The 144,179-nt window shown below is 40.0% G+C and overlaps 2 protein-coding genes and 1 long non-coding RNA gene across 8 annotated transcripts in view; 1 reads left to right on the forward strand and 2 right to left on the reverse strand.

The window, feature by feature from the left end:
- Positions 1 to 740: 740 nt before the first annotated feature.
- On the reverse strand, positions 741 to 91,792 carry ccne1 (cyclin E1). 2 transcript variants are annotated; one of them, XM_077520265.1, is made up of 13 exons: positions 91,175 to 91,792; positions 90,654 to 90,705; positions 90,376 to 90,469; positions 90,180 to 90,251; positions 88,665 to 88,864; positions 87,235 to 87,370; positions 86,776 to 86,922; positions 84,518 to 84,613; positions 84,303 to 84,437; positions 83,359 to 83,470; positions 83,108 to 83,268; positions 944 to 1,077; positions 741 to 858 (listed from the first exon to the last, which is right to left on the reverse strand). In XM_077520265.1, the coding sequence occupies exons 2-13, from the start codon at positions 90,665 to 90,667 to the stop codon at positions 804 to 806; spliced, it is 1,356 nt and encodes a 451-aa protein (XP_077376391.1). In that variant the 5' UTR covers positions 90,668 to 90,705; positions 91,175 to 91,792; the 3' UTR covers positions 741 to 803. The 2 variants fall into 2 exon arrangements, with proteins under 2 accessions (XP_077376391.1, XP_077376392.1); XM_077520266.1 differs by lacking the exons at positions 741 to 858; positions 944 to 1,077 and adding an exon at positions 81,225 to 81,484 and having other exon boundaries at positions 91,175 to 91,778.
- LOC144018115 (uncharacterized protein F13E9.13, mitochondrial) lies at positions 91,585 to 95,907 on the forward strand. The gene is made up of 6 exons (XM_077520267.1): positions 91,585 to 92,479; positions 92,587 to 92,669; positions 93,396 to 93,576; positions 93,775 to 93,925; positions 94,810 to 94,937; positions 95,021 to 95,907. The coding sequence occupies exons 1-6, from the start codon at positions 92,407 to 92,409 to the stop codon at positions 95,221 to 95,223; spliced, it is 819 nt and encodes a 272-aa protein (XP_077376393.1). The 5' UTR covers positions 91,585 to 92,406; the 3' UTR covers positions 95,224 to 95,907.
- Positions 95,908 to 116,058: 20,151 nt separating this feature from the next.
- The window catches only part of LOC144018117 (uncharacterized), a 64,724-nt gene continuing 36,603 nt past the window's right edge, over positions 116,059 to 144,179 (reverse strand). The window contains exons 3-4 of one of the 5 annotated variants that reach the window (XR_013283340.1): positions 134,340 to 134,388; positions 127,215 to 127,302 (exon numbers count right to left, since the gene is read on the reverse strand). This is a non-coding gene — a long non-coding RNA (uncharacterized LOC144018117). Of the gene's footprint in view, positions 116,140 to 127,214; positions 127,303 to 134,339; positions 134,389 to 141,774; positions 141,890 to 143,324; positions 144,035 to 144,179 lie in introns of those variants that run through there. The other 4 variants (XR_013283344.1, XR_013283339.1, XR_013283343.1 and 1 more) reach the window with 4 other exon arrangements.

Raw genomic sequence — 144,179 nt, forward strand, 5'->3', positions numbered from 1 at the left:
CAAGTCCTGTTCTGTCACATCAAGTCTAGTTTTGCCAAGTCAAGTCCTGTTCTGTCAATTCGAGTCGAGTACAGTTCTGTCAAGTCGAGTCCAGTTCTGTCAAGTTGAGTCCTGTTCTGTCATGTCAAGTCCTGTTCTGTCACATCAAGTCTAGTTTTGCCACGTCAAGTCCTGGTCTGTCAATTCGAGTCGAGTACAGTTCTGTCAAGTCGAGTCCAGTTCTGTCATGTCAGGTCCAGTTCTGTCACGTCTAGTCAAAGTCTTGGTTTTCCCGCCCAGTTGTTTCTAAATCACCCAAAGTTCCTCATTTCCTTCCTTTGACTGAAATCAAAACATTCACAGACCGCCATGCATGAGAACTGTGACAGTTGAACATGAAAGAAAGCCACGAGAGTCTACTAAAGGCGACCACTTGACGTTTCTCTGATTAACTCCAAATAGAGTTCCGAAGTTCTAGTAGGCTTTTCCCGACATTTCTCTCGTCCCATTTCCCAGCACAGGCCGCAGAGAGCTTCCACGTCGTCAGTGGGGAAACTGCATCACTGCTCAAAGGTTTCAGTCGGGGGACAGGAATGAAAGAATGAAGCAGCGCCCCCATTACGACACACATTTGACGCCATGCTGATGTTGTAAATGATGCCGAAAGAAGGTCAATTGTCACAAAACGCTAACTGAAAGGGGGAGGGGGCACAAGGGGGCTATTTTTCCTGGTCGCTGCTTTTTTTTTTTTTTTTTTTTTCTGATTCACAAGAATAAACGAATCCGCTCCAGGTTATTTCTCCCTCCAAAATAACACCCCGGGCTCATTTTTCTTGGAGGAGGCCATTGTTTGGACTTCCCTCCCGTACCTTTTGACCGCTGGGGGGGGTAATCAGGCGTGAGCGTGTGTGTGCGTGGGTGTGTTAGCTTACGAGTGGATGAGCAGCCGCAATGCTCAACTGACCTCTGGCTGCTGCCGCTCTCGTTTGGTGAGTGTGCGGGGAGCTCAGTGACCGTGATGCCTTCAAGTGCGATGCCTTCAGGAGCACATGTTAAATGGACTGATTGACGCGACGCCCTAATCTGCTCGGCGGGACGCTGCAAAAATCAAAGCTCGACGAGGTGATTTTTTTTTTTTTATGACGACGTTGATGGAAAATTCCGGTGAATTACTTGAGGCAGTGGTGTTCCGATATTGCAATATCGATTTTCCCCCACCCCTAATATATGTATACATATATCATCTGACCATTAGCATGGATTTTAAACATAGAAGGGTCAAAACATCCCGAATGAAAATTAAATTGCACTAAAAAAAAAATAGCCACCAGAGGGTGCTAGAACTGCACAAATGGAAATCAACCCGGCTTTTTGAACAGATGTGCTGCTTTTCGTATCGTGACGTGACGACGACGACATATTGTGGCACTTTCAATATCGCGATATCACGATATTGCCGGTATCGTTACATCCCTAATTGTAATGATTATATACGTGTGGAATATGAAGTAAGCCAAGGAACCCATCTGTCTCGTGGGGCAGCCATTTTGTGCTCTACAGCTCTCTGACGTCGACTGAAATTGACGTCAAAGTGCCCTCGGGCTCGCATTGCCAACGAGGCCAATTTCAGCATCCAGTAAATCACTGAGTCATCGATCACCAAATCCAAATCCAATTGCAGTCAAAAAAAAAAAAAGTTTCAATCACTCTTTTGCAAAAATGACAACATGGAAGTAAGTCGCCCACTCATTTGAACGCTGTTGCTAACCAAAACTGCAGCACCTAGCTAGGTAATCTTCAATTTTCCGGGGACGGCGTCTTTTGGTGATGTTTGGTGTTTTTCGTGTGCCCGTGTTTTATCTTCAGCTCCACTTTCAGTTGACATTGAATCGTTTTCTCCCGCCGCGTTACACCCGTGCACCTGTGCCGCTTAATGGTGGATGTGTGTGTGTGGGAAAGGCAGGTGTGGGACATTCGTTATGGAGGGTGGCGGGGGATCCTCGGACAACACGAGCACGTCACTCTCGCCGTTGTTATAACACACTTTGACACATGCGGGGCAAAAGGGTGTTCAAGGCATGAGAAATGTTCTGTTATCCAAATTTTAGGCGAATAACAAGAAGCCGTGACTGAAACTGAACAGGAAGTCACCCATTTTGGTTTTGAAGGAGCCATTTTAGGCAAGTTCCTGGTATGGCTTTTGAAAAGTTTTAAAACGGTAACCTCCAATTCCGATTAAAAACGATAAATATTGAATTTGGGTGGACATAGCTAGCATGATATTATAATATAACTATCAAAATTGAACAGGAAGTTGGCCATTTTGGTTTGAAGCAGCCATTTTGGGAGAGTTCTATGGAGTTAGAATCATGCCAAAACCCCGTAAACACGAAAAACGTGATCTACGTACACAAAAGAAGCATATCTTCAATTACAACAACAACAAAATGTTTTCCGTACATAAAAAAACAAACAAAACAAAAAAGTAACGACAAGGCGTCCATATGTCATGTGACCAGCAGTTGACCAATCACGTCGTAGTAGTTCTTCAACGAGTTGGCCAAACGCTCTCTCAATACGGCGCTGATTCAACAGCGCCCCCTGCTGTAAAGTTTCCTGGCTTTGCGCGTGTGGATCATTGGGTTTTCGGCACGTAAAAAAACTGCTCGGCAGAATATCGCTGCCAAAAGTCACGTGAGTTGTATCCGTAATTGTAGAATTGCTTTTTACGTACGCAAAACATTTTGTTGTTGTTGTAATTGAAGATATGCTTCTTTGTGTACATAGATCAGCTTTTGTGTATGCAGAGCACACGTTTTGTGTACGTAGAACAGTTTTTTTTGTGTGTTTACGGGGTTTTGGCATGATTCTAACTCCATAAAGTTCCCAGACTTACATTTTTATTGTCGACAATTGCACTTGTAGTGCCGCCTGGAAAGTTTGAAAAAAAATGTCAGAGCCGAAACTTGTGACAAGGATTGACATAAAACTGGGAGGACATTGTCTTTCACAACACGTATGAAAGTCTCAAGGATTCACATACGAAATTGAACAGGAAGTCGGCCATTTTGGTTTGAAGCAGCCACTTTGGGCGAGTTCCCAGCCTTGCGTTTTCATTGTCGACAATTCCGGTTTTAGCAATCAACATGGAAATTGTGTGTACGTGTGTCATAACAGGAAATATGCAAAAGTCTCAAGGATACATGAGCAAAATTGGAAATAAGCCATTATGGTTTGTGGCAGCCAGTTTTGGTGAATTCCAGAGTTCCGAGTAGGGAATTCGCCCAAATCAGTGTCGGGTATCTGGCATCAAGGATTCACCATGAAAACGGGGAACCGACGAATGCGACTAAATTGCTGAATTAATCATCTGATTGGTCACAGAGAGAAGACACCTGCGCCTCCCCACACCTGCGCCGTCGCCCCCTCCACCCGCTTACATCACGTCTACCGTCCTCCGCGACTTCCCGCTTGGCGGGCAGTCGTGACAACCAGCCGATTACCAGGAAAAACAATCGCGCGTTTGCGCACGTTGGTGTCCATGAAGCAGCGAGGTTACGAATGATGCGTGTTCAATAGGAAGTAGCCCACCGCACCCCAACTTAAGAAGCCCCCCCCCCGTTGTCCGGCACTCGTTATTGTGCTGACACGGCGAGAAGAATGAGCGCATTGTTGCCCTCATCATTGTTCGGGAAATAACAAGTGACGCTTCAAAGGCGAGCTGGGAACATTAAAGCAGGAAGTTACAGTACAAGCGTGGAGTTAAGATACTGCAGATGTTGAACAATGTGGAAAAACGGCGCCTCAACAATCTGACAAAACTTCACTTTAAGTGCTGCTAGCCTACCATGCTAAAAAAAAACAATCTCATAGCCATGTCACCAGTAATATCCCTGTTTTTTTTTTAGACTGACAGTATGTTGTGAATTGCTAGCCTAGCATGCTAACAAGATTCTAAACATTGCGTGTTAGCCAGAAATGCTAGCCGAAAATGAATGCTGCTAGCCATGTGACCAGAAATCCCTCACAACAAAAGATTTTTAAATGAAAAATGCAAATTCAGGGGATGATTGCAAGTTAGCTAAAAGTGCTAGCAAATGTGAGTTAGCCGAAAGTCCTAGCCTTGTATGTTCGCTCTGAGTCACATCACAAGACAAAAACAAAAACCCACAACACCCACCAATCCACCATCCACTTTTCCTCTTTGCTTAAAGAAAAAGAAAATAACAAAGAAATTATTCAAAACAACTTTTGCTTGTATTTATTTATTTCTTGTTGGAAAACACATTTATTTCTATTATTTATTAATGCTTGGGTGAAATAACACTTTCAAAGCTTGTTTGGTATCAGGAGGAATAACGCAATTCCCAAATGGGGGGAAAAAAACAAAACAGCAAAACTTACTTTGACTATAGTCATTATTGTTTGCTTTTCCAGAAGTGAAGAGTGGGGGGGGGGAAAAAAATCATATTTTTGCGCAAATCATTGTATTTCAAGACCAGCCAATCTGGTTTTAGGCGCCAGTTAGCATGCTAGGCTAGGACTCTTGCATTGTCACTTGAGATTTTTTTTTTTTTTTAATGCATTTCTAATATTTATTGCACATTTCTAGTGAGATGGGTCGAGGTTTTTTTTTTGTTTTTTTTTCTCAAATGTATTTATGAAGTACACAGTGATATGTCTCAAAGCTTGTTAGCATGTTTGGCTAGCAACTCACAATGTCAGCTACATTTGAGTTTTGCTTGTTTGTTTCTTTAAATATATATACACATTCATGGTGTCATGCTAAACGGTTGTTAGCATTCTAGGCTAGCACTTTTGGATATGTATCCTCATAGACATCACTTGTCATTTTTGTCCAACTTTTGTGTTTGGATGCATGGAGAATGTGCTCCGTTAGCCGCTGTTGCTGCTCGCGCACGTGAACCTTTCATGTGGCACCAAACACGACAAAGTTGAAGCGCGGCTGCATTTCAAATGCTAATGCGGCGCTAAAGTGATTAATAATTAAACAATTATGGTCATGAGTCAATAAGTTGTGCGCACGGTCGTCATTAGTCAATGGCGGCGCGTAAACAAAGATTTGACATTACCAATTCAAATGTGCAGGAAGGAAGAAAAGTGGAGCATGTTGTTGCTTTGCGTCCGCTTTGTTGCCTCCGTATTTCAGTCAACGTTCCCGATGCTTTTTAAACGGAGGAGAGAAAGTCACCATTTGAAAGCGGGTGAACTTCACAGAGCTTATGGCTACTTAGCATGCTAGGCTAGCTTTTGGCTCGCAATGCCCCTCTAAATTATTTTTATGAAAAAAAATAAAAAGTTTCTTGTTAAGTCATGGCTTATATAATTTTATGTTTTCCTTTGTTTTTTTTTTGTTTTTTTTGTTTTTATTGCAAGTAGGTACAGGCTAGCAGATAATTAGCATGGCAAGTTAGCACATTTGTCGACGTCACAATGCAACACATTTGGCTAGCATGCTAGGCTACAAGTTTTGGTCAACACATTGTCCTTCCGAATTAATTAATTAATTAATAATGGGAAACATTGTTTCGGTTTTCGAACAATTCGCTTTTGGAACGGCCTTCTGGAACGGATTATGTTCAAAAACCGATGTTTGACTGTAGTTGAATGTCATTTCTCAAACGATGTTCTTTGAGTTGACGCTCATGGATCACATGGTAGTTGCCTCACTAATCTTGCATTTCACTCATCATGGTGGTGTTGTGATGTAAACTCGTTTCCCGTCATGGTAGATTCTCATTACGGTCCTTCAATTAACTCTCATGGGTGACTTTTCCTGTTGCTCCGTTAGTTGACTAGCAATATTCTATTCATGGTTCTTAGAATGTTATTTTGGTTGCGTCTACGTACACTTGCGGTTGACCCGCCTGGTGTTCGTGTATTCTTTTGAATCCAAGTGCAGGGAGCAGAAAAAGGCACCACCTCGCCCTCCTTTTGTCCCCCCTCCTCAGCGGGCATTTTGTGTGACAATTGACCTTCCTCGGCATCATTTGCATCATCACCACATCGCGTGTGTGCGTGTGCGCGCCCTTCATGAGCAAGTGCACGGTGCCCCACATTGGGTGGGAGTGCGTGCACGTGAAGATGGGGGGGGGGGGGGGGGTCGGTTGGAGGAAAATGAGGCCCAGCCGATATTGTTTGATTGGATTTTTCCTTTTCAAGGTTTCGGGATCATTACGGGAATTCATTTGAAGTGTTGCCGCAAATGAAACGGCGACTTTAATTATTCCACTTTTCCGTCTCGCGCTTCCCGCCACCCTGCGTGTGTGTGTGTGAGTGTGTGAGAGAGAAAGAGAGAGAGTGGGAGTGTGTGTGCGGGAATTAAAATCATCTTTGAAAATGACACCAAGTTAGATGGAGCCATTTGCCCTTATTTGGTCATGTCCTCGTCCAACTTCCTGTCTCAAACCACCCACATTTTTGTTTTCCCTCTCTACACATTTAAAGCAAAAAAAAAAAAAAAAAATGCTTTTAACTCATTCACTCGCCGCCATTTTCACATTTCGCAATCCCGTTCGCTCCCGGCTGTTTTACTGGATTTTGACTGATTTTGCAAGGCCCACGGAATATTGTGTTCTATTGCTATAAAAGCATGGAACCTACCAAAAGAAAGATTAAAGTCTCTTCTTTCATCAGGGAAAAAAAGTATGTTTCTATCTGTTTCCGTTTTGCAGCAATTAGCATTAGAAGAGAGCTAAATTTCATCAGTTTTCACCAATCTATTTAAAATTCTAAGTCATTGAGCTTCTTTTCAACATGGCCCTGGTTGATCTCCTTTGCTCTGCTGCCACCTGCTGGCCGTTTGTGTAATAACTACCATTTCTGCAACCGTTCTTTGCAGTTGAGAGGCTGCATTAAAGCTCTAGCATTTAAAAAAAAACGTATAAATACGTCTTTGGGACACTTAGAACATTAAAAAAAACGTATTTATACGTTATTGGGAGTAAATGAGTTAAAATCTAAAATGTCATCTTAAAAAACGATACTGAAGAATGTTCTCCAAAACTGTCTCCTTCAAAAAAAAAAAAAAAACATGGTATCATTCTTCCATTATGATCATTAAAACCATGTGGCGATACAATCCAAATATCATTGGGACCAAATCATGATTCTAGTTTATTCTCACTACTAGAAGATATTGTGAAGTATTGACGGTGATTTTCTTTCAATATATTAAGTGCGACAAAATGGTAAAATCGATAAATCGTGACAAAGAATGGACCTCGCATCGTACTGGAAATGACACCGGGTGGGTTGGAGCCGTTTGCCCTTATATGGTCGTGTCCTTTTTCCAACTTCCAGTCTCCAACCCCCCATTTTCCCGTTCTTTTTTTTTTTTTTTTTTTTTTTTTCTCCTCTCTTACACACGCTTCCAAAGCAAAAAAGTGTTCATTCCAACATTTCAATCAATTGAGCAGGGGAGGCATTAACGTTAATCTGGGCGAGCACATTGTGTTTGGCGCGCGCGTGCCCGGGATTATGGATTACTATTAGCTGGATGGAAAGCGTTCATTCATTTCAATGCCTCGCCGCAGCCGTGCTAAAATTAAAAAGAGAACTAATACTTCTTGGACAATCATACTTCTTCTTCTTCTTGGACACCGCTTTGCTTAACTCGCTCACCCCCCCCCCCCCCTCCTCCCCCCTCGTCCTCTTCCTCCTCATCTTCATCCTCGCTCTTCTCTAGCGAGGAGTCGACAGATGCTCGCTATCAACCCCGCAATCGCACCAAGATTAAAACGTCACCGACGGCCCCCCACTTGTCTACGCGGGAACACGAGCGGTTTCCTAAAACAGTCCTATCGGTTTTCAGCTTTCATTTCGAATGCGAACAGCAAAAGGGAGAAGAAGATCGCAAGGGTCATATTTCTTTTGAATGGAGTCGGACTGAAAAACGGTGACGGAAGTCCGCCGGCCTCTCACGCTGCTCCTTTAATTGACTCTCAATCGACTATTGAGGTGTTTGGTGAGGTGACATGATTGGGGTCTTTGCGGAAAGACAAATCTTACCTTTATGCCACTTCTCCGTAACCTTTCTCGGAATATGTCTCGGAGTATGTTTCAAATGAATTTATTTGACTACTGTTCCTTCCTGAGATTGCGCAACGGCGAACACTGATAACGGAAGGATCTAAAGACGATCCTGGTGTTCCTTTAGTTGTCTCTCATCTAATGTTGGCGCCTCTGTTGAATCTCTCAAGGAGTTTCTACAGTTGACTCTCGTTTGACTTTTATGATGTTGGGCTAAGCCCGAAGCCCACTGAGTGGGGCCAACATTTGCGAGTGTTTGTAAGGTAGCAAATTCGGATTTCTAATCAGGATCGAGGTCGCAAAGGTTTGCCAGACAGTTTTAAAACTGTCGTGGAACATTTGGTGAACGTCTTTGCAACCTTGAACGAATCCTGAGGAAAAAATCATTCGGAAATGTTCAGTTGGATTCGGGTTTTGATGACTGACTTGAACCATGTTGTTTTGGTTCCTTGGATCTCAGAGAAATCCTTTAGTTGACTCTCAGTACACTTCGACTAGACTTTCACGTGTTTCTTTCGTAAGGTCTCATCTAATGGTGCAGAATCTCATGCAGGTCTTTGCGATTTGTGTTTGTTTTGGTTGACACCCATGTCTCTTAAAGCCTAGATAGACCAACCCGACGTCGGCCAAATGTGACCGACGCCTACCCCCTGCGGCGTCGGCCCAGACGTCGGCACGTCACGTAGAAAAATGACGTAAATACACACCGCACCGACCCCGACTATTACGTATACCTTCAGCGCATGCGCAAGAAGTAATTCCCCCCCATACCATCGGCGGCGGTAGTCTTTATTCCTAAAGGCAACCGGAAATCTTTTTTCAGGGGCAGGATATAAAAATGTAAACTGCATACCGGGTAATTTTTCTCCCACATGAATGATACCCTCCGTTTTTTTTGCACAGGATCGTACATAAAAGTAAATCCTACCTGCTATATCCAGTCGCTTCCCCATATCCTGCCATAGTTTGGCTTTCATACCTTTTTCGGCAAACCCTTTAACGGTAATCTCATGCGGCGGCGTACGGACGCCGCAAAGATAAAACGCATTCAAGTCTACGTGTCAATTCACACCAGCTTCGGTGCGGTGCGGCGATGCGGAAGGTTTCCGCAAGCGTTCTATTTCTTCCGGCTGCCGCATGGGGATTTTCATGAAGCTGAAGAAATGACACGAGCCGGACAGGAAATCGAGCCTCTCGCATTAAGGTAAATCCGGTATATTTCAAAATAAAACCGTTTGCGAACTCGTTTTTTTGCGGAGGGAAGCTAGCTAGCTGCATAGCATGACACCAGTCGGAGATTTAAGACAAAAAATGAGCTCAGAATGAATTAAACACGACAAAATGACACTATTTAAACACAAAATCTACTTACCCATGGTAGAAGTCCCATAAATAATATCCAAAAACCATATTGATGTGACAACAGGCAAGCGTGGCTATTGTTTACAAAATAGGACTCTATATACACGGTTGTCATCGGGTGAACTCAACTCGCCAGCGTGATCTCGCGGTCTGTCGGGAGTAGATTTCCGGACACGCAACGCACGCGGTGTGAATTGCAGTCCTTGCGGCGTCCGTACGGAAAACGCACCGCAACCGTTCCGCCGTCGGTGCGAATTGGGCTTTAGTTGACTCGGACAGTTTGACTCTCATGGTTGTTGTTTTCATTGACTCTAATAGCGCTTATATTTTGGCTCTCATATTGACTATGTTTTGACTCATGGCTCTGATTTGAGTCCACCTTCACGTATGAAGTGATGGGAATTTCATATCGGAGCACAAAAAAAATCTATTGCGTTTCTAATGAAAACAGACTGCTTTGGCTCCACTCCGACGTGATCAATTTTTTTTTTTGTGAACGGAATCGGACCTAAGATGGCAGCTCCCCATCAACGAGTGTGAATGTTTCGTGGGAAGGCACGCGGGGATCCTCCACGACGAAGAGCGTAAGAACGCTATTGATGTTAAACGACACGAGAGCAAGACCGCCGCTGATGTTGAATGACACCCGGCGAGAGTTGGTGGCGGCGGGCGGCAGGTGTTTTGTCGACAACAATGAGGCCGTGTCATCCGAGGTGTCGATGAATACGAGCTGTCTGAGCATGTCGGGCTTGGCGGTGAGCGCGCGTCGGCCTTGAGTGACTGCTCGCTGGCTCCTCTTCATCACCAGCAGCTGCCTGCTCGCTCAACAATAAAACTGTCTCCATTACACACGCGCGCACGTGTGTGTGTGTGCCAGATAGCATCGTGATGTTGGACAGGTGTACCAAACGCTAATCATGGATTTGCCACTCTGCGTGTTTGTACGGAGGGAAAATTAGAGCAAAAACAAAAGCAAAAGGCAAAGGAAACCAACCAACGGGCATTCGTTTGAAACCAGGACGACGTGCTCATTGAGCTAATGATGCTAACTGTGATAATGTTGCTAATGATGCTAACTCTGCTAATTGTGCTAACTGAGCATGGACTGTCTCGACACCACACGCAGCAGCCGTGCATGTTATATGAACAATCAATGCTAAGTGTCATAATTAGCAACAGGTACGATATTCTCATGCTACGATCATTCTGTAACAACCACTGTTCATAACACATCATTGTGAAACACTCGCAATTGTAAAAAAAAAAAAAAAAAAAAAATGCTGCGAGAATGACGCTAACACTGCTAATTGTGCTAATGATCCAGATTGACATGGGCACTAAGCTAACACTGAATGCTAGGTAGCTAAAATTACTTATTTGTTTTCTAACTTCCGGAACTGACATCCAACTATAAAAGTTAGTTACATGCCATTAATATCAAAACATAAAAACAATAAACCACTCAAGAATAATAATAAACAAATGAATAAAAATGAACTTTTTGTCCCCGGAAAATTCTAACTATGCTAACACTAAATACTAAAGTAACTAAAGTTACTTAGCATTTTAACATTCCTAGCTGGTATTCAACTGTAAAACTAAGCCACACCCCATTTAATACATAATAAATACAAAAAAGTTAAACTGATTGCTTAAAAAAAAAAGAAAGACAAAAAGAGCTAACTGCTAATTACTCATCAGCTGCTCCAACATGAAAATGGTGCCAACTGATAGTTGCTCATGAACCGCACCTCTCTGTGCTATGCTAACACTGTCTGCTAATGTTAATTAGCCACGTGTTGCTAATTCGCAATATTTTAGTATTCCTGACCATCATTCAAGTAAACAAATTTGCTAGATTTTAGTTTTGTTTCCTCAATTTAACCCACCGTGAGTGTTTCGCTTCCCTCACTCACACCTACGACATTTTTTTATTTATTTTTTTTCTCCCCGTGCCAAATGTTAGCTATCAGCGCGTCCGTCCAGTTAACGTTGTCAGTTCCACGTTAGCATGCTAGCCGCACGTGGAGAACCAATCGATGATGAGAGAACCAAGAAAGTTGTTTTTATTTTTTATTTTTTTCTTCCTCCCCTCTTGCCACCGCCGCCACATTAGCACCTAACGGCGTCAAGCTAAATGATACTCTTCACCGTGCCGCCATTTGCACCTCCTCTTCGTCCTCCTCCTCCTCTTCCTCTCGCCTTCCTGCCTTCAATTATTCATTTGATTTAGCATGCCGCTCGCTCCCCTTTTTTTTTTTTTTTTTTTTTTTATACATTTCATTATGTTGTATGACTTTACAGCCACTGGCTGGAAAATGACAATTATTGTGCTCCAGCAGCCCGCTATTAAGACGCACACGCGCAGCCACAAACACACACACGCACACTTGACTGGCGGTGTGTGCGCGCGCGCGCGCTTCAACAAAGGCCTTTTTAAAAAGCTTAAATGTCATCTTAAAAACAGCAAACATTTCAAATCCACTAATGAGACAAACTCGCAATACAATTCTGCCATCTCTGAGAGTGATCCGCAATCACTGGTCTGTGGCCCGGTACCGGTCCGCACAGATATGTTCAATAATAATAATAATAATAATAATCATCATCATAATTTGGGTAGCGGAACTCATATGGGTCGACGTGACGTGACGTGACGTGACGGTCGATACGTTCAAGGATCACGTGAACACCAAAATTTATTAACTGTCCTTAGCTGGTCACTTCATAAAATTAAAATTTTACCGCACAAAAATTATTGAAAAAAAAAAAAAAAAAAAAAAAACGAGGGAGAAACCGCTCATAAATATTTTCCATAAAAAACTCGGGTTGCCCCCCCCCCCCCCTTCAAAAAAGGTTAATTTAAAAAAAAAAAAAAAGAAAAATAAATTGAAACCAAAATATGTGAATAGGTGAATTTGCAAGTTTTTTTTCAACATAAATGTAACATTTTTAAAATTACCCAAAATAAATAAATAAATAACTGAATAAACATTACCAAAAAAAAAAAAAAAAAAAAAAAAAAAGACCTGAGCCCTTAGGCAATGTGTTGTCACGGCAAGTGGCAAAATGGCCGCCCCCCTGAGATGGATAAGAACGGCTCCTTCCCTCCTTCCTCTCTTTAGTTTTTCCTCTGGTCTTTTGAGATCTCCATAATCTGTTGGGATCAAGACTCTGGTTTTGTAACCGACGCGTTTAGTTGGTGCTGGATTTCACTTTGATTCATCTTTCTTTCCTTTGACCTTTCCTCTGGTCTCCTGACCCTCTTGACCGTCACGACTCTGGCCAGACTCTGAAGTATCCGGTTAAGGTGAAGGGTCATGGGAATTTTTTTTTAGGTTTTAGGTGAACTAATGAGTAGAAATTCACACACACGCATATGCACACAAATGTGCGCATAAAAAAAAAAAAAAAAGAAGAAGAGAGAGCAATGATGATGTGTTGAATCGGTAAGACTGCCGAATGAACAATTCTGAGGTCTCTCGAAAAGAAAGAAAGAAAAAACAGGTGGATTTTGCTACTTAATTCATATTGCAATATTTGTCAGAATGAGGGGGAGCGCATTCATATCGGCCATATCGGCGACATATATGTTGTGCGACGGCGCCGATGGGACGAGGACGAGGAGGAGCTCGTTTGTCGGGCGGAGGGGGTAAAAAAAAAAACAAAAAAAAAACAAAAAACGCATCGTTGTCATCGCGGCGGCCCTTCGCTATCTGCAATATTGATAATCATACTTTTCACATTTGCTGGGCTTTTGTTTGGCGTTGCGCGTCGGTCGGGCCGCCTGTTTCAACACGAGCGACATGCTAATGAGGACAAACACGGCTGAACATATAACTTTATCGCGCTAACTTTGGCGCCGCCGTCGCCTTTGCCATTCGAGCTTGGCTATCTGACAGCCGCTCGGCCGGCCAATCGCGAGGCGCCGTCCTCCCATCCTTTATGTGTGTGCGCGCGCGTGTGTTTGCTTGTCGCCGTCTCTCGTCAAATTTGGCCGACAAATTCATATTCGCTCACATGCTCACCACTTGACAGCGTTTTTGTTTTTTTGCTCACTATATTAGTTATTACGAATTTTACATTTCTATTGCCCCGAGAGCCGTCAACATTAATTGATTAATCGGCAAGTAATCGATTATCAAATTAATCGACAACTATTTTAATTAGGGCTGGGAACTTTTGACTGTCTCACGCTTCGATTCAATTGCGATTTTTGGGTCTACGATTCGATTCAGAATCGATTTTCGATTCAAACAATTCAAAATTATTTGATTAACAAATGATTTCTGCTTCAATTTACAGAATTTTTTTTTTAATAAAAATTGTCATGATCTACTCCTGTCTGCTTTGCAAGACAAAATGACAAATGGAGACATTAAAGTGTCTTTTTTTTGTTTTTTTTGTTTAAACATTTGTTAATTTTGTATTGTAAGTGCCTTTTTCCACAAAAACAGCATGTGGGCTACAACTGCCTTTTCCCTTCTTAATTTTTAATTTAAATAAAATCGATTTTTGCTTTGTCATGTTTTCAGATTTATTTTCTTTTTGTGTGTCATTGTATCAGGAGATCATATGTATGATTTTTTTTTTATTGTTATTTTTGTTTCTTTTTTCTTGCTAATTTGACCTCAAATGACCACGTGCATGCTTTCCTCCCAATGCACAGAAATATAAAAAAAATATATATATTTTTTTAAATATTGTTGTATGTTCTGTGTATATGCTCCATGTGTGTTAAATTATCATCTGTTTTTGACCGTTTATTATGACTCTGAGATCTGTGCTAATTTCCAATAGCACGTCTATGGCATTTCTCATTCAATGTTAGCATTAAGCTAGCAGTCTTTTGTGGGACAAAATAATACGGTTTGGTTGCATTTTTCCACGTTAATATACAATATTTATTCATTACTTTTTCAAAAGTGTTACGTATGATTTCGGAAGTTTGAACATTTGGAGTATGTGGGAGTGGTCAAACTCTTTCATTTGGAAACGATGTCATCTCTCACGGTGGCGTATTTTCGCCATCTTGGCATCGGATTATGTTGGAGGCCAAATCGCGAGACTCGAAATCTCGCCGATTGCGCATCCGGCGAACGTTGACGCCATCCGTCGCCGTCGTCGTCGTCGGTCGCACTTCGATAAGGCAGAAGAAGCAACCAAGTCGCGCTTTTTTGATCCCGGGAATCCCGTCCGGGCGGGCCCGGGGGCTACTCGAAGCAAATCCTGGCATACGCGGGGACGGGGGGGGGAGGTGGGAGGGGGGTTGGGGGGGGGCGAACGACAGGCGGCGGCGGGTTTACGGTGAGCCCGAGCGACTTGGAGGAGCGAGCGGGCGAATCCGAGGAGCTCAGCGCGGCGGCCATCTTAGTCGCCTCCGAGAGGGGGAGAAGGAGAAGGGGGAGGGGTCTTTACACTCAAGATTAAAAAAAAAAAATACTCATTTTATTTTACATTTTTTCTCGGAATATTACAACTGTACTCTTGCAAAAATTCGTTTTTTCAGTTCACAACTTTTTTTTTCTTGGTAACAAAACATTTCTCATAAAATGACATATATACTAGGGCTGCACAATATATCGAAGCAAATATCGATTTTTGCCATATTGGCCCATGCAATTTGCATATCGCAAAGACATGCAATACGTTTCAAATGGAATTTTATGCTTTTATTTGAATTGGACCAGTCAGTCGCTAACTAAAATGTGCACTGCAGTAGTTGACCGTTATCGAGAGGTAATTACAATTAATTAACTTAGAATATGTTGAGTTTGCTTATTTTGATGCATTAGATAATAAAAATGTCATTTAGGTACATGTTAAATATCGTAACTATATCAGTATCGTTTATATTCAGCAACTATATCGCATGATTTTCCAATATATTACAGCCCTAATATATATATGTATATATATATATATATATTTTTTTTATGTCGCATTTGCAGACACCCCAACAAAACCAGCGCCAGCTGGGCCCTCGCACCCGTTTCCACCACGCCATACCATAATACGCACACATGCGCACACATGTATATTCCAAACGGATTTAAAGCACTAAATGGTGGCAAAAACAATAAAAAAAAACGCAGGCTCCAAAATAAATAAAAGCCATTATGCAAATGAGATTAGGCACAAAAGTGAATTAGGCGCTAATCAGCGCTTCGATGACATAATCGTCGGGATGCGACTTGATCCAGACAAAAAACCCAAAGCGCGACCGCGCTGTGCTTCCACGACACTTCCTTAAATCCGAGGGGGGGTTGGTGGGGGGGGGGTTGTTGGGGGGGGTTTAATGGGCAGCTGGCGATGTTTTTTTTGTTTTTTTTTATTCCCGAAGGATTCCCACTGGCATCAAGCATCAAAAAACGTGTTTACTGCATTTGCGTAAAGTCATTTAAAACATGAAAACATATTTAATGTTTTTTTTTTATTTTTATTTTTATTTTTTTCTTATTTTTTTTAATATATTTTTTTTTAAATATTTTTTTTGTATCTTATATAACAAGTTTGATTTTCAACCAGCTTCAATGACATCAAGCTGGATTGACTTTCTTCCGGCTTGTGATTGGCTGTTTGCCGGATGACATCATCGTTCGCTTGCAGCATGTTGTCAGGATCGTTGCAAAAAACAACAACAACATTTGCGGCTCGGAGTTGCAGGTGAGACGCGGCAAACGTTTGGGACTTGTCGTCGGGACTCGTCAGGCGGACGTGTCGAGCGTGACGTGACGCTCGGCCAGATGGCGACCGCAACCGCCGCCGTCGTCATGTGACAGCCGCCATGACGGGAGGCGCTCGCTGATGACAGCCGCCATGCAAGGTCACCAAACGTCTCGCTTAAAAACAACTTTTTCATTTGACACATTTTGTTTTTTTCCCCCTGGTAACATTAAAACAGTTTTTTGCTAATGTTACAAACTTACACTCAAAAAATTAAGTGATAATTAATTATCTTTTATTTTGGCGTGATATTACAATTTTTGTTCAAACACGAGTTCCCCGTTTGACGACTTTTGAATCCTGATGACATCATTTATTTTCTCATAAAATTACACTTTTTTGTCGGATAATTTTTCAAATATAAACTGATGAAATGAAATTTTAAAAACGACTTAATTTTTCATTTTTTTCCTCATATTACAATTATACTCTCGTTAAAATATGAGTTTCTCGTTTGATGACTATTTTGAGCAATATTAAAAATAAAAACTCAACTACTGGATATATAATATTTAAACTTTAAAAGTTCTCATTTGTAAAATTGTTCAATGGTAACAACATATTTTGCTTAGAACTAGAAATATTGTAAATAAAAAAAAAAAATCTGTCGATGCTACAAATTTAGTACACATGAAATAAATAAATATTTTACAAATGTTTCCAAAATAATAAAAAAATAAATTCCAAATATAATTTTACAAATATAAACTGATGAAATGACATATAAAAACTACTCAATTCTGCATTTTTTCCCCTCCTAATATTACAATTATATTCTTGTTAAAATATGAGTTTATCATTTGATGACTATTTCTGGCAATGTTAAAAATGTTATGTTCATAAGATAAAATGAAAAAAAAAATTGTTCACTGGCAACATTTTTTGCATAGAACTAAAAATCTTGTAATTAAAAAAATAATCTGGTATTGCTACAAATTTAGTGCTCATAAAATAAGACAAAAATTCTCATAATGTAATAAATATGAACTTTTTTTCACTCTTAACATTACAACTTGTCTCGTATTTGCATTTTCTTCCTGGTAAAATTATAACTACTTTTTTTTCCCTTCTTTTTTCTTTTTTTGTAATGTTACAGATTTGCATTCAATATTTTTTTTTTGTAATATTATGTCTTTTTTTTTTGGTGCAATCTTCCGACTTTAGATGGAAATCTGAGGTTGTTGTTTGATAACGTACATATTTACGTGACCATATTTTCTTGTCAAGTGAAACTTTCTTTTTTTTTTTTTTTTTCCGATACGTGACAAATGTTGGCTCATAAAACGAAAATTGCCGCTTGTTGTAAATGAAGCTCATTCGCAAACCAAATTTCGGCTCGCGACATAAAGCAGCCAAAATGGGCAAACGTATTCAATCAAATTTGATACGTAACAATCGTCACATTTCTACATGGGGACATTTTTTTTTTCTATTTTTCCCCTCCCATTGCTGTCAAATAGAGAAGAGGGTTGTGAGTGGTGGTAGGGGGGTGCGGGGGGCGGGGTTTGAGAGGCGGGGGGGTTGGCAATGGAGCCGAGGAATCATATCAAAACAGAGGAAATATCTTTTGCATATTATTTTAAGTAACTGTTGAGATTTCATTTCACATTGCTAATCCACAAAACAAATATGTCGTGGCATATTTAAAATGTGGAGGGGGGTGGGGCTTCAATTTCCTATTGTGGCGTTTGTGGTGTTTGCTCTTTGTGTGCGTTTGAATTGATTTGCACACCAGAGCTGAGAAGCCATCTTTTCATATCAGCTGCCATAGATTGATTTTTTTTTTTTTTTTTTTTCCCTCCTCCTGCCGTTAAACACGCGCACCAACACAAGATGGACGCGACTTGTCGACTTGTTGTCTGGGTGTCTTTCCAGTCGACAGTAAAAATGCATATTATTATGAATCAAAAAGAATATTAATATAGGGTTTGGACAATTATAAGCACACCAGAAAGGGTCAAACAATATTATAGGGAAAAAAAATCCATCCATCCATCCAATTTCTTGACCGTTTATTCCTCACAAGGGGGGGTGCTGGAGCCTATCCCAGCTGGCTTTGGGCAGTAGGTGGGGGACACCCTGGACTGGTTGCCAACCAATCGCAGAGGGTAATAATAAAAATAAAAAACGGGGAAAATAAATTATCACGTTACAAGAAAAAAAACGGAAAAAAAAAACTACTCTTATAGTTTTTTTTCTGTCTTGTAGTACTGCACATTTTTTTTCTGGAAAAATGATATGTATTCAGAAATGTTCACTGTTTGGAATATTAAAGTTTTAGGAGTAAAAATTGGATGGTTAATTAAGGATCGGTTTTTATAATATGATGAACTTTTGGAACAGTTTTTTTTCCTTGTAATATTAAAACTTTTTTTTCTCATAATACAATATATGAATGTATTGCAACTTCTTTAATCTATGTATCCCCCTCCCCCCCCCAAAAAAATTTTTTTTAATAATAATTTAAAATACGATACCTTTTCGCGACTCATTTTTTAACATGTTTATTTTTCTCCCATAACAATAATTTTTTGTTTTTTTTGTTTTTTTGTATCCACCAAAGTGAATTATTTTTAGGGGAATAATAATTTTTAAATTGCAAAATTCTGACTTTTTATTAGTACATTTCAGAATTTTTAGATTTAACTTCTTTTTTTTTTTTTTTTTTAATGAATGACTTTACTCGCAACTTTTTAAAACTATAGGTAAATGAAATCATATGAATAAGTTTGAATCTTATTAGCCTTTTTTGGTATATCAATAACATTTTTCTCCCTGTACAAGACGTTTGAAAGCGATGAAATGGAAACCGCACACGTTCATGATGCGAGCTGCCGTCTTCACTATTAATAACGTACACGAATACATTTGTAAATTGCTGTACGTTTGACTGGATTATTATTACATAACAGCTTTGTTATTATTCAGGAGGCAAACGCGGGTGCGAGTGACGACGACGACGACTTGCGCGTCGCTCCCATGATGCTTTGCTGCGTCAGGAAAAAGGCGCAGAATGACAATGATCTCAAACGCAATTAAAATCTTCTTCATCTGATTATTTTGTAATGCGATAAAGCGCAGGAGTCACATTGACATCACGCGCCGCCGCCGCCGCCGCCGCCGCCACCTTTGGGTGTGCGCGCGTGCTTCACTCGGAATCAAAATTGCTCGACGCGAAGGTCACGTTTACAACTGGCGCAAAACGTACGTTTGTTTTTCGCGCCCAGTTGAAGTTTAGTCGAAAACGTAACACAAGTAACACGAATCCTAACGCGACACTCGATCAATAAAATGCCAAAACAAACCATCGACGGAATGAAGCGAACATAAAAGTCGGTGAAATGCTACAGATGGGCTAGCAGAAATTAGCATTGATGCTACATCATTCAAAACTTTGAAACTTTGTGCCGTGGTGGTCACTATTTTCTAACAAGTAATAAATAAATAAATAAATAAATAAATAACAAGTGGACAGTATGCACCTTTTTTTTTTTTTTGCTCCCAAAAACGTATAAATATGTTCTATTTTAAATATTACCATGGTCCCAAAAAACGTATTTATACGTTTTTTTGTTGTTGTTGTTTTTGTAGAGCATACAGAAGGCTTTGATGCAGCCTCTGAACTGAAGAGAATGCTTGAAGCAATGGTAGTTATGCCAAAAACGACCAGCAGAGTATAACATATCCAGGGCCATGTTGCAACAAGCTCTTTTTGACAGTGTTTTCACCAGGAATGTAAATAATGATGAACCTTAGCTATATTCTAATACTAATTGCTGCAAAACGGAAACAGATAGAAATATGTTTTTTTTTCCTAATGGAAGAAAAGACTCTAATCTTTCTTTTGCTAGGGTCCATGTTTTTATAGCAATAGAACAAAATATTCTGTGGGCCTTGCAAAATCAGTCAAAATCCAGTAAAACAGCACACGATTTTTTTTTTGCCCACTCACTCACTCACTCACTCACTCACTCACTCACTCACTCACAGAAGCTTACATGTGTGAATGAGTGAGTGGGAAAAAAAAAATTAGGACAAAATCACCACCAGAAATGAAGAGAAGCCCAGATCCGTAAATCGAGAAGTAGTTTGTTTGTTTAAAAATCCTGTATTTAAAAAGTGAGTGAAACCGTCAGACTGCGCCTTTTAAATGCGATTCTGAAGGTCAAACAAAATACTGTCAAAGCTGCTGGCAACAGGATGCTCAGTGCTGCTTGGCGAGGTTGTGGCACCTGGTGGTACTACACTCCCCCCCCCCAACTAACTTGACCACATCGGCGCTTTCGACGCCGATTATTTGCGCGCGAGCCAGCAGTTTCATTTGTTTGCTATTCTTCGACGACACCAGGCAATCTATTATTCATGAAACGTACGCAATATAACATTTAAAGCACTTGATTTTATTTTATTTTTTTTGTGTGAGGTCAGCACGACGGGGTGCCTATTTGCTGATATTTGTATGATCGGGGCCGCTGACTCGGCAGTTTTCCACGACGCGTTTGCAATATTCCCCCCCCCTCTTTTTTTGTGCTGACATCAATGGCGGCGCTATTAAAGACACTATTTCATTATTGGCTGCTCGTCTTCCTCGCCGCTTATTATTTACCACGCGGGCGTATATAAAGTGTACGTATACTAAGCAGCGAGGCCGCTTTTAATGAGGCGCTATCTTCCGCGCCAACATGTCTTCCTCCCAATGAGATTGGGAGCTGCTGCTTCTTTTTTTTTTTTTTTTCCTTTCCCGCAGATTTTTATCCGCACGTCGCCGCCGCGTCCATGAAATATGCATTTCATATCTCTTTCATTTCATTAACATAATTTAATTTGTGTTTTGCATTCCGCGCATAATACATATTTGATTTACAAAACAAATATTTCCATTAGAAAATGAATTTGGCGGGCGAGCGAAAAGATGTATTGTAAAGAAATAAGAAAAGAAGGAATTGTATTATCTTTGACTGGGGCCAAAACGCACAAATACGTTTCATATTTGTGTGCGTGCGTGCGCGTGGACATTATGTAAATGCGGCGGCAATGAAAGCCGGCAGTTTATTGCGCAAAGTTTACAGCAATATCGCAAAGATTGATTTACGACGGCTCACGTTCACGACGACGACTGTTGTCATTATTACTATTATGGTATATTATCACGACTATTATATAGAGTGGATATAAAAAGTCTACACACCCTTTTTGAATGGCAGCTTTTGTGATGTTAAAGGCCCAGTGTGTCGTTTTCATTCAGGAAAATACATTTTTTAAATACAGGATGTACACACTTTAACGCTTTCTCAGTTTACACATCTGGGCTTATGTTAATGTTTGGTGGTGATTTTCTTCCTAAACAACCCCCCCCCCCCCCCCAGCCTGTATTTTGCCATTTTGTGTTTGCTTTGTAAACAGTGGGACGTTTCTCTGCTAATATTACACATATTTAATTTTTTTAATTAATATATTAAAAGCCTTACACAAGGCCATACAATTTGCTTATTTTCTCTGCTAATATTACACATATTTAATTTTTTTATTAATATATTAAAACTTTACACAAGGCCATACAATTTTTGTATATTTATTTTTCAGATTTTTTTTTTTTTTCCAAGAATGTAAAACATTTCACCAATGTTGTAACATAGTTTTCATTCTAATATTATGACGTTATATTATTTTTGTGTAAATTATGACAAAAATGTTTTTTTTGTCGTATAGTCACTTTTTTTTAAGGAACAATATGTTTTATTTTTTCTTTGTATTGTTTTTCTGGTAATTTCTATCTATGTGTGAAATTATTATTTTTTTTCTTTTTTGACATTTTTTTTTTCTTCACTTGGTAGTCACACCATTTTTCTTGTGATATAATTTATTTTATTTTTTTTACTTTTTATGTAACGCATGACTTTTTTGGTACAATTTTTGGTACAATACATATATGTATATATATATATATATATATATATATATATATATATATATATATATATATATATATATATATATATATATATATACATATATATATATATATATATATATATATTATGTTCTAACGTGATGTCTTGTGAAATTATGATTTTTTTGTTGCGAATTTCACCAGACTGCTCTTTTTTTTTTTTTTATTCCTTGGCTTTTCAGCATGATAGCTTGTTTTAGTGCTTTATTGTCATTCTTGTTTATCATTTTTCTGCCTCGTGCTCAATTTTGTTCATTTACAAAATTTTGTTTCAGCTGTTTTTTTTTTGTTCTCTACAAAAATATGCTAATATCACTTTTTTTTTTGTTTTTGTTTTTTAAACAATATCACTTTTTTTCTTTTTGAGATTTTTTTTTTTTTTGCAGGCATTCATTCCTCGGCTGCGCTTTTAATTAAAAGACTTCACCTGGCCGGGCTAAAGGCTATCGTGAACGTCAACGATAGCGTCGCCCGAGGAGGCGCAGAAAGGAGAGAGACGGAGCGGCGGCGGCGGCGGCGGGCGGATAAGAGCCGGCGCTCCAAAAGCCTCTCTGGCGACTCGCTCATATTAATTTGGCTTATCTTCCCGTTTAAAGAAATCCAGGTAGAAGTGCGACAGATCCCGGGATTTAATGAGCTCAAAATGTAAAAAGAACGTCAAAACACGTCTCGCTACTTTTTACGACTGACGTTGGGGAAAAGCGGGAGGGGCCAGAGGGTGACGGCGGGAAAAAGTTGTCGCAGCGAAAAAAGCCAAACGGGGGCGAGAGCGGCGTTCCCGGCTAACTGGCATTAGCGCGGATTTCTCGCGCGTTTGACATGCGGCAGGTGAGCGGGAGACGAAGCGGCGCGGGGACGAGCGCCAGGAGGAGGAGGAGGAGGAGGAGGAGGAGGAGGAGGAGGAGGCCTTCACTCACGCTCAGGATATTCCAACTTTTTGGCGCTCGCTAAGTCGCTAACGGCTCAGGCGATAACATCGAGCGACATCGCCGCCGACGCCACTTCAGCGGAACACGCGGGCACATCGGGACATGAGAGGGAGGAGGAAGGAGGACACGAAGACACGAGGAGCACTTGTGGAGGACACACGGAAGAAGATTTTTGTGAAAGTTGGCATTCCCGAGTTTTGAGAACTGTCTTCAAGATCGACGTTCGCCATTTTTTTGGCGCAAAACAAAGGACACGAGGAGGAGGAGGACGGGAGGGGGACACGTGAGGAGGTGCTGAGGGTCCAATGAGGAGAAATTGTCACGGCAGACGATTCCTGACAGGAGGTCAGCAGACGCAATCACCTCATTACACAAATACACACACCTCATTAACCTGCGCACCTCCTCCTCCCTCGCCTCCTTCTCAACCCGCACACCAACTCTTCGTATGATCGGCACCTCCTTCACCTCCCCTTGACTTTCCCTCTCCTTCTCAATTGCCATTTCCTCTGTTCCCTCCTTTTTTTCCTTCTTTCTTCATTTCCACCTCCTCCCTCCACCTCCTATTTTTCACATGACTCCTCCTCTTCCTTCTCCTCACATATACCCCCTTTTTCCTGATGCTCCTTCTCCTCCTTTACTTCTTCCTCTTTCTCCACTTCATCTTCACCTTCCTCCCTCCTTTCTAATCCTTGTTCTCCTCCTCCACATCATTTTCCAGCTGCTTCTTCTCCTCTTCCTCCTCCCATTTCCTTCTCTTCAACTACTCCTCCTTTTCGTTCTTTCTCTTCCCTATACTGCTTCACCTCCGCTCCTCCTCCTCTTCATATTTCTCTTCCATCTCCCCCTCCTGCTTTCTCCTACTTTTTCTCCTCCCTCTCTTCTTCTTTTTCCCCACCTCCTCTTCACCCAACACTGCTCCTCGTCTTTCTCCTCCGCCCTGATCTTTCCCTTTTCCATCTACTGATTCCTCCTCCTAGCTGCTAAACCTCCTCTTCCTTATACTCCTCCTCATCTTCCTCTTCACCTGTGCCCTCCTCCCATTTCCTCCTTTTCTTCTCCCTACTCTTCATTTGCCTGCTCCTCCCTCATACCGCTTCACCTCCTCTTCTTCTTTGTCTTCCATTACCCCCTCCTCCTTTCTGCTTTGTCACCTCCTCCTCCTTTCCCACCTCCTCCTCACCCATGCCTTGCTTCTCCTTCTTCCTCCCCATGTTCCAACTTCTCCTTCTCCCTCATTCATCGACTCCCGATTGGTCATCCTCGTCCTCCTTTTTCCCTCCTCCTCACCCAACCCGGCTTCTCCTGCCTCCTCCTCTTGTTTCTACTGCTCCTCATCCTTCGACACCACCTGATCCCTCATCTTTCCCTTTTCCTTCCTCGTCCATCTCCTGCTGATTCCTCCTCTTAGCTGCTAAACCTCCTCTTCCTTATACTCCTCATCTTCCTCTTCACCTGTGTCCTCCTCCCATTTCCTCCTTTTCTTCTCCCTACTCTTCATTTGCCTGCTCCTCCCTCATACCGCTCCACCTCCTCTTCTTCTTTGTCTTCCATTACCCCCTCCTCCTTTCTGCTTTGTCACCTCCTCCTCCTTTCCCACCTCCTCCTCACCCATGCCTTGCTTCTCCTTCTTCCTCCCCATGTTCCAACTTCTCCTTCTCCCTCTTTCATCGACTCCCGATTGGTCATCCTCGTCCTCCTTTTTCCCTCCTCCTCACCCAACCCGGCTTCTCCTGCCTCCTCCTCTTGTTTCTACTGCTCCTCATCCTTCGACATCACCTGATCCCTCATCTTTCCCTTTTCCTTCCTCATCCATCTCCTGCTGATTCCTCCTCTTAGCTGCTAAACCTCCTCTTCCTTATACTCCTCCTCATCTTCCTCTTCACGTGTCCTCCCATTTCCTCGCTCCTCTTCGTTTGGCTACTCCTCCCCCATGCTGCTTCACCTCCTCTTCATCGATCTATTCCATCACTTTCTCCTGCTTTGGCACCTCCTCCTCCTCGCCCGTGCCTTGCTTCTTCTTCCTCCAACTTCCTCCCCCTCTTCCATCTACTCTCGCTTCGTCCTCCTCCTGATTCTTCTTTCTCCTTGTTCTCCTCCTTTGATTTGATTCGCCGCCTGGGCAAAGCAGCACGCCGCCATTGTTGCGCGTGGCGGCCGCGCGAGGGAGGTGACCTTGTTGGCTAATTAACATCTTATTGTGACTTTAATTAGACAGACTCGAGCAGTCGAGCCGAGGATGAGGAGAAAAAAGGAGAATGAGGATGAGGAGGCATTAAAAGGCGCACCTGCTCGGAGGCAAATTGCTCGGCGGTGGGCGTGTCTCAGCGGGGAGGCCGCCGGCCGCGTTCCAAGCGCCGTCGAGTCGTCAAGGAAATCTATTAGCGGGCTTTGGCTCCGGCGCTGCTCGCCCGTTTTCCGCCTTTCTCAATTCCGTTCGCAAAACAAAGTTGCTTGTCGGTTTGGCTGGCGTCGGCCCAGACGAACGGCGTCTTCGGCCCCTCCGGTGCCTCCGCAAAACACCCCCCACTTCTCCTCCATCGCTTTTCTTGATGTTTTCATCGCGCTCGCTGCTCCCTCGCCGACGCTCGCGTTTGCTTTATTTGCATGCGGGCCAAAAATAAAGAACATGTTTGTTGTTGGCGCACGCGTCAATCAAAAAGGTTGACTGCAGGGGATACGCGCCTTTTAAAGGAAGATGGATGGATTGACATCGGGGGATGAAAGGACGACAGGAGGACACGAGGTGGACGAGAAGGAGGAAGACTCCGGGTGGGAACCTCACAAGGGAAATATCGTGATATTAAAACTGCCACGATATCATCGTCGTCATGTTCACAATATTCAAAAGGAAAACACCTGTTAAAAAAAAAAAGTCAGGTTGATTTCCATTTGTGCAGTTCTAGCACCCTCTAGTGGCTAGTTTATTAGTGCAATTTAATTTTCATGAGGGATGTTTTGGCCTTCTATGTTTCAAATCTATGCTAAATGTCAGATGAAGGGGAACCAAATTTGCTCGTGAAGCGATAAACGTGTGTTTGCATTAACAATTAAGTGCCTCAATATTGTTATTAGAGATTGGAGGTGGTTTATATGCATTGCTGTTTTTTTGTTGTTGTTTTTTTAGTATGAGCTCTCTTTTTTTACAATATTGTGATCTTTTTTAAATATCGCCCACAATATCGTGATAAATATCGTATCGTGACCTTCATGTCGTGATAATATCTTATCGTGATGTTTGGATATCGTTACATCCCTACTCACGATAGGATACGATACGCGATACAAGGCTCACGATATATTGGTCAGGTGATAAAGCCACGAGAATCTACGATAAAACTACTCGAGACATAAACTGATGTTATCACTTAAAACTGGTGTCTTCTTCACAGTGAGTACTTTTTTTTAAAAAACAAATACAAATTTGTTCTTAAGAGAGACAACTTTCTATGAACAAATTTGTGTCTTTCTTAAAATATTTAAAATAGAACGTATTTATACGTTTTTGGGAGCAAATGAGTTAAGAACGAATTTTTGCACTCGCTGTCGACTGAAGATGACATCATCATGTGCTGAGGAAGTAGGAAACGACCAATCATGGCTCCCCTGTTTTCTGGGTTTGATCAGCAAACTGAGCCATGATTGGTCGTGACCTCTTTCCTCAACACATGGTGATGTCATCATCAGTCGACAGCAAGTGGGGGAAAAAAAAAATCGTTTTTGAAGGTAGTAATTGTACATGGAAAAATAAATAAAATTAATTCTGGGCAAAATATTCACTTTTTACTGCTGAAAATGTCTCAATGAGTCAAGTATCCCTTTAACGTTTACAACACTCGCAATTCCGGCGCCTAATTAGACTTAGCGCCGAGTCCGTTTGAAGCGCACGGAAAGCACAAAAGACGGCGTCAAAAAAAAAAAAAAAAACGACTTGCGGCCTTAATCCGCCACGTGTGCCCTTCACGATAACACGCGGCAATATGTCGTCCTCTTCCTCCTTTTTCACGTCCTCATTTTTCATTCTTCTTCTTTTTTTAAACTTTTGACGCCATCTGGCCGCTCGCGCGCGCGCGCTCGTCTTCCGTGCGCTCGCGCGGCTGATGGATGACGCGCGCGCTCGGCCAATCGGGTCGCTTCTAATTACTTGTCAGACATAGCACGGACACTTGATTCGGTATACCTGCACTTTTTTTTTTTTTTTTATTGACGCGTCAACATACAAATGACAACTTATGAAAGATTTTGTTTATTTCTGTTAGCTAGCAATAATACATAGCGTGTTGGTGTCACGGCTTTAGAGTGCCTCGTCGTCAGCTGCGAACGCGCGCACGTCAGGCAGAGAAAGACAGAAGAGCAAAGAGAAATTGTCCAACATTACAGCTAACGTGAGGCTTCAAGTGTGGCGTGGGAGCTCTAGAGTGCCTCGTCGTCCGATGTGAATGAGCGCACGTCGCACTCAGAATGAACGGAAGCGGGAATTCGAAGAGTCAGATTTAATAGCGAGGATTTGGACATGGGCTTCGTGCTGGCGTGGCTCCTTTAGAGCGCCTCGTTGTCAGCCGTGAGCTTGCACACAACAGGCAAAGAAAGACCGAAGAGTCAGGAAGGTGGAATTTTTTTTTTGTTTCAAAAGTCCGACTTGACAGCCAACGTGAGTTCCAGGAGCTTCACGCAAGTATGGAGGTTTTAGAGTGCCTTGTTGTCATCCACGAGTGCATGCACGTCACACAGAGAAAAGATAAAAAAAACGATGAAAAAGAAAAGGATTTCCGCCCCCAGCCCAAGAGTCCAACTTGACAGCCAGCGTGTGGGAACGCGGCTGATTTAGAGTGCCTCGTTGTTCTGAAGAAAATCAGCTTTTGAAGGGCAATTTTTGAGGCACCATGTAATATTTGAGTGTCTTATTTTTGAGAAATTACGATAAATGTGTTTGAAGTTTGTCGGAAGGGTACAAACGTGGTAAAAACGGGGTCTTGCTCGACTTTTTGTAAACAGCAGCACTTCCTTCTTGGAACGACATCCAGCAGATCCGCGTTTCCTCGGATGGTCGACTCGTCTTTTGTTCTCCCTCAAGTGGATTTTTTTTCTTTTTTTTCTTTCTTCTTCTTTCCTCGGAGTCAAAGTCAAGCGCGTGTGCAGTTAAGCGGGCGCAAAAGTGTGTCGGCGGGGGCCTTATCGAACGTTTCCACGTTGAAAAACGGCCAAAGAATGAAACGAGAATGAAACATTGTGAGCGTCGGTGATGAGCTGAAACAAAAGCGAGCGCCGCTGACTTTTTTTTCTTGTCTTCGTCTTCTTCGGCGCCGGCGTCGCCTTTTAAACATCCTCAAATTGTCCATTCAAAATGGAAGTCGGCGGCGTAAAAAAAAAAAAAAAAAAAAAGTGCGTCAGATTGAATCAAATAATGCGGGCGGGGCGGTGGGGGGGGGCGGGATTAGTCATGGAGTTGAGCCGGCCGGCGTCGCACAATGGCGCCCTCACAAGTGCACAAAAGGACACGTTCAATATACGGCCCATGATACACGGCCGGACGTGTAATCTCTCTTTGATTCTCGCCCGGCGTTCAGACCGCAAACCTTTTCACGCCCCTGATGAGCTGCGACACATTCCGCACTCACGCTAAGTCCTATTATACATTGTGATAGTACTCGCGTTGATTTTTCATATATATCTCTGCCTTGTTACTTTTTGCGAACTCTCCAGATGACGACATGACATAAAACAGGAACACAGATCTGTATAAAAAGTCTGCACACCCCCTGGTTCATATGTTTTTGTGATACGTACACCAATAAAAATTATTGCAAAAGTTTTCGACCTTTAATTGGATCTGTAAAAATTGCGTGCTAATAATAAACAAGTGAGAAAATGTACACTGAATAAATGCCTCTCAGTTACCCTAAATAAAGTTCAAATGTTCTAGTAGGCTTTTTTTCCCTTCTTTTTAAAGGGATACTTGACTCTCGTTGAGCCACTACTCAGCAGTAAAAAAGTTCATATTTTGTTGATAAACTTCATTATTTTTCATGTACAATTCATACCTTTCAAAAGTAATTTTTCTAATTGCCATCAATGAATGATGACATCACCTGTGCTAAGGAAGTAGGTAACAGCCAATCATGGCTCAGTTTGCTGACCAACCTCAGAAAACAGGTGAGCCATGATTGGCCGTTACCTACTTCCTCAGCACAGGTGATGTCATCATCAGTCGACAGCAAGCAGAAAAATTACTTTTGAAAGGTATTAATTGTACATGAAAAATAATGAAGTTATCAAATTCATTCTGGACAAAAATATTCACTTTTCACTGCTGAAAATTGTTCAATGAGTCCCTTAAACAAAAGCAATTTGGAACTGTTCATAATTCCCTCTACCTTCAAATGAACTTGGAATTCCTGCTAAAGAAAAATAGCTCAGTTGAGCTGTACAGGTTAAAGGTCATAATGCCGCTAAAAGGTTGCATTTAAACAAGGGTGTGTAGACTTTTCATAACCACTCTAAAGTCAACCGCAGTTGATTTCCCTGGCGACAAATTTTGCTGCCTTTGGAAATTTGAAATTTGCATCACATCTTTCTGAGCACTGAGCAAGGACTTCGCTTCCCCGTCACCAAGGAGTATCAATACTACATACTTTATACGCGTTTTATATATTTCAAATTTTGTATGAATATGTGGCAAAAAAAAAAAAAAAAGCGAAGCGCGGCGAGTCTGTGTGGCATCAATGAATGGGGCTATCTCGCCACTTTTTCTTTGACGATTGTGCCACGTTGTTCATGATTCCACAAAATCATTTCTATACGCCACAATTTTATTGGATTTTTCGTATTTTTTTTCTTAAAAGTTGCACAGCAGGCTATTATTGTGTGCTAGCAAGAAGACGCGATCGTATGTAAAAAAAAAAAAAACATGCTCGCCTCACCTCCGCCACACACGCGCGCACGGACACGCACACACTTTACCTTCAAAGAGTGGAGCGATACTCGGTTAGCGCTCATATTTTCTATCCCGGCTAACGAGAGTCGATGATCTGCTCGGGCATTCGCGAGTCAGTCAGTCGCTTTGCATTCGACACGCACACACTGAGCGAGCCTTCCGCTGTGTTTTCCCTCAAATAAAAGACAATAAAAGGTCACGTCAGACGCCGTCATTTGGATATTTGACGACCAAACCGTCCTGTTAAATAGATTGCGTTTTCGGTATGCGCCCGCGCGTCACGTGGGCCAAGTGGTGATGAGCCTGTCATAACTTGTTATGTCACGGCGTGTGTGCGTGGCGACGGGCTGATAAATGAACTTTCATAACGCGTGATGGATGGACACGCTGATGGAAAAGCACATCTGGCCAATCAAACGTGTCTTGAGAGCAAGTTAGCATCTAGCTGCTATCAAGCGCTCTTGAGAGCAGTTAGCAGTTAGCAGCTAGCTGCTAGCAGTTAGCAGCTAGCTGCTAGTAGCTAGCAGTTAGCAGCTAGCTGCTAGCGCTAGCGGCTATCGTTAGCATATACGCAAACCAGACCCTTCAGCAAACTGGAAAAAAATGTGACGGCGATCAACTCAATGATCGTTCATTGACGGTGTTTTGTTTTTGTTTTTTTTTACAAGCTAGGCGCTAACATTAGCAACACATGTTAGCATGAGGTGGACTGTATCATTTATTGTTTCATTAGGAGTGACTTCCCGTTGTCGGGGCTCAAAATGTTTGTAGATTAGCGGCACCAAAAATCCCAACAAAACTCGTTCAGTAGCAGAAAAAAAAAGAAAAAGTTGTCGATGACAAGTTTGATCAATGGACACAAAATTTTGTGTGGACAAGTCTATCAAGACAGCACCTACGGAAAGAAAAAAAAAAAAGTCTTCAGGACCTATACAGGATGAACATGAGGTCAGCCATTTTGGTTTTAAGCAGCCATTTTGGGTGAATTGATTCAACAGCGTGTTGTAGAAAATTTGAAAAAATAGCCCCTGACCAAAGTTTCAAAACTGGACATAACAGGACACACAAAAAAGTGTGAAGGAACCTTGCCTGAAATTGAACAGGAAGTCGGCCATTTTGATTTGAAGCAAACATTTTGGGTAAGGTCCAGTGCTTAGAGATTTACAGTACAATTTCCCACGAAGGAATTTGCTCAAATTAGCCCCAAAATGGATGCACATATCCTCATCATATGGTGATAAAGTGATGATAAGATTTTTTTTAAACCGAATTATGATTATCGTAAGAGGATCCACGAAAAACTCTAGAACAAACCGTACATGCCCGATACTGAACAGGAAGTCGGACATTTTGTTTTGAAACAGCAATTTTGGGGGAAAACCGCTGGTCTTTTTGGGGAATTTTCCCAAATGTGACTCAAATCGGAAACTTTTACGTTGTCACAGTTTGACAATCATCATTATGGACTTATGGAAAGTGAAAAACAAACCTATTCCAAGTAAATTGATGACTTGTTTTGCGTTCCCCCAAAAAATGCTCAAATCACTGCAGTCATGCGTGCTAAAGCACAATAAATGCCGCAAACGCTGTCGGGAGACAATAATGAAGACAAATGTCCCGCCGTCGCTTTGAGCCATGGCAAGTGACGCTCGTTAGGCTGTTTAGCATTAGCATTAGCTAGCGTCCGCGTCACCACATGTGATCAAATGTTAGCCCGTTGCCGTAAATAACAACAATAACAAAAGATCTAACAGGCTGGCTATTCAAGTCCCGACTTTTTTTCTTTTTTTGGTTTATTTATTTAGTGTACAGTTGCGAGCACCTTGAGCAGTACGGCGGCGGCGGCGGCGCGGGGACGCCATTATGCAGCGTTATTGTGCAATTCATCACCAATAATAGATTTGTTTACGCCGGCCGGGCTCCCAGCGCCGCCTTTTCTCGCGACTCGCCATAATAGGCGGCGGATAATGACGCTAATGCTAGCCGGCTGCGCTAATAGATGCGCTGGGAGGGATAAAGGCGCCTTGATCAGTCGGCGCGCACCTCCATTGTCTTCAAAGCGCTCTTTAATGGCGGAGAGGCGCCCCGGGAAGGCAAAAGGTGCGCGCGAGCGAGCGCGCGCGCGCGAGCGCGTGGGTAAGAGAACGCGAGCGCACACACGCAAGCGAGCACCCGCGGGTGTGTTCCTCGTCTGAGGCTCTCTGGTGTAAACGTGTTGAGTAAATCTGTGTTTTAGTCGTAATGTTCGCTCTTTAAACGCCTCGCAGGCGCCACTGGAGACGACTGGAGCGTGCGTGTGCGTGCGTGTGCCTCGGGAAAAGTACACACACACATTCTAAAAACGTACATATTCATATTAGAGTGAAAAATCCGCTTAATCCCCTGCTCGCTTTGGTGTTTTAATGACCTTGTACAGTAGAGTATGTACGCAGTGTGACAGAAATATTATTTAGCATATTGTGACATACAAGGGAATGTCGCAATCCAATCAAAACGAAATCATAATAATTAAAGCTGCCAGCAGCAATGAATGGGCCCATCATATTCGGCGTTTTTTTTTTATTTATTTTTTTTATGGAATATCCTCAAATGATCATCCAACTTTGATGCAGTGCCCTGGAATTTGTTCAGAATTTGGTTCAATTCGACTCTCAATTGGGCCCTTGAGACTTTTTGGGAGGTGCCATCTTGATAGACGCGTCCACAACATTTTGTGTCCATCCGTGAAACTGCTGACGGGGGTCCATTTTTCCCCCCCTAAATTTTAACTGAAAGAATTCTCTCAAAATGGCCGACCTCTTGTTCAAATTCGAGCGAGGGTCCTTGAGACTTCTTCATGTATCTTGTCATGACAGACACATCCACAAAAAAAACAAAAAAAACAAAACAAGAACAAATATTAAGCAAAGGTGTGTATCTTTAAAAGGTGTAAATTTGTGGAATAATTTGGGAATCGATCTGAAAAAATGTGAGTCACTTCTGGAGTTTACAAAAATGTTTAAAAGTAAAGTTAAAAAAATTTACTTATGTCAGACCAGAGTATGAAAATTGTATATGTGAGAATGTGTATGATTTAGATAGGTATTATGGTATATGTTTAGGAAATTCATGTAAGTGCACTTGTATATATAACCAGGTTTATACATTTTATTTTAAGAAATAGTAAATTAACTCTTTTACTGCCACACGTTATCAAAAAAAAACTTTGCTATGAACAAGGCTTTGATCATTCACGAAAAGAGTTACAATGCTTCCATCTGCTGGCCATAGTTAGTGTTTTTGATTCCACAACGCATTGACCAGGCAGTACTGCACTTAGACGCTGCACTGCGGAAAAAGTGAAAAATAAAAAAACTTAGTTGACGTCATTTCACGTTTATGGCAGCATACGTCCTGATTTTACTAATCAATATTAAACGTTTTTGCCGGTCAAAGAGTTAGTATTTTATTAAATAATGAAATAAGTTTACTTTCGCCTCGAACGCTTTCAGGTCGGAACTGGGAAAAACCAACTCGGATATATCCAACTTCCTGAAGGAATTTGCCCAAAATGGCTGCTTCAAAATGGCCGACTTCCCGTTGAATTTCCTGCACGGGTCCATTGAGACTTTCTTGCGTGTCCTGTTCTGACAGGCACTTCCAACCAATTTCATGTTGATCAACAAATCTTGTATTTTCCAGTTTGCTGTTGGATTTGTGATGGAAGAATTCACCCCCACCCCAAAATCAAAAATGGTTTCTTCCATGAAACAGGAAGTGGCCTGACAACATACAAGACACTGACAGCAAAAAGGCCCAAACAAAAATATGTCATTCAGTGTCCACCACCACATTTTTGATGGAAGAATCTCAGCCAATCAAAAATGGTATAGCCCAATAAACAGGAAGTGGGTTGAGTATTTTCAAGCGCAGAAGATTTTTGCCATGTGATTTAGTGTTCCCGCCATCACAAGAACAGAAATGGTACGTTCTTGTCATCTGCTTGCCACATGCGACATTTGAGTCGTGTTGAAGTCAACATTGTTGTGGTGTTTATTTTTATTTGCTTTTTTTTTTGTGCGTGTGTTGTGTGGTCTCACAATTGGCATTCAACGCATCAAAAATCGTCAACATATACATCGGCTGCCTGCCGCCCCCGCCGCGCCGCGTGGCTGTTTAGCTGGGCTAATTTGAATATATTTTTGGGTCAACGGTGCGGCCGCCAGAGACGGCACGAGCGGCGAGCCTTTGACGAACAATTTAATTTTTAATATTCCATTTCATTTAAATGGGCCACCGCTGGAGCGCTTGGATCAACACCAAACATGGGAGGGAGACGGGGGAGCGATGGGGGGGGCGGGGGGGGGGGGGGGGGGGTGATGCAAGTGGGGGGCCGCAAGATGGGGGGGGGATCTTATTATTGTTATTGTCCTGAATTTGACTGACTCATTCTGCTGAAAAGTCGCATTCCAGATCATATTCATGATCCATAAATCTTATTAAATGACACTGTGTATAAAAATAAGAATTTTGCTTTTTTTTTTTCTTTTTTTTTTAACGCATAAATGTCTATGACTAGCATGTTCGTGTGATGACAAGCTAATATTGTAAGCATGCATGAAGAGATAAATGTGTTGCTATAAAGTTTAAAAAGGTGGCTATCAATAGCACATTTGCTACATTTAATAAACATTAAGTCAACCTTAAATATTTTTTGACAATAATATGTTATATGTGACCTTACCGACATTCTGATTAATATTACATTTGTGGAATATGATCGTTATGGAAGGTCGTTTTAAACCCTCGACGGGGGCGGCCATTTTGCCACTTGCTGTCACCTGAAGATGACATCACAGTCGCTCAGGAAACGACCAATCACAGCTGACCGAACCGTAATTACAAATTTCATGCATGATAACATATCTCTCGCCTTTGGGATCGATCTCATGCTCCTATTTGGCACATTTTATTTTATTTTTTTTTATTTAAAGTACGTATATATTGAACATTTTTAATGAATTGTCTTTTGTTGACCTTAACTGAATTTCTTTGGGCCTTATATAATTTTCTTTATCTTCATTGTTTTTTTTGTTGTTTTTTTTATGTGGAATTATTGATAGATTTTTTTTCAATACTGTGGATGTTAAGATGGAAACTTTGATCTGATGTTAGGTTGCAATGCTGTAAATGTTAAATTCAGAGGTTCAATAATAAAAAATAAAAAAGTCACCAAAAAAAAACAAAAAAACAAAGAAAAAAAAACAATCACAGCTCACCTGTTTTCTGAAGCTTCGCTGTGATTCGCTAATATCTGAGCGCAACATTGATTATCATCTTCAGGTGACAGAAAAAAGTGGCAAAATGGCCGCCTTCTTATATTGATTAAAAACTGCTGGATTTTGCTGCTTAAGTCAAACTTTTCTTAAAACTAACGCAATATTAACCAGAATACCGTATTTAGACTAGTCAGGCCGCATAGAACATTTTGTTAAGAAAACATTTTCGGGTTGACTTCCTCTTTAAAGGCTGAAATAAAAACGTGTTAGCATATGTTATGGATTTAAATGTAGGTGCATTATGACATGCTAAGAGCTGAGCAAAAAAGTTAAAAATTGCTAAGTATAAAGATCAACTCGCGTGTCAACATGACGATCTTAAAAATGGCCGCACATGACAGCGCTAGCATGCTAAATTAATGGCTAAACATGTAGCATGAAGCGCTAAAGTTAGCCTGTTAGCATGTGGTAAACATACACACAGCTCTTTTCAAAGCAGTTTCTCATATTGCCAGCTGAGCATTTTGACTCATCTTTCAAAACAGAACAAAAATGTTGTCGTTTCGAGCCAAGACTCCGGTTGACAAACGTAAACGTCCGCACCGGCGACAGCGGTCAACTTTGTTTTCTGTTTTATGGCACAAGTTCAAACGTTGCCACCAATGCAACCGCTCAAGGTTTTATGACGGCCAAAAAAATGATCATTTCTAAACATTTTTCACGTGTTAAATTCATTTGTGAATCCTGGGGAAGGGAGCGAATGTCGGGTGACGAGTTCGACCTCGGCAAATCTCATCTCACACGCTCACGCAAAAACCACACCAACCCGTGTCCTTCCTGACAAGTCGCGCTACATGAGGAGCTTAGATCCACAAACATAAATATCTAATGAGTCGTCTGAAGTGTGCCAGGGGAGACATTAGCGTGCGCGCGCGCGTCTCTTACACATCTGCGTGCAGCTGTAAGTTGTCTGGCCTCCCTCTCCCCCCTCGCTACTTGCTAATATGCCCCCCCAAGCCTTGCCTTAACATCCGCATGTCAGCACACCAGGGAGCGCGCGCGCGTGATGCCGCACACGAGGAAATGACATCATAGCAGGGGTTAAACAGCCAAGGTTTACCTTCATTTATAATCCTTAAAGGTGCACGATGCAAGATTAGACTCAAATTTGAGTGTTAAAATAAGCGTATTTTTCACCCGTACGTGTTTTAAGAATTGTGTAATGGACGACTGTTGCAACTATTTTTCTGTAAAAGGAAAAAACGTTGGCGCGTTGGGGCCGGAAACGTTAGCGTGATGCGCGTACACGCTACCGGCCCTGTTAGCTCTCTCGCGATTGTTCACGCAACTTCACGGACAGGACAGATAATTCAAACTGGATTTAAAAAGACCTGCACCCGATACTCAACTCAACTCAACTCAAGTTTATTTCTATAGCGCTTTCAAACAGCCTGAACTGCCACAAAGCGCCATACAGAACACACACACACAAAAAAACCAAACATAACATAAAACATTAACACCAATATAATCACAACAAATCAACGTTCTTCCATCCCTACATACGCTTTGATGTTTGAAGCAGTTTTTATTATTTTTATTAAGCCTATGAAAAAGGCGTTGTGCTCCGTGTAAATATGGCACTTTACTGTACTTTAATTTATTTCATTCAATCTCCGGTGTAATAACCTTATTTATTGATTGATTGAATTTTGATTTTATTATTATTATTATTATTATTAATACAATCTCTGGTGTAATAACCTTATTTATTGATTGATTGAATTTTTATTTTATTTATTCTTCTTCTTCTTCTTATTATTATTATTATTATTATTATTATTATTATTATTATTATTAATTCAATCTCTGGTGTAATAAGCTTATTTATTGATTGATTTAATTTTTATTATTATTATTATTATTATTATTATTATTAATTCGATCTCTGGTGTAATAACCTTATTTATTGACTGATTGAATTTTAATTTTTTATTTTATTTATAATTATTATTATTATTATTATTATTATTAATACAATCTCTGGTGTAATAACCTTATTTATTGATTGATTGAATTTTTATTTTATTTATTCTTATTATTCTTATTATTACTATTATTATTATTATTAATTCAATCTCTGGTGTAATAACCTTATTTATTGATTGATTGATTATCTGTTCTCATTGCTGCTGGACATGTAAATTTCCCAAAGGGATCAATAAAGCCAAGTCCAAGTCTAAGTCTAAGTCTTTTCCTCCTCTCATGGGGGAAGGGGAAGAGGGCAGGCAGCCATTTTGTTTTTGTTTTTTTCTTGCTGACTGACCGACATTTGAAATAAATGCCACCTTTTGTAAAGTGAGCTCATTTGCATTTGAGTTACAAATAATGAAAAGAATTGTCTGCGTTTGCTTTAAACGTCCCGATACTTTTGTCACAAAAACGTTTCTCTTTTTGTCCGCCGCCCAGAACTGCTGGAAAGGAGCAGGACGGCGCCACTAACGACGTCTGGATCCGGCCCGCTCGTTACGACACGCGATGATGAATACAGCTGGAGTTGCTATTAAAAAGTTGAACGCAAACATGGCCGCCCGTCTGCTCTTCTTTCTTCATCCTGCCTTTGTACTTCCTGTCTTGTGCTTATCACCTCGCCACTTCTCACTTTTGTGTGCGGCTAATTACACGTCCTCTTCAACTTTTTGCTGGGCAGGAGCCTCGTCAATGCTTCCTTTGTCCGGCGTGTGCGTGTGACAGAGACAGAAAATAACAGGAGAAGAATTTGGGCCTGTTTTATGGCCATTGTGAGGAATTTTGACTTGAGCTTGAGCAGTCAGCCTTCAAGGCAACGAAATGGACACGCACGCACGCACGCACGTTTTCACATTCTCACCCGTGAATCAGTTTAAGGCAATAAACAGAGTTTAGATTGAAGCCATTTCTTTGGCTTTTTACAAAATGTTCTTTTTTTGTTGCATTCTCAAAACCTACTAAGATTTTTTTTTTTTTATATATATATTTATTTTATTAAAAGGTGACCAATGGTCATAAAAACATGTTTTGCTTATTCTTTGGCTTTTTGGTATTAGTTTATTATCTATTTATTATATTACGTTGGAACCTCGTTTTCTTTCTTTTTTTGTGTGTGTGATTTATCAACTCAAGAAAGTCTCATGAAATTCAAAGGAAATTTCCCCTTAAAAAACAACATGTTAATCCAATTAATCCATTTCAGACACACACAAAAAACAAGACATACACTTGATAAAGTTGAGAGAGTGAAGTCCGTTTTCTTTTCTTTTTTCTTTCTTCTTCTTTTTTTTTTTTTTGACTGCCCCACTATGTTTAGAAAAATAGTGGAGGCTTGACCTTGAATTTTCAAGAATTTTGTTTTTTTTTTGCCTTTTTTTTCTTGAATACATTTCTATATATTTTTATATTAAGCTTTAATTCTTAAAAATAATTTTGATGAATTACCTTATTTAATTTAGTTGTTTGACCTAATCATTTTTTTCTTTTTTCCTTTTTATTTGTTTTCCCTTTTTTTCCTTGAATACATTTATATATATATAAATATATATATATATATATATATATATATATATATATATATATATATATATATATATATATATATATATATATATATATATATATTTTTTTTTTTTTTTTTAATGTTTAATTCTTAAAAATGATTTCCATGAATGACCTTATTTAATTTAGTTATTAGACCTAATCATTTTTTTTTCTTTTTAAAGGTGATGATATCCAAAGAAGGGAAATGGCCTCACGTCACACATGCATGTGCACTTTAGCATTGCTAAAGCAACAACAACAATAAACTCGACTAAGTGCAATTTCTGGAGAAATTGCGTGGGAATGCTGAAAGTTGAATGCTGAGATTTTGAATGCATGTGGAATGCTTATGAAGTCAATTGAGAGAAAAATTATGAAATTATGACCTCCTGGTATACAATAAAAATCACAATAACATATGTGGGAATGCTGAAGCATTCCCATAAGAAATAATTTTTTTTTTTTTTTTTTTTTTAAAGTCAACTGTGTTTTGCCTCATCGCGGCTCAGCCCGGCTCCAAACGCCGACCACATCCAAAACTTCCTGACAAGACAAGCAACTTTTCCGCCAATTTGAAAAAAAAAAAAAAAAACAAGCAAACAAACAAAAAATAGACGTGATGAGATAAGATGGGATGATCTGTGAAGAAGAAGAAGAAGAACACATGGCGGGAGATAAGAGCGTCAAATATTGCGGGTAATAATGCGGCAATGTTGTGATAACAACACAGAGACGATATCAAGCCAGGTGCTGCTAAATTAGCTTGGAAATCAAACTGCTTTGTTGTTGTTAGCCAGGAGCACTTTTAATATCAGCCCAACCTTTCTTCTTCTTCTTCTTCTTCTTCCGTCGTCTTGCTTTCGCTCGACTTTGGAGCTCAATTCCCCAAGTGATGAAAATAAAACATCAGCTAGGAGAAATTTTGATCAAATGATCAAAGCGCACAAAGCTTAAATTGCTTGCGCAAATCACAAAACGGTTACCAGGGAAATCAACTGAGCTGCGGAAACATGCTTAGCGTGGCTAGGTTGGCTGATGCTAATGCTAACAGGCTGCTGGGATTAGCATGTTGGTGTGACGAGCTACGATTGGGAAAGATTCAGTCGTTTTTTGTTTTTGTTTTTTTTGTCTTGTTAGCGTCACCTGTTTTGACGTCAAATCTGTCGCGGCAGGCGTCAATTTTTGAAAATGGAACCTCTGAAACCGGTTTCTTCTGAGCAACATGATTTGACAGACATCCCTTTCATGAGCAGATCCACAAAAAAAAAAAAAAGTCTCACGATGCCATGCCTGAAAAGAAACAGGAAGCCGACCATTTTTTTGCTTTGTAGCGGCCATTTTAGGAAAAAATCTTGCGATACGGGCAATATTGTGATATTGAAACTGCCACAATATCGTCGTCGTCATGTTCACGACGATTCGATTCGTATCTCGATTCATAGGTCATGATTCGATTCAATACCAATTAATCCCAGTACGAATTTATAAGTCGATTGTTGCGATTTTTTTTTTACTCAAATTTAGAAAATACGATTAAGTAAACGTGTACATGTACACTGTAAGATATGTATGAAAAGGAAACTTCAATCTTGTATTGAACAGACAGGTTGTAATCTGTTTCATGTTTGTTTGAACAGCATTGAAATAAAATATTAAGGCTTAATGTTCTATTAATAGAACATTTTTCCATGCTTATGGTCTGAATCCTAACCCTAAGTAAGACGTTTTGTTGAATATTTTTTCATTAAAAATCGATTCGGCCGCCTATTGAATCGATTCGAGAATTGCGAGCTGTAATATCGCGATATATTGCCGAATCGTTTTTTTTTTTTTTTTTTTTAAACACCCCTATTAACAAGTAAGTGCCTCAATATTGTTATGAGAGATTGTAGGTGCTTTATATGCATTGCGGTTATGTACAAAAGCACAATAATGTGATTTTCTTGGTATTTTTTTTATATTGTATAATATAATAATAATATGTTATATTAAATATAATATAATATAATAATTAAATGTTTAATATTTAATATAATATTTAATATATTTTCTTGGTATTTTTTTATATTGTATAATATAATAATAATATGTTATATTAAATATAATATAATATAATAATTAAATGTTTAATATTTAATATAATATTTAATATGTTTTCTTAATATTTTAAATATTTTAAATAATATTGTGACCTTTTTTTAAAATATCGTCATCCTCCCCAAAATGATCGTACCGTGAGCTTCATACGGCGATATCGTATCGTGATATTTGGATATCGTTACATCCCGAGTCGCCGCCCTGTTCTTGTAAAAAAAACTCGATTCGTACAAGAGCGCCCGATCCAGCAGATTGATCGTGATGATGTTTTTGTTGCCGAACGTGATTTTTGGGAGGATCACATTTCACTGACCTATTTCTTCTCCATTTAAGGGCCGTTCAGCGCGCCGGCGAGCTAACAGGACGCCGGCTAACGACACATCCAAATAGCAATTGCAAAGTCAAATTAATCTTTTTTTTTTTTTTTGTGCGTTCAATTTGCTCTCGTTGTGTCGTCGCGTCTCACACACAACAACGGCGTCGGCGGCGACGGTTGATAGCGGCGAGGCAATAACAATAAAATGTCATCAATCTGCTTCTGTCACAGCAAGTTTGTACACAGTAATGACATTAGGCCCGCAGTGGCGAGAGCTCTTAAAGGCGCAGGCGCGCCGCCTGCCACGGTCAGCGTGTGCGCATTTGGAAAAGAAAAGAAAAACAAAAAACTTGGCTTTTAAACATGTTTTGAAATTTCCCACACTTTTATTTACAAATTGAAAAAACTGTTCTAACTCTTTACTGCCTCCTGTAGTCTGGGAGGCACAATTAAAACCTGTTCAGAAAGCTAAGTTGGCTTACGATGTCTGTTTTTTTCTTTTTTTGTTTTATATACATTTTAAATAGGTTTAAAATTGTACAAAAATGTTCAAAAATGTGCATATTAGTCTAAAAATATTTGTAAAAAAAAATAATTGTGATAAAATCATGATTTTATGTTTCAAGAATGGTGACGTGACATTTTTTTTACCATCATTGCCCACCCCTACTTTGACCCATTTCAAAATCTCGCTCGGCGTCCACGGCAATCGCGCATCCCGTCGTGCCATGACCGTCTCGTCTCTCAAAATGCAAACAGGTTGAAGGAGTCACGATTGGCGGAGAGAAAAAAAAACCCGCCCGTGGCGACATCCCATATTGTACTTTGACTGCGACGTGTTTGTTTACGGACGGATCCGAACAGACAACACGCGCGCGCGTGCGCACGCACACGCCACCTTCTGTGATCACAAACAATAAAAAGCAACCAAAAGCTCTCGCCGAGTGTGCGCGCGCATGTAGCTAAGGGCTAAGCTCATGAACAAGGACCCCCCCCCCCCCCCCCCCCCGCGCCTCGCTCTTTTACACCAAGTCAAATAATACACGCACACACATCCACAAAGCGGGTGGGGGGGGGTTGGTTGCCGTGGAAACACTTGAGTCCAGATCCTGATGAGTGTGTGTGAATATGTGTGTATCAAAATCAATGCATGATAAATTAAGAGCCCTGAGTGGCAGCTTCCTGTCGTGCTCACCGGCACCACCATCAGGCCGCAGGAGGAAACGCACCAAGGAGGCTTCATCGGAAAAATGACTTTTTTTTTTTTTCCCGATTCAAATTTTTGATGTGTTTGCTTTGCTTGTGCGCTATTTTCGGCAAATGATTTATTTATTTCCCCCCCCCCCCCCTGGCAAAGGCAGGACGCCTTTTTTTAATAATATTAATTATATATATTAATATATTAATATTATTTTAAACTTCCTTATGTTAAATGTTTTAAAGTTTGTTGAATAATGTTTTAAGATTGTTATTGTATGTGTTTTTTTGGTTTTTTTAGTAAATTTTGTAACCTATTTTTATTTTTTATTTTTTTATTTTTTTTTCCTCTGAATGTTAACTACTGTTTTTTGATGCTTATGTGTTGTCTTTCCTTGTGTAAAGCACATTGAGTTGCCTTGTGTATGAAATGTGCTATACAAATAAACTTGCCTTGCCTTGCCAGATGACAATAACAATCATTTAAAAACATTAATGGCGTCAGGATGGAAATGTGGGAAAACGTGTTTAAATATTTACAAAGGCCGATTCCCGCGACGGCGTCATCAAAAAACAATTAAATATTCTTCCCGGAGTTTTTTCTTTTTTTTTTTTTTTTGTCTTTGTTTGTTTTTAAAAGCAAATCATTGCCAGCCTTATAAACACACGCCTAATTGCAAAGTGAGCGGCACACTTTTTATTTATTTTTTGATTATTTATTTTGTCTCCGCCTTTGCGAGCCGGAAACACAAAACAGGGAGGAGGGAAAAAAAAAAAAAGAAAAAAAAAAAAAAAGAGTTGGGAATGAAGCGAGCGGGGGGTTGATAAATAAATAAATAAATAAAAACCAAACATAATTTTGAGTGTAATTATGAATATAAAGAAGCTGCTGGCTAAAGATTTGAAGCTAATTGCCTGGCGTTTATTTCTCATCAGCTTTGTTGAACAATCTCCTCACGCTCAAACGACTCGGATGCGCCGCAATCTCATCACACGCGGCATTATTTGGATTATCATTTACATTATGATTCACATTTTTATTCACGTCAACGATCTCAGATGTTGTCGTTTTCCGCTCACGTTTTCGAACGAATGCAGAGAAGTGACCTGGTTTCCAGAACGAGCCAGCCGAGTGGGTGTGGCTCGTATATGCTAATATGCTAACAATGACCATGCTAAGCTATCACTACGATACGAGTGGATCGTATGGTAAAATTTGGTAGGCGTGTCTGTCATTGGTCAACCCACAAAAAAAAAATAAAAAGTCACCAAAGTCATTCGGGAAAATGAACAGGAAGTCCGCCATTTTGTTTTCAAGTGGCCATTTTGGTGATACTTACTCAAATACAGTCAAACCGCGGTTTTCCAACACTTCTGTTTTCAACCAAATCGGTTTTCAACCAGAAAATTCGAGAATTTGATGTCTCAGAACTCGTCCAAAAATTCGGCTCTCAACCAGGGACTCAAGGACTACAGATGGAAATGAGCATTTTGCTAAATCTGGTGCAGCCATCTTTGTAATGTTACTGCAAACTGTCCTTCTAATAAACCAAACTCAAACTCAAGCAAACTGAAAAAAGCCGAGCGCAATATCGGCCGATACCGATACCATACCGATCTTCAGAGCGTTCAAGGGCCAATAGAATATCTTAGATTGGCATGCAGTGAGCATGTCACATATCGGTGAATGTCGTGCATGAGCCTGACACAAGATTCTGCATCCAAAATCCTAATATTAGCTTTCGAATGAATGGTATCGACATGTTACTTGTGAGTCGTCACCGATACCGATACCACTGTTTTAATGCAGTATCGGCGCCTCTGCCGATACCAGTATCGGTAACACTAGTTTATACTTGAGTAAATATTGTTTTACTATTCACAGTCTGTTTCCAAAGGTCGCCATTGTCGAGTGATGTCACTTTGTCGTCCGTCGGTGAAGTCGGGGTCCTTCTTTTTTCCCCCCCCCGACTACGCAAGTGGAATTTCCGAGTTCGCGGGGGCGTTCCCGTACCCACTTCCTGGTTTGAACTCGGAAAAGGCCGACTTCCGATCATCCTGGAATGCAGCATTAGAGGCCATTTGAGGCTAATTGAGTCATTTCCTGGTATTTGTTTTAAAAACAAACTTATCACGACATTTTGCGACCAAATTTGAGCCACACGAAGTTTGAGTTTTGCTCATTGTGTGCTTCCTAACTTTCCAAACAAAAACGCAACATCTTTCAACCCTATTCTGAAGAGATTTAGCACCCCCTACTGGCCTGAATCGAATTCTGAAACAACGTGTAAGAACTGGTGCACCTTCCAACTTTGATGATCGCTTTACTGTTGTTGTTGTTGTTGTTTTGAAACGCTGCTAATTGCAGCAGTCGGCAAGCATGCGCGAGGCCGGCAAGTAGAAGAAAAGTCGTGAAAAGTGCCGAAGATGAAGAAAAAGTTGTCCTTCTTCAGCTTCTGAGGCGCTTCAGTCAGCTCCTTCGCCTGCCACCAGCCAGGTCGCACCACGCCAAAGCGCCTCGCCGCGTTTTCAAACGCTTTCGCTTCAAATCGCCTTCTAATCATCATTTGCTGACAATCACACGGCCGCTTTTCCAAATAAAAAAGCCCGCACGGGGGAAAAACATCTCATGCGCGCCTCGCAACGACTTCCCGTTTTCAAAAGCTGCGAAAAAGTCGGCGCCGGCTCGCTCATTAGGAAGCAAGCGCGGACCACATGAAGAAGAAGAAGAGCAAGAGGAAGGTTCCGGAAAGACGCCATCTATTGTCGCCGCCTCGCCGCCATGCATATTTCACATCAGGAATGCGCCGGAATGATTCATCTGTGCCGCTCACGCGTGTGTGTGTGTGTGTGTGTGTGCGCGTCCTCTTTAAGCATTCACGCTAACAAAGGGCAGCCCAGTCACGCGCACGCACACGCAAACACGTGTTTGACCTTCCGCGCCGGCTCTCTAATGGGCCGCTCGTCAAACACCTGACGAAGATGATTGACGCGCGGCTCGATGCGCCCACCAACAAGACGAAGACGAAGACGACGAAGACGAAGACGAAGACGACCTATGGAGGAGACGCGCGAGACATTTGAACCGGCGTCAGCAGACAACCTTTCACTTCAACGTTTGCACGCTTGGCGAGCGCGAAGGAAGCCGCGTCAGACGCAAACTTCGACACGGGGAAAACAAGTCAAGGGGTACTTGACTCAATGAGCCGTTTTCAGCGGTAAAAAGTGAATATTTTGTCCAGAATGAATGCGGCAACTTCATCATGTACAATTAATACGAGGGCTGTCAAACGATCACATTTTTTAATCAGATTAATCGCATCTTAAAATTTCGACTAATCACGATTAATCGCTTCATTAAAAAGGCTTTTCATCGACATTTTTTGCCCGCCAAATTTAAAATGCAACTCTGATGTGTTAATTTTTTTCGGCATTTAATGTTAAGAGAACGTCTCATCCTCCTCCTTTTCCAATCAGTTAATTACTTGCATAATTTAAAGTGGGAAAAAAATGACCCCGATAGTTTGATATCAACAAATATTCTGAATGTTACACGCAAACATTTATTAAATGCTTCACTTTAATGCATGTTATGTTTATTGTTCAAACACAGCCTGTGCTACCTTTAACGTCGCCATCCGCTGTCAAGCTAAAGGATAATTAATAGTGCGATTAATCTGCGTTAATACACGATTAATGCAATAATTTTTTGTGATTAATTAATTAGTTAATGCTTTAACTTTGACAGCACTAATTAATACCTTCAAAAAGTAATTGTTCTACTTGCTGTCGACTGATGATGACATCATCTGTTAACGACCAATCATGGCTCAGTTTGCTGACCAAACCCAGAAAACAGGTGAGCCATGATTGGCCGTTACCTACTTCCTCAGCACAGGTGATGTCATCATCAGTCGACGGCAAGTAGAAAAATTATATTTTTAAAAGGTATTAATTGTACATGAAAAATAACGAAGTTAGCAAATTCTGGACATAATATTAACTTTTGAAAATTGTTTAATGAGTCAAGTATCCCTTATAAATAATAATAAAGAGTAAAGATGGTGGAAGAGCGACCGTTTCAGTCAGACAAAATTGTTGGAATAAACATGGGGGCTAAAGAATAAAGTCGGAAAAAATGAATGGGTGGAAGTCATCGTTTACAAAAAAAGAAAAAAGTCGGAACGAGCAAAAGGTTTGAAATGATTAAGAGATAAAATGATGCAATCTAGTGTTGAAAGTCCATTTTACGAAAAGCTATTTTTAAAAAAAAGGAATCATTTTATGAGAATAAAGACGGAAAAAAATGACTCTTGTACAGCTGGGCAGCGCCTCTGGTGGAGGAAGCCGGTAACGCGGCAATGGAATCAAGGACGGACGGACACAAAGTGGAGTTGATGATGGAGGGAGGACGGAGGAGAAGTTTGAAGGAGGTGAGGAGGACAGAAAACGGAGGATGAATGAGTGTGAAGGTGGAAAGTGACAAATGGAGAAGGCGGGAAGAAAAATGAGGACGACGACGTGAGGCGGAGGACAACGTGCAAACAGACAGACGGAACCTCGTCATCCGTCAGCAGCTCGCTCTCTCTGGACACTTTATTAGGTACACCCTAACCCAGTGATGCCGCTATGAAGATACGCAATAATGGCTGCCGTTTGGAGTAATTACTGGAGTAATCTAACATGTTACGATATCTAATATAGTCGTCTAAATTAAAGTTAATACACAAAGAAAACTGTGGCAAAAAAAGTTGTCAAAATGTACAAAATGTACGGCTGTCAATCGTCACTTTTAAAATCAAGGAATCAGGAAAGTAACTAAGACTTTTAAAATTGAGGAATCAGTAAAGTAACTAAGTCACTTTTAAAATCGATGAATCAGGAAAGTAACTAAGGTACTTTTAAAACAAGTAATCAGTCAAGTAAATTACTTTTAAAATCAAGTAATTAGTAAAGTAACTTCGGTACATTTAAAATCAAATAATCTGTAAAGTAACTAAGTTACCTTTAAAATCGAAAAATCAGTAAAGTAACTAAGTTACTTTTAAAATCGAGGAATCAGGAAAGTAACTAAGGTACTTTTAAAATCAAGTAATTAGTAAAGTCACGAAGGTTCATTTAAAATCAAATAATCTGTATAGTAACTAAGTTACTTTTAAAATCAAGTAATCAGTAAAGTAACTAAGGTACTTTTAAAACAAGTAATCAGTCAAGTAAATTACTTTTAAAATCAAGTAATTAGTAAAGTAACTTCGGTACATTTAAAATCAAATAATCTGTAAAGTAACTAAGTTACCTTTAAAATCGAAAAATCAGTAAAGTAACTAAGTTACTTTTAAAATCGAGGAATCAGGAAAGTAACTAAGGTACTTTTAAAATCAAGTAATTAGTAAAGTAACTTCGGTACATTTAAAATCAAATAATCTGTAAAGTAACTAAGTTACCTTTAAAATCGAAAAATCAGTAAAGTAACTAAGTTACTTTTAAAATCGAGGAATCAGGAAAGTAACTAAGGTACTTTTAAAATCAAGTAATTAGTAAAGTCACGAAGGTTCTTTTAAAATCAAATAATCTGTATAGTAACTAAGTTACTTTTAAAATCAAGTAATCAGTAAAGTAACTAAGGTACTTTTAAAACAAGTAATCAGTCAAGTAAATTACTTTTAAAATCAAGTAATTAGTAAAGTAACTTCGGTACATTTAAAATCAAATAATCTGTAAAGTAACTAAGTTACCTTTAAAATCGAAAAATCAGTAAAGTAACTAAGTTACTTTTAAAATCGAGGAATCAGGAAAGTAACTAAGGTACTTTTAAAATCAAGTAATTAGTAAAGTCACGAAGGTTCATTTAAAATCAAATAATCTGTATAGTAACTAAGTTACTTTTAAAATCAAGTAATCAGTAAAGTAACTGAGTTACTTTACACACAACTAGCCGCACCAAATCCACATTCATCTCAGTTCTCCAAGTCAGAACGATCATTTGGCACAGGACTGCACTGATAGACTGAGAGAGAAAAAATGATTGATTGATTGATTGATTTGACTTGAGTTGCTCAATTGAAAATTGATGAATCGTGTGGCATCTTTCTGGCATTCCAACAGGGAAGAAAAACACAAGAGCGCCCCCTTCAGATGACGACTTAAAGCCCCCCCCCCCTCCGCCGCGCCAACACTCGGGGCGGGTGCCAAGCGGCACAGATGCAAACTCCCGCCTGACCGCAGCCTTGCCAAGGCGGCGCTTGCGAAGCCTCCACACCAGCTGGAGACGCAAACGCCGGGCCAACGCCTTCATTTCCCTGGTAAGCGCGCGCGCACACGCGCACACACGCCGGGCTGCCAGCTCCATTATCACACAGCATTGACACCCGTTCACCATATGCCCGTTGTTGCGCTAGCAACAACATGTCACCTACAGTATAGCATCCGAGTCCACCTTTAGCAGAAACGTATTCAAGTAGCCAATGAAATATCGTTTTCAAGAGGTGTCGCGGCAATTTTGGAGTCACGTGATGCCATTTTTTATTCCATTATTATTTATCGTTCATTGCCGTTGACGGCGAAAGCCGTCAAAGGTCCGTTTTTCCTTGGCTGGCCGTGAATGAATGAAAGTTTGCCCCTGTTTACACAAAAGCAAAGCCGGCTTCGTTCCTCCAACATATCTTGTACCGTCTTGTCATGTGCTGAAGGTTGGATCCCAAAGTGCAGACACAAATAAGGTTTAAACTATTTATTCACATCGAGAGGCATAGAACAAACGTCACTAGATGAGAAACAAAACACACACACACACACACACTTCTCAGACTGCTACTACAGACAGTGAATCGATCTGATTGGTTGTGGCTAAGGACTAAAGATTGACATCACAAAACTCATGACATCACATAGAATAAAACCAGTTAAAACATCACATAGCATTTTTCCAATTGAAACCAGATGATGGTTACATCAGTTCAAAACAGACACTTAACAGGTCATGAACTCAAACTTAACCCTGGCGTGACCCCGGACATGACACGCCTCAAGACATGTGAGCGTCCCAAAAAAAACACACAAAAAACGGCTGTAATGTATATGCCAAGTCTGGAGTGGCGCTGTCGCGCAGCCACGGGGAGTTAACGGAAAGCGTAGAAGAAGAGAAGAAGAAAAAAAAAAAAAAAAAAAAAAAAAAAAAAAGAAGAAGAAGAGTCAACGAAGAAGACGAACCACTGATCTGAATCGCCGGTTTGGAAGCCAAGATGCCGCCATATTGCTCGTCCCAAGAAACGTTTCGCCGCACACGATCGTGTACATTTGCAGTCTTGAAATCAGAGGACATTTGAGACGGTACAAATGCTGCATTCGAGGGTGGTCGGAAGTCGGACTTTTCCGAGTTCAAACCAGGAAGTGTGTACGGGAACTGGGAAATTCCGCTTGCGAATCCAGGAGCTCGCCGACGGACTACGAGTGACGGCACGCTACGGTTTGGAAACACAGACCGTGAATGGTAAAAAACGAGATAACTTTCTTCATTCATAAATATTCGACGTAACTTGACGTAACGCAACATATGTGACAGTATGCCGCTATCTCCCTGCATGAAATTATACCGCAAACTATTGAACTGTATGGAAAGCTTATGAAACTAGACTAAGTGCAATTTCTGCAGAAATTGCGCGGGAATGCTGAAAGCTGAAATGCTTATGAAGTAAATTGAAAGATACATTTTGTGAAAATGACAAAGTTTTAATTGAAGTTGAATGAGAAGTGAATATAAAGAACTCTGGAGCCCGGCCGGTTCCAAAAAAGTGCTCGGTTTCAAGCTCCGAAAACCGCGCCGCCGCCTGTGTGGACAAACGGCCCAAACGGTAATAAACTTGTGCGGATACGCTTGAAACGGGTTTTCGTGTGAGTTCATTTGGCACGCGTGGAAGCCCGCGTTTGGTTTTGTGTGGTCGTGCGATGGAGGACGCGTTGAGGGAAGTCAAGAGTCTGGCGAGGGAACCATGCGGGAGGACGAATGGCAAGGGAACGATACGGCAAGCAGGAATGTTCTCTTGGAAGGTGATCAGTGGCTGAGCTTTCACCTCGGGGCTCTTTAAGTCCTCCTTTGTGGCGCACAAACACACTCGGGGGGGCCAAAGTGGGGGGGCAGGGGCACACTAACCCCTCCCCCCAGTTTTGCATGGATGGTGCGTCCCTGTTGGTGTTTGTTGGGCCTTTGAAGTAAGCGTGAAGCCTCGAGGACCTTTTGGAGCGTCGCTACCAAGTGCGTGCGCGCAGGCAGCCAATCAAAGATGGCTGCCGAAGAAAGGAAGGAATTCTTGACGAGAAGCGGATGGGCGGGGCTATCCAGTCTTTACTCCAGTGGGGGAAAGAAATAATTGCTCGGATTTATGTGTATATATTCAATTCCTTTTGATGCATTTCTTTGAATACATTTAAAACACAAACTTTTTTTTTTTTTTTTTTAAATAAAAATCACGACTATTGTTGGTATAACTTTTTATTTTTAAGAATGAAATAAAAATTTTGAATAGAATTTTTAATGAGGGGGGTAAAAAAACTAAGATGACTTCCTGGAATAACGTTTTTTTATTTCTATTTTTTAAAGAATGAAAAAAAACGAATTGAATTTTGAATTGAATTTTTATTGAAAGGGGAAAAAACTTATGGTGATGGTTGATATGAGGAAAGTAGTAATTTCATGATAGGGGAAACTTGATGACTTAAAATTAATAGTACATGCGTGTCATTTTTTTAAGAATTAAATAATTTTGAATTTGATTTTTAATGGGGGGGGGGGGTAAAAAACTTGTGATATAAAGAATGTAGTAATTTCATAATAGGAGAAACTTCATGACTTAAAGTTAATAGTACACGGGTGTATTTTTTTTAATAAAAAAAACATGACTATTCTTGGATTAACTTTTTATCTATTTTTTTTTAAAGAATTAAATAAAAATTTTGAATTGAATTTTTAATGAGGGGGAAATACTTGTGATATAAAGAAAGTAATAATTTCATAATAGGAGAAACTTCATGATTTAAAGTTAATGGTACACGGGGAAAATATTTTTGTATGAGGATGTTAAAATTTTCAAAAAGTTGAAAACAATGTACAATCATCAAATTGAGAAAAAAAAATTAATTTCACAACAATAATGTCATATTATATATAAAATATATATAAATAGTTAAATAAAAATAAAATAAATAAATACAATTAAAATAGATAAAAAAATATATATAAAAATAATAAAATAGTAATAATTAATACTGTCATAATAAATTTAAGAAATTATACTATGAAAATAATTCAATATTACAAGGATTTTTTTTCCTTCAGAATGAGGTCAAATAGAAGAAGCAATTTTGCATTAGGAAATAACCTGAATTTCACAAGAATTAATAAAAATAAAATAAAATAAATAACGTTCATTTATTGGGATTCAAACTGTAAAATGATCAGAACAAATAAGTCGTGATTGTCACATTTTTGTGTGCGCGTTTTGGTGTCGAACGCGATCCGAGTGGGAAGTTTGGTAATGCGATCGCTTTTCCAGCCTCAACGTTAATGTGCGCAAATCTCATTTTCACACACTCAAAGCCTCTTTTGCACTCCGCGCAGATAAAAGCTTTTTTTTTTCTTCTTCTTCTTTCCGTCACCATTTCAACTCAAATGACCACAACGATGCCATGATGATGTCATTTCCTCATCAGGACGGTTGCACGATTGAACAACAACAACAACAAAGAAACTTTGAGTGCTTCAACAGCTTTAAAAAAGAAAGAAAAAGTGATGACAAAGCCAGCGAAAAAGTTCAGATGTTGCCCACAAAGACTTTGCGAAGCGTCGAATTCCGTCACTTGTGAAGCGTCTTCACATGCAGATGTGTGTGCGCGTGCGCGCGCGCGTACGTGCCAGATCATTAGGCACTCGCTTGAAAGTGGCCGTGCGGCAGCTGAGCCCCGCGACTGAACCGCAGCCCGACCGCAACGGCAGAAACGAGCGACGTCGCCGCCCGGCCCGGCCAGACGCCTTTCAGATGACTCCGCCCACCGGCGTGATGATGTGACAACAGCACGACGGAAGGCGCAAACGCTTTCATCGCGTTTCGCGGCTTTGAACGGCCTCGTTCGCAACACGCGCGCACGCACAGATGGAGATCAACCAAAATCGCTCTTCATCTTCCTCATCTTCCTCCTCCATCGTGTCGTCTCCGTCACATCTTCATTGCGATCAACTTCCCCACCATCATCATCATCATCATCGCAATCTATAACACCAACGTCGTCTTCATCACCGTTTGCATCATAACCGTCTTCATCAAAATCGTCTTCATCATCATCATCACCACCATCATCGTCTATCATCATCTTCATCAGCTCATTAAGAGCCATCATCTTCATCGTTATCACCACGTTCATCGCCATCATCTTCATCGCCATCATCTTCATCGCTGTAACTAACTTCGATAATCATCTTCATCACCATCATCTTCATCGCTGTAACTAACTTCGATAATCATCTTCATCACATCACCTCCATCATCATCTCCATCACCAACTTCATCAGTTTAATAGCCATCATCTTCATCGTTATCACCACGTTCATCGCCATCATCATCATCATCAGTGCCACCACTATCATTTACATCATCTTCATCGCCATCTTCATCATCAGTTTCATCAGCTTAATAGCCATCATCTTCATCGTTATCACCACGTTCATCACCATCGTCTTCATCGCCGTTATCACCATCATCATCATCAGTGCCATCACTATCATTTACATTATTTTCATCACTATCATCTTCATCACACATTTCATCAAAATCATCCTCACATCTTCATCACCGTCATCACCATTTCCATCATCACCGTCATTGTCTTCATCATCATCATCACCATCATCTTCATCATCTTCACCATCACCACCATCTTCATCACTGTTTGCATTTTAACCATCTTCATCAAAATCGACTTTGTCACATCATCATCTTCATCGTTATTACCAGTCATCACCATCATCATCATCATCAGTACCATCACTATCATTTACATGCTCTTCATCTGCCATCATTTTCATCATCACTGTCAATGTCTTTGTCATCATCATCATCACCACCATCATCATCATCATCATTTCTGTCACCATCACCTCCGTCATCTTCATCACCGTCTTCGTCACCTTTAATAAGCGTCATCTTCATTCTTCCCATGTTCATCACCATCATCATCGTCAGTACCATCACCATCATTATGTACATGATCTTCATCAACATCACCTTCATCATCTCCGCCCATCGGGTGGTGAATTGTCTTGTCAACGTTATTGATTGATTATTACTGATTATTGATTGATTTGTCAACGTTATTGATTGGTTGATGTCGTCGCCTAACGAATGAGTTGACGTTTGTCAATAAAGTTTCCCGACTGGAACGTTTTCATTCATCCTCGCGCGTCGCTTTCACGGTTAAAACTAAAAGAAAAAAAAAAAAAATAAGAGTGGCATTGAAAATTCTTGAGAAAGCCGTTGAGATGCAACATCTTCGTTATTCCCAGACGAGCGCGTGCGCGTGTGTCAAGAGCGTTTTGGAGGAAGAGGATGTTTGGTCTGCGCTGCTGGCGTCTAAAAATAAAACGTACACTTCCACGAGGTGAAAGGACGGCCGCGTGCAAACACTGGCAGACGGGGGTCGATCGGGGGGGGGGAGGGGTTAAAGCGTCCAAATAAAAATCTATTGAGCGCAACAATGGTGTTCTAAAAACTTCCAGAGGTGCTTGAACAATATGCGAGGAAGAGCCGGCGTAAATACGTGTGGGAACGAGCAGCGCGTTGGCTCGACATCAAAGGCCTGGACGCCTCTCAGCATTGTCTTCATGTTCGCACTATTGTCTCGCACGCATGCGCGCACACGCACGCCAACTCCACTTCTGCACTGCTAGTGTTAATTCCGAAAAGTACAAAAAAAATCATTTTGTCAACACACATTTTTCACCAGACTAAAACTAGACGAGACTAAAATTGTCATTAACTCTTTGACCGCCAAAAACGTTTAATGACGTACGCTAAAATCCGAATGAATGCCGCCATACACGTTCATTGACGTTTACTAAGTTTCTTTTTTTTTTTTTTTTTTTTTTTCTCTCATTGGGCAGTGCAACGTCTTGGGCAGCACTGACTGCTCAACGGCTTGTGGAATCATATTACTACTACTACTACCACGATTACTACTACGGCTACTACAGCTACTTTGACTAGTACTACTACTACTGCTACTACTACGTTTACTACAGCTGCAGCTACTACTGCTACTACCACAACTACTACTACCACTACGACTACGGCTACTACGGCTAGTTTGACTACTACTACTACTACTACTACTACTACATTTACTACAGCTGCAGCTACTACTACTACTACTACTACGGATACTACTATTACTACGGCTACTACAGCTGCTACTACTACTACGGCAACTACTACTACTACTACTGCTACTACTACTACGTTTACTACAGCTGCAGCTACTACTGCTACTACCACAACTACTACTACCACTATGACTACGGCTACTACGGCTAGTTTGACTACTACTACTACTACTACTACATTTACTACAGCTGCAGCTACTACTACTACTACTACGGATACTACTATTACTACGGCTACTACAGCTGCTACTACTACTACGACGACGACTACTACTACTACTACTGCTACTACTACTACGTTTACTACAGCTGCAGCTACTACTGCTACTACCACAACTACTACTACCACTACGACTACTACAGCTACTTTGACTAGTACTACTACTACTACTACTACTACATTTACTACAGCTGCAGCTACTACTACTACTATGACTACTACTACTACTACTACGACGGATACTACTATTACTACAGCTACTACAGCTACAACTACTACTATGACGACTACTACTACTACTGCTACTACTACGCCGTTTACTACAGCTGCAGCTACTACTGCTACTACCACAACTACTACTACCACTATGACTACGGCTACTACGGCTAGTTTGACTACTACTACTACTACTACTACATTTACTACAGCTGCAGCTACTACTACTACTACTACTATGGATACTACTATTACTACGGCTACTACAGCTGCTACTACTACTACGACGACGACTACTACTACTACTACTGCTACTACTACTACGTTTACTACAGCTGCAGCTACTACTGCTACTACCACAACTACTACTACCACTACGACTACGGCTACTACAGCTACTTTGACTAGTACTACTACTACTACTACTACTACATTTACTACAGCTGCAGCTACTACTACTACTATGACTACTACTACTACTACTACGACGGATACTACTATTACTACAGCTACTACAGCTACTACTACTACTATGACGACTACTACTACTACTGCTACTACTACTACGTTTACTACAGCTGCAGCTACTACTACTACTACTACTACGGATACTACTATTACTACGGCTACTACAGCTGCTACTACTACTACGGCAACTACTACTACTACTACTGCTACTACTACTACGTTTACTACAGCTGCAGCTACTACTGCTACTACCACAACTACTACTACCACTATGACTACGGCTACTACGGCTAGTTTGACTACTACTACTACTACTACTACATTTACTACAGCTGCAGCTACTACTACTACTACTACGGATACTACTATTACTACGGCTACTACAGCTGCTACTACTACTACGACGACGACTACTACTACTACTACTGCTACTACTACTACGTTTACTACAGCTGCAGCTACTACTGCTACTACCACAACTACTACTACCACTACGACTACTACAGCTACTTTGACTAGTACTACTACTACTACTACTACTACATTTACTACAGCTGCAGCTACTACTACTACTATGACTACTACTACTACTACTACGACGGATACTACTATTACTACAGCTACTACAGCTACTACTACTACTATGACGACTACTACTACTACTGCTACTACTACTACGTTTACTACAGCTGCAGCTACTACTACTACTACTACTACGGATACTACTATTACTACGGCTACTACAGCTGCTACTACTACTACGGCAACTACTACTACTACTACTGCTACTACTACTACGTTTACTACAGCTGCAGCTACTACTGCTACTACCACAACTACTACTACCACTATGACTACGGCTACTACGGCTAGTTTGACTACTACTACTACTACTACTACATTTACTACAGCTGCAGCTACTACTACTACTACTACTACGGATACTACTATTACTACGGCTACTACAGCTGCTACTACTACTACGACGACGACTACTACTACTACTACTGCTACTACTACTACGTTTACTACAGCTGCAGCTACTACTGCTACTACCACAACTACTACTACCACTACGACTACTACAGCTACTTTGACTAGTACTACTACTACTACTACTACTACATTTACTACAGCTGCAGCTACTACTACTACTATGACTACTACTACTACTACTACGACGGATACTACTATTACTACAGCTACTACAGCTACTACTACTACTATGACGACTACTACTACTACTGCTACTACTACTACGTTTACTACAGCTGCAGCTACTACTGCTACTACCACAACTACTACTACCACTATGACTACGGCTACTACGGCTAGTTTGACTACTACTACTACTACTACTACATTTACTACAGCTGCAGCTACTACTACTACTACTACTACGGATACTACTATTACTACGGCTACTACAGCTGCTACTACTACTACGACGACGACTACTACTACTACTACTGCTACTACTACTACGTTTACTACAGCTGCAGCTACTACTACTACTACTACTACGGATACTACTATTACTACGGCTACTACAGCTGCTACTACTACTACGGCAACTACTACTACTACTACTGCTACTACTACTACGTTTACTACAGCTGCAGCTACTACTGCTACTACCACAACTACTACTACCACTATGACTACGGCTACTACGGCTAGTTTGACTACTACTACTACTACTACTACATTTACTACAGCTGCAGCTACTACTACTACTACTACGGATACTACTATTACTACGGCTACTACAGCTGCTACTACTACTACGACGACGACTACTACTACTACTACTGCTACTACTACTACGTTTACTACAGCTGCAGCTACTACTGCTACTACCACAACTACTACTACCACTACGACTACTACAGCTACTTTGACTAGTACTACTACTACTACTACTACTACATTTACTACAGCTGCAGCTACTACTACTACTATGACTACTACTACTACTACTACGACGGATACTACTATTACTACAGCTACTACAGCTACTACTACTACTATGACGACTACTACTACTACTGCTACTACTACTACGTTTACTACAGCTGCAGCTACTACTACTACTACTACTACGGATACTACTATTACTACGGCTACTACAGCTGCTACTACTACTACGGCAACTACTACTACTACTACTGCTACTACTACTACGTTTACTACAGCTGCAGCTACTACTGCTACTACCACAACTACTACTACCACTATGACTACGGCTACTACGGCTAGTTTGACTACTACTACTACTACTACTACATTTACTACAGCTGCAGCTACTACTACTACTATGACTACTACTACTACTACTACGACGGATACTACTATTACTACAGCTACTACAGCTACAACTACTACTATGACGACTACTACTACTACTGCTACTACTACGCCGTTTACTACAGCTGCAGCTACTACTGCTACTACCACAACTACTACTACCACTATGACTACGGCTACTACGGCTAGTTTGACTACTACTACTACTACTACTACATTTACTACAGCTGCAGCTACTACTACTACTACTACTATGGATACTACTATTACTACGGCTACTACAGCTGCTACTACTACTACGACGACGACTACTACTACTACTACTGCTACTACTACTACGTTTACTACAGCTGCAGCTACTACTGCTACTACCACAACTACTACTACCACTACGACTACGGCTACTACAGCTACTTTGACTAGTACTACTACTACTACTACTACTACATTTACTACAGCTGCAGCTACTACTACTACTATGACTACTACTACTACTACTACGACGGATACTACTATTACTACAGCTACTACAGCTACTACTACTACTATGACGACTACTACTACTACTGCTACTACTACTACGTTTACTACAGCTGCAGCTACTACTACTACTACTACTACGGATACTACTATTACTACGGCTACTACAGCTGCTACTACTACTACGGCAACTACTACTACTACTACTGCTACTACTACTACGTTTACTACAGCTGCAGCTACTACTGCTACTACCACAACTACTACTACCACTATGACTACGGCTACTACGGCTAGTTTGACTACTACTACTACTACTACTACATTTACTACAGCTGCAGCTACTACTACTACTACTACGGATACTACTATTACTACGGCTACTACAGCTGCTACTACTACTACGACGACGACTACTACTACTACTACTGCTACTACTACTACGTTTACTACAGCTGCAGCTACTACTGCTACTACCACAACTACTACTACCACTACGACTACTACAGCTACTTTGACTAGTACTACTACTACTACTACTACTACATTTACTACAGCTGCAGCTACTACTACTACTATGACTACTACTACTACTACTACGACGGATACTACTATTACTACAGCTACTACAGCTACTACTACTACTATGACGACTACTACTACTACTGCTACTACTACTACGTTTACTACAGCTGCAGCTACTACTACTACTACTACTACGGATACTACTATTACTACGGCTACTACAGCTGCTACTACTACTACGGCAACTACTACTACTACTACTGCTACTACTACTACGTTTACTACAGCTGCAGCTACTACTGCTACTACCACAACTACTACTACCACTATGACTACGGCTACTACGGCTAGTTTGACTACTACTACTACTACTACTACATTTACTACAGCTGCAGCTACTACTACTACTACTACTACGGATACTACTATTACTACGGCTACTACAGCTGCTACTACTACTACGACGACGACTACTACTACTACTACTGCTACTACTACTACGTTTACTACAGCTGCAGCTACTACTGCTACTACCACAACTACTACTACCACTACGACTACTACAGCTACTTTGACTAGTACTACTACTACTACTACTACTACATTTACTACAGCTGCAGCTACTACTACTACTATGACTACTACTACTACTACTACGACGGATACTACTATTACTACAGCTACTACAGCTACTACTACTACTATGACGACTACTACTACTACTGCTACTACTACTACGTTTACTACAGCTGCAGCTACTACTGCTACTACCACAACTACTACTACCACTATGACTACGGCTACTACGGCTAGTTTGACTACTACTACTACTACTACTACATTTACTACAGCTGCAGCTACTACTACTACTACTACTACGGATACTACTATTACTACGGCTACTACAGCTGCTACTACTACTACGACGACGACTACTACTACTACTACTGCTACTACTACTACGTTTACTACAGCTGCAGCTACTACTGCTACTACCACAACTACTACTACCACTACGACTACTACAGCTACTTTGACTAGTACTACTACTACTACTACTACTACATTTACTACAGCTGCAGCTACTACTACTACTATGACTACTACTACTACTACTACGACGGATACTACTATTACTACAGCTACTACAGCTACTACTACTACTATGACGACTACTACTACTACTGCTACTACTACTACGTTTACTACAGCTGCAGCTACTACTGCTACTACCACAACTACTACTACCACTATGACTACGGCTACTACGGCTAGTTTGACTACTACTACTACTACTACTACATTTACTACAGCTGCAGCTACTACTACTACTACTACTACGGATACTACTATTACTACGGCTACTACAGCTGCTACTACTACTACGACGACGACTACTACTACTACTACTGCTACTACTACTACGTTTACTACAGCTGCAGCTACTACTACTACTACTACTACGGATACTACTATTACTACGGCTACTACAGCTGCTACTACTACTACGGCAACTACTACTACTACTACTGCTACTACTACTACGTTTACTACAGCTGCAGCTACTACTGCTACTACCACAACTACTACTACCACTATGACTACGGCTACTACGGCTAGTTTGACTACTACTACTACTACTACTACATTTACTACAGCTGCAGCTACTACTACTACTACTACGGATACTACTATTACTACGGCTACTACAGCTGCTACTACTACTACGACGACGACTACTACTACTACTACTGCTACTACTACTACGTTTACTACAGCTGCAGCTACTACTGCTACTACCACAACTACTACTACCACTACGACTACTACAGCTACTTTGACTAGTACTACTACTACTACTACTACTACATTTACTACAGCTGCAGCTACTACTACTACTACTACTACGGATACTACTATTACTACGGCTACTACAGCTGCTACTACTACTACGACGACGACTACTACTACTACTACTGCTACTACTACTACGTTTACTACAGCTGCAGCTACTACTGCTACTACCACAACTACTACTACCACTACGACTACTACAGCTACTTTGACTAGTACTACTACTACTACTACTACTACATTTACTACAGCTGCAGCTACTACTACTACTATGACTACTACTACTACTACTACGACGGATACTACTATTACTACAGCTACTACAGCTACTACTACTACTATGACGACTACTACTACTACTGCTACTACTACTACGTTTACTACAGCTGCAGCTACTACTGCTACTACCACAACTACTACTACCACTATGACTACGGCTACTACGGCTAGTTTGACTACTACTACTACTACTACTACATTTACTACAGCTGCAGCTACTACTACTACTACTACTACGGATACTACTATTACTACGGCTACTACAGCTGCTACTACTACTACGACGACGACTACTACTACTACTACTGCTACTACTACTACGTTTACTACAGCTGCAGCTACTACTGCTACTACCACAACTACTACTACCACTACGACTACTACAGCTACTTTGACTAGTACTACTACTACTACTACTACTACATTTACTACAGCTGCAGCTACTACTACTACTATGACTACTACTACTACTACTACGACGGATACTACTATTACTACAGCTACTACAGCTACTACTACTACTATGACGACTACTACTACTACTGCTACTACTACTACGTTTACTACAGCTGCAGCTACTACTGCTACTACCACAACTACTACTACCACTATGACTACGGCTACTACGGCTAGTTTGACTACTACTACTACTACTACTACATTTACTACAGCTGCAGCTACTACTACTACTACTACTACGGATACTACTATTACTACGGCTACTACAGCTGCTACTACTACTACGACGACGACTACTACTACTACTACTGCTACTACTACTACGTTTACTACAGCTGCAGCTACTACTACTACTACTACTACGGATACTACTATTACTACGGCTACTACAGCTGCTACTACTACTACGGCAACTACTACTACTACTACTGCTACTACTACTACGTTTACTACAGCTGCAGCTACTACTGCTACTACCACAACTACTACTACCACTATGACTACGGCTACTACGGCTAGTTTGACTACTACTACTACTACTACTACATTTACTACAGCTGCAGCTACTACTACTACTACTACGGATACTACTATTACTACGGCTACTACAGCTGCTACTACTACTACGACGACGACTACTACTACTACTACTGCTACTACTACTACGTTTACTACAGCTGCAGCTACTACTGCTACTACCACAACTACTACTACCACTACGACTACTACAGCTACTTTGACTAGTACTACTACTACTACTACTACTACATTTACTACAGCTGCAGCTACTACTACTACTATGACTACTACTACTACTACTACGACGGATACTACTATTACTACAGCTACTACAGCTACTACTACTACTATGACGACTACTACTACTACTGCTACTACTACTACGTTTACTACAGCTGCAGCTACTACTACTACTACTACTACGGATACTACTATTACTACGGCTACTACAGCTGCTACTACTACTACGGCAACTACTACTACTACTACTGCTACTACTACTACGTTTACTACAGCTGCAGCTACTACTGCTACTACCACAACTACTACTACCACTATGACTACGGCTACTACGGCTAGTTTGACTACTACTACTACTACTACTACATTTACTACAGCTGCAGCTACTACTACTACTACTACTACGGATACTACTATTACTACGGCTACTACAGCTGCTACTACTACTACGACGACGACTACTACTACTACTACTGCTACTACTACTACGTTTACTACAGCTGCAGCTACTACTGCTACTACCACAACTACTACTACCACTACGACTACTACAGCTACTTTGACTAGTACTACTACTACTACTACTACTACATTTACTACAGCTGCAGCTACTACTACTACTATGACTACTACTACTACTACTACGACGGATACTACTATTACTACAGCTACTACAGCTACTACTACTACTATGACGACTACTACTACTACTGCTACTACTACTACGTTTACTACAGCTGCAGCTACTACTGCTACTACCACAACTACTACTACCACTATGACTACGGCTACTACGGCTAGTTTGACTACTACTACTACTACTACTACATTTACTACAGCTGCAGCTACTACTACTACTACTACTACGGATACTACTATTACTACGGCTACTACAGCTGCTACTACTACTACGACGACGACTACTACTACTACTACTGCTACTACTACTACGTTTACTACAGCTGCAGCTACTACTGCTACTACCACAACTACTACTACCACTACGACTACGGCTACTACAGCTACTTTGACTAGTACTACTACTACTACTACTACTACATTTACTACAGCTGCAGCTACTACTACTACTATGACTACTACTACTACTACTACGACGGATACTACTATTACTACAGCTACTACAGCTACTACTACTACTATGACGACTACTACTACTACTGCTACTACTACTACGTTTACTACAGCTGCAGCTACTACTGCTACTACCACAACTACTACTACCACTATGACTACGGCTACTACGGCTAGTTTGACTACTACTACTACTACTACTACATTTACTACAGCTGCAGCTACTACTACTACTACTACTACGGATACTACTATTACTACGGCTACTACAGCTGCTACTACTACTACGACGACGACTACTACTACTACTACTGCTACTACTACTACGTTTACTACAGCTGCAGCTACTACTGCTACTACCACAACTACTACTACCACTACGACTACGGCTACTACAGCTACTTTGACTAGTACTACTACTACTACTACTACTACATTTACTACAGCTGCAGCTACTACTACTACTATGACTACTACTACTACTACTACGACGGATACTACTATTACTACAGCTACTACTACTACTATGACGACTACTACTACTACTGCTACTACTACTACGTTTACTACAGCTGCAGCTACTACTGCTACTACCACAACTACTACTACCACTATGACTACGGCTACTACGGCTAGTTTGACTACTACTACTACTACTACTACATTTACTACAGCTGCAGCTACTACTACTACTACTACTACGGATACTACTATTACTACGGCTACTACAGCTGCTACTACTACTACGACGACGACTACTACTACTACTACTGCTACTACTACTACGTTTACTACAGCTGCAGCTACTACTGCTACTACCACAACTACTACTACCACTACGACTACGGCTACTACAGCTACTTTGACTAGTACTACTACTACTACTACTACTACATTTACTACAGCTGCAGCTACTACTACTACTACTACTACGGATACTACTATTACTACGGCTACTACAGCTGCTACTACTACTACGACGACGACTACTACTACTACTACTGCTACTACTACTACGTTTACTACAGCTGCAGCTACTACTGCTACTACCACAACTACTACTACCACTACGACTACGGCTACTACAGCTACTTTGACTAGTACTACTACTACTACTACTAGTACATTTACTACAGCTGCAGCTACTACTACTACTATGACTACTACTACTACTACTACGATGGATACTACTATTACTACAGCTACTACAGCTACTACTACTACTATGACGACTACTACTACTACTGCTACTACTACTACGTTTACTACAGCTGCAGCTACTACTACTACTACGACGACGACTTCCACTACTACTTCTACGTTTATGACAACTGCAACTACTACTATGACTACTACTAGGACTATGGCTACTACAGCTACTACTACTACTACTACTACAGCTACTAAAACTACTACGGCTACTACTACGTTTACTACAGCTGCTACTACGACTATGGCTACTACGGCTACTATGACTAGTACTACTACTACTATTAGTAATCATCATCATCATCTTCATCATCATCATCATCATCATCATCATCATCATCATCCATCCTGACAATCTGAAAGTGTTGAAGTTGTCCAAATGTGAAGCGCTCAAAAGTGTGACGCATGCATGGAACAGTCGCAGCAATAAAGCGCAACATAATCACAATTCATAATTATATAAGTATAATAATGAAGCAATAATCATGGCATTGGAGGTGTTGCGGCAATAAAAGTGCAGATTTATGACAAATGTTTCCCGCCGCTTCCAAATTAATTATTGATCCATCAAAAAAAAAAAAAAAAAAAAGAGAGAGAAAACTGCAGAGCAGCAATATCAGCAACCATCGCGCGCGTCCAATCACTTTTAGCACAACGATTCATTACGCGCGTATTGACAACTAAACATCGAAGAAGAACACAATGGGGGGGTAAGTCTGCTTTTTTTTTTTTTTTTTTTTGAATGTGTAGTGAGAATACAGAACGTCAGAAAAGCACTTGAGGCGGACGGGATCATAAAACGTCAACACAGCGCGCAAGCTAGCATGGACGCGATCATGAAGTCATGTGACAGAAAAACGAACGGCTTCACTCGTGAAATGATTGACAAACCAACAGCGATACGATTAGCGGATGTGTTAGCCGCAACATTAGCGTGGACTTGTGACATCACACGTGGGCAGCGTTTCATCCAACTCAACGAAAATGAGGAGGTCGTACTCGTACATGAGGAAGTTGCACAATTGTGAACGTGCACGCGGCCTACTGGGAAAAACTTGAAAACAAAAACGTTGTCCATGTTTTAAGATATTCACGGGCAGCTTTTGGGACGCGGTGAATTGGAGGCGGTAAATATTTGCTAGACGGACGGGGGGAATTCCGAGCGCGCCGGGAGGGACGCTTTTTTTTTGAATACGGAATTGCTAATTAGCACGTTTAGCTAAACGATTACAATGAGCGCTCATGGCCCAAATGACACAGGGGAGACCAAATGCGTGCGTGCGTGCGTTCTAATCGATTCCTCAGTTGATGATTGACAGCTGGACTAACCAGGACACTCCGACGAAACTCCATTCATTGATCGCAACTCAACTTCTTGAAAATATTGTACTTTTTATTTATTTTTTAAAGTTTTTTTTTTTTTTACAGAAATAAGACTTTTCTTCAGAAACATTTGATTAAAAATATTTTTTCAGCACAAAAATGTACAACTTTGGAACGCTTGCAGCAGTGAAAAGTGAATATTTTTGTCCAGAGTGAATTTGATAACTTCATTATTTTTCATGTACAATGAATACCTTTAAAAAGTAATTTTTCTACTTGCCGTCGACTGATGATGACATCACCTGTGCTGAGGAAGTTGGTCACGGCCAATTATGGCTCACCTGTTTTCTGGGTTTGGTCAGTAAACTGAGCCATGATTGGTCGTCACCTACTTCCTCAGCACAGGTGATGTCATCATCAGTTGACAGCAAGTAGAAAAAAAAAAATACTTTTGAAAGTTATGAACTGTATAAGAATAATAATGACGTTATCAAATTAATTCTGAATTTTGTTCAATGAGTCAAATGTTCCTTGAAATGACTGAAATAATTTTTGACCTTCAGAGAAAAGAATATCTAACTTTTTTTTTTTTTTTTAATTGTGAAAACATATTCTGCCGACGTTTTCTAAAAATTTATCTTTTCAGTGATGAAAAGACAATGACAAAAATGGCTTTTCAAAAATATGAGACTTTACAAAATATACAACTTTGGAAAAATGTATTTTCAAAGAGAGAACGTTCGGGGAACGACTTTTGTAGAAATGTGCGTCTTTTTGGAGAAAACGCACTTTTTTTTTTCTTGAAAATACAGATTTTTTTTTTTTTTCCCAGACATACGACTTTTTTTTTTTGGGGGCATAAATAAATCACTTTTTCGGAAATGTACAACTCTCAGAAATATACGACTGTGATATGTACTGTAAAACAACCCCCCTCTAAATAGACAACCTTGTTTGTGAATGGCGGACATTTTTCTTGAAAATGTCCAACACAAACAGAAGAAGAGAAGAAATTTGAGATTGTGAGCGAGTTCAGTCAAGTTTGCAAAGTTGCTTTCTTGGACTTTTCCGACAGTTGTTTCTCACACGCCCTCTGGCTGAGCGAGTCCCTCCGACCCCCCCCAAAAGAACTCCTAACCTGTTAACCTGCTGCTAACCTGTCGGCCCGCCTTCATTTAACCTCGCCGCTGCTAATTTGGCAGCAGCAACCTCGTGTTTGCGTGTTTGTGTGTCAGGAAAACGTGCGCCAACTAATGAAAAGTTCTGGCTCTCTCAACATAAACATATTAACTCATTTGCTCCCAATAAGGTGTAAATATGTTTTTTTTTTACGTTTTAAGTGTCCCAAAGACGTATTTATACGTTTTTTTTGTTTTTTTTTAATGCTAGAGCATACAGAAGGCTTTGATGCAGCCTCTCAACTGCAAAGAACGGTTGCAGAAATGGTAGTTATTACACAAACGGCCAGCAGGTGGCAGCAGAGCAAAGGAGATCAACCAGGGCCATCTAGAAAAAAAAGCTCAATTACTTACAATTTGAAATAGATTTGTGAAAAGTGATGAAACTTAGCTCTCTTCTAACGCTAATTACTGCAAAACGGAAATTTTTGAAGATTTTTTGTGTGCGTAATCATCCCCGCATATGTCCAAATGTTTGTGTGTGCGCGCACGCACATTGTGGGCTCACATTGAGCCGAAGTGCCGTCGGGGTCAAGGAAAAAAAAAGTCTAAATTTATTTGCATCGTCCGTCTTGACGCAACATCTGGACGTCTAATGACTTTGTCCCGACGACACGTACGCGTCCAATCAGGAAGCACTCCATCACGCCCGGGCGACGCCCTACTTTCTCCACACACGCGCGCACACGCACACACGCACTGAAGTGAGGCCTGACATGTCAGCTCGTCTTTTTGGCAGCGACTTCCCCAAAATGTTTTCCCCGCTTAAGAAGAGGATTTAGCATGTAAACAAGATTCATCATCATCATCATCATCATGATGACCTTTGGCCTTGGCGAAGGTCTGCTGCTGCAACTTCTTTCAAAATGGGAAAATGGCCCCGATTTGCGTGCGCGTTGTGACGGCAAAGTTATTATTGCCTGGGCAGCGTTTTGAATCGAGCCGAGTCAACAATTTAACCGACTGCTCAAACAATGAACTCATCGATACGGCAATAAAATAAGAAAATAAATGACAATGCAACTCTCGGGAGGAGGAACTAATTCACCGCAATCAATTATGCTAAACTTTGTATTTATTTATTTTAATTCACAACACTTTTTTTTTTTTTTTTGCAATCAATTATGCAAAAAGAATGTAAAGTCAATCGAGTCTCTTATGTGCTTTTTTTTTTCCCACACTCGATATGTTGTGTTCAAATAAATTTTGTTTTATGTTTCCTCAACAGCTCTCTCTTTTTTACAATATTGTGATCTTTTTTAAATATCGCCAATGCTCCCACAATATCGTGATAATATCGTATCGTGATGTTTGGATATGGTTACATCCCTAATGGTCGCAAGTGGGACTTTTCCCAGTTCAAACCAGGAAGTGCGTACGGGAACGCCCCCTTGAACTGGGAAATTACACTTGTGAAGTCGGGGAAAAAAAAAAATAAAAAAAAGGACCCCGACTTCGCCGACGGACTGCAAAGTGACGTCACTCGACAAACACGATTTCCTTGAGTATGAAACTCGATAGCTTTCTTCATTCCTAAGCATTCAACACAACTCCACGTCACGCAACGTACGTGACAGGATGTCGTTATCTCCCTGCATGAAATCATACGGTCAACTAGCGAACTATATGGAATGCTTATGAAATTAGATCAAAAACAATAAAAGAAGCAAAATTGCGAGAAGTTTGCTGGGGGTCAAAATGAGTTTTAAGCACCAAAATAAAAAACAATTTAGCACTATCCGCCATTTTGGCTGTTGACTTTGGCCTCAAACGCTTTCAGGTCGGAACTTGTGAAAAACCAACTCGGTTATATTCGACTTCCGACCATCTTACAATGCAGCATTAATCTTTACTCCAACAGACCAAAAACGATATATTTGGTCTCTATTTTCTTTTTTTTTTCTTTTTTGAAGTGACAGAAAACATATGAACAATTAACAAAGCTTGTCAATACAGCAATAAGGAACAAAAAAAAATCTATACAATCATCAGACAATCCAGTTCAATTGCATAAAAAGACTAAATTACACATTTTTACACTGAAATAAAAAAAAAAAAGAAAGAAAACAAATGGACAGACTTCAATTAGACAAACTAGATCATATTTTCAAAATATTTTGGCCTTTCTTATTATTTACAAGTTTAAATATCTTTGGTCTCTTGGAGAAAAGCAAACAGTAGGAGGGGCATAAGCAAACAGTAGGAGGGGCATAGCTCAGGTGGGAGTGTCTCCAAGCTGAAGGTCGAGTTCGAACCTTAACCCTTGACTTTTATTTTATTTATTGATTTTTTCAATTTTTTTAATTTTACTCCCTAGTGTAAAACTTCGTTTCCTATTAAACAAATAGATTAAAAAATAGAGTGCCTTTCCTTACAGGGTTCTTCTGTGCCCTGCCAAGTTGTGGTTTGGGTGTGCCTGTGGGTACGATTACGGGGATATGAGGGTCATGGGGTGGCTTTCTCTTTTTATGATATTATGGACATTTGAATTGTTCATCACTTTGAGTTGCATTTGAATGTATGAAAGCTAAATAAAGTTGGATTGAGTCAAAATGGACTCACGACAGAATTTACATTATCATTAATATAATCCCAAAGTCGAAAAACCTGAGGAAAAACACTTTTACTAAAAACCAATAACCACAGGAAGTCAGCAAAACCATATAAATCGCCACGGTGTAAATATTTATTGCAGCCATCAAACTTTCAATCAGACAAAAAGACGAGAAAAAAGTGAGTCAGCCTCCGTCGAGTTGCCAAATCCAAAAAGGTTTGTCGTGTTGCGGCTGAATGCAAACGAGCTCAAGTGCTTTTCGTCGCCTCGTCAAAAGACACGCACGCACGCACGTCGGCCATCGTTCACGTGCATCAAGTCCAAAACGTGAGCGCCTCCATCTCGCCATCTTTGCCTCCCTCCCTCAGTCACTCGCCCTCCCGCCCGCTATCTCGCCGCGCGTCCAATCACACGGCAGTCAGTCCCTCTCAATAAAACAAATTAACTGATTAGACGTTTTAATCTCACTTGTCTTTGACCTTGTAGAATATATTAGTGTCGGAGAGCGCCAGGCAGGCAGGCAGCTGCTTTGCTTCAATTGGACTTTTTTTTTTTTTTTTTTTAATACAGGCACAGACAGGGCCAGCTAACAGGTTGAGGAGATTTGAAATAATAACAATTTATTATAACAATAAAAATAATTTATTATAATATTACAGCATTATATTACAAATGTAATTATTATTATTATTTAATATAATTATTTTTTTGCTTCCATTTGTTTTTTTTTGTTTTTCTGTTTTATTTTTTATTTTTTATTTATTTATTTATTTTTAAATACAGGCACAGCCGGGGCCAGCTAACAGGATGAGAAGGGTTGAAATAATAAAATAATTTATTTTAATAAAACAAATATTTTATTATAACATTATTACATAATTATTATTATATTATTTTTATATAGTATTATTTGATATTATTTTTTTGCATTATTTGATTTTTTATTTTATTTTTTTAATACAGGGACAGCTGGGGCCAGCTAACAGGTTGAGGAGGAATGAAATAAAAAAAAAATATATTATAATACAAATAATTTATTAGAATACTGCATTATTATTATTATATTTATATTATTTAATATTCTAATTATTTTTTTGCTTCCATTTGATTTTATTTATTTTTTTATTTAAATACAGGCACAGCCAGGGCCAGCTAACAGGTCGAGGAGGCTTGAAAGACGGTTGGGAAAACTTTTGTCCTTGAGACGGAATTTGACGACGAGTGGACATGTGTGACAGTTCAGAGATTTAAAAATAGACTTAAAAAAATAAATAAATAATAATAATAGAAAGGTGTCTAGCAGTAATATATTTGTGCTTTATGTAAAATAGCTTCGTATAACAATTCTCATTCAGATTAAATAATTTGACTATAATTTTGCCAATTATTGGATCAAATATTTCTCATTGAGAAAAATCGTGAGTCGCGTCTTGTGGAGACATGCACGCACCTAATTCATGCTCATTCTTATATTTCTTTCCAATTAATGTAATAACGCTTAAAAAAAAAAAAAAAGCCCCCAGCATTACATTGTCTCACAATTAGCGCTGAAGCTGACGGAGACGGTTTCCATGACGACGACCAGCCCCCAAGTCATATACAATCATATCTCCTGTTGTATATTATTTTTGATTGCATAAAGGTCAAACCTCGACAGCCTCATAAGTCAGTCGGCTCTTTCACGCTGACATGATCACAAAAAGATTTTTGGATTTTTTTTCCTCACGATGAATGCCGTCAACCCAGATTCGAACCGCGACCTCACAGCTGTGGGCCGGATTTCTTCTTAACCACTCACCACCTGGCAATCTTATTCTACTGAAAAATAATCATAATAATAATTAGTGGAAAAATAATGACATATGAATGCTATGCTTTTGGGTGTTAAAGGCATCAAAAGATTGACAAAAAGAATTTCATGTCACAAGCTGAGACACAAAAAAGAAATTGAACATAACTTTCACTTTTGGTCTTTATCTTTCATTTCTGACAGTTTGTTTGTTTGTTTGTACTTTGTCCATTTTGCCATTTCTCTTTCTTGGCATTTGGGAGCGCAAGTCCCAAAAGGCCCGTTTGTGCTAAACAAGGAGCAACAGCACCCCCTGCTGGTATTAATATGGTACTGAACTAGGGCTTCTCACACACACACACACAATCATTATCCACAGATAGATTCCATACGGAAAAGCATTTGTTCAATATCCTGCCTAGGCATGGAAGTATATCGGAAATATGGATTCATAAACACGGTATTTTTATTGCCATCAAAACATTCATTCATTCACATCCATTTGTATAGCGCAATGTTGAAATGTTTGAAGCGGAAAAGTGCACAATGAATATTTTGATGGTAATATAGCAATTCAGATTCGAATAGTGCAGATATGTTTCCATGAAAATTAAAGCTTTTTTTTTTTTTTTTTTTTTTTTTGACAACAGTCCTGTTTAAGGATGAAGTCCTATTAAAGGGACACTTTACTTATTGATCCATTTTTAGCAGCAAAAAGTTGCTACTTTTTCAATAATTAATTTGGTGACGTGATTATTTTTTTATGTACATTTAATAACTTTTAAACCATTGTTAAAATGAATCGAACGCCGGCATGTTTGTTACACGTGACTAAATAACCCGGATGTTTACGTCACTAGTGTGTAAACGCTACACTATGGAAGCACTATGCAACGCAGCCGTGCATCTAGCGTCAAACCCGGAAGGATTAAACCTTATCGCTTCGAGCCAACACGACAAAATAACACTACCGAAGGAAAGTCTGCCTTGGATGTGAAAGTTGTGGCGCCAGATGGTCTTTTCGGGCACAAAATAAACTTTGACGAACGAGTGAATCAGGCGGGGGGTGAGTGGTGCTCGTGCGGGAGCTGCAGGAATGGACAATCCGCTAATGAATGTGTGCTGTCTGGAAATGAAAGAACTCGAGGATCGGTTCCTTGCGGACAATCTCAACTGCATCCTGGAACATCAGACATTCAACATGGCAATACTAAATAGACATTCTCAGGATAGCTTTGGTTGCGATGAAAGATGTGAAGAAGAAAAGTCTTGGAGGAGCAAATATCCAACAGGTAAAGTGACACACAGTACGAGCAATGCAAAACGTGTGGAACTGACGAAATATTTCAGGAAAAAGAAAAAATAGTCAAATTAAATGTATCGTCGTTACAGCACCCAACCTCCCCTAGCTGTTTTTTTTTTTCTTTTTTGCGTAGCGTCCCACTGCGGTCAGGCCAGCCGCCACTCGAAAAGACGAAGTCAAGCCAGCCGCCCCAACGATTGTTAATACTGTGCATTACGGTAACGTGCCGACGTGCCCCTGCGTTGGCCACCTTCAAATGAATTATGAAATAAAACAGTCCGTGCAGTATAATAACCAATGCCCCCCCACCCCCGAAACATGCCTACCTTTCGCTTTAAATTTGCTTCGCTTCTCCGAGATCTTTCAGTGGCCGTAGTAAGACCTCGATTTGTGCCGGCTGTTGTGAGAGTGAAGGCTCCGTGTTGCTAGCAGTTGCGGCTCCTCCATCGGCTTGATTATTTCCCACGTCTGGTTCTTTAAAGATACTCGGTACTGCGTTGGGCTTTAGTATTAGGCGTGTGGCGTACCCCATCTCAAATTGTAACATATATTCGAAGTCCTCATGCCTGAAATGTTCGCTGCGCGCACGCCTGCTTTGTCCTTCGGGAGGTTGACAGCAAATAGCAAACAAACCATTGTCTACTCAAGTAGCTTTTTTTTTTTTTTTTTTTTTTTTTTTGGGGGGGGGGGGGGTCTCGCGGGTTTTTCCTTGCCGACGCCTTGCAAAATTTTGCAATACAGTAAGGCATAACTGACGTTTGTGTCTTCCTCGTTGTTATGTCTGCGTGAACTACTGTTCCCCAAGCGAGTATACACACTAGTGACGTCACCACTTGGGGGCGTTGCAACACGGAAGTACTTCTATGTTGAAAAAAGTTAAATAAATCAATATAGGAGTGTATTCTTCAGCTCTTATGCATGTTTCGTAGCTATACTAACTATTTACTGCCAATCAAGCCATACATGTAAAATTAAAGGAGCCTTCCTTTAATATAAGGGGAAAAAAAAACATTTATATATTTTTTTATTTTATTTTAAGTAGTTTTTCAGGAATCACTTATATTTTACAAAGGGAAAAAATATTGTTTGAGAAAGCATTTTTCTTCCCAAAAAAAAAATCAAAAAATCAAAAAACAAAATCATCCAAAAAAAAAACAAGGAAAAAAAGTGTCTCTTTTCCAAGAAGCTCACAATCTTACATATATTACGATATTTGTAGCCACTATAACGACTCCATTGTTCATTACTTATTGAGCAATTACTTGGCAGGCCACTAGGGGGAGTGCCTCATCAGAGTGGCGGGGAAATGGACGCAAGTCTCATCAGCTCAGTTTTATTATTATTATTATATTTATTTTTTATTATATATATATATATTTCTATTATATTTTGTATTGTTTTTGTTATATTATAAATTATTTTATTTATGTATTATTACTTATTTTACATTATTATTATTATTATTATTATTATTATTATTATTTTAGGATTATTTTTAGCGTCAATTATCATGGATTTATTACCTGACCAATATATATCGATAATCGTGGTATCGTCATATCGTATCGTAAGGTTCCCACCCCTAGCTATTATTGATATCAATATCATGTTCCATAGGAAATCTATACTGTTAGTAGCATACCATTTGTGGCAAAAATCTAAAAATGGTTTGCACCCCTAATCGACAGTAACACTAAATGACGATGTCAATAATTTGTATCAGCCCTTATCAATACTGATACCGATATTCCGATTTTTCTCAACCCCCAATGGATACCGACATTTTCAGCAATAACGCAAACTCCACCATAACTTTATTCCTCCACTAACGTTCGTGTCGATTATCAATATTTTGTCCCGCCCCCCCAAATCGATTGTGAATTTTGAGGATGAGGAAGCTGGCCGGCGGGGGCGCGCGCACGGAATTGATGAGAGACTTTGTCAAAGTTGAACTTGATCCTTTTGTCTTTGCGAGAATATCAAATATTCATCGGGCATAATCGTGAGCGGGGAAATCAAGCCCATTGAATTATTAATAGCGTGTGCGTATTCAAGGCATCGCTTGTAAATATTTCCTGACACTTGCCACTCCGATCCCAGCGTGACTAACTCATCAACACTGACGCAACGCGGTACTCATAACCTACATTTCGCACAACAAACTACTACATTTTTTTTTTATTAGGAGTATTAGCTTGAGTATTATTGCTACATTTTAACATTTCGCATTTCCACCTCACTTTCAAATGTCAGCAATAAATTAAGAAATGTACTCATGAAATATACACTTGCAAGTTAACCGAAAATGAGCTAGTAGCATAGCATTCAACAACATGAATGGCCGACTACCTTATCGATAGTGTAGGAGTAGCATAGCACAACAATCGCAAAACACGCTAGCACTTTCAACCACATTACCGAGCTAATCGTGGTAGCATAGCTAAATGGTCGCAGAGCTTTAACCCGTAGAATAGTGTTAGCAGTGCGGAACGCACTATAAACTTCAATAATGCGCTAGCAGCAAGTCACTAGCAACTGCTGGTGACATAGCGATAGCATTTCCGCTAGCTGTCGTTAGAATAACGTTAGCTGGTAGCACAGAAGCAGTATTGCAAATCACATTAGCAAGTTCGCCGGAAATGAGCTAGTACCATAGCACAAGTATTTCACAGCAAACTCGACAACATAAATGGCCGAATAGCTTATCGCTAGTGTAGCAGTAGCATAGCGAAACAATCGTAAAACACGCTAGTACTTTCAACCACATTACGGAGCTAATAGGGGTAGCATAGATTCAGTTTCAACTGCTTACATAGCCTTAAATCGTAGGATAGTTTTAGCATTGTGGAACGCACTATTAACTTCAATAACAATGCACTAGTAGCAAGTCACTAGTACTGCTGGGGGAACTGCACTAGCATTTCCGCTAGCAATCGTTAGAATAACATTCGCTGGTAGCACAGATTGAAGCAGTACTGCAAATCACACTAGCAAGTTCACCGAAAATGAACTAGTAGCATAGCCCAAGTATTTCAGAACAAACTAGTTCAACAACATGAATGGCCGAATAGCTTATCGCTAGTGTAGCAGTGGCATAGCACACGGTGGCAGAACACACGAGCAATTTCAACCACATTGAAAAGCTAATAGAAGTATCACACTTGCAAATCACTAGCTAGTAGCATAGCTCTAGTATCGCATAACAAACTACTTAGTTCAATGAGCTAGTGGCATAGCTTTAGTATCAACTGATCGCAAAGCATTAAAACTCGTAGAACAGTGTTAGCATTGCAGAAGGCACTACTGACTTCAACAACCGCCATAGCGTTAGCATTTCTGCTAGCAGTCGTTAGAACAACGTTAGCTGGTAGCACAGAAGCAGGACTGAAAATCACATGAGCAAGTTCAACGACAACGAATTAACTAGCTAGTAGGCTAGAAGGTATACTGAAAAACACACGAGCAAGTACAAAGACGTCATCGCGCTTGTAGCATCGCACGGTATCGCTAGTAGCATAGCCAGCGGAATCGTCGTTAGCTAGTAGGCTAGGAAAGTATTGCAAAATACTAGCGAGTCCAATGTCAAAGGAGCTCGTGTTGAATTAGGGCAACACCATATTGGGAAAATAAAAATCATAAATTTATTTAAAAAATTCTTAACCGGTGAAAACAGCACAATTATTTCTCTTTTTCCTCACACACTTCTTTGTTTTGACAATTTAAAAATAGCTTCAGTGAAAAACTGCTCAGTACAGCACGGAGGTATAATGAGGTCTAGCAGTATTTAAAGGTACTAGTAGTATACTAGTAGTCCATAGACCCATTTGAATTGTTTTCCTGCCCGTTTTTAACCAACTGCCAGTCACAAAACAACATTTGGCCTCTCGCGTGTTCGTGCGCGCTTCCCAGGAAGGCCGATCAATAAACAAGTCATAACCACATCTGAATCCATATTTACATCCAAGGACAGGAGGAGGCGGGGCTTCATCTCCTTCAAGTCACGTCATTTCGACGCCACGCGGGGGGGGGGGGAATACTGCAGACGTTACGGAGAACCAAAATGGCGGATGAAGATGCTAACGATGTTAGCATTGTTAGCATGGGGCAGGATAGTAATACAGTAAATGTGGTCGGTCACCATGTTGAAACGTTGGCGCCGTTTCACGCAATGTCGAAAATTATGGATCCGGGATGTGCGCGTGTCGTCCGTCCTCGCTAATACATAAATGTGTGTGCGTGCGCGCGCGTTGGGGATGTGGCAGGCAGGCGCTGATCCCAGACATCATTAAGCACGCCGCTCAATTGCCATCTCCAGCGCCATGGCAACAGGCTGAGTGAGGAGAGCACACCAAAAACAATAAGAGGCTGCTCGGGGGTAATTGGGGGCTTCGACAAATCGCCAATGATCGATGTGCGTGCGTGCGTGCGTGCGTTTTATTTCTTTCATTGTTTATTTATTTTTGTTCCAATGGCACTTTGCTTGCGTCTTTGAAGAGTCGCAAGTAGGGGTGGGAAACCTCTGGCTACCTCACGATACCAAACCGGGCGATACAAGGCTCACGATAACGATTCGCTCACGATATGACGACACCAGGATTACCGATATGTTGCTCAGGTAGTAAATCCGCGATAATCTGCAATAAAACTAATCATAAAATAATATTAAGAATACATTTAAAAAAAATCAAATATCAATAAATAATAAAAAAATAAATAATAAATTTAAAAATTCATAAAATTATAACAAAAATAATCTAAATACATATTACATCATTTATATTTAAAAATATACATAAAATAATGCAAATAAAAATGAATATAATAATAATAATAATAATAATAAATAAGCTCATCAGTCTTCTTCGCCATAAGACTTGCGTCCATTTCCCCGTCACGCTTATGAGGCGCTCCCCCTAGAGGCCCGCCAAGTAATTGCTCAATAAGTCATCAACAATGGAGCTGTTGTCGTGGCTGCATATGAACTACGAATATCGCAATACTTGCATAGGCGCATCCATAATCTATCGGGAGACAAAGTATCGTGATTTATCGCGATTTCGTCACACTCCGAGTTGTAAGACATATAATGACATTAAACTTCTATGAGAATAAAGCCAAATTGTTACTGTAGTGTTTTTTCAGAAAATCTCATAAATTTGAATTTATCTTACGACTCATCAAACATGCCTATTGTCATTTACATGTTTTTTTTCTGGATAAAAGCAGCAATCTTATAAGACAGTTTATTCTTCATTTCGTTGAAAACGTCTTTAATCTCATTAAAATATTTAAAAATATTTTTTTAAGAAATAACGTGCATCCATCCAGATTGAATCATAATCTTAAGAATAAAGTTGTTCATGAAAAAAAAAAAAATTGTCAGAATTTACTCATGACTAACTTATTTCAAGACAAGTCATGATCATTTAAATAAAATGCCAATAAATCATAAAAAATATAATTTAAAAAAAATTACAAAAAAGTTTGAATCTTGAGAAAAGTCCAAAAAAAAAGTCATTAATGCCGAAAAAGACGTAATCTATCACAATCTCTGGTTTAAAAAAAAAAAAAATTAAAAATCATGTATTGAAAAAAGTCTCACTTACTCATGACCAACTTCTTATTTTCAAGACAAGTCATTAATTTAAATAAAATGCCAATAACGCATAAAAAAATGTAATTAAAAAAAAAAAAGTTTCAATCTTGACAATAAAGTCATTAATGGTGAAGAAGACCTAATCTATCACAATCTCTGGTTTTGGTCCAAGAAAAAAAAAAAAAAAAAAGTTGCAAACTTACAAGAATAAAGCTTAAAAACAACCTTGTGTTTTCTGCAGCATTGTCAACGAAATCCTTCCTTGATTTATTATCTAAAGTTCTATTCTTTTCACTTGTTGTGAAAAACGGAGTCAGCAGCATTGCTAAACGGTGCCGCGAACGCACTGCTTTTGACAAAGACGGTTCCCCAAGTTGCACAAAAGAGCGCCGAGGTGCTAATCGATGCCTTGAAAGCAATCTGGGTCCGCAAATCTTTTTTGCCCGCGACGAGCGCGTCAGGACGTTTGAGGCGAAGGCGACCCGAACGACTTCAACGCTCCCCCGCCTCCGCGTCAATAAGGATTACACCCGGCTGCCTTTTATCTCGACGAACACGCTCGCTTCTTTTCCCGCGCGGGGGACAATCCACGTCTGTCTGTCTGTCTGTCTACCGTCGGGCTGAATCAGAAAAAATAAAAAAATAAAAAATAGAAAATAAAAACAGGAATTCCATAAATGCATCCCAATCCCAAAAGATCCAATCTGCTGTTTTCTACCGGAGCTGAGCAAGGCAAATCTTTGGCTGTCAACAACACACGACGCACCTTTTGTTCACACCTTCAAGTACATCACAAACGCGCACGCACTGTATGCAAAGCAGCACACAAAAGAGAAAACAATTGCATACAAAAAAAAAAAAAAAAAGATGAGCGCCTAGGAATAAGGGAAAAAAAAAAAAAGAAAAAAAAAGTGAAACGGCAGTCAGCACATTCCCATCAAGTCACGTCATCGGAAAAGGGCTTTATAAAAAAAAATTAATAATCAAAAGTTTAAGATTTAAAAAAAAAGGGGAAAAAAAAACATTTGGCGATGAGAATAAAAATTTTCTCAAGAAAAAAATTTAGAAAAAAAAAAGATAAAATCTTATGAGATTAACTCATTCATATTTGGTCAAGAAGACACCCCACAAAAAAAAAAAAAAAAAAAATTACATGAAAAGTATAATGATTCTAGAGAATAAAAGACATACAGTTCCAAAAACTAATACCGCGATAATTGAGAAAAAAAATAAATAAAAAAATTCCCGTTAATTTGAGATATTTTTTCATTAATATTCATTTTTTCCATTAAAAGTATGATTTTTTTTAATTACATTTTCAGAGAAATTATTTTCTAAATGACTGACACATTTATAAATACTTCATGATCACTGCTGTATACTTTGTTAATGATTGTTGTACGCACATAGGAAAAGAAAAGTCTGTCTGCAATGCACTCAGTGGCCAATAGAGGGAGACAGAGTCGCTCTTCTGCAGACAACTACCAATTCGAAGATTTAGTTATTAATATTGTTGAGGCTAGACAGTGGGCACCCACATCGGGTTGTATATTTATGACTGGACACCCCCCTCCCCCCCTTCTTTATTTGGGTCATTTAAGACTTTTTTTTTTTTTTTTTCCCTTGAAAAATAAATAAATCACTAAAAGTGCAGGTTTGATCTTAAAGAAAAAAAAAAATTCCAAAAATAATTTAAAGACATTTTCGACATTGAATTCATATTACAATAAGTACATTTCAATTAGAAAATTGCATATTAGAGATGAAAAATTGTTTTCAATTGAATCGGTAATCTGACAATAAAAGGTCGCATGTTTTTGAGGAAAAAAAAAACAAAAACTTAAAGTCAAAATACAATAGTCCTGTTTTCAACGATAACATCAGATACAGTTTTATATCTTTTGTATACATTTTCCATTGAAATTGCAATCTTAAAGTAGTGTCGTATGTTTTGGGGGAGGGACAACGCAACACTGGTCAGATTGAATTTGTAATCTTACAAGAATAAAATCAGATGAGTTTAAGAAAAAGTTGGGTATTTTCCACTTCAGTCCTAATAGTTACATTTTCACAACAACAAAAAAACATTTGAGTCTTGTAATCATATATTTTGGAGTTTCAAATCCCATCCATCCATTCTCCAAACCGCTTATCATAAAGAAAAAAACAATTGCATACTTTTTGAGATTAGAGTCAGAAGATTAAAGTCACATTTTCTTAAAAAGTCTTAAAATATTTCTGCAAGCACCACACCAGCATCTTGAGAACATCTTTAATGAAAAATATGTAGCAGCATTTGATTTATAAAAAGTAGACATTTTTGGGTGTTGGTTAGGTTCAGGGTGGGGGAAGCTAAAAAGTTCTTGTTAAATACAGAATCCATATACACCACTCACTCGCATCAAAATTGTGGATATTGATCTTGAGGGTGACATTTCCCCGTTGCACCTTTCTGTCACTCTTCCAGTCTCCTCTGTTGGACGTCACACTGCGACACCCCAAAAACCAGCATCCAACTTTTGGCCACTTGAGCAGTTGAGCTTCTGAAGCTCGACCCGCTCGGCTCATTTGGTAGCCAAGTGAATGGTCCCGCCCATTTAAAAAAAAAAAACACACACTGCATACTCACACGCACACACACGATGCAAAGCCCGACTGAGTAGCAGCACGGAGTCTCCAGACTCCAGGATCAGTCCATGGGCCCGTTTTTGTTTTTTTGTTTTTTTCTTGTGTTAAATAAAAGATGTCCTGTGACTGGCACTTAAGGATGAAACATTCCCCCACCCCCAAAATAATCCACACAAAAAAAAAAAAAAAAAAAAAAAAAAAAAAACGCCATCCCATCCCAAACGATTCCTTAAAAAATGACAAATTCCATCCCGCCATCCAAAAAAGTGGATTGTTAGGGGGCCAGCGTCCACGGAGCCGCACGCATCCTGGGTCGCACTGGCAGCGCGTCGGTGGGCTTTGCGTCCGTCTTCTCGCTGCTGAGAGGCGGCGTGAGGACGCCGGACGGCAGCCGGCAGCTGCCGTCGCGCTCCAGGTCCGCGTCCTTGTAGGACGACGCCTTCTCCTGAGCCGCAAACAGCACACGGGACGCGTCAACGGAGGCGCCGGCCGCACGCGCGGACGGAAGATTGATTCGTATGTACTGTCCTGATGATCTGGGTTTTATTATTTTGTTTTTAAATAGCTTGTTTTATGTTTTATTTACAGCCAAAGGGCATAGGATTGGACAGGGAGACCAAATGGCACGTGGGCTCCCTCTACTGGTATGTCACAGAATTAATGAATTAAACTCCATACCAAAAGTTTTTTTTGTTTTGTTTTGTTTTTAAGTTATAGTTGAGTTGTATTTTACAGAAGCGTATTGCATTCACTTGAGAAAAATAAAAAATAAAACAAAAAAAAACTAATTTGACACATTTTTTGTGGAGCTTTGTTTTGAGTATTTTCTTTTTTTCTGTCATAAAAAAAGAAAAATCTGAAAAACAGGGAAAAAAAATATTCAGAAAAACGTGAAGAATATACTTTATGACAGAAAAAAATATTAAGTAAAACAGAAAAAAAAGATTTAAAAAAAAAATATATACACTCAAGAAACAAAGCTCCCCAAAAAAATATTCAGAAAAACAGGGGGAATATTTTTTTTTAATGACAGAAAAAAATATTCAGTAAATCAGAAAAAAAAAAGATAAAAAATAAATAAATACTCAAAAAACAAAGCTCCTCCCAAAAAAATTTTAAAAACAGGAGTGTTTTGTTTGTTTGTTTCCCCCCCCCCTCAAGTGAATGCAATACGCTTCCGTGATATTTCCCTTTTAAGAAGTTCAATACATTTGTATTTTTGGTCTGATTGATCAATTGATTGATCGTCCCTCCAAAATGTTCACTTCACACGAGAACCCAAAAACGGGGCGTTTGTTCAACTGCGAACATGACATCGGCAAAAAGTGCCAACCATTTTCAACACTTTAGATTGGTCAATAATTTATACAAATAACACCCATGCGTACTGACCAATAATATGAACCTTATCAAATCGTGATATCCGCGCTTTCGGTCCGACGCCGGCGATATATGAAAATATGTAGTATGCATTTGAACAGAATAATTATTGACAGTAAAAAGGTTTTTGTTTTCCTCAATGGAAGCATAGTGTTAATGTTCATAGTGCTTTTTGTACATTACAACAATGAAAAATATGTTTTAAATATTCTAAATATTATACATAATATATATATATATATATATATATATATATATATATATATATATATATATATATATATAAAATACATATATATTGAGGCACCTACTACACATATTGACTTGATTCATAAGCATATTACGTGCCCCTTCATCTGACAATTAGCGTGGATTTTAAACACAGAAGGGCCAAAACATGCCTTGTGAAAATTAACCTGCACTAAACAACTAGCCACCAGAGGGCGCTAGAACTGCACAAATGGAAATCAAGCCGACTTGAACAGATGTGCCACTTTCCTGACAGGCCCACGATGATATATTGTGGCAGTTTGAATATCGCGATATTGCAGTTATCGTTACATCCCTACTGTTATCTTTGTTTTCAAATGTGTACCAGGATTGATAGTTGCAAATATTGCATATTGCAAAATACCGCTTACTACTCTTGCTGCTGCCCACGCAGTCTCGGAAGTGGAGGTGTACTTACCAACCACATCAGATAGGGGGCGTGCGTCTGAATGTTGTGCATGTCTTCCGCCGCGATGCCGTCGAACGTCTTCATGGGCGAGCCGCCGCCCGATTCCCGCAGCGCCACGGCGAACGGCACCATCCACCGCACGCACTCCTCCAGCTCCGCCCCCTTTAACGCTGCATAAAAACAAAAACAAAAAAACGGCGGCGGCTGTTAGCAAGCTAGCCGGACACGGACGAGGTACGATGGTTCTTAATTAAGCGTACCCGACACGTTCTCCACCAGCTCCAGAGACGAGAAGTGGAAGAGGGCGGCGGCGGCCAGGACGCCGTTGGAGAACTCCAGGCAGCGCATGTCGAGCATGCACACGTCCAGGAGCTGCGCACGCAAAATACATACAACCCAAAAGATTACAATATGTAATATATAATGTGAATTAAAAACACATAAAATTAACAAAAAAAAAAAAAAATGAATGAAAAAGCATTCATAAACTTAACAAAAACCATACAAAAATGAAAAAAAAAATGAAAAAAAATTTACACTGATGTATACTGTAATAAAAAAAATATATATTTTCAACTCATTCAAACGCAAAAATGTGTAAAAGGCTTTGATGCAGCTTCTGATATGAAGAGGTCGCTTAAAGCAATGGTACTTATTGCAAAAAACATCCAGCAGGTGGCAGCAGAGTATAAGAGATCAGCCAGGGCCATGTTGTAATAAGCCGTTTTCCCCATATTTTTAAACAGATTTGTGCATCATGATGAAGTTTAGCTATTTTCTAATGCTAATTGCTGCAAAACCAAAACAGATAAAAATATACTTTTTTCCCCTAATGAAAGAAGAGACTCTAATCTTTGGTTTGCTAGAACAATATTATGGGGGCCTTGCAAAATCCAAAATCTCGTAAAAAGTGAATGGGGTTACTTCCCTGAAATGGCTGGGCGTGAATGAGTTAATGGAAAAATGAATGTAAATGAAAAAAAGAACATATACGATGACTGAAAAAGCATGTATCATAAAGTAAAAATTATACTAAAACGAAAAAACAAACAAAAATACAGCTAATTAGCGGATATTTTTTTATTTATTTTTTTAAATTAACGTGGATTTCCATTATCGCGGGTAGATTTTGGAACGTAGCACCCGCAAATGAACGAGGGAACACTGTATCCAATTAATATGTTGCAAAAGTGACGTTCCGAACCTCCGCGATGTGGGCAAAGGTGGCCTGAGGGTATTTGGGGATGAGCAGCTGGTCCGACTCGTTGAGGTAGGCCACCTGCATGTACACGTTGAGCCAGGAGACGGGCGTCTGCGGGCTCAGACTCCACTTCAGGTCCTGAATCACGAGCGCGACAAAAAAACGTCAACGTCGGACGGACGACAAGATGGCCGCGCCAAACCGCGACGCCCCCGCACCTTCATGATGATGATCTCCATGCTGAGGATCTCGTCCTCGGTACAGGCTTCGTCCGTCACGTAGGCAAACTCGTGCACTTTGGGAGGGTACATCTCCTGCAACACAAGTCCTACAAGTGTCAGCTAGTGCATTATTATTATTATTTTTTTCCTTTGAGGCTTTGCATCATAACGCACACGCAGAGAAAGCGCACACTGCGCCGAAAAAGTGGGCATCCGTTAACGACGGGCCAATGGAGCGACACCTCTGGTCAGTTGTAGTAGTAAAAACAGGGCTGGGAAACTCTGGGTACCTCAAGATATGATACACGGCTCACAATTATGATTATCTCACAATTTGACGATACCGCGATTATCGATATATTGGTCAGGTCATGAATCCACGACAATCTACGATCAAACTACTTAAAGGAAGGCTCCTTTAATTTTACATGTATGGCTTGATTGGCAGTAAATAGTTAGTATAGCTACGAAACATGCATAAGAGCTGAAGAATACACTCCTATATTGATTTATTTAACTTTTTTCAACATAGAAGTACTTCCGTGTTGCAACGCCCCCAAGTGGTGACGTCACTAGTGTGTATACTCGCTTGGGGAACAGTAGTTCACGCAGACATAACAACGAGGAAGACACAAACGTCAGTTATGCCTTACTGTATTGCAAAATTTTGCAAGGCGTCGGCAAGGAAAAACCCGCGAGACCCCCCCCCCCCCCCCCAAAAAAAAAAAAAAAAAAAAAAAAAAGCTACTTGAGTAGACAATGGTTTGTTTGCTAAGTGCTGTCAACCTCCCGAAGGACAAGCAGGCGTGCGCGCAGCGTACATTTCAGGCATGAGGACTTCGAATATATGTTACAATTTGAGATGGGGTACGCCACACGCCTAATACTAAAGCCCAACGCAGTACCGAGTATCTTTAAAGAACCAGACGTGGGAAATAATCAAGCCGATGGAGGAGCCGCAACTGCTAGCAACACGGAGCCTTCACTCTCACAACAGCCGGCACAAATCGAGGTCTTACTACGGCCACTGAAAGATCTCGGAGAAGCGAAGCAAATTTAAAGCGAAAGGTAGGCATGTTTCGGGGGTGGGGGGGCATTGGTTATTATACTGCACGGACTGTTTTATTTCATAATTCATTTGAAGGTGGCCAACGCAGGGGCACGTCGGCACGTTACCGTAATGCACAGTATTAACAATCGTTGGGGCGGCTGGCTTGACTTCGTCTTTTCGAGTGGCGGCTGGCCTGACCGCAGTGGGACGCTACGCAAAAAAGAAAAAAAAAAACAGCTAGGGGAGGTTGGGTGCTGTAACGACGATACATTTAATTTTACTATTTTTTCTTTTTCCTGAAATATTTCGTCAGTTCCACACGTTTTGCATTGCTCGTACTGTGTGTCACTTTACCTGTTGGATATTTGCTCCTCCAAGACTTTTCTTCTTCACATCTTTCATCGCAACCAAAGCTATCCTGAGAATGTCTATTTAGTATTGCCATGTTGAATGTCTGATGTTCCAGGATGCAGTTGAGATTGTCCGCAAGGAACCGATCCTCGAGTTCTTTCATTTCCAGACAGCACACATTCATTAGCGGATTGTCCATTCCTGCAGCTCCCGCACGAGCACCACTCACCCCCCGCCTGATTCACTCGTTCGTCAAAGTTTATTTTGTGCCCGAAAAGACCATCTGGCGCCACAACTTTCACATCCAAGGCAGACTTTCCTTCGGTAGTGTTATTTTGTCGTGTTGGCTCGAAGCGATAAGGTTTAATCCTTCCGGGTTTGACGCTAGATGCACGGCTGCGTTGCATAGTGCTTCCATAGTGTAGCGTTTACACACTAGTGACGTAAACATCCGGGTTATTTAGTCACGTGTAACAAACATGCCGGCGTTCGATTCATTTTAACAATGGTTTAAAAGTTATTAAATGTACATAAAAAAATAATCACGTCACCAAATTAATTATTGAAAAAGTAGCAACTTTTTGCTGCTAAAAATGGATCAATAAGTAAAGTGTTCCTTTAAGCCATAAAATGGCTGAAATATTAAATCCAATTAAATCAAAATTAATATTCCTCAGAAATTGTGTGCTTCAAAAGTTGAAACATGAAGTATGTTTTAAAATGTAGTTCAGCTCGTGTTACAGGATGAATATGTAACGTGTCCCTGTGGATTTGGCTGCTGAAAAATGAAAAGAACGATGACGACGACTGCTTCGACTACTCTCGTGTCGTGAGTATTTTGTACGGCGCGTACCTCGACTTTGGCTGCGACGAAGAGGCAGCTGATGCCGATGAGCTGCAGAGTGGACTTGAAGACGTTGGTCTGCGTGGCCATGAAGCGGTCAAAGTAGTCCTGAGCCAGGTGGTACGTCTCGCGGTGGAGCTTGTACACTTCGCTCACCTCAATAGCCAAAAAAAAACCCCCAAAAAAACAAAACGCTTTTAAGTACTTCAAACGTTTAAAATACATCGCAGTACCTCATCCGCATCTCTGCTACAAAAAAAAAAAAAAAAAACATTTGTAAGCTACCAATGATGCTAACTTCTGCTAGCCCATGTGTAGCATTTCACATACTGTATGTTAGCATGAAGCTAGCCTAAATTTTGTTTACGTGTATAAACAAAATAATTTCAGTCTAAACTTCAACCGGGAGTAAGCACTTTTTTGTTTTGTTTTTTTGCGGGTTTGGAGCGTATGGCCCCTCCCACTCACCTCCATGAGCCAGTCGAGAAGAACGGCTCTCATCTTGGGCTGAAGGTGCGGATGTTTGGCCATCATGTTGACGTTGCGCGTGTACGTCTTGTCCTTGGCCAGCATGTTGCTCCACACCACGTCCTTGCTCGCCCAGCTGAACGCAAACGCACATGCGCGACAAAAACATAACTTGCAGCTGTAGCAGTACAAGTAGTTGCAACACAGGTAGTAGTGTAAGAAGCAGGAGTAGGAAGATTTACACAAGTAGTAGTAACACCAAGTCATGCCATAAAAATAGTTGTAGTACAAATAGTAATGGTAGAAAAAGAAGTAGTAGACGGATTGGTTTATTAGTTTTAGTTTCAGTATTATTAAAAAAAAAAAATGTATGTTACTTGTGTGCAATATTTAAAGGGATACTTTACTTATTTAGCCATTTTTGGCAGTCAAACACGAATATTTTGCCTATAATAAATTTGATATTTTCATTATTTTTTTTCATGTACAACTAGTACCTTTTAAAAACACGTTTTGCAACTTGCTGTGGACTGAAAATGACATCACAAGGGCTCAGGTAACCAATCACAGCTCAACTTGTGAATGTCACATGACCAAACCTAGAAAACAGGTGAGCGGTGATTGGTTACCTGAGCCCTTGTGATGTCATTTACAGTCGACAGCAAGTTGCGAAATGTGTTTTTAAAAAGGTACTGATTGTACATGAAAAATAATTAAAGTATCCAATTAATTATAGACAAAATGTTAACTTTTTATTACTGTAATGGGCTAAATAAGTGAAGTAACCCATTAAAGAAAAAAACAGATGGGGGCGACGTCATCTTTTGGTGCTTTTCTATTGGCTTCTGCTCGATGACATCACTTCTATGTGACACTCTTTCAAACGTCCTTATTCCGGCAGTTAATATTTAAAATCACATTTGAAAAAAAAAAAAATCACCTTGAAAAGGCTAATGCATTAAATTAATTATCAAAGACTAAAACGAAGGACCTTCCTGCTACAATTATAGTTTTGTAAACATAAAATGTAGTTTCAGTTAGTTTTCGTTTTTTTATTTTATTTCATTAACGAAATTGTTTAATTTTAGTTTTTTCGTTAGCTTTAGTTAACTAAAACAACTTTGATTAGTAGGGGTATAAGAGGAAATATCAATTTTAAAAGTTGTAGTGCAAGCAGTGGTTTAATAAGTGTACAAGTAACAATATAAAAAGTATGAGTAGTATAAGATGAATAAATGGCTTCGTAGTAGTAGTACAAAAACTAGTAGTAGTATAAGATTAAGCAATATTAGTACGCCAAGTTATTTCTACTTCACTAATTCTACTCCTTGTACTCGTAATAAGTACTGTCCAAAGAGCTTGCACGGTATTCCTACTTCCACGACTTGTGTGTGTGCGTGTGTAGCAGCCCGTGACGGTTGCGTACTGACCAGAGCGCAGGCAGCGGCGCGCAATGAACGGGCGTAGCCAAGACGTTGGCGAAGTTGTAGTGCGGGAAGCCGACGTTGATCAACGTGATCTGCTGCTGACGCTCGTCCTGGCGCTCAAACGTGGACGTACGGTGCCGAGGACTCGCGTACGTCACCTCCTCTTCTTCTTCTTCTTCTTCTTCTTCGGACTGCCACGCCGCCTTCAACAGAGAAACGTAACGTAATAATGCTGTCCCAGCGATCACGCTTTCCTGCTCCTGATTTTCAGACTTCCTATCTGCCAATACAAAGTCCCAATCTGAGACCTCTGCATTAGTTTAGAAAAAAAAAAAAGCTCAATTGTCAAATTTTTGCAGTGTGGATAAAGATGTCGTCGGTCTAGACGCCATTTTGTGCCAGTGGCAGAAGTCAGCGTAGAAGACTGCGGAAAGTTAAATTGTCATGCACATTACGCTTATTTGATCAAATTAAATACTTAAGAGGACAATTCATTTTTGACTTGCTGTCACAACAGCAACAAAATGTACTTACTAAGAATATTTTTTCTTTACGCGTGTAAATTTTTTGTCATCAAAGTTTTATTAACCCGCAAACGTTTGAGGCACACAGACTCTTCATTTTCGTTGAATTTGTTGTGTCATTTTTTTGTTTTGGAAAATGTGTTTTGTTTGGAAAGGACAGCCGATTATGCTACTAGGCTAACATGTTGCTATTAACGGCTAACATATCGATTGCAGCGCAGCTCTGACGCTGAACGACTTGCTAATACAAAAGTTGTCAACCCAAGTTTCTTAAAGTTCATACAGAAACATGTCGGACTTGCTCTCGATCGTCTGACGTGTCGTAATTTATTTCTCATTACAATCTACCGACTTTGACCAACATTCTGGTTTTCTTAGTTGGAGGACTTCATATTTGTGGGACCTAAAAGTATAGCTCAAATGCAAAATCAAATACTGTAAGCATGTTACTTAAAAAAAATAAAAAAAACGCACTTTTGCTATTCATAGATCTGCACATTTTCCATACAACCGACTGTAGTGCTAAACGTGAAGCTAATTATGGTCAGCAGCCATGTTTTTCAGAACACAGAAGTTCTCAATAAGCTATTCATTTTTAAACAACTTTGCTTTGATAAAGAACTACACAAACCAGAAATATTTCCATCATAACTTTTCCCACTTAGGTTAATATTGTGATGGATACAGTTAACCCTGAGCGGATTCAATTAGGACATTTCAGGGTATAAACAATGCTGAAATGTTATTTTTGAAAGTACACCGTTAAAGGTTTGATGATAAACGGTTGCCAAGGGAATTCAATGATTCCAACTTGAATGGACATGTGTGGGGATTATGAAAGAAAATGTGGAAGTCAATTTGTGTGCCTGATGATCTGGTTTGCATTGCAATGCATTTGTTGGGTAGGACCCCACAACTTTTCCAATCTTTTATCCTCTTCGGCGTTCTTCCAAGAAGATGTGAGAAATACTCGGCCCGGTCTTCCAAGTTTTACCTCGCAGTCTCGCTGCTGCTGCTTCTTCTTCTTGGTCATCTCCGCCGCGTCCTCGTCCACGTCGTGTAAATACTGAAGTCAAAAGCGTTCCATGTTAGTTAGACATTCCATACGTGAAGTGTTGCTAAGTGTTAAGTTTTCTTTTCCAGATAGAGAAAGAGTGAAAAGGGAGAGGGAGAAGGGGGGCTCCACTCACAATGGCAACATCTGCTTTCCTCTTCCTCGGCCTGGCCGCCTTCGGGTTGGCCGCCTCCACAGCAACACACTCGGCTTCTTGCTCGGCTTCTTCCCTGGGAAACAAACAAGTCAAATGAGCACAGAGGAGCACAAAAGTTGCCAGTAAAGTGCGAATTGCACGCTCAGGCGAGCTCCAACAAACGACAAGGTGGTTTTAGCCGCAAGCTAACTTAGCTTGAGGAGGCTAAAACTTTGACGCTGACGAGGAGCGGCAAAAGAGGGCAAACGAGCACTCACCGACTTCCCAGCATTCTAGTCACAAGGCTGGTTGTCTTGTGGGGAATAAAACCTGCGAGGAAAAAAATGTTTTTAAGTTAGTTGGAGGAGTTTTAAGCGAGTACAAGAGCACACTCCCAACCCCCACGCTCAGCTGACAAAGCCCAACTCGTCCTGGCGGGCACACGAGAACACTGCCGACGTTTACGGTCACCAAAAGTGAACAAAAACGACAAATATGTTCGCCAAATTCAACATCGAGTCACAAAACACGACAGGCTAGCCACCGAATGGTGTCATTTTGTGCATTTGTCCCGGTAACATGTTCATTTTCTTTCACAAACTTTATAGACATCTGGCTCGATTCATCATCATGGCCGACGCAGCTGCTTCGGGGACTATGTTGCAAAAATAACACCAAAAAACAACTCAAAGCGCTTTAGAATAATCACATTAACAACCGAAACTTACTTATTTGACATTCGTTTGTCGTTTAAATATGTAAAACAGGCAGCTAGTCGGATTAGCTCGTTTGTACTCGCCTCAAGATGCTTCTTGAAGTTCATCCGCGGTCACAATCAATGTCGATCATCAAATCAATAAATTAATTTAGTGCATCGATAAAGGAGGTGGCGGATGTCTTTCGTCGTCTCGGGGGAGCACTCGGTGCGCGTGGTGGCAGCTGGCCGGTGGCGGGTCGCAATGAGCGGGGACGGCAGACGGGCGCGCCTCGGTCGCGTCAAGCGGGGAGGAGGGCGATTTAACTTGGCGCTCAAATTTGTTCTTCTCCGCCCTCCCGACGACCTTCATCCGCTTCGGAACGCGCCGCCGCGTCGCTGAAACGTCGGCAAACGGACACTTTCGCTCGGGGAGAGTGTTCGAAAAGCGCGGCGAGTGGCGACTAAAGAGCAGTTTGGTCGAATTTTTGACCGGTAGAAGCTGGGAGGCGTGGCGGCCGGGTGACAGCTGCGTGGGCGGAGCTTGAGAGGCGGAAGTAGCCGGCACCGCGTGGCTAGTCTGTCGGATGTAAACAAAGCCTCGAGTCGACACACTTTCGGTGCCATTTAAGCCCAAAAACGACCGTTTGGTGGGTTAGAAGCGCGGCGGAGCGGCTCGGTGGACCCTCGCGGAAGATTGTGGCTCGCTGTCACGCCGGTCGCGATGGTTCTTTCACGGCTTTAGAGCTAATTTTGATGACGTTAGCTCGCGGTTTTTTTTCCGCCATGGCGCTCATTTGTGCCGCGGGTTGCCAGATACAGCTTATATCCCCCACTTTTTTTTGTGTGTGTATTTTTTTGCAGAACTGATGCCAATAGCACTTTTGTTGCTGAATTTAGCAAGTTTTCAGATTACATTAGCTAGCAACTATTGAAACATTAAAAGTGAGAGAGCACATATTTTCACTCCAAAACAGAAATATATAGTGCTACTGCTCATGACAATATATCATAAATTACAGACTACAGTTCAACAACACAGGTTGACTTTTGGGCTTTCCTGTACGCACACAAAAATAACCGGACCAGTAGAGATGTTACAAAATTGATCAGACCTAAAATAAACGACAACAAAAATTCTTGGCCTTTGGTTACACGGACGAGGGGGCCTCTCCATCTCAAATAAGAAGATAAGTGCTCTAGAAAAAAATCTGTGCTAAATGAATGTCAACACCTCGTCAGTGGACTTTTGGACAGTCACATGATGAATGACTTCCAAAAAAAAAAAAAGTTGTTCTTTGCTCTGTGGCTGCTAGACGGAGCATAAAGTAATAAACATGAAGTGGTTGGACCTCTTTGGACAGCTAAAATGTGTCGTTATTGGAATGATCCACGTGAAAGCTTTACCAGGTAACACTTATCTATTACATTAAATTTGCTACCCTGAAACAGAAAATTAGGATTTTGCATGATTTCCCATGGGGGAACAAATAATGTGAAATTGTTGCTTTTGACAGGCTCGCCACTTGGATGCTTGAAAATGTCCCAAATCATTGAAGAGGCCCGCAGGGAGGCGGTCACATACCGCAACGCAGGCCTGGTAAGCAGCCGCATGCTCACCATCAAAAACTTGCAAACTGTCCGCTCATCATTGTCACTCTGAGCGACGACAGCTGACGTGCGGGGTTCCCCAAGGCGCTGTTCTTGGTACGCTTCTGTTCCGCAACTCCATTTTGCCGAGAGTTCTGAACATCGGAAAACCTCATCACACATCACAAGATGATTTCTCACACTTATACTGGTGAAACAAGCCCATCTAAAGTGGGTATAAAAAGTCTACACACCCCTGTTCAAATGCCTGGTTTTTTTCCGTTAAAAACGAGTCAATGGTAACTCATCACAAAACCTTGGAATGAATCAAAAAGGACTTTAAATGGCGGCATGTATCTTGTGACTCCCCTTTAACGAGAGTTTGAATGTGATTGGTCAGTTCTGAACAGCCACATTCAATTATATATATATATATATATATATATATATATATATATATATATATATATATATTTTATGACAGAAAAAAATATTCAGTAAAACAGAAAAAAAAATCAGAAATACAGGGGAAAAAAAAAAAAAAAAAGCAAAGCTCCCCAAAAAATTAGTCAGAAAAGCAGATTTTTTTTTTCCCAAGTGAATGCAATATGTTTCTGTAGTATTTAATCTTTACGTTTTCGTTAATCCTGCATTTAAATCGTAATTCCACGTTGATTTTGTTGTTTTAATTCAATCTTGTTTTGCTTGTGATAACATAATTCATTTGCACGTGTAGGATGCTGTCATGGTCGAGAACATGCACGACGTCCCGTACTCGTTGACCCCGGGTCCCGAGGTCACCGCATGCATGACAGCCGTGTGCACGGCCGTGAGGGACGTCTGTCCGTCCATCCCCGTCGGCGTGCAGATTCTGACGGCCGCCAACCGGCAGGCGCTCGCTGTCGCTCTCGCGTCAGGTGATCTCACTCGCTCGATTCTTTGAAAAATTCAACACACGGCGGTTGTCACTCACTTTTCAGGCAGCATCGCAAACATCAATTGTTCCGTGAACGTGTTTGTTTGACTCAGCAAACGTTGAATTTTATGATTAAATGCAGCTTGTGGGACCAGATTGTTTTGGATCTTTGAAAGTTCCAGTGTTTTCATGTTGTCAGGCGCCAACTTCATCCGGGCGGAGGGCTTCGTGTTTTCCCACGTGGCCGACGAGGGTTTGGTCAACGCTTGCGCCGGAGAACTTCTCAGGTACCGGAAGAGCATCGGAGCCGAGGACGTCCTCGTCTTCACCGACATCAAGAAGAAGCACAGGTATCGATCGCCTTTTTTGCGTGTGAATACAGAAACAGCACTTGTCCAGGTACTTAACGCCACTTCAAGCGGAGTTGAGTATCGAAAGTGGCCCGCTTTCCAAAAAAACATAACAAATAAAAGGAGGGAAATTTTTAAAAAAATCCCCAAAAATTCAAGTCAATAAATACAGAAAAAAAAAAATACGATGAATAATGAAAATGTATACAAATAAAAATATTGATCATTTTAAAAATGCATACACATTTACAAATATAACTCAAAGAATACAAATAAATAAAAATAGATACAAATTCAAAAATATTAATTTCATGCCTAAAAAAACAAATGTATACATAATTATAAATAAACTAGTAAATACGAATGTGTTCTTGAAATACATTTAAAAAAATATGCAAATTGGCAAATTAAAAATGTGAAATTTAAAACGTACATAAACTGAAAAAATAATTAAAATACAACTAAATACATACATAATTACAAATAGAAAAATAAATAAATAGGTAAAAACGTATAAGTAAATATTAATTACAGAATTTCAATTCTTACATTAGATTGATAAAAAATATTTTGAAACATATATACAACTTCAGAAGTAAATACATAAATATAAATAAATAGAAAATTATCATTAAACAAGTGAATCACATAGAAAAATCAAGCACATATTGCAAATGAAAAAATCAAATTAAATTAAAAACAAAAACATTAAAAAGTAGTAGCTAATTAACTAGCTAGCTAACTAATAAATGTAATTGAAATACAAAAGGAAAAAAAGAGTCATTACTAGCAGAAATAAATAAACCCGTAATTAAACTTGTATCGATAAATACATTTTAAAAATGATGATTTTGCACGTGTGGTGTCATGCGATGCGACCGCAGCTCCCACGCTCTGACGTCGGACCTGAGCGCGGCGGAGACGGCTCGGGCCGCCCAATTCTTCCGGTCGGACGGACTCATCCTGACCGGAACGTTCACGGGAGCGCAGGCCGACCCCAAACAACTCAGCGGTGCGTCCCTTTACTGTCGTCTTCGTGCGAGCTCTTCCAAGTCTGACTTCCTGTCCTGTTCCTGCGCCCGTCGTCCCACCCAGAGCTCAGGCGGGCGGTGAGCCTCCCGGTTCTGGTGGGTTCCGGCGTGACTGAGCACAACGCGGATCGCTACCTGGACGCCAGCGGCCTCATCGTGGGCTCGCATTTCAAGGACGGCGGCTTGTGGAGCAACCGGCTGAGCGCCAAGTCCATCGACAACTTCATGGCGAGGATGAGACGCCTCAGAGGAAGCGCGGCGCGATAAGATGAAATGCTGACGCTGGACCAGGGTTGTTACAGTTTGGGAATTTTTCATTTGAGTTCGTTTTGATTTCGTTGTTGAGGTTTGTTTTGTTTTGTTTTGAATTTAGTTAGTTTTAATTCATTCGTTTTCAGGGTGATTCTGTTAGTTTTTATTAATTTGAGTTATTTAATAAAATCTTCGTTTTAGTTTCAGGACTAGTTTTAGTTTTTTTATTTTTAGAAAAAATAATGTGAATTACTTGTGCACAATATTCCAAAAACACCGTGGGAGCGACGTCATCTGAAGGTGCTTTTCTATTGGCTGCTGCTAGATGGCATCACTTCTGTGGGACATACTTACTTTCAAACATCTTTATTCCGGTTAATATCAAAATTAATCTACATAAAATCACCTTTAAAATCATCCCCAAAGGCTCATGCATTCAATTAATTACCAAAGACTAAAACAAAGGATATTTTTGAAATAATTATAGTTAGTTTTGTAAATATAAAATATAATTTCAGTTAGTTTTCGTTTTTTTAAATTGAAATTGTTGAATTGTAGTTTTAGTTAACTAAAATAACTAGTAAATAATAGTATATAAAGTATATAATCATCCATCCATCCATCCATTTTCTTGACCGCTTTTTCCTCACAAGGGTCGCGGGGGGTGCTGGAGCCTATCTCAGCCGGCTTTGGGCAGTAGGGAAGGGATGGCTTTTTCTTTTCATTGTATTAATAATGTTTTAATTGTTCAGCACTTCGAGTTGCATTTGAATGTATGAAAGGTGCGATATAAATAAAGTTTGATTTGATTTGATTTGATTTGATTTGATTTGATTTGATTTGATTTGATTTGATCTGATCATGGTGTTAGGGCGTGCCTCCATCTTGGAAAACAAATAGCTGGTGCAGTCCGAACCAAAACTTGTTCCATGAGCTGATGAGAGACAAAAACGGCTTAAAGACAACCAGAGGAGAATTTTGCAATTGAACGGAATTGGAATTAAAATTGCACTGAAAGTCAATCAAGTCACTTTTCCTGTTTTCTCAGGAGCTTCTTCTTCTTTTTTCTTTTTTTTTTGTAACCCGGAAGCATGCATGACGTCATGATCCATTGTCCTTATAGTGCAAATGTGACCTTTTTTTTTAGCATTCGACTTCCTTTTTGTGCTCTGAGAGGCAAGCTGCAGTGTTTCCTATCGGCCAAAAGATGGCGCTACGCACTAAAGCAATACACCGAACGACCTCAGTGGCGGGATCACATTTGAGTTTGTTTACCTGAGCAAGTGTTCTATTTCTAAACATCTTTTAGCAACAAATTCCATACGAAATACAACATTACTGTATATTGTATTCAAAAATAACATTTACGATACATTTTTGGTGATTATTTTGTTGCATTTGTATTTCTATATCAAATTGTCAATGAATATGGTCATTTCCTGTTACAAAAGTAAAATCATGGTTCTATTTGTATAATTCAGTTTTTCTATTTGCTTTTTTTTTTAAATACAATTTAATTACAGCTATGTGAAAAGGCAAAAATACAAAATGCTGCCCATTTCAATAACTTTGAATGTTTTAATTTGTATCCTTATCATCTAATAGTATATTACTGTTTTGTTGTAATACTGTATGTACATGTACTACCAGAATATTGACATTTTTTTTAAGAAACACGATTTAAAAAAAACAACAACAAAAAAACAAATGGAGAACTAATGCTTATGTAAGAAAAAATATATATATTTTTTAACTTAATTTCAGCCAAAGGGTCACTTATATATATATTTTTTCCCAAGTGTTCTTTCTTGACGACATTGTTCCAAAAAGCTGCTATCATATTTGATCTAGTACATTTGTCTATTTCCTGCTGGGGTGCGCGTGTGTGCGTTAAGGGAGATGGATGGCGCGCGTGCGTGCGTGTGGTGTCTGGTCTAATTGTAAAGTATTAGTTACATTAGAGTGCAGCCGGTGATTAATGGAACTTATTTGGGAGGACGAGGGCCACTCGCTTGCTTGTGTGTGTTGAGGATGCGGTGACAAAAGCTGGAAAAAAATAAGTAAACAAAATGTGGATTTTTGTGTGTGTGTGTTAGAAAGTGAGTGAGTTAGAGTTTAGTTTTTTTTCTTTTTGGTCTGTATTCACGAAGGATATTGCTCGAATCATATACCAGCGCAAACACGTCCACAAAACTGACAGCTTGGAGCAAATTCGCACCTGATTTGCCACACATTTGCGCCAACAACATGGTTGCTATAGTAACAGTTGCGAGAAAGATGACATCATCAGAAAGCGAGGTTGGACGGAGAGTACGCGTTTAGAACGCCATGAAGCTATACAGAGCAGAGAGAATGACAGCAATGTCATTCATTCATAAAGTACAAATTATTGGTGCGATCGTTTTTCTAGAACTATATGCTAACTATTAGGGGTGTGAATTGCCTAGTACCTGACGATTCGATTCGTATCACGATTCACAGGTCACGATTCGATTCGATACCGATTAATCCCGATACGAATGGTCACGATTCGATACCGATTAATCCCGATACGAATTTATAAGTCGATTGTTGCGATTTTTTTTCATTCATATTTAGAAAATACTAATCAGTAAGCTTGTAGAGTGTAAGATTTATATGAAAATGTATTATTTATTTATCTGAAATTTCAGTCTTATAGAGGTTGTAATCTGTTTCATGTTTGAACAGCATTAAAATAAAAATATTAAGGCTTAATGTGCCGTTCATATAACATTCTTCCATGCTCAAGGTGTGAATCCTAAAAAAAAAAAAAAAAAAAAAAAAAAAAAAAAAAAAAAAAAAAAAAATCGATTTTGCCTATTATTGAATCGATTCGAGAATCGCGCGATGTAGTATCGCGATATATCGCCGAATCGATTTTTTTTAACACCCCTACTAACTATAGAGGTTGGCGTGGGTGTACAGTGTGTTTCTGGCACGTAAAAATGATCGTAAAATGCCTCCCCGCCATTGCCGATGAGCCCGGGTTACGTTATGTGTCCTAAACCAACATAGAAAAATCTTTCTCTCTCTCTCTCTCTACGTGATCAACCAGCGAGCGACGTGCACCGTGCCATGCACTGCTGTCATGATCCCGGGATCGAGGTTGCGTCAGGTTAATACGTGCTTTCCATGAACATTTGCGTCACAGAAACGAGGTGTGGCTATTTGCGCTGCCATTACTGAATTAGATGCTGCATATCAACGAGTCTCATTTGCATCGGGGTGGGCATATTTTGCATCAAATGTATGCAAATGACCTCATTTACATACGCGCAACTAACACTTAGTGACGGATTTCGCCATCTAGCTGCTCTTGAATTGCTCCATTTTTAACAGTTAATGCCGTGCAAAGGCGACGCAAACTTTTCGTGAATAGGCCCCCAAGACTTTGAAACCTTCACTCGGTAATAAATCCTTCATTTGAAACCCAAAGCCAGAAACCCTAACCCTGCTTTTAAAACCATTTGTAACCTCTATCCCTGGTTTTGTCGCTCATTTCAAACTAAGAGAATGGTTTAAAACACTTAGACGAGTCTGGATACCCTACTTGGAAACGTTTGCCGTTACTTGGCATGATTCCAACTCCATAAGAATCATTCCTCCTGAAAATATGTCAAATTTGATGACGTGTACAATTCCATTGAATTTTCTTTTGAAACGTAGAGTTTGCAAAGAGCTGATTGGCTAATACTTACGGACGAAGCTGCTGATTGGCCGATAAAAATGCATATGAATGAATAATTAGTGGACAGATGGTTTAGCACATTTAATTGCTTACACCTTCTGTTTGTGTGCATGCTTGTGTTTTGTTTTTCACACTTCAAGAATATTCCGGAAATATCTTGCTTCCGGGAGACATTCATTTGATTGCAAAGTTTCGAAAGCGTTATTTTGCACGTGGACACGCGCACGAGTAAGTGTGTGCGTGCGTTTGTGCGTGGCTGGTGTCCAAGCGGTGTGTGCGTCTTTTAATAAAAGTGGTTTGATGCCAACGTCGCCATCTGGTGACGCCTTACTGTACTTCCTGTCACGCTCACGACCGCGCACGCGCGAAAAAGTCTATTTTTAGCGCGCGCATCAACTCAAACCAATTCGTACCCAGTGAAAATTTAAATGCCATAAAGGCAGCAAAGAAACCAACAGAAAATGATAGTTAACATGTTAAGATTTACACCTGAAATTGTTTTTTTTTTAAATATTATTCTTAGCCAAATTATTATTTTTTTTTAGTTGGGACAAAATATCGTACAACAAAGACAGAATATAAAAATAGCAAGTATGTTAAAAAAAATAATAATCAGGAAATATCTTTTTTGCAGCTCAAACATGCTTTTACGTCGAAGCATTTGAAACATGCTAGGCAACGTAGCATCCATTTTTTTTTTCCAGGTTGGATTTGATTGACGGCTGACAGCTGAGTGGGGGGCGTGGCTTCGGCGCATTCAGTGGACACGCCCGCAAGGTTTGAAAGCGGAGACGATGAATTGATTTATGCGGGCGACGTTGGCTCACGATAATATCGTAATATTTTCAAGACTATTAACTATGGTTGCCAGGGTTATTTTTAGTTTTTGTAGTTTGGGAATTTTCATTTGAGTTAGTTTTTATTTCGTTTTGAGTTTTTTTTTTTTTTTTTTTTTAATTTGGTTAATTTTAATTACTTTTCAGGGTGGTTCTGTTAGTTTTATTAGTTTTAGTTATTGAATAAATACTTAGTTTTAGTTTAGTTTGAGTTACAGTATTGGTTTTAGTTTTAAAAAAGTGTATTACTTGTGTACAATATTAAAAAAAAACAAAAAAAAACAGGGAGTGACGTCATCTGAAGGTGGTTTTCTATTGGCTGCTACTCGATGACGTCACTTGCGTGCGACACACTTTCAAACGTCTTTTTTCCGGCGAATATCAAAATAAATCGACTTCAAATCACATTTAAAATCATCCCCCCCAAAAAAGGTGCATGCATTGAATTAATTTCCAAAGACATAAACGAAGACAATTTTTCCTATAATTATAGTTTCAGTTAGTTTTGTAAACATAAAATGTATTTCAGTTAGTTTTCCTTTTTTTAAAAAAATATTTTCGTTTGTATTTTATTTTGTTAATGAAATAGTTTTTTTTAATTTTTTTATTTTTAGTTTTTCCATTAGTTTTACTTCACGAGAATAAACTTATGCGCTAATATTTATTTTTTTTGCATACTTTGAAGTCATTTGATGGCTGATGACGAATCGGGAAAAATCAAATGTGAGACTTTTGTTCTGGTAAAAATAAAATAAAATAAAATAAAATAAAAGGAGATCAAAGATGGCCGCGGTCAAACGCAAACAAATGTACGCCTCCGTCCTCAATAACCCTTCAATGTGTTCACGCACACACCCCCACGCTTCCCTATGATCTCCATGTAGGAGGGGCCTTGGGGGGTTAATTAAGCGGCTCAGATAAGACCACATTCACGAAAACAAGACGCTTTTCTTCCTTTCTTTCCATTTCTTTTCTTTGCTCTTTCTTCTCAAAGGCTCTTGGCCAGGCTCTCACCCGCCGCTCACTTTATTGTGTGCTGATAATAATAATAATAATAATAATAATAATAATAATAATAATAATGCCTGTGGGGGAAACAATATGACGACGGGGAAAAAAAGTAAGATACAAAAAGTTGGGAACGAAAAATCAGTAGAAATAGAAAAGAAAATAATAACACACGCACGCACACGCTCACACAGCAGGGGGCAGCACAATACCAAAATACCCATCAGGCAATACGTGCAAATGTCAACAAACTCCAGCTGAGCGGAATTAACAGTGAGGAATTCGACTTGTGTCCAACGGAACAACGACGGCCTGAAAAGCGTTGACCAATGAGGGTGCCACTTCCTGTCTGACAAGTTAACTGGCCAATCACTGTGCAGTATTGAGATCGTGACAGAAAAAGGCGCAAAAATGTAAACTGAAAGAGTTTTTTTTTTTTTCAAAGGATATTTTGATGTCTCTGGATCCCAAAATGACAATATTTTGTGTGTGTGTATATATATATATATATATATATATATATATATATATATATAGTATTATATTATATTATATGAAAGACGGCAATCGTGATTGCAGACTTGAATTATCAATCAATTAGTCAAAGAAACGGATGTCATTTTCAAACTCAGCATAACCCTCAAAAAAAAAAATACATTTGTCAAAAAAAGAAAAAACAATGGGAAGAAAAACAAAAATTAGTATACCCCTTCTTTTTTTTTAAAAAAGCATCTTCGTTTTTATCTTATTTCGTTAACGAAATTGTAGTTTTGAATTTGAGTTTTTTCGTTAGTTTTAGTTAACTAAAATAAACTTTAATAGCACCCGTGTTTTTCGACACCCTCCCTGCTTACTTTGACCATCTCCAAACATTTTTGTTCTTATTTCATTTGAACTGAGTCAAATGTCATTTTTAGCATATGTCGCGGGCCACTAAAAAAATGGACGGCGGGCCGCAAATGGCCCCCGCCGGGCCCCGTAGTTTGGACACCCGCCATAAGGGAAAGACAAGACGATGCCTCGTGGAAGAATCATGTCGACTGACTTGGAGGGAAACTTGGCGCTTGTTGGCTGGCGAAAAAAAAAAAGGACGCGTTCACAAACACAGGAAGAAAATAAAGAGTCAAGTGTTCAAAAGTTGAAGTAGGTTTAATCCCAAACAAACAAACAAAAAAAAAAGAATCTGCCAGCCATTCCACTAACTCAACTTTACACAACTTTTTTTTTTTTTTTAATTCATCTTTATACCGCCGCATTTCCACGCGAATAAAGTCCCGTTGATTGCGCAAACAAACACCGGGAAGCGCGGCGCGCTCGTAACCCGTAAAAGGGGATGAAATCCTCCTGCCTGTCGGCCTTCACGTAATGTAAGCCAGTGTGAAATGAATGCAAAGATAATCTGCTTTTATTTGCCGACCGGCCGCTTTTATCTGAAAATTCAGACACGCGGAACGTCCGTAAGCTTTGCGAACGCACCGCCGGCCTCGCGTTTTCTTCCACAATTGTAGCGCCGCATTGGCCGAGGTGCGCAAAAAAAGCGGCGGAAAATCCCGATTGCGCTTGTCCGACCCGTGGAGACGGTTCCCCGTTTAATTCCCGACACGTTACCGATACTGACCAGCGCCAACCCTCCTTATGCTAATGACATTTTACTATACAACAATAGTCAAATTTGATATGCAAATCAATCCCCAATTGTTGTGTTAAGTTACTGGGTTACACGGGTGAGCGTTATCGTTCGTTCTCAAACTTACAAAGTCCCGACGTTTGGAAGGAGATGGAATTTATTAAAGTATAAACGCTGAAATTAAAAAAAAAAAAAATAAATGACGCACTCACGGAGAATTTTTATGCTAAAAATGTTGATGCTAGCAAGGAGAGCCGAATGCCAAGATGACAACACTGCTAATGGTTAGCGTGTTAACAACTGGATGCTAACCTGAGCTCATAACAGACAACTGAAGATGCTCGTCATTTGTTGACTCCCACATCACTCACCACGCCAGGCCACGCCTTTTAAAAGGCGCTCACATCCAAAGACACAGATACTACAGTGAAGAACGTGAGGATACTGGCATAGCCTACTGGGTCCTGGAAAAAAAAAAAAAAAGTGGTAATTTGCTCCCAAAAATGTATAAATACGTTCTATTTTAAATGTTTAAAGTGTCCCAAAGACGTATTTATATGTCTTTTACATATATTTTATGCTGGACCATACAGAAGGCTTTGATGCAGCCTCTCAACTGCAAAGAACGGTTGAAGATATGGTCGTTATAACACAAACGGCCAGCAGGTGGCAGCAGAGTATAAGAGATCAACAATTTGAAAGAAATACTTAATTACTGACACTTCTAAATAGTTTTGTGAATAATGATGAAACTTAGCTATATTTTAATGCTAATTGCTGCAAATAAACTCTAATTTTTCTTTTGGTAGGTTCCATATTTTTATAGCCATAGAACACAATGTTCTGCCTTGCAAAATCAATCCAAATCTAGTAAAAAATCGCCGAGAGTGAATGAGTTAAGGAGATGAAACTTTACAGCAAATTGAATCAAAATGTGTTTTTGTTGAGAAATAATTTGTTCAAAAATTTCATGCAATTGTATCGACTATTTTGTCCACATTTGAATTAAAGTATATATCTCATTAAAGTATCTCATGAAAGTGTGACTTTATATTAGGGGAACGAAACGAAGATTTTCTCTCTTAAATTGAAAATGACCTTTAAACTTTACAGTATAATGATTTTGTCCATTTTTTTTAAGACGTATTACGATACGCAACATTTTCTTTTGTCCGTCTCTGAGGATGATGTCATCTCGCCACTCCAAAATCCCCAAATAATCCCCGCCATTGTCCCGCTCGCTTCGATCCGACCGCCTCGCGTTAGAATCGCTACTGCATTGTGTCCTTTTTTTTTTTTTTTTTTTTTTTTTTAACACTACTGTGGGATGTCAAAAAAAAAAAACATGAAATAATCTTGATAGTCAAATTTAAGCAGACTTTATAATGATATACATTTAAAAATAATGTGAGTTGGAAATGCAAAATGCCTCCTAAACGATTGAACCCTGCGGTGCATCCGATTTTTTGCATCCAACATTAAAACAAAACATTTTTAGCGATGCAAACCCACAAAATAGAGGTAAACACCTCATCAAAAAAGGATTTCACAACCTCATCAGTGCAGCCCGGTGGCGGTTGTTGCCATGGCCAGGTGGGCACGCATAATTGCCGATCCAATTGCTTGCCTTGTATTTAGCGATGATACGGATGCCAAAAAGAAATAAAAATCTGCACTTCACAGTGCAGATGGACAATAACCCAAAAACTGTTTTTCTTTTTTTTTTTAATTCAAGGCAAAGAAGTGGAATAAAATGCAACTGAAAAGTCAATCACCTGATGGGAATGTGATTGAAAAATGCATTTCACTTAATTGCCACAGACAAAAATAAGGAAAAATCGTCCAAAGAACAAGCAGGAAGTGTCGAAATTTGCAGTACAAGCCTGGCAGACGATCACCGGTTACTTTTTTGGTCCCTTAACTCACTGACTGGCAGCCATTTTGACTGAAGCAACCCCCTTCGCTGTTTTCCAGGATTTGGACTGATTTTGCAAGGCCCACACGATATATATTGTGTTCTATTGCTATATAAACATGGAACCCACAAAAAAAAAAAAGTTTCTTCTTTCATCAAGAAAACAAGTATATTTCTATCTGTTTCCGTTTTGTAGCAATTAGCATTAGAATATAGCTAAGTTTCATCATTATTCACAAATCTGCTTATTTTCAACATGGGGCCTGGTTGATCTCTTATACTCTGATGCCACCTGCTGGCCGCTTTTATAATTACTACAATTTTTAAATATCTAAATAAATAGCTATAAACCAGAATAATAATGTTGCACCCATGGTGTTTTTTAAATATTGTGCACATAAAAAAAAAAAAAAAAACTAAAAACTAAAACTAATACTGAAACTAACAAAACTAAAACTAAAAATTTATGAAAGAACTAAAACTAATAAAAAACTAACAGAACCACCCTGAAAACTAATTAAAACTAACTAAATGTAAAAAAACTAAACTCAAAACAAAATAAAAACTAAAATGAAAAATTGCAAAACTACAATAACCCTATTGCCATATTACAAATAAATTGGTTTATATACTGTACCATTTTTATAAATATGCAAAAGGACAAATACATTATTTGTACAATTTTTAGGACTAAACACAATTTCTCCTCTTAACATTATGCGGCCCTTGCGTCCTTCTGATTTTCTGTATGTGGCCCTCAAATGAAAAAGTTTGGACACCCATGCTTGAGCATAAAGAAAGAAAAAGAAAAACGTATAAATACGTCTTTGGGACACTTACTACATTTAAAATAGAACGTATTTATACGTTTTTGGGAGCAAACGCACAAACTTTTTTTTATTTTTTATTTTTTTTAGGTGGGGTGACTGAAATGAAGTAACTCATTGAGCGCCAGCCCAGTTCAAATGAATGGCAGTTGAACAAGTTAATTCATTTCTACAGTGATGAAGGAAAAAAAAAAAAAAAAAAAAACAACTGTGAAAAGTGCAGGAAAACTTTTGTATGAAATTCCGCCTGCGCTGTAAACTTTTAAACGCGCCGATGGAGGAAGAGTCGGAGCAGCAAAAAGCGCACAAATGTGCATTTGGGGGCCTTAAAATCAAGAGGAAAAAAATGAAATAAGAAATAAAAGAAGAAGCAAAAGCGGGCGCGGGTGTGAAATGTCGTCCCCAGGATGAGCGCTTTTTACTGTTAATGGAGAAATAGAGTGTGTGGCATATTTAATGGCTTTTTGTTTTTATTGTACGGCGCTGAATAATTAACTGGGGAAGCGGCGTGTCACGCAGATTTATCTTTTAATTAAAACAACGCGCGCGCCGCATATTTGAGCGCGCGTCCAAATAAATGCAACACGCCCCAACCCAAATTTATGTTTTGTTTATCCTGCGCTTAATTATTTGAAAATTATTCACTGTACGGCCACGCGCGGTAATAAGCAGTCAGCCTTTATTATTAATGCGCGCCGAAAACGCGCTCGTAACGATACGGATACGCAGCAAATAAAACCTGGAAAAAAAAAAAAAAGTTTTATGACTTGGATGAAAAGTCACCAAAACACGCACTATGTTGACATTTTTTTTTTTTTTTTACACTTAAAAAAATGATTTTTAATATAACGTTTGACTGACTTCAATGGTTTATTATCATGTGGCAATTCATTTCATCTTTGGCACATTGTTTCTACCAAAAAAAAAAAAAAAAAAGTCAAAAAGTTCAGCTGTGTTGCTGTAAACAGCGAAATATCTTGCTTTGCTGGGTTCTGTGTGAAAGGCAGAGGCAGAAAAATCCCAGATGTAATTTTTCACATGTGATGTGCCAGTTTCATATGATTTCACTATAAATGAGGCTACATAGACATGTCAATAGCTTTGCTGCGTTCTGTGTGAAAGGGGGCGGGGGTGGGGTCAATTCATTTTTTTGTTTTCATATCTGCATGAAAGTGTAATCACCAATTGATGACTGGTACCGTCTTTACAGGATTTCTGTGTGAATGATGCGACACAGATGTGTCAGTGTTCTGTGTGAAAAGCAGAAGTGAGTTATGTCTTTTGCCAGATCTCTGCATGAAAAGAGGTTCAAAGTGCAATCACCATTTGTTGACTGGTACCAAATTTGTGAGATGTCTGTGTGGGGGAAAAAAGCGAACATTCTGCTTTGCTGTGTTCTGTATGAAAAGGCATGAATGGGTACATTTCAGCTGTGCTTTTTTGACAGATCTCCGTGTGAAAGAGTTATCTACAATTTGTACTGACCCTTTGATGAAAAGGATGAAAATCACTGGAAAATCCTGCTTTGCTGCATTATGTGTGAAAGATGGAAGTTGATGAATCTTGTCTATACCGTTTCAACACTGATCGCTCAAATTGCAGGATCTCTGCACGGAAGAGTTTCATTAAACAGTCACACAAATGCAGGTATTCTGCTTTGCTGGGTTTTGTGTGAACGGCAGATTCTGACCAAATCCAGCTCTACAGTCGTCATCGCTGATGTCTGAATTTTTCAGGATCTCTGAGTAGACATGGAAATCCACTACTTTTCTGTGTTCTGTGTGAAAGATGCAACCAAATAAATGATGTGTATTGTTTGATCCATGGAATGCTTTTTTTTTTTTTTTTTAACAGGAAAGAGGCATGGCCACATCCCACTTTGCTGGGGTTCTGTGTGAAATACAGAGGGAACATAGATGCCATTTCTCCTGCTTGGTCTCAGTTTTGCAGTCTCTCCGCGTGAAAGATGCCACCCAGTGACGAGTGAAGTGCTCGCCTCTATCTGGGAGAAAAAACAAAAAACAAAAAAACGAGCGAGGATGCTAATCTAATCTGGTTCTCGACTCCACGAGAGGACGAGTTAACAAATGAGTGAACTGACATCAATATAAAATATTGACAGTATTGAGATAATGTTGGTCCTTTCACAGAAATGATGGAAAATTATTGGATCAATTTTGTCCTTCTCATGCAATTTTGCTGCAGTTTATGCAAAACAGCAACACAACCAAAAAAAAAAAAAATGAAGGAAAATTATTGCTTTTATGGATAAAGTTAAATGTGGTTTGCAAACAGTCGGTCTCAACTCTGCATTAATTGTTTACATGATTTGAAAGACGTGTTTTCATATGTACGGGCGCCGACATAAAGGTGTTTATTTTCCAAATGAAAGCGCTTGATTGGTGAATTTGATTGTCCTTGGCCACCGAGCGTGAAAAGACAGTCCCCTGCCCTTGCCCGCCACCCTCGCCCCCTCCCCGGCATAATTAAAGCGGATTCCTGCGTTCTTTGCTGTCCATTAGGACAGCGCTGGGCGAAATGCTCATTATCACCCGCAGCAAATAGGACCATAAATATGCCGAGAATGAAAATGTCAATTAGTGGTCAGCGTGTTGGAAATGAAGCCGATGGCGAGGACGCAAAGCATTTATCAGCATTTGCTGCTTGGCGGTGGCGTATTCAAACACTTTGTGGCGGAATTTACATTTTTCCAGCCCTTATTTTTAAGACAACTTTCATCCAATTTTGAATTTAGAGTGCAGGATAATAGCGCCAATATTTATTTTTTTATCAGGCATCTCTTTGGGCACCTCAACCAATTGTATTCAAATATTAAAGGATCACTTTTTTTTTTACTCGCGACTGCCACCTCTGGCCTAAAGCACAACTGCAGCCTTTGCGCTCTTGTATAAATGTGGAAATTGGGAGACATTTTTTCATTAAAATCCTGACCGTTTTTTTCCCCTCTAATTTATTGAATTTGAGAGCAAATTGGGAAACATTTTAGTCCACACTTCTATAAAATGGCACCGTTTTTTAAAAATATACACATATATCGTATTGTAAATACATACATGAACTAAAAATATGGATTTTGTGTGTTTATTTATTTTTTCTTTATGCAAGAGGGGATGCATCTGCGCGCGAGCGCGTGTGCGTGCGAGAGATCAATCTAAAAGTCGTCTGCAACAGCCACTTCAGACCCTGGGAGCACTCAAAAAAAAAAAAAAAAAAAAAAAAGATTACCATTACACGGACGCCCCCCCCATCCCCTCCTCACCTCCTTTCTTGCTCCCAACAGACGATGAGGGGAAATAAATGTTGCCATGCACACACACACGCACGCACACACAAATACAGTGAGCGAGTCCGGCGATGGCAGAAATGACAGAAATAAAAAAGACGGATTCCCGGCTAAACGTCAATAGGTGGTGGGTGGGTTGGGGACCGGGTGTGTATGTTGTATTAAAAGTGCATTTGGAATTCTTCGCAGCGTTCCACTTCATTCCGGAACGTCTGGGTCTCGCCCCCCTAAAAGGACACGGGTATAAATCACGTTTGTGGCTCACGCGCAAAAGCCCAATAAAAATAAATAGATGAGCGCTGGTCACCTCGGAGCCATTTTGAAAAAGCCCCCCCGCCCCCCACGAAACGAGCCCCACCCACCCCACCCACCACGCCCGCACTGTGCCCGTAATGATGACTTTGATTGTGCGCGAGCCCGTCCCACAAGATCAAACGTGGAGCGCGATTTATTTGTCGTCTGAGGGCGACAAGTGTGACAAACACTCACAAGGAGGGGGCGCTCCTGAGCTACTTTCCTTATTAGGATGTTTTCAATCACGGGAATGCAGGTGGCAAACGACTTCTGTTAAATCCCAGAATTCCACAAAATCACGTAAGAATTCCTTCAAACCCTTGAGACTTTTGCGCAATCACACGTGATTTCCTCAGATCTTGCAAAAACTCCGAAGATCTTATCAGGCTAAAAATCTTGCAAACTCCAGCAAGATTTCATCAAATTCTACACCACTTCCACTAAATCACAAGGGGCTTCTCCAAATCTGGCGAAATCTCTTCAAATCTCAAAAATCATCCACTAAACCCCGTCAGGATTCCGCTGAATGACGCGAGACTTCGAACAATCTCACAAGACTTCTGTTAAATCCCAGAATTCCACAAAATCACGTAAGAATTCCTTCAAATCCCTTGAGACTTTTGCGCAATCACACGTGATTTCCTCAGATCTTGCAAAAACTCCGAAGATCTTATCAGGCTAAAAATCTTGCAAACTCCAGCAAGATTTCATCAAATTCCACACAAACTTCCACTAAATCTCAAGGGGCTTCTCCAAATCTGGCAAAATCTCTTCAAATCTCAAAAATCATCCACTAAACCCCGTCAGGATTCCGCTGAATGACGCGAGACTTCGAACAATCTCACAAGACTTCTGTTAAATCCCAGAATTCCACAAAATCACGTAAGAATTCCCTCAAATCCCCTGAGACTTTTGCGCAATCACACGTGAGTTCCTCAGATCTTGCAAAAACTCCAAAGATCTTATCAGGCTAAAAATCTTGCAAACTCCAGCGAGATTTCATCAAATTCCACACAAACTTCCACTAAATCACAAGGGGCTTCTCCAAATCCGGCGAAATCTCTTCAAATCTCAAAAATCATCCACTAAATCCCGTCAGGATTCCGCTGAATGACGCGAGACTTCGAACAATCTCACAAGGCTTCTGTTAAATCCCAGAATTCCACAAAATCACGTAAGAATTCCCTCAAATCCCCTGAGACTTTTGCGCAATCACACGTGATTTCCTCAGATCTTGCAAAAACTCCAAGGATCTTATCAGGCTAAAAATCTTGCAAACTCCAGCGAGATTTCATCAAATTCCACACAAACTTCCACTAAATCTCAAGGGGCTTCTTCAAATCCGGCGAAATCTCTTCAAATCTCATAAATCATCCACTAAATCCCGTCAGGATTCCGCTGAATGACGCGAGACTTCGAACAATCTCACAAGGCTTCTGTTAAATCCCACAATTTCACAAAAATCACGTAAGACTTTGAGGTTCTTTTTCACTCACCCCTTGCAAAAACTCCTCAAATCTTATCAGGCTAAATCTTGCAAAATCCCACCAAGATTTCATCAAATCCCACGCAACTTCCGCTAAATCACAAGAGGTTTCTTCAAATCTGGCCATGTCTCTTCAAATCTCATAAATCATCCGCTAAATCTCATCAGTATTCCGTAGAATGACGCAAGACTCTGAAAAATCTCACAAGACTTCTGTTAAAATTCCACAAAATCACGTAAGACATCCCTCAAAATCCATGAGACTTTTGCGCAATCATTCCTCTTACGAGATCTCCTCAAAATTTAGCAGGCAGAATTCTGACAAACGACATAAAATCTCACAACTTGCACTAAATCATGCAAGAATCCAAGATATTATTATCTGTTAAGATGAAGCAGCCAAAAGATTAACATTGGACGTTTGTTTCATTTTTCTGTTCAATATTTTGTAATTTGCCCCCTTCTGGCAGAACAAGGTATTTTGTTTGGACGAGACTTGAGAAGTTGGAAGGAAAAATGTGCATAAGTTGAGACAAAGGATAGTGTGAAGGCTTCTTTTTTTTTTTTTTTTGTCCGCCCGTCTTTTGAAGGGATTTAGGAGGCTTATGAAGCAGCGCTAGTTGATACCCATAATCCCTTGCAGTTTGCATGTCGGAACAAAAGGGGGCTCGACGGTGCGCTTCTTTACTTGAATAATCTTGCTCAGCTAAGTTGATTGCACAATTCTTTTCAACTTCAATATGTCTCAAAAAGCATCTGGCTCAGGATGATTGACACGTATCATGACCAATCATTACAGCAATTTTGGCGACACTTCTAACGGGGTCTTTTTTCTTTTGTCACTAAAATAGGACACTGGTGGGAGTTCAAATATTGATTCATCTTAAGACCAGCAAAAGAGGACATTTTTACAATCCTAAAAGACGATATTAAATAGCTACAGAGGATATTGGGAGTCGAAATATTCATTTACTCATTTACTATAAATCGTGATACTTTGACTCCTGATCATCGATACGTTTACGCAAGTATCGCGATATTTGTTGTTTTTGTGGTTAATATACAGCCACTATAACGGCTCCATTGTTTATTACTTATTGAGCAATTATTTGGCGGGCCACTAGGGGGAGCGCCTCATAAGAGTGGCAGGGAAATCTTAATAAAATAATAATAATAATAATAATAATGATAATAATAATAATAATAATAATAATATTATTATTATTATTATTATTATTGTATTATTTTTATTTGTATTATTTTATTGTTATTTTTTTACTTGTATATATATATATATATATATATATATATATATATATATATATATATATATATATATATATATATATAATGTATTTATTATATTTATATGTATTTATATTAGTTTTTATTATGAATTATTTTTTTATGAATTATTATTATTTTTTTATTTATTTGTTTATAATATTATTATTTTAATCATTATTGTCAAAAATGACAATTTTTTTTAAAAAAAGACAAAAGTCTCGTTTAAATTTTAGGGCTGCAAAAGAGAACACTAAAAGGTTGCTAAAAGAGGAAAGTGGGAGGGAAACTATTGATTTATTTATTATCCCCAAAAGAGGACATTTTAAGTCCCTAAATGTGGATATTTTTCTGCATGTAAAAAGGACATTTTCCGTCCCTGGGAGCGAAAGTATTGATTCGATTTTACCGCCTCCAAGAGGCCACTTGAGTGAGTGTTGCCTTATTTATTTATTTATTTATTTATTTGTATCCAGTTGAGGCGGGGTCAGCTCAAGTTGGTCCATGAGTCAAGTCACGCCGTCGGGCTGTTGTCACGGCGACACAGCGGCTGGCCTCGCCGCACACCAGACACCTGCTAGCTGTCAATCAAATGTGGGCAGATTGCGGGGTGGGCACTCGCGTCCTGAGGCTATCGATGAAGCTGTCAGAGAGACGGTGAGACGTGTCCATCATCTCTTTTTTTTTTTTTATCGTTATGGCCTGTCTGCTGCTCTCTTATCAGCGCGTGTGCGCGTGTCCTTCATCATCCAGCCCTCATCATCATCATCCTTGAACGAGAAAGTGACAACGCAGGAAAACAGCTGGAGTGTCTGTCGAGCGGTCTCGCAGAAGAGGTTGTATTTACACCGGCCAAATCCAGATTGAACATGAAATCTCTCATGTCGGTTGACTCACACGCTTTTTTTTGTAAAACAGCTGTGGAAACTGATTATTGTGTTCACACGAGATCAATATGGACTAAATCTGGATTCAAAATAAAAACACTTACACCCTATATAAATTTGACAATAGTTTGAATTTGAAATGAAAACTGGTTTTAACTAAACGTGAGCTGCGTTCACATGAGACAAATTAGTCTTGAATCTGGATTCAGAAGGTACCTTTGAAACCAAGCTACTTGTGTAAAACATCTACAACTGTGTGTTAACTGCTTTAACTGATGTTGCGTTGTGTTTACATGAGACAAATATGGACCAAATCTGGATTGGCAAAATATTTTTAAGCTTGGCTACGACCACCCATTGCATGTTCAAAAAATATACAACTGCCTGTGCATGTAAAATTGAATTGAATTGAAGATGCGAGTTGTGCTTACACCAAACCAAAACAGACTGAATCTGGATTGAAAAATATTTTACCTTATGTATCTCAGTGGCCTGTATGTGTTCAAAGTTTATATCTGAAGTTGTTAGTAGCATTTACACTAATTTAAATCGGATTTCAAACGGAATCCCGTGACTGTGGCTAAAATATTTGCGGCTAAGTGTAAACTGGTTTTAACTTTAAGTGAAGGTATTTGTGTTCACAGAGGACAAATTAGAACCAAAGAGCTTGAGCACATGTAAACGTGTCTTTTATGACGATGCTAGTAATGTTCAAGAGACAAATTTGGACCAAATCTGGATTCAAAATGAACTTTATAAATAAGCTGAGGTAAGGTTGCAGGATTTTTTTTCAAATCCAGATTTGATCCACATTGATATAGTGTAAACACAGTTTACATCTTGCATATATTGCAGCTGTTTTACAAAGGAGAATAAGAGCCAAGGTTGAACGTTAATATAGTTTTAATTTAGATTATATGCCAAGTGTAAACATGACTAACAATAAAATTTTAACCATCTTTAACGTATTTTCAATCTTTTCCCGTCTTTTTCTAGCGACTTTTCTTTCAGGAATCAAGTCACTTTTTGTTGTTGTTGTTGTTGTTTTGCATATTTTGAGCAAACAAGCCGAGCGTGCCCTGTTTTAGTTTTAGCTGCATCCAATTGTTTTATGTGAAATGAAAAGGTGGCAAAACGAGCTGATTCGGTGATTTTCCGCCTGTTTAATTATGCATCGGCCCGTGCGGTGGCGCGCGGATTAAAAAGATGCGAGTAAAAAAAAAAAAAAATAAAAAAAAAAAAATACGCTCATTAAATTTGCATAAGCGACAACATTTAAAGGCAGTGTAGACCCCAACCCCCCACACCCCCACACACATAGATATATATACACATCCATAGTGGAGGTCCGCTTAGCGGCTCGCAGATGAAAGGGCGTCGTTTGAACCCCCCCCCCTCATCGCTCTCACTAATTGACTTTTAATGAGTCCTCTTGATATTTGCACCACCTTCACACAAACACCAACTTGTACACTGTGGAGGCTTACACCAAGTCATCTTTGGGTCCAAAAAATACGCCTTGAAAAAAAATAAAATAAATTGTGCAAAACGTCAGATTTTGAACCACTGTTTATTTGCCCTGCAGCAAAACTTTGATTTTTGGCCTTTTTTTTTTGTGTGTGTGTGAATTTTAGACACTGCCGTGCAAATGTGGGAAACTACTTTGTAGCTTAGGTATTTTTTGAATGAATTACAACAAATATAATACAATGTAATAATTTAAAAAAAAAAATGTACTGAAATCTTGTGGTTGTCAACTTTTTATTTTATTTTTTTTCTGTTTTGTGGGTCCAGATAGCAGAGACACTTGAGGAAAAGAAAATGTTCAAAAACAAAAGAAGAAATCCGGAAAATTACCGTAAAATATACATAAAAATGCTTTTTAAAAAAAGTCAGAAAATGTATTATTATTATTATTATTATTTTTAAGGCAGAAAACAAAATGTTGAAACAGAGAAGAAGAAATCACAAAAATTACCATAAAATGTCCACAAAATTGGGGGGGGGGGAAGTCAGAAAAGTGATTCAAGAAAATTAACAACAATATGCCTGAAAATAAAAGAAGAAATCTCCCAAATTACCATAAAATGTCCACAAAATTTCAATTTTTTTTTTTTTTTAGAAAATTCAAAAAATGTATGAAAAACTAAGCATGAAAAAAAATCACAAAAGCAAATCCAAAAACGGAAGACAAACGGTGGAAGAAAATGAATCTCTCCGTATTACATATTTTTCTGTTCTGATGCAGATTATTTCTTGGGCCCTCAGTACATTTGAATAACACTTAACATGCTATTTCTTTTATTACAATCTTCAAATATTTTTTGCAGCTCCACACAGATTTTTGATCGTTTATTTGGCTAAAAATGGCTCTTTTGACAGGAAAGGTTGCCGACCTTTGACCCATAACAATTAAGAATGCTAAATTGTTCCTTAAAAATGCCTTTTCTAATGGATTGCTATTTTTATATCAACAGAATGTAATTTTTTGCGGGTTTGGCTATTAAGATTGTTTAAATACGACTAAAAAAAAACTGCCTGTATTGATCATAAAGTTGAATTGTTTGACCCTGGAATAGATGATTTCTATTTCTATTTCTCCCTATGCAAAAAAAATGCTTGAGGCTTCTTCTAGCCAAGGTGTCATCAGTGCCGAGAATCAACAATAACAACCTCCTTGGCGGAGGTAACAAGTTGATGGGACGCTGACTGTCAAATGGTGACAAAAAAAAAAAAAAAAGCCATAAATCAGCGTTCACCTTGTCAGTGTTACTGTAAATGCGACTGCCACGGACGTACAACACACACACACGCGCGCACACACACGCACACACCCGGCTGATTGTCTCGTCACTCCTCAGTGGCGCCTCCCAGCTGCCGCGCAGACGACGCGACGCGACGCGACACGCTCGCGCAAATCAACTTCTCGTCAGTTTGGTGTCAAAATGTACACGCACGCGCACACACAGAAATGATCGGGGAAATGCCGTGAATCCGTTCCAGCAGAAAATGACGCATGGACAGAAAATCAGGACAGAAATCAAGAAAATGTAAAGAAATTAAACAGCATTTGCCCCATTTTATTTTTATTTTTTACTCGTCATTGGTGGCAGTATAATAAAGGCAAACGGATATTTACAAGGAGACGGTCACACTCGTCTGTAAGCTGCAGTCGTAATAGTAGTTCTTTGCAGAGGATAAAGAATATATATTCTTGTGAGTATTATTATCTTGCCTTTGTCTATGTGGAATATTTCCTTTGGTTTTATATATATATATATATATGAAAATTGATTTGATATCGGTATCCTTGACCCACCAAATGAGAATCCCTGTGTGAATTTCTAGTTCATTTTTGACAATTAATTTAAACCCACGATATCATCTTCTGAATGAATAATGCGCAAAATCATTTCCGAGAAGATTTGATGGGACCTAAATAGCAGTCAAGCAAAATCTATACAGCAAGAGACCGAAGAGAAATATCAAAATGTTGTTTTGAAAAATGGTGACGTTTTGGCTGTGAAACTTCATTTTGATTGACTTGCGGTCTGGAGCAGACGCCGGGAGACCGATCGTGTGGCTCCGAGAAGTTGCGAGGTTCGCCTCTTCCAGTTTGGTGGTTCCCTCCCCGGGGTATTTGCCGTCTCAACCTGCCGGTCCGGGCCTCCTTCACTGATCCAGCAATGACAACATCTGCCCCCAAAAGAAGCAGGGATCCTTTCCCGACACTCCCTGGGCGGGCGGCCGCAGCCTTGCCAAAAAAATAAAAAAAAACAACGTCCCCCGTGGGCCGGTGTCAACATGCAAACATGGCGCCGGCTAGCTGCAAAGGAAGGAAGCGAAGCCGACTTCCCGCCAATAAGCGAGCACTTGGGTCGTTCGACTCGGGTTCTGACACGGCATGTTGCCCTCGTAAGACTGGCACGTGCCCCCGCGGGCACCGGGGGGGGGGGGCGGGACTAACAATCACCAGCATGACAGCCAAGTTCACAAAGAAACAAAACAACAAAACAACAAAAATCAAGAAGTGGTGTTTATTTGATGTTTGTCAAATGCCAACAAAAAAGTTCACTTTGAAGTGAGACGAGTTGGACAATTTCGTGGCCAGGGCCTCCATTGATTATTACTCACAAATCAAATGACACTTTCTACTAATATATAATTAATATTTAATAGTTTTTTGGGGTTCGGACTGAGTATAGCAAAAACCCGTATAAGTGACGGTTATCGAAATGCACTGGGAACATTTTAGAAAATGCTGAGAATCCTCCAATATCCAAGACAAACAATCCCCCAAAAAAACATTGAGAAAAAAAATTAATCAGTAACCCCACCCTGGTTAACTTTGGTCTAGGCGTGAAAAAAAAATAAAAAATAAAAAATAAAAATTCGATTCAGCAATATATCGTGACATTACAGCGCACAATTCTCGCTATCGGTTCAATATGCGGCTGAATCAATGTTTAAAGATCCATTTTTGAAGGAAATATTCAACAAAACGTCTTACATTTACAGTTATAGGGGGTCATACTAAGCATGGAAAAATGTCATATTCAAGAAACACAAGACTTATGAAAAATTAACCGGCTATTCTGTGAAATGGTTCATTTCAACTCTTCCCTGAAAAAAAAATCGTCAATTTATGTTGATCGATTATGAATATGTAGAACTTTTTATGAATATTTTGTTGTTGTTTTTTTTTTATATTTTTTAATCCAATGCTGGAATCGCTTTAATGGTACATTAAGCCTTATTTTTTTATTTATTTCAATTATTTTCAAACATTAAACAGATTGCAACCTTTTTTGTTTAATATCATGGCCCACAGTTATAAGCCTAACGTTTCAGATCAATAAATACATTTTCATTCAAATATTACAGTGTACAAGTTTACTAATGAGTATTTTCTAAATTTGAGTTAAAAAAAAAATGCTATATCGGGATTAATTGGAATCAAATCGTGACCTATGAATTGTGATACGGATCAATTTGGCTCCCAGAGTTTCTTGACATGTTTCGGATTTCGTGTTTCAAGTAGACGCGAGAGATTTTTGTCAAATCCGAATTCAGATTTACGTTCAAGATTTGCGCTTCCAGTTCAGAGTTTTAGGGCAAGTGCTGAATCGTAGAGTTTGTTGCTGAGGGGCTTATTTTGTTTTTCCGATTTCGCGAAGGACGTCAGGACTGGACTGAAACGAGGGAAAACAAACGTGCTTCGACGAGTCAAGACATTTCTCCGGATCGGGTTCGGTTTGGTCGGCGCCGACGACGTCCGCAATCAGGGACGCCCACTCGCAAACGCCGTCCTTCAGTCATCAGCGCTTGTCTTTATCGGCGCGATTTATTTATGAATTTTTTTCCCCGCTCCTCGGGGGTCCGACGCGGCCTCGCGGCTTCAATTATCCCCCGATAGGACGGACGCATACGTGCCTGTTTATTCCGCTTTAATATGCAAAAGCCGCCTTGTCAAAGCGGCCCGCAATTGAGCGGCAAGCAATTATCGGGCGTCAGGCGCCGAGCGATGATTATCTGGGTTAGGGACTCGCTGGGAGGGGAAGTGGCGTATTGATTGGCCGTCGGGGAGCTAATAACGGGAGGTTATCTCCATGTAGCATGAGACTGCGGCGCTACTTAATACGTCGGGCCTTATCTTGATGGAATATGTCCTTATTGGCCGGCCATAACGGAGGTCGACGCCATCGCGGGAGCATCGACGACGCGCGCGCGATTTGTTTGCAGGAAACTCGTTTCAAAATGTCCATTCAGACGTCTTCTGTGCTGTTGTTGATCGCGGTCAGGGTCAGCAAGTCGATCCCGCGCGGCTGTGGGAGGAGCGCAGAACCGACCCGGGTTCGGACTTGCGGTCGAGGTTTTCGTGTCTTTCAGATGTCATCAAAAGCGTTCAAAAAAACGTAAAAGTTGTGCTACGTTCCAGGATGGTCGGATATATCGGAACTTCTCGTAATTTTGCTTTATTATTTTTATCGGATTTCATAAGCATTCCATACAGTTCGGTAGTTCACTGTCGAATTTCACGCACGACTGTCACGTACGTTGCGTTACGTAAAGTTGTGTCGAATATTCATTTCTACTCCAGTAAATTGTGTTTTACCATTCACGGTCTGTGTTTCCGAAAGGGTGGCCATTGTCGTGACGTCGCTTGTATTCCATCGGTGAAGTCGGTCCTTTTTTTTTTTCCCCGACTTCGCAAGTGAAATTTCCGAGTTGAAGTTCCCGTACAAATTTCCTGGTTTGAACTCGGAAACGTCCCACTTCCGACCATCATTGAATGAAGCATTAGGGCTGGGTTAAAACAAAACAAATCATCGATATTGAATCGATTTTCCTTTTCAAGCCCAATATCGATTCATAAAACCATGAATCGATTATGATAATATCCTATTTTTTCCAATAAATTCTTAAAATGTAATTTTAAAGGCCGATTTTTTTGTATCTTACCGTTTTCTTGAAATTTACTGCTCAAATGAATTTAAATTTTTTTTTCTTAAATTTATTAAAAGACCTGACTTATTGCACTTTTAGGCAATTTACACTTATTAAATTAGAATTATGAAGATATTTTCATCTCATCCTTGCCGATGTCGTCAATGTTAGTGTAACACGAAACTGATTATAACTTCCATGAATAAATAAAATCATTCAACCAGTTACTGTCTCCGCAAGATGTACTGAATTCATATTTATTTCATATTTGTTGTGTCCTTGACATTTAATAAGAATTGATGTTCCATAATCAATCAATATCAGATTCAACTGAAGTGAATCGAATCGAAAAAAAAAAAATTGAAAGTGAATCGAACTGAACTCTTGTGAATCGAAATCTAATTGATTGAGGAAATTAGAATCGAGACCCAGCCCTAGTAAAAGTGATGCTTAACTCATTTGCTCCCCAAAAAGTATAAATACGTTCTATTGTGAATGTTTTAAGTGTCCCAAAGACATATTTATATGTTTTTTGACTATGATGCAGCCTCGGAACTGAAGAGAACGATTGAAGCAATCAGAGTTATGACAAAAATGGCCAGAAAGTGGCATCAGAGTATAAGAGATCAACCAGTGCCAATTTGCAACAAGCTCTTTTTGCCAGTGTTTTTAACAGGTTTGTGAATAATGATGAAACTTAGCTATATTCTAATTCTAATTGCTGCAAAACAGAAACGGATAGAAATATACTTCTTTTTTTTTTTCCCTGATGAAAGAAGAGACCCTAATCTTCCTTTTGGTAGGTTACACATTTTTATAGCAATAGAACACAATATTCTGTGGGCCTTGGAGTTGGCGTTGCTTCAATGAAAATGGCTGCCAGTCAATGTGTTAATGTGTAATTGTTTATTTCATTCGTCGTCACTTATATTTATTGCACTTTTTTTTCATGATTTGTTGTTTGTCACTTATTGTGGTTTGACTAAATCCCGACAAAAAAGTTCAAGCGCACAACGTAAACACAAAAGCAGAATTAAGCGCGGTCATATTTTTACGTTCAACGATGTTTTTTTATTTTTTTTTCACAGCCGTGCATTGTTTGTCAGAGCAAACAAACAAACAAACAAACAAACAAAGCCGCAGTCCCCCGGCATGGAAATATTAGCCGAGTAGGGGTTGAAGGTTTTTGGCGTCGAGGGAATCCCCCGGGGAGGCGCGGCTCTCGCTATGAGCCCCGAAGATTCCATTCCGTCGCCCTCGGCAGGCGCGCGTGCAGTCAGGAAGCTCGCCACTCGGAACAGGAAATTGTGTCGCTGTCAGGCGCCACGCGCGCACAGAAATGTAAATGCTCCTCCGTGTAACTCGAGCCTCGCATGCACGCGGCCCTCGGTTGCGTCCCCTGGGCCTCGCCTGTCCACCGCGTCCATCTTGTGTCAAATCCGCCGCCTTTAATACGCCGCCCGTGTGTGTGTGTGCGCGTGCAAGCCAAACAGGCAGCGAAATGCATTTTTATGTGGACGTTGAAATGAAAGCGTTTAATATTATTAAAATTGCACATTTTTAATCGCAATTAATCGCATGACTTCATTAGTTAACTCACGATTTATTTGCAATTTTATATCTGGTTAACACATTGACTAGGAGAAGAAGCAACCCCCTTCGTTCCCGACTGTTTTACTGAATTTTGGCTGATTTTGCAAAGCCCACAGAATATTGTGTTCTATTGCTATGAAAAAAAAAGGAAAAAAAAGTATATTTCTATCTGTTTCCGGTTTGTAGCAATTAGCATTAGAATATAGCTAAGTTTCATCATTATTCACAAATCTGCTTATTTTCAACATAGCCCTGGTTGATCTCTTATACTCTGATGCCACCTTCTGGCCGTTTTTATATATACTACCATTATTTACATCAAGCATAAAAAATAAATCTCTAGCTCTAGCATAAAAAAAACACACCCAAAAAAAGTATAAATACGTCTTTGGGACACTTAAAACATTTAATATAGCACGTATTTATACGTTTTTGGGAGCAAATGAGACTGGTCACCTGATTTGGATATAAATACCCTCAAATGAAAGCTGAAAGTTTTCTTTTACTAGTTTCATCATTATTCACAAATCTATTTAGAATTGTGATAATTGAGTTTTTTTTTTTTTTCTCAACACGGCCCTGGTTGATCTCTTATACTCTGCTGCCACCTACTGTTCATTTGTGTAAGAACTACCATTTCTTCAACCGTTCTTTCACATCAAAGTATGCTCTAGCATAGAAAAAGCAAAACATGTATAAATACATCTTAAAACATTTAAAATAGAACGTATTTATACGTGTTTGGGAGCAAATGAGTTAAAATGTACAATAACATTTTTTTTCCCCAAGTTTTCATACTATTGTTAACATAAAAGGGAAAACAATATTAAACTACTAGAAATATCGATACGTTTTAGTCATTGATACAGTAATTTCATAATAATTCATAAAATTAAGTTAAAAATTAAAAAGATTTACTACACTGTAAAAAAAAACGCCAAAAAAAACAAGTGCGATGTTGATATGTGTTGAGGTAATTTTTCTGCCACAAGATGGCGTAATTGCATTTGTAAAACGGTGGTGGCAACTCATTGCATTTTTCTTTCATATTAAGAGATGTCGAATCTTTAACATGAAGTAACTTGCGAAATTCTGCCATTTTTTAATTTTTATTTTAAAACACAACTTGACTCAAGTCTCCACAAATATATGCATTATTATTAAATGTATTACGACTAAATTTTACTGCTGCGTTGCGACTGGAATTCCCCCAGTACAGGCTTTCCAAATAAGGGGCGGTCATTCATCGCATGTTAAAAAAAAATGTGTGGCATTAAAGGAACTTTAAACTGACTAATTTTGCCACCCTTAATAAATAATTGGCATTCAACTCTTCAGCGAGTTTTGTGAAATAATGAATATTTAGTCCGCATCAAGGATAATTTTTTGTCGTTGATGTGTGGAAGTGAAGTTGAGCGCATGCAGACTTTTTTTGTTGCATTGGAAACGAGCGTCATTGATGGGATGCGGCAGCTCGTTGTGCACTGATGGAGTCATCGTGTGCCAGTCGAGTCGGCGCGTTACGCATGAACCGCTCGGAAAAGGCCAGCCGGTGGCCAGGGGTTCGATAAGACCACCGTCATTGACCTGCCGCCAGTAATCGGTCGAGATTGGCTCGTAAAAAAAAAAAAAAAAAAAAGTTGCCGACGTTCAAATTCCAGGATGAGCTTTCACAAAAGTCACAAAAGCACTTGAAACTTTAGATGAACTTTGAAGCATTTGAAAAATATTGTAATCGCATTTTTTTGTATCGTCACTATCGCGATTGTGATTTGATTTTCAATTTTTTTTTCAAAGTCCATATATGCTTTAAGAAACACGAGCAATAAATCATTTTGTAGTATGATAAACAATATCACATGTATTATAGATAAAATACAGTAATGGGCCAACTTATCCACACTGTAAAACAAAATGGATGAATTCAAAATTTCAAGGAAACAGATACAATTTTAAGTTGAGTAATTCAACATATTTTAAATTTTGTTGTTGTGAAAATTTAATTTCTCACATTTCACCCCAAAGAAAAAAAGTTGACAGAGGTGAAAGATTTCAGGAAAATCAACTCAGCCTTCAATTTCCTTCATTAGCATTCAACTTTCAGCATTCCCACACAATTTCTGCAGAAATTGCACTTAGTCTAGTTTGCAACGCTATTTTAAGCTCCAAAGAATACAAGACATATTTCTTTACAGTGTAGAAATATCTCGCACATTGAGATGTGCATTTTGAACGTGAAATTGCTTGTTCCGCTATTAGAATTCAGCTATTAGCAGTCAGCTTTCAGCATTCCCACACAATTTCTACAGAAATTGCACTTAGTCTAGTTTGCAAAGTTGTTTTAGTAGAAATTCTACTACATTGGAATGTGCATTTTTGAATGTGAAATTGTTCAGCACGCGCGTTGGCTCAATAAAGGTTGGAATAGCTCGTTGTGGACATTGTAGGTCAGGAGGCGTCGCGGGGAAAAGGGAAGGCGGGCCGAGAGACAAAGAAGAAGGGAAGGGCAGCGATTTATCAATGCAAAGTTAATAACATCCATTTGAATCTAACTAAAAATCAATATTTCATTACCAAATTGTTAGCCGCGATGAAGAAGGATCGGCGCGGTTGCGAGGAGGCGGCGGCCGATGGTTCGATGGGGAAAGACGGGATGATTCATGGGGCCATCAGGCCGGGGTGCTCGGCAGGCGGGCGGGGGGGCTTTGGGGAAGCTAAGTGGCGAGGGTGGGTGTCACGGCCGGTGAAAAACTTGGGAGAGGCTCCTGCGCTCGCCAAACGACCTTGGCGCTGAAGAAAATGAAAGCAACTGTCAAGCGGCGGCGGGTCAGCGCGGGCGTATAAATCATCCCCGAGAGCCAATTTACGGCGCCTACGTGCGCTTATTAGCCGCCGCGATTTGTGACAACGCATGAAGGGAAGTGGCGCGGCGTGTTTGTACGTCGGCCGGCGTAGTATTACTCGCTGACCTTTGAGCAACAAACGCGCGACGACGGCAGCGCTTTCAAATGGACTGGCCGACTTGTGCGTGGGCTTTTTTTTGTTCACAAGTCGCCGGCTCGCTGGCTGTCGGCTCGCTCCATCCGAACCGTGATGAAGGAAAGTCGCGCTCGCTTGCTACGCTGGCCCTGAGCCCGCGAAAGTTCTGGCCTTTGCCTCCGTAAAAGACGCTTCAGGGCAGTCAGAGAACCTTGCAAACGTTTTTGGACACAAGATTTAGAGTCTTCAATTTTGACAATTTTGCAATGATTTAGGCAATGCAAGGCTGCTTTATTTCTATTGCGCATTTAAGGAACCTCCACTGAACACCACAGTTACGAAACAACATTTAAAGGCAAATGAATTTAAGACCTTTCAAATCAGATTTACAAATAAAGTAGTTTACTTAAATTACCAAAAGAACAGCGCACAAATGCATGATTTTGTAAAAAATGATTACAGAAATGCTCAACTCATTGGCTCCCAAAAACGTATAAATACGTTTATTTTAAGTGTTCCAAAGAAAGTTTTTGTTGTTGTTGTTGTTTTTTATGCTAGCGTATACAGAAGGCTTTGATGCAGCCTCTCAACTGCAGAGGACGCTTGACGAAATGGTAGTCATTAAACAAACGGCCAGCAGGTGGCTGCAGAGTATAGGAGATCAACCAGGACCATGTTGAAAAAAAAGCTCAATTACTACCTAATTTAGCTCAATTACTACAAATTTGAAATAGATTTGTGAATAATGATGAATCTTTGTGAGATTTGTGAAAATTGATGATACTTAGCTCTCTTCTAATACTAATTGCTGCAAAACGGAAACAGATAGAAATATACTTTTTTTTTCCTGGTGAAAGAAGAGACTCTAATCTTTCTTTTGGTGTGTTTTTTTTTTATAGCAATAGAACAGAATATTCTGTGAGCTTTGCAAAATCAGTCAAAATCCAATAAAACAGCTGGGAGTAGTGAAGGAGATTGCGCAATGTGAAAATTGCAGCCAGTGAATGAGTTAATGATATTAATCATATTATTTTTTTTTTTGGGTGGGGGGGGGGGGGGGGGGGGGCACATTTTAAACCTTGATTTAAAAGAATTTACAGTTGGGACTGACTTCAGTTCTGTCAGTAGTTGATTCCATTTACGTGCAGCACAACAGCGACATGCTGATGCACCACGTTTACTTTGAACTCTGGGCTCCATTATTTGACGGGTGTCTGCTGACTGGGCAAAGTAGAAAATACTGCAAATAATACATTCCATACACCTCTAATGGAGCAAATATTTCAATCAATAAACATACCGCTAACGTAGCATATTTATATTTGGTACGGTATGTTCAGTACACCTCGAATGTAGCATCAAGTGTATGATTTTTTTCTTTTTTTTTTCGGTCACAACTGGGTGTGGGATGTCAACACACTTATGTATATAAATAAATAAATAAATACATAAATAAATAAATAAATATGTGCATTGTAATTGAGCCTCAGTGTAAGGGGCCACTAGAGGTAACTGCAAATCATTTCGGATAAATGAATGACAGTGTCTTTGATGTGATATTGATTATTTATAAAATTTATAATAATAACAACAATAATAATTGGCAGTAAGAGTGTGTGTACGACTGGTCAACATTCATGGTGGTTAGCAACGGTCGCCTCGGCAACACGCCCCCCCCCCCCCCCCCCCCCCGCTGGCCCCCGAGGTGTTTTATACTTCCTGTCGGATAATTAGCCGGCATTTTGTGCAAGTTGTAATGGCGAAAGCACGAGTGGCCTCTTGAAACAGATCATTCCGGAATGTCTTCGGCCCATTATGCCAGCTGGAAATAAGCGGCCATGCTGAATATTTATGGCGTAATTGCCCGTTTTCCGCTTTATTTTTTTTTTGTAACAGGGGCGAAAAGCAGTGTTGTTGTTAATTAAGACAAAGGCATTAATTATTAATGGCGCAAACATGTCAAGCAAGCATAACTAATTATTCTGGCGTGTTAACAGTTGTTTTATGTTCGCAGCCGCTGAATTATTTAGGAGGCGCGTTCGCCATTGTTTGAAATGTGCCGCGTTAAGTGGCGGTGAAGATGCCGCTCGTCGCATCGTCTCGGGGAAAGGAAAAGAAAAAAAAGAAAAAAAGAGAAAATCAAGTTTTACAGATGGGGCCGACGTCGGCGTTAATTGCTCATTACAGGTGAGCGTTGCGGCGGTGAAGAGGCGCTGTTAATTTAACGCACTACAAACTGTCAGCCAGTGAAGGTAAGTGGATGTGACGGCACATAATTTGCGTTGTTATGTCTTAATTGTCACCTGATGTGCACGCAATCTGGAGCCTTGTCAAAAAGCAAAAAGAGGGGGAAAAAAAAGACAAGTCGGAAGGGATACAAAAAAAAAAAAAATCTGATATGAGGTTTTATTCGTCCACCATTTTGTCCAATGTTTGCCAACATGCCAATTTCATCGCATATCAAACGGCGGAAAAGAGAAAATGAATTCCTCCATAAAGAGCACTCGGCTGTTCGTTCACGACTGGAAAAGCTACGTCAAGTTTTACGGTTCAGTTTTGAAGGCGACATTTACAACATTGCTTGCTATCTTTTTCTCGCGCTTCCTTGATGTGGTGCTCATTGAAATGACGACAACAGTGCAGTGCGCAGTTAAACCTCACGTTAGCTGTACGAGCGGCGCTGACCGGCAGGTAGCTAGCTGGCGCTTTTAGCCTCGCGCTCTCTCAATCTAACCTGGTGATAGCCAGATTGAGATTGCGCTTCACTCAATGGAATTCTCCGCAATATCCATCTGGTACCTCTCATTGGTAATTTGGTCGGGAAAAGGCGGGACATTCTGGACAATAATCCGAGCTGATTGGACGATGCGGCACTGTACACGTTTGTTTTACCCAATCACGACCACGGGTGAAAACTTCGTATTCGTTCTTGTCGAAGGGGAGAAAAGCACAAATATCTTACCAGCTCGAAATCCACGAAGCGCCGCTCGCTGTTCAGCATTCAACAAGGAAACGGTGAGTAATTCTGCAAGAACGGAATTAACTGCAGCGTCCATGTTAGGATTGTTCGCTATTATTTTATTTATTTGTTTTTTATTGATTCACAAAAGCACAGCATTGTTTTTATGTATTTTTTATAATTAGTTTTATTTTATTTTTTTTATTGATTCACAAAAGTACAATAGTGATTTTTATTTTTATTTTTTTTTTTTTTAGTATAAGCTCTCTTTTTTTTTTTTTTTTTTTTAACAATATTGTGACTATTTTTGTATAGCTAACCTCCCCAGAATAATAGCGAAAATGATCGTATCGTGACCTTCACATCGTGATAATATCGTATCGTGATGTTTGGGTATCGTTACATCCCTAGTAGCTAAGTAAGGCCATGAAAATACAGAAGAGGTAACATGTAGCTGCCAATTAAAATATCATTATTTCCTTTGTAAACAGAATTTTCGACACTCGTCTCTTATTGGATTTGTGCTTAATGAAGTCTGAGTGCAAAAAAAAGAAAAAAAAAAGTGGAAATTTCAATTAGTGGCGAGCAGAAACGGCTGTCGCTTTTAATCGCTCTTGTTTCGCGTGGAACATTGTCATGTCTGTCAAGTGTGATGCTTTCCATAAAAGTAATTACACGCCAGCCGTAACGCCGTCGTGGCATAATCAGCGTCCATATGCTCGGGCCGAGGTTTTCATCAACGGCAATCACCAAAAAAAAAAAAAAAAAACACTTTATTGCCTTTAAATGTGATCCATCCAGTCCATTAAAAAGGTGGAAATAAAAATAAAAAAGAGCAGATGAAACGTGTGTAGTCATAAAAGCAATTTTATAACATTTATAAAAATGGTGACACAGTTTTTGTCCGCCAGTAGTGGAAATTGAAAAAAGATGGCTTTACTGGAAGAAAAAAAAAACAAAAAAAACTATTAGAACCTCAGTATATTATACAAGAAAACAATAAACCATTGAAAAAAAAAATATAAATGACTTTACTGAATAATGTTAAGGGGCGTGGCCTAATGAGTGACGATGGAGTCAGTCAGTGTGTGAACGTCCGGTTGTGAGTTGTGGCCTACAGTTATGGAGGACCAAAACTGCCAAAATTCTAAATAAATAAATGACTAAATAATAATAATAAAAAAAATGACTAAAAGTGAAAATAAAAATGAATATATAAAAAATATCATTAAAAAATTATATCCCAAAAAAATAAACGGTAATAAAAAGAGCAAAAAACATATGTACATAAATAAATACATTTGTATTTAATTTTTTAATTAGATTTTTTATCTTTACTTTTAGTCATTAATTAATTTATTTAGTAATTTATTGATTTAGTGATGTTTTTATGTATTTAGTCATTTATTTATTTGAGATTTTGGCAGTTTTGGGGCCGTACTGCCAAGTGGAAATGTTATTCAAACGAGGGGGGCGGTCCTAAGCGTGTCTTGGATTGCGAACTGCCTGTCATTGGTCGAGTGAGCAGCGATCGGCGAACAAGGAAGTGTCGCCGGCTCGCAACGGAGAGCGCCGGCAATGGACGACTGTCTTGTACACTGTCTGCTCTCACTTGTTGAGTTTTATTTCCGTATATATCTATTTTTTTTTGTATATAATTTTCAAATTATATTTTTTATATCCATTTTTAGTTTCACTTTTATTTATTTATTTATTCTAAATTTTGGCAGCTTTGCTCCTCCATATACAGCAACTCCAGTGCTCACAAATACTGTATTTGTTTGGTTGAAAGTGCATCTCTGACTCTCCTTGCCCACATGCCAGGGCATTTCACAACCTTAAGGTAAAGGATTTTGTACTTCAGGTGATTAAAGCAACCCCAAATGATTAGGTCGAACCTTTCAATGATGTATTTGGAAGTCCATTCCCGAAAGCTACTCTCCGTGCACGGAGGAATTTTGGTGACAAATTGACATTCTTTCGTGACAAGAGGCACAACTTTCCTCCTTGACATCATCTGCCAAAACCATCAGCGTCATCACGCTGGCGCGTCCAAATGTTGTCCCGAGTGCAGCCAATTTGGCGGCGTTGAAAAATTTAGCATCCTCCTAATTCGCACATTTCGCCGTGTTTAAATTTTCATGCGGCGCCTTCCTCGTGTTGGGGCTGAAAGGCGGCGAAAGGCGGCGAAAGGCGGCGAAAGGCAGCCTGCGACGAACGAGCCAAAGGAGCAGCTGTCAATGACGCGCCGCCAGCCTCGTGACTTGGTTGTTTTTTTTTCTTTTTGCCGACACGTTGACAGCCACCCAGGAAAGGGGAGAGTTATTTTTCCCCTTTCCTCAAGCTGCCGCATGATTAAAAGGCAAATGAGTGACACGCCGCTCGACACCCCAAATCAGCCCGGCTGCATTAATATTTCACGCAGGTGGCGGCTGCGTATCAAAGACAGCGCCGCGGTCGCAGGATGCGACAATATCCTGCGGGCCCTGAATGCAACGCGGCCTCATTTGGGGGGGGGGCACCACGATTGTCATTTGGACACGCAACATTTTGGGGGGTACAATATCACTGTTAGCGTCGTTTAGCATCGAGGCACGTAGGAAACGTAGAGGTCCCTTGAAATACGACCGACTCAACTCATTTCAACATTTGTCGCGATTTTGTGAGCGCAAATTTTATGGTGGCGCTCAAACATTTTACTTTATAATAAGCAGCAATTTGCCAGGCCAAATTAGTATGATGTAACGATAGTGTGATATTAAAAGTGCCACAATATCGTCGTCGTCATGTTCACAATATTTAAAAGGTTTAAAAAGTCAGGTTGATTTCCATTTGTGCAGATCTAGCACCCTCTGGTGGCTAGTTTATTAGTCCAATTTAACTTTCATTAAGGATGTTTTGGCCTTCTATGTTTAAAATCGGCACTAATGTTCAGATGAAGCGGAACTTAATATGCTTGTGAAGCGAGTCAATTGTGGATGAACTCAATATGTGCGTGCATTAGCAAGTAAGTGCATCAATATAAAAAGTCTTATTAGAGATTGTAGGTTGTTTATATGCATTGCTGTAATTTACAAAATCATGTGTTTATTTTTAGTATGAGCTCATATTTTATTTTTTTTTTTACTGTATTGTGACTTTTTTTTAGTATCGCCAACCTCCCCACAATATCATGCTAATTATCATATCGTGACCTTCATATCGTGATAATATCGTATCGTGATGTTTGGATATCGTTACATCCTTAGTGAATAATTCTTCCAAAAAAAAAAGTGGCTTCAAGTAGTTTATTAACATAAACCAGAATTATATATCGTGTCTTTAAAACCATTTATAGCTTTGCTTTCTATTCTGCTAGCTTAATGATAATGCTAGCACATATAGGTACTTTTTTTCTAAATATCTCTGCTATATTTCATGTATTAATTTTTGCTTTCTTCAAAGTGATGCGGCAGTGGTGGTACAATGCCATAGCGCCCTCTATTGATCAGCCGCCACTGATACATACATTCGAATGCAACTCAAGGTGCTGAACAATTAAATTAAAACATCCATAATACAAACAAATAAAAAAAAAAATAAAAAAAAGCCCCCCCCCCATATCCTCATGATCGTACCCACAGACACACAAGCAAACCACAACATGGCGGGGCACAGAAGAACCCTGTGAGGAAAGGCACCCAGGAGGAGTTCATCCACACTGAGATTAGCACTAGAATTGTGCATATCCTTTGTTTGATGTTTTCAAACCCTTTAAACTTTTAGCATTTTCTGGCTGTGGGATGACATCGTACTAAAAAAAAAACAAAAGTGCCAAAATGGGATATTTTTCATACGTTATCAGCTGAAAAGCAACATGGTATAAAAGCTTATGACTTGCGATTGATTTTCTTGGGTGGGCATTAGCATTAGCACGAGCATCGGTTTGCGACAAGACTAGCATGTTGTTTCTTGTCTATGTTGGCAGGTTGCTGCGAGTCAATCAGCTGATGTGAAATTAACTTTATTGCTCTTGTCGGGCGGATGAGGTCGGAGGGGGCGGCGGCTGGTGGAGGAGTAACGACTTAAAAGCCGCCTTTTCGGGACGACCTCAATCGGAAAGCGACATGCAAATGCCGCCGATGGCGCCGTAAATTCTGCTCCTGGTGGGGGGGATATGACGGCGAGCGGTGATTAAAGTATGAATGTTAAAGAAGGGGGGCCGGGCGTCGGCGATAATGAGGATGGCGGAGGCGGATAACCATCAAGCGTGAAAGCCACTGGAAGAAGCCGGCCCGGCGAGGTCACGCCGCAGCTTCACCGTGCCCGCTCAATATCCGCCGTTCGTTAACGTTAGCCGCGGCAAAATTCATTGACCGTCCCGGGCTGACCTTCCCCGGCCGACCACGTCATTATAAAGAAGTCCAGTACGTTGGTGCGGGAAAAGGTTACAACGCCTAGCGCGACTGAGCGGCAAAAGAGCGGGAAATAAATAAATATCGCATGTATTAATAATGAATGAGTGGCATTTGGGGCAGGGAGCTGTTTGTGTGTGATTGCATGGCTGCTTTCAAGCATAAAACCTCCGCCGCTCGCTCGCAAAATGTCACAAAAGCTGATTTATGGTCTGTCTTGCCAGTGCATTATTTGAGCTTGACAATCTTAATCATTCACACTTCCCACATGGCGGTGGCCGCCCGCCCGCCCGCTTCGCTCGCTCGCTCGCTCGCTCCGGCGCGCTCACTGTTTGCTCCCTGCGACCGCCTTAATGGATTATTGAAATATAAAAATAAACGGGTGTGTGGGAACCCCCCCCCCGTCCCTCCCCACCGCCAACCCCCGAAGCGGTATCAAAATGTCAGGTTTGTACTTACAAGCCGGCGCCGCTCGACGGGGTCAAGGGCTTCAATTACTTGTGTACGGCGACGGGAAAGGTTATGTCGCCCGCCGGCTGTTTACACCGACGCGGCGGGCAGGTAACCGCTACGCCACCGCACAACAAACGGCACGGGAAATCTCTCCCAAAGTTGACTTATGTGAACGATGGACATACATTGTGAATTACTGTACGTTCCATCACAAGGCAGATTCTGTTTACATTCGACTCGGATTTTAACTTTAGCTTTATCCTGCGATTGGCTGGCAACCAGTTCAGGGTGTACTCCGCCTACTACCAATAGCCGGCTGGGATAGGCTCCAGCACCCCCCGACCCTTGTGAGGCGCAAGCAGAAAATGGATGGATGGATGGAAGGTAGCTTTATCCATGGGGGAGCTAACAACGGTCAGATTTGTTTCTCGTATCCGTAGCAACGTTTCAGGAACAATTGATACAGATTGTCATTACAGGAGAGTGTGCCAAAGGTTTTCAACTATCTCACATATTTGAAAGATGGGCATTTATCGGATGAATTTCATCCATGCCAAGGCAGTTTGCATTTATATTCAGTCCTGAGAACTCATTCACTCGTCGCCATTTTCACATTGCGCAATCCCGTTCGCTCCCGGTTGTTTTACTGGATTTTGACTGATTTTGCAAGGCCCACAGAAAATTGTGTTCTTTTGCTATAAAAGCATGGAACCTATCAAAAGAAAGATTAAAGTCTCTTCTTTCATCAGAAAAAAAAAAAAACAAGTATGTTTCTCTCTGTTTCCGTTATGCATCAATTAGCATTAGAAGAGAGCTAAGTTTCATCAGTTTTCACAAATCTATTTAAAATTTGAAGTAATTGAGCTTTTTTTCTAGATGGCCCTGGTTGATCTCCTTTGCTCTGCTGCCACCTGCTGGCCGTTTGTGTAATAACTACCATTTCTGCAACCGTTCTTTGCAGTTGAGAGGCTGCATCAAAGCATTCTGTATGCTTCAGCATAAAGAAAACAAAAAATTTATAAATACGTCTTTGGGACACTTAGAACATTAAAAAAAAAACGTATTTATACGTTATTGGGAGCAAATGTTTATTCAGGCAGCATTAGACATGGGGGACTAACACTCTGATAGGACGGAATACAAGCGGAGCGTTTCAGGCGACGCGTTTTCCATCAGTCGTATCGAGTCAACACAGTTTGTGTGGTCCGGCGCTTTTGCAAACCGGGTGACGCAGATGAAGCATTGTAACACACACACACACACATTTCGCCCGGGGTTTGTGAATGTAAACTTTTTTTGGCATCGTCGCTGATAGCCAATCGCCGTTGTAGCGTCGTCACTACAGCAACAACACAAGCACAGATACGGACAGAATAGGGAAATCAAAACAAGGTTGGACAGTATCATTGAGGTCTGTTAGACTGAGACGTATACAACACAGTCAGCTTCCAATAGCAACCGGAACGCAGCCAAAAAAGAAGAAACAGTCTTGGGAAAAGGGGAGTGAGGACGTTGGCGTATCTGGTGAGTGTTTTGATTGTTTGCAGCTGTTCAACGAGTGCCAAGCAAGATACAAAATAGCATTGAGCACAACGACCGGTCACCAGATCGACTAACAATGTTCAACTTTTGTTTTTGCAGGGGAAGGATTAGAAACGCCCATTTAGTTCTCCAGGGAGGAAACGCACGGTATTTGGCGTTCGGTCCGAACCTAGCATGACAACGAGATGGATCCATTTCTGGTTACAGGATTTCACACTTTAACTCTTTTACTGCCACACGTTATCAAAGAAAAACTTTGATATGACAGAGGCTTTGATCACTGACGAAAAGAGATACAATGTTTCCATCTGCTGGCCATAGTTTAGAGTGTTTTAGATTCCACAACCCATTGACCAGGCAGCGCTGCACTTAGACGTTGCACTAAGAAAAGATAAAAAAAAAAATTGTTGACGTTATTTTACGTCTATGGCAATATACGTCGTGATTTTACTGATCGTTATTAAACGTTTTTGGCGGTCAAAAAGTTACAATGGAAACACAAAATCACAAAAGGGTGAAAAATGATAGGAATCGGATGTATTGCTTGAAGCCCCCAAGATTGCGTCTGATAACCCTCACAAAATGCTTCAAAGTGGGACAATGAAGCAGTGCACCAAAACGGAACTTGAAAGAATTCCTTTTAACGCTGTACTCGAGATACTTTAGCCGAAGATGTTTACACCTTTCTGTTCCACTGATGGTGTTTGGACCAAAACACCGGTCGTATTCGACGAGCGTCTACACGACGAGCGTCTGGCGCCACCTAGCTTTTATATTCACAGCAGAGTGACGGCATGAGTGATGCTTGTCTGTGCACCCTTTCACGCTGGCCTTTTACAACACCGCCAGTTCACCGCGATGGTGTTGAAACTCGACATTAATGACACACTGAGGTCTCCTCCGCCAACCCCCCCACCCCCATTTTTACCCGAGAGTCCCCAGCAGCGATAAAGGAGTTGTTGTAAAAGGCCCGAGAGTTATTGGGAGCGATATGAAATGTTCTAAATGTCATTAATTGACACCTTTTTCTGTAGGAGCTGTCAGCAGGGAAGACAGAAAGGTCACACCTCAAGAGGGGGTTGGGGTTGGGGGGGTGGTGCTAGATATATATATGATGCCCCTCACCCCCGCCAGCCTGCTGAGTTATGGCTGTCGTTAACGTCACGGAATGGATGGAAGAAGTCGCTTCTTAAAACCTCCATCGATCCGCTTCCTGCTTCCAACGACAATCAAAAAGGTCTGAATGTGGCGAAAGGGGGGGCGGAGCTTGACTCCAGTCACATGACTTGACTCTAGTAAGACTTCAGTCACCAATCTTCGGACTTGTATGGTTAAAACGTCACAAAAACTCGACTCGAGTGGGACTACCAGAACTCAAAGTTGAGATCCGTTGCGCAAAACACCGTCGGAAAAAATGACAGTCGACGACTCGTCGTCGCACATCAAGTGATTGTGCACCGCAGGTCTACGGACACACTGCATTTTAAGGACACTGTCCAGTACGATATTACTTTTTTTACTGAACCACAAAAACATTGGCAAGAAAGAGGCCACATAAAGCGAGGTTAGCGTCATAGCTCAACTTACCGATCGCCGGTCAAACATGAACGAAGCTTCATGTGGGTTATGCGTGTCGCTGAAAAGACAAATACGGAGACTAAGTATGAACTCTTAAAGCTATACAACACTTATTCATCATTTTCCAGTATTGGATTAGGCATTGTGTACAAAAAATAAAAGTGCAAATATCTCTGGCATCTTATTCCCTGAATTTGATTTGAAACCGATTAAATATCCAAATTAGGGCAACACGGTGGTCGAGTGGTTAGCACATCCACCTCCCAGTTCTGAGGACTCGGGTTCGAGTCCAGGCTTGGACCTTCCTGGGTGGAGTTTGCATGTTCTCCCCGTGCCCGCGTGGGTCTTCTCCGGGTACTCCGGTCTCCTCCCACATTCCAAAGACATGCATGGCAGGTTGATTGGACGTTCCGAATTGTCCCGAGGTGTGCTTGTGAGTGTGGATGGTTGTTCGTCTCTGTGTGCCCTGCGATTGGCTGGCGACCAATCCAGGGTACTGCCCGAAGCCAGGTGAGATAGGCTCCAGCACACCCCGCGCCCCATGTGAGGAATAAGCGGTCAAGAAAATGGATGGAATGGATGTATAAATATCCGAATTAGAAAGTACTGTGGGGAAAAACATGTTCCTGGTCATGTGATCCTGATGACGTAAACCGTGCGTAACCGGAACCCGTCTTTGTTCATTTCAATGGGAATTTGCTGACGTAATGGGCAAGAAAAAGACGTCTTCGAACCCAAATACTATGTCAATTCTGTTCAGATGAAAGTATTCAGCACGTGCGGTTTTGTGTCATTCCGTGTGGGGGTGGGGCAGTGGGGGGGTTGGCCGCTCCTAATGTGGGCTAAAGCGTGTTTAGCACACAGCATGTAGCTTAGCCTAGCGGAGTTAAAAGTCACCCGGATGTTTACCGTCCACTTCGACTGGCTGGATCAGCCATTTTTATCCGGCTTTCGGTTGGAAACAAACGTGGCTTAACGTTAACGAACGCTCTCTGTCGAGTCGTCCGTGGCTGTCCTGCTTTTGAAGAAGTGCTTCTTTGCTGTGACGCGTGATTCCACTTTTGATGTCCGCCGTGGGATGCGATAATTCCTCGTGAGTCTCTTTGGTGTCATTCATCCAATGTGTATTTTACGATACGTCACGATGATCACGCGACTGTCCAAAATACCCGATACAGTAATTAACGCAAGAATATTCATAAAAAGTGCTATAAAATCATAATTGCTCAACATAAATTGCAATTTTTTTCGGGGAGGCGTTGAAATGAATCATTTCACAGAATAGCTGGTTAGTTTTTCACAAGTCTTGTGTTCCTTTAAAAACATTCCGATTGTTGATTGCTATGTTGGTTCAGTTAACTAATGCGACAACAGCTGCTAAGTGCAAATGTGCAAGTTTGTTGAGACAACGCGACTCAAATTGACTTGCTTATTTTTTTGCTGTTGCAACTTAGAGCTTGCTTGCAAGTTGAAGGTTGAAGACTTGTGACTTGCTCCCACCTGTGGTGCACTTTTGAGTTTTTGGATTCGAGCAGGGAGAATGATCACTTTCCAGTGTCCAAAAAGCCAGTGCCGCTCCCAGTGCATGCTGGGAAGATGAATGGCACTCCCGCTGGTGTTAGGGATGGGAAAAGTTGAGAAGTTTGCAGGATTCTGCCACCACAGGCTGATGCACGACACATCGCGGATGACTAGCCAACGTTTTTCAACCAAACAAATGAACGGGATCCTCCTCAACAATCGTCTGTTTGTTGTTGTTGTTGTTGTTTTTTAAAGGGATGGATTTACAATGCAATGCCTCAACCCCAGGACAATGTTGGCAGGCTAAAAAAAAAAAAAAATACGAATAAAAAATTACAGGTGCTCATTAAAATGAGCGGACGATCAGAAATCCGGCGGCACTGTGATGTTGCATGCGGTCGTCGCAGGCATCACCCGCCTCACCCGCCTTCCATTTCCATCTCCGCTTGCTGACAGGCAGCAGCAGTGGCGGAAAAAGATGGTTAATTTCTGACGGAATATTATGCTACATCACCACTTGGCATTTAAAGTGAAAAATGACTTTCTGCTTGGCCTGTCGCCGTCTCCCCACTCGCTGGCGCGCTCCCCCCACACAGAATGGGGGGGGGGGGGGGACAGGGAGTGACGGCTGCAGATGAGGAAGCGGAAGGAGCGCAGATGATTAGAAAAAGGCTGACGTTGGTGAACTAACGCCTGGTGAGCGCCTCTGATCCGTTGTCAGGCGTCGTTAGCAACGCGCTAACAATTCAAGCCGCTTCTTCGGGACACACGTTTCGCCAAGAGCAACAAAATAGTTGTGCCATTTTGCTTTGCTTGCCAATGGTGTTAATTTTATCGGCCATTTTTAAATGTAGTCTCAGTTTGAGTCCAGTTTCAATCACGCTTTTATCATAGTTAGTCAACATCATCCCGTTTTTATTTAGTCAACTTTTAGTCGACTATAAATGTCGCATTTTAGTCTTTATTTTAGTCCAAGAAAACATTTTATTCGTCTAGTTTAAGTCAACAAAAACTGTCTATGTTTTAGTCTAGCTTTAGTCAGGATAATCATTTTACACCTGTACATATTTTGTATGTTGAATATTTCAGATCTAAAACTATTTCACATGAGCTGTTCTTTCATGTTTTTGATGAAAAACAACTTGACGCACAATGACAGTATATCAACAAGTGGCTACTCCATGCTACAAGCTAGTAAGTTAGCACAGCATTAGTTAGCGGATTAACATTATTGTTGGACTGTTGAAGCTGTTGCATTAATGATACGTTATAACTATAATTTACTTTTTTTTTTTTTTTTTTTACCTTTCATCATGAATCCACCTCCTGCCTGTCCCATGTGTTTGTGCATGTTGCACTTGCTAGCTGCAGATTTAAAAAGGGGTGTGTCCCAGTGACAGATTAGTTGAGACAGGATTTCACAAAATCATAGAATTTTTTTTTGGTCTCATCTTTGTTTATGAACTATCTTAGTCCAGTTTTTATTCAGTAAAGCACATTTTCATCTCGTTTTCATTAGTTGATGAAAACACATACTGATTTAGTCCCAGTTATTGTTTATTAATAAGGTTTTTAGTCTAATCTAGTCTCGTTTTAGTCCGGTGAAAAATGTGCGTTGAAAATATTTTTGTTTAATTTTTGTTGACGAAATGAACACCACTTTCCAAATACTGGGTCACGATCTTGAGCTCCGGAATCGTATCGAATCGTAGGACAAAATATTGTTATCCGGTCAACCTTTTGAAACCGATGATGTATATTTTCATGCTTTTGAGTTTGGTACCAGCAGTGTGTATTATAGTGTGCGTCTCTAGATGTGCGTATGTGTGTGCGTGTGTTGCAGAGCACTTTGAAGGAGTCTAATTTGTGTGATTGGTGGCCAACAAATAAGTCTCTACAAGATTAGAGTGCTAATTCCTCGGCCCCAACAAGAGCGGGAAGTGCGGATCAATGGCGACGCCTCGCTTACAACAGCACACACTTTGCTGTGTGTGTGCGCGCGCGCGCGTGTGCGTTTTCACCCTTCAAATGTTTGCTGTGATTAGCCAGGAAGGAGAGAGCAACGACAACATTGACGTCGATGTTATTGACGAGAGCGGCCGCTGATTAGAAAGCGATACGCGGTTGGATTGGTCAGGTGAACGCGCACGCGTGTTGAATATTTTGCAACCCAATGATGCATTCACAACAGCCATAGTTCATTTTAACTCTTTTACTGCCACACGTTATGGAAAATAAATAAATAAATCCAACCCCTGCACAGTGCCATTTCGCTGATTACATTTCATTGTAATTCCATATACCAGCAGCCCATTGAAAAGAGACACAACGCTGCCATCTGCTGGCCATAGTTAGGTGGTGGTTTTGATTCCACAACCCATTGACCGGGCAGCGCTGCATTTAGACGTTGCTCCGTCCATTGACGGGAAAAAAAAAAAAGCAAAAAAAAAAAAAAAAAACGTCATTTCACGTTTATGGCAGCATACATCGTGATTTTACTAATCGTTATTAAACGTTTTTGGCAGTTAAAGAGTTAATACATGTATCTTCAACCTGTGTCAATCTTTCCACGAATCAGCTCATGATGATTGTGTCATATATTTTTTTTTCCACCCAAAATCCTTACGTCCATCCATTCATCCATCCAATATTGATACGTCCATGACTCATCAATTTACCATTGAGCCGTTTTGCATCTTCCATACTTTATTTACTACCTTGCATTTTTTATTTTTGCCCCATGACCTTTCATCCACCAATTGATCATCTTTCACCAGTCAGTTTTCTGTGCATCCGTCCATTTGTCCATCAATTTATCCACCCGTCATGGTCACTTTTCAAATCAAATTAAACTTTATTTATATAGCACCTTTCATACATTCAAATGCAACTCAAAGTGCAGAACAATTAAAACATCTATAATAAAATCAAAAGAAAAAAGCCACCCCTCCCCCTCATATCCCCGTGATCGTACCCACAGACACACGCGCAAACCACAACATGGCGGGGCACAGAAGAACCCTGTGAGGAAAGGCACCCAGGAGTTCATTCACACTTTTGAAGTACAGCTGGAATTTGAGCCGACCTGAAAGCGACATGGCAGATTTCCTTTGTCTACCAAATCTAATCCATCATCTCCTAATCTTATTTTTTTCTGTTTTTCAAACTTATGCCTTTGATCTATGCTTCCATCTTTCATACATGAACAATTCAGCCTTTTGTCTATTCATCCATCCATCAATACAGCTAACCAGCATCTCTCAAAAGTTGGGGACACTTGATACGATGTCAAGTTCAAGACAATTGCGGAGTTAAGACGAGTTTGGCAAAATCGTTGACTGACACGCAATGACAGAAAGTCTGAAAATTTGGTAGAAATCAAAACCTCCGATGATTTCCTGTGAAGAATCCTGTAAAAAGGCTGCTTTGTGCCAAAATGGCCGCCTTGCTGTGTCGTTTACGGTTTGGCTTGTCGAGAGTTTTTGTGGGGCTACTCATATTGAACGCCTGCCAAATTTCAAGTTGCAAAGTGAAACTGGCTACCGGGGCTGAATTTGTTTAAAAAAAAAAAAAAAAAAATCAAAGTCACTTTTGGAGAGTCATTCATAATTCTAATTAATAATTGTAATAATTTATCCTTATTGATCCAGAGGAAATTCTAATTTGTGATGCTCACCATTTTTGAAGGACCCCTAATTAAAAAAATAATAATAAAGTAAATAAATAAATAAAATAAAAGAAAGACTAAAAAAAAGTTATGTCTGTATCTTGTCCACTTGTTTGTGTACTAAATCAGCCATGTTGTTGCCGGTCGTCGTCAACGTGGTTGGATTTACGTGGCTCTGCCTGTTGCCGTCCAACTTGAGCTGCTCTCATGCCGCCCGCTCGGCGATTTATGTGTCGCTTAATGCAAAGCGACAGCGGCGTCCTTGACTCCTGTCAGCGCTCCGGCCCGACGCCGGAGAAATAAAAAATATGTCGAGTTGACACCGCCGTAAGCCGCTAATCAGCAGCCATGTGTCACTCTGGAGACATCAGAACTTCCCTCTGATATGAGCTCCTACAAGTCAAGTCCCGATAAGTCTAAGGATGTGGTAGCGTACCAGAATTTCTGTGGCTCATTCCGGAATTGGAGGACGTTTTCTGTCACAGACATATTTTAAAGCGGTAATTATGCTCTGAATTTGAGTCTCTTAAAATACCTGCGAGTCAGCAGCCACTGTTACTTAAAAAAAAAAAAAGTTTTGCCTTTTAGAGGAAGAGAAAAAAAAAACTGGAGGTACATGACTCAGCAAAATAGACGTCATCAAGCTAATTGCTGAGACCACCGGTCAAGCCAAGGTAAGACCTCTCTTCTATTTTTCATATTTTATCCATCTTTTCAGCCGTAATGGAGTTTGTCGCCTAAACAAACGCAAGCCTGTTTCGTACGTTATCAGAAAAACACAATACAGTACGTTTACATATTGTTTATTACATAGCTAGCTTCTTTTTTTTTTTTTTTACCAGTTAGCATGCAGATAAAATAGCTAGCATATAGCCAGAATTTAGCATTACTTTCCATTTTCCAATCCTGTTTAGATCTATCTATCTATCCATGTCTCCATCCATCTATCCATCCTTTGCTCCATCATCCATCCATCCATCCATCCATTTATCTATCTCTCATCCATCTATCCATCTATTTATCGATCTATCCATTATTCCATCCATCTCTCCACCCATCCATCCATCTGTTTATCCATCCATCCATCCATCCATCATCCATTTATCGATCTATCCATCCATCCATCGATCTATCTTTCCATCCATCCATCCATCCATCCATTTATCCATCCATCCATCTATTTATCGATCCATCCATCCATCCATCCATCCATTTATCTATCTCTCATCCATCTATCCATCTATTTATCGATCTATCCATTATTCCATCCATCTCTCCACCCATCCATCCATCTATTTATCCATCCATCCATCCATCCATCCATCATCCATTTATCGATCTATCCATCCATCCATCCATCGATCTATCTTTCCATCCATCCATCCATCCATCCATTTATCTATCTCTCATCCATCTTTCCATCTATTTATCGATCTATCCGTCCATCCATCCATCCATCCATCATCCATTTATCGATCTATCCATCCATCCAGCCATCCATCCATCATCCATTTATCGATCTATCCATCCATCCATCCATCCATCCATCCATCCATCCATCCATTTATCCATCCATCCATCTATCGATCCATCCATCCATCCATATCTCATCCATCTTTCCATCTATTTATCGATCTATCCGTCCATCCATCTCTCCACCCATCCATCCATTTATCCACCCATCCATCCATCCATCCATCCATCCATTTATCCATCCATCCATCCATCTATTTATCCATCCATCCATCCATCCATCATCCATCCATCCATTTATCCACCCATTCATCCATCATCCATCCATCCATTTATCCATCCATCCATCTATTTATCCACCCATCCATCCATCCATCATCCATCCATCCATTTATCCATCCATTTATCCATCCATCCATCCTTCCGTAGAGCTCCACATTTGTGGGCGGGTCCAAAACACAGGCAGCTCAAGTGTCCATCTGCAATGTTGCAGGTGTTGCCTACAATCACATTCTTAGCTCTTTGTCAGCACAGTGAGTCATGGTTAGCACATCTGCCTCACAGTGGAGCAATTCTGGGTTCGATTCTGGGCTCAAACCTTTCAAAACACGTTCATGCCAGCTTCATTGAAGAACCTCCATCCATCCATAGATGAAAATGTGAGTGCTGAATGTGAACCCTGACCTCACACTCTAAAAGACAGCTGGAATAGGTCCAGCTCAATTCACAGCATTGAGTTTATTTTGAACAGGAAATGGTCACATAGATGTTTTTTGTCTCTCTCTTATTTGTCACCATCCTTTGGTGTCCCGGGTGGCGGCGTGCAATATTTATGGCGTGCACGCATGGCTGGTGGCGCCATCTGGCCATGTGACCCGCAACTTTGGCTCAATCTATCCTGAATGAAAACAAGGAGGAAAATGTATCCAATCTGAAATCCAAACTGTCCTTGCTTCAAGCTGTACGAGGGGGACTGCCTAATATTTGAGTGGAAGGTCGTTCCAAAGGGAGGTACCGGCAACAGCAGAGGCTCGATCTCCTCTAAGCCTCCGCTTCGCCCTCGGTACCTCCAATCGAGTCTGGTCTGCTGACCTGAGGCACCGGGCAGGTGCGTAGGAGTGCAAGAGCTCGGCCAGATAAGGTGGGGCAAGACCATTGAGAGATTTGAAAACGAATAGAAGAATCTTAAAGTGGATTCTAAATTTCACGGGCAGCCAGTGAAGAGAGGCCAGAAGAGGGTTTATGTGTTCCCTCTTACGGGCACCAGTTAGGAGACGAGCAGCAGCATTTTGGACAAGCTGGAAACGCTGCAGGGAGGACTGGCTGATCCCAAAATAAAGTGCTCACATACGATAGAAAATAGCTGACAGAAATTACCATTGTTTTTGCACTCATTTTAAACCGTCAAGCAAATGATCATCAATCTATTTTCGACACAAAATCAAATACAATAGATTGAAAAATATATATATATATATATATATATATATATATATATATATATTTACTGTTCTCTTAATCACTGTGTAAAGATTGACTTTTATAAGCACTGTTACATTGTTTCAAACACGTGTCACACTTCTTTTTGCTACGAACACAACAGTGAGCGTTCAAAAGGCCTCAACAACATCCAGTGACGGCAGCTGTGTGTGCGTCGCAGTGGAGCGATACAACAGTGAAGAGTTTTTATCTCATCTGTCTGAATCTCGCCATTCAAGTCCGTTGCCAGCTCTTGCGATGTGTGTGCTTTGGCGCGCTCGTGCGCGTCCTGCGGGGCTGCCTTGTTCGCATCAGTCTTGCCGCTCATGTTCCACAAGCTCGCTTTTGTTTGTACACAAACACAAGCGCTTGTCATTTGGATTCTTTTGTGAGCCTCACTTGTATGTTTGCGTGTGTGTGTGCGTGCATCGGGGACAGCGAGCACGCTCAAGTTGTGTGTTTTGTATAGACACATGCGTTCATGTATGTGCTAATGTATGCATTGATATGTTCATTTATATACAGCAAGTGTCATTAACTCATTTACTGACATGGACGCTTATATTTGTCCATTACAATCTAATCATCTTATTTTTATATATCACTCCTCAATTACAAAATCAGCATAATCGTAAAAAAATAAAAATAATAATAATAATAATCATCATCATCATAATTTTTGTGTTGTTTAAATTTATACATTTGCATCTTTTAAAATTTTAAAATGACTAATTTAATAAATTTTATTTCATCCAAAAGGAACCATTATAATGTTTCAAATAACTTTATTTGAAAAATTTTATTTGTCTTAATATTTTTTTTTTATTTGTTTTTTACGTTTAAACATTTTTTCTTGTTCTGTGCCAAAAAAAAAATATCTATGATCGTCCTACTGCACAGTGCACAAGCTGCACTCCTTCAAACTTCAATTTTTTTCCAACATAAATAAATAAATCAATATATAATATTACAAATATATATTACTATAAATTCTGTTTGGTCCAAATAAAAGCAACTTACATAATAATAGTGTTTCATTTTTTTTAAATGCTTAAATATTGTCTTGTTTTGTACCAAAAAATAAATACTCATTTGAATAATCGGGATTTCCATAATTATCATGATTATTATTTTTTCCGTAATCGAGCAGCCCTAAATCAGACTGCATTTTATAAACAATTGATACAGAAATGTAATTCATTCCAAAGGGTTCACATCATTTTTCATGTACGCACAGTTCATCAATGTCTTAACAAGTAACACAAGTTATATGTACGCAAACAGCAAAGTGAGGCGGTGGGCGATTCCTCTTAACCCCCCCGGCGACCTTTCATGTCGGTGGTCCACACTACGTGGGACGTGCACAGGAAGTGATCTAAGCGTGTTGAACACCCCCCAGGGGAGTTGTTCATTTGAGACACGAGCAAGATGACGTCTCGCCAACGACGACGAGCGCCACATGCCTCCGCTAACACCAAACACATGCTAACGTGCGCCGGCCGGTGACATCATCACGTCCTGTTGGTACTTGGAGGAGGAGTGATGTCATCGCCGTGGAGATGTGCTGTGTTGAACAGATAAACAACATTGAACGACAGCAAGCGCCGGAATTCTGTCCTGGTCAAAGTTTAATTTAATAATAATTTAGCCCTAGAAACTGGTTTGAACGATCAGCACGGCATTGGGATAAGATGCAGTTTGTATTTTTT

This window comes from Festucalex cinctus, chromosome 4 (assembly GCF_051991245.1).
Source record: "Festucalex cinctus isolate MCC-2025b chromosome 4, RoL_Fcin_1.0, whole genome shotgun sequence".
NCBI classification, from domain to species: domain Eukaryota; kingdom Metazoa; phylum Chordata; class Actinopteri; order Syngnathiformes; family Syngnathidae; genus Festucalex; species Festucalex cinctus.

Bases quoted from the DNA above. Each gene is read 5' to 3' on its own strand.
- ccne1 (XM_077520265.1), bottom strand. The intron at 84,438-84,517 runs GTGCGGGGGCGT...CTCGTGATTCAG, and splicing joins TGGAGATCATCATCATGAAG to GACCTGAAGTGGAGTCTGAG. The intron at 859-943 runs GTCAGTTGAGCA...TACCCCCCCCAG, and splicing joins GAGAGCGGCAGCAGCCAGAG to CGGTCAAAAGGTACGGGAGG.
- LOC144018115 (XM_077520267.1), top strand. From the start codon at position 92,407: ATGAAGTGGTTGGACCTCTTTGGACAGCTAAAATGTGTCGTTATTGGA. The intron at 92,670-93,395 runs GTAAGCAGCCGC...TTGCACGTGTAG, and splicing joins CATACCGCAACGCAGGCCTG to GATGCTGTCATGGTCGAGAA. The intron at 94,938-95,020 runs GTGCGTCCCTTT...CGTCCCACCCAG, and splicing joins CGACCCCAAACAACTCAGCG to AGCTCAGGCGGGCGGTGAGC.